Raw genomic sequence first — 123,567 nt, 5'->3', positions numbered from 1 at the left:
AGATGTCAGACTCACCTCTCTTGGGGAACGGCAAACCAGTACTCATGCTTCCGGTCACGCTGTGCATATTGCTGCATGGAGGCACTGGCATTGGACACAAACGTCTTCTCATGGCATTGCCAACCCGCAGACACAGAAACTTGTGAGACTTCTGCCTCTCCTTGGACACCATGATGCCTGAAACACAGAAATATAAGCTCATCCTAAAAGCCCACCAGAAGTGGAGCAAAGTTAAAACTTATACAAAAATGACTTTATTCTTTAAAGTGTGATATAATAATGCATCGATCATCTCACGGCCTGCATATGAAGGATATGAAGCACATCATCTAAAAAAAATAGACTGCTATAATCACTGGAACAAAAACACATTGCCTTTAATGAACTACACCCTGCCGGGAGCTCATATGCAAAGCTGAATCCAATGCATCTTTTGTTAATAACTGATTAAGTCAACCCAGTGGGAGATGTAGAAAAAAACACCTTACACCAGTGTTGTAGGAGCCAAGCCCTTTACAACAGCCATGCAACTATTATCTACGTACACTGCAGAACACATTGAGAGGGCATTCATTTTCAATGGGCTAATTAGCTGGTGTAATTCAGATGACTTTTGAAGTGGGTCCTGAGCTGTGGAAATAACCCCCTGTGATTTGTCAGAACAGTTCAAAGAATTGAACTTCATTCTCATGCCATGAGACTGATGAATATTACTGTGTTGAATAAGCAAAATAAATTTATACGGTTTAGAAAAGTAATATTTTGGCATTTGAGTTGTGGTCACTGGTTAAATATATATAATACACTGACCAGCCACTTTATTAGGTATACTTGTTCAATTGCTTGGTAACACAAATTGCTATTCAAGACATTATCGCATCTTTACTGAACAACAGCAAACAAACATTGTAGACTTGGGTGGTGACATGTTCATGTGATGTCAGCAAGCTGCAGACGTTTAGAAGCAAGCCTTATGTTTTAAACTCTTTTATCCAACCAGTTCCTCATGATATCACGTCTTGAACTCCTGGGCTCATTCTGAAAACTGGCTCATCCCTTAGTGTTGAATAACTATCAGCAGATGACTCACACGCTGGGATGGAAAGCAACTGGGGCACAGAGATCTCAGCACATCTAGCTGACAAGATGGAGGAATGGTGATAAAATATACAAGTGAGAGTTTAAAATGAATTGCATTATCTGCATTCCATTATAAGCATGGAGACTAGTGGACATACTGCTCATACAGCTCAGTAACACTCTCTTGCAATCATGGGAATATCAAAGCATTCTATTATTTGCACCTGTACCACTGTACATTCTAAATACCACTGATTATGAATATGATAATCATTCGATTCTTAAGTATTATAGCAAGTATGACACCATGATGAAATAAAATAACTTTATTCCTCAGTACTTTTTTTTCTTATTTATAAATAAATAAAACTCTAAGCATCATAAAAAAATTGTCATTTTGATTGCAATGCTATGTCTATCAACAGATTCAATTCAATGTCAACAACCTATGATTAATCACATTATTTCTAGTTAATATATTTTCAGCTATACTTTTAAGGAAAGAACTGCCTGTTGTTTCTGATGTTTGTTGTAATGTTTGTGTATGTGCAGATGTCATGTTTAATGGACTTTAGTTTATCTCTTGGTCAGAGAAAGGGCTGCTGGCACAGTCTGGCCTGGACAGATCAGAGCAGCGTGTAAAAGCCGCAGTAAAGTGTCTCTGCGCTCCCTCAGGTGAAAACAGGTGAGCCACTTTTCATTACGAAGCCACCTTTCAACTCACTTTTAACACAATATAAAAGCTCTCTCTCTCTCCCGCCTCTAGATTGTATAAAAGAAAATAATTTAAAATAAAATAAAACGATAAACAGTAAATATATAAACAGAATAAAAATAAAACTGTTTAAAAAAAAAGTTGGATTTTTTTTAATGCATTTTTATCATGCATTAAATAAAATGTTTAACTATTTGTAATTAAAAATTAGAAATTAAATATAAATACAAAATATTAAAATGTATTATATTTAAGGTCTATTACACATAAAATAGTTATATTAAATATTATACATCTATTAAAATTATTATATGTATTATAATTATATTATTAATTTACATCTAACAATATAAAATATATTTAATGTACACACAATAATCTATATCTATATATATATAATATATAAAAAAAAAAGTGTTTAGATGATAAATAAAATATGTACTTATACACACACACACACACATATATGACTGATACAAAACCATATGACCCTTTAAAAAAACAAAAAGGCCAGAAATATTGGAGAATATGTCGTACCCCTCAGGCAGAGCTCAGTCTCTGGCTGCTCTTAGACTGTTGTTCGTTCTCTCTTTGGGCCCTGCTGGACACTCTCTCGCTGTTCCTTTGCTTGTTGCATAGTGTGACTCTTCCACATCTTTCTTAGTTCCTCTATGTCCGTCTCTGAATCTCGAGTACCATCTCTGGTCATTTAGCCCCATCGGGGCTGCTTTCCCCTCCCGAGGTCTCCTTGCTCCAAGGGCCAAGCTTTGAGAAACCTGAGGACTCGAGAACTTCTTCGGTCTGGCAGTGGGGTGGTTGCTGGTTGTCCCTGCTGGTGGGTGTGCTTGGCTCTTCCTGGCTGGGTTGTTTGAGCTGGCAGTTTCGCTGGCTGGTTCTCCCTCCTCTGGCTTTTCCTCCTCCTCCTCTGTATGGCTGTCCTCAGCCAGTCTGAGGTTCCTGGAGGAGGGTCTGCATGGATTGGGACGAGGCTCCTGATGACTTGTCCTCCTGCTGTAGCTCCTCTGTGGACTGCCGCTCCTCCCGGATGGGTGAGAGCTCTGACTCTGTGAAGACGTCCTCAGAGATGGAGCCCTCGGTGCTGCGGGGGGCAGTGCTGGCGCTGTCATAACCCTCCCGCAGATGAGAGCTTCCAGAGAACACGGCTTCAAAGTCCCTGTGGCACCAAACAGAGAGAATGAGAGATGCATCTTCTAGAAAACTCAAAACTGCATTTCTAAAGGTGCCTTTACTGCTCTATGATGTGGCTTTAGTTCAACCTTACAGTATTCTTCAATGGTAATAGCATAAATAATCATTCACTGATACCAGTATATGCACCGCACTAAGATTAGTTATGTCTGAAATAACATGAAATAATAAACAAAACAATAAAAGGACTGTACCATATATATAAAGAAAACCTTGACCCTCTAACACCAGCATTCTCTAAAAGTGCATAAATGAAAAGTAGGCCCCTTTGTCTGTAAATCTGCACGATCAAAGATGCTTTGCTTCACATCCACAAGTGAGACCCTGCAGTGAACCCCGTCTGACTGATGAACCAACCAACACAGCTCTGAGCTGAATAAAACACATCATCATTCATAATCCAACAGGATATAAATATCTGGGGGTGCTAAAATCATTATCTTCTTATTACAAATAGAAATGGGTGAGTAATTCAGAGGTAGGCGTCTGAATTCATCCTTCATTAACCTTAGAGTAAAAATCCATTTCCTGTATAATAAAGCAGAACAGTAGATATCTGAAACAATCGTACATGCTCACCACAAACAAATTATCGATTTGTCACATGAGAGATCTTCAATCTAGATAAGACATCTGAAGATGAATCCAATTAATAGCATGTAACGCAGGTGCAATTTTCACTTTCCATAATCTTTCATAATCAAAACTATTAGTTGGTGGCTGAAGTCGATTTCATCATTTAGTTTTTTGGCCTTTGTGCCACTTATAGTAGAGCGAAGACAAGAACTTAATTAGGCATGTGAATCTTGTAAATCTTAATTAATAATATGTTTCTGATTTATTCAAGAACAATTTTTGCAAATTCAGAATGATTCATTTTGATTTGATTCATGATAATATTCAATTTCGATTATTTGATTCTCTAAGTTTTTGACTCTACTAAAGCATTAAAATATCATAATACATTTGCAGATATCTAAGAAAGATGCTAAGTTAACATACTTGTTTATCTAAAAAACAAAGCTACAGTCAGTTATTCTCCTTTCAAAATGCGCGTTCCGGGCCGGAATGTCTGTCTCTCTTTTGGTTTGTGAAACCCGTCCAATGTCAGTTTACCCGGAAAAAACTGCATATTTAATTTAATTCATCATCGAGTTTGTTAGTTCCTGTTGGTGTTGTCAATCTGGCAACCTACAAGTGCATCAAGTCTGAGGAGGAGGGGCCAAGTGAAGGAAACTCTCCAATATTTTAAATTTGGACTGCAGTACCTAGTTCAACCACTCGGTGTCAGTCCTACATACGGCACCTTTAAATGCATTTATAGGATTATTTAAATACTAATGTGTGTTAGCTAAGTTAAAGACAAACAACTATCCCTATGCTGCGTCAGTATGAAGTGAGAGGTCTTACGGTGGTATGGAGTCACGGATCTTGCTGTCAGTGATCTCTCTGTAAACGGCAGCAGACTGAACCTCATCCAGTGGACACATGATGCCGTACTCCTCACAGCCTCTCTCCAGAACCAGAGGGTCCGTCCGGTGAGGGTCAAACATGATGTTGTTGGGCGTCACCAGCAACACCCCGCTAACAACACCCTGTGACACATGACACAAGTACCCCACATGATCACACATCATAAATTATTTAGAAATATATAAATAACTGTATGCACAATAAAATAGACCTCATATTTTATCGAAAATGATGAAGTTTTTAAATCAACAATGTTGCCAGAGATTGTTCAAATTTTTATTCCTGATAAATTATATAATTATGACATCACCTTATTATAGTAAAACATCAATGCTTTTGCATTTAAATATTTAACAAAGCATGCAGACAAACGGCCGCTTTTATTGTGTTTGTTTTGTGATCATGCTAGTTCCAGTGACTTATTTCTCATTAGTTTCTGATAACTTCTCTTTGTTGGTGAAATGATGGGGTTGCATGACATTGTTCCTGAGAGGCGTGTAAAGGGCAGTATTTAGTGAAGTGCAGCAGAGCTTCTGGCCTGACGGTGGAAACGCAGCACTATTTTGGCCTCGGTGCTACAGGTTCAAGGCTCTTAGCCCCGCCTGGCCCGTTTAAAGCACTAGCTCGCACTGGCCCGACAGTGGACAAGCAGCTAATGTCAAAAAGGGTCAAAGCAGTATACTTAAAGTTTTGGAGGACATACTGAGTAATAGAATATTACATGTTTGCTGAATTTAATCAAGGGTATACTCATTTTTGCAACCCTACTTTTAAACAAAATTGGGTACTATATTTATTTTACTGATAATAATGACATATTGCCTGTTTTTATTAAGTATGTTTTAAAAAACTGAATTTCAATTTTGATCATTAGGAAAATGTATGCTGATTTATGCTGAGAACTTACTACACATACACATACTATTTAACACAATATTTCATAAATACATTCATCACTAAAAGTTGTTAGAGATTCAGTGAGCTCCATCAAGGATCCATCAAATTGATTAAAACAGCGCTGAATTGTTCTTTTTGAATGATTAATTACAAAACCAGGTTCATAAGAGTCACTGGTTCGTGAATCAGATGACACTGGTCATGAAGTAGAGTGAGTTCACACGAATGCTGGGGTGAAACGGAGGGCAGGCATGTTTTGACTGTGAGAGAAATCACTCTCGCACTAACTGCATAACTTATCAGGAATAGAGTAATCACTAAAGAGAACAGATCAGTGCTGGAGACAGCAGCTCAACTCCCACGCTTTAAGCAAAACTTGGAGCTCCTCGCTGTTTTGCAGTCTCCGGAGGATCGCGGAAAAGCAGGGTTCTTATTAATGACTAACCTGGGGACTCCTCCTTAAGTTAACTTTTGTGCAACTTTGAAGAGGTTGCCACTAGAAAAGTGGAATGCTGACTCACCTTGCCATCTGTGATGTACTTGCAATTGATTTTGAGGAACTTCTCTGTCAGTAACTCTTCTTCCTCCGAGGTGGAGGAAACCACACGGGAGGGCCGCAGGGCAGAGAAGACGGGAGGGACAGGAGCATCAGAGTGAGGTGGACCATTGGAGTCCTGAGAGACAGAGATGGGACAGATTACAGGGAGAAAAAAAGAAACACCAGCCACTCGCCCACCCATCACATTGTCTTCATTACATAAAAATGACTTTGGTTATTATATGACGTTTCTGACACAATGGCTGAGGAAGTGGCAGCAAATATTACATCTTTTTTTCTTCTGACCAACATAAACAATCTCACTCATCCAATGGTGTCATATCGATAAATTACTTTAAAGTGAAATGTCTTTTACACCGCAACTAAGCAAGCCAAAAGCTGACAGTGGCATGGAACCCAAACACATAAGGTGACAGAAATCGAGAAAAAAAAAAACCTTGGGAGAAACCAGGACCAGTTTCCATTCACCGCCACAGAATTTTTCCCAATTTATGAAGACTTCTTCTCATGAGAATGCTGGAAATGTGTAAACGTTTTTTGACAATAGTATTGGTTTATACCGCAGTTGTACCATGTAAAATATTTGCAGTATCTATGGAAATTTGGTTGAAAATACAACAGTAGTAAGAGAAAATCACACACACACACACACACAAAAAATTTGATTATATTGAGAGTAAACTGTGCTCAAAATTGCAGATGTGCCACCAAATGTCAGAAATATCAATTTGAAATTAAATATTTTTAAATAAAATCTTGGTCCCACTTTATATTAGGTGGCCTTAACTACTATGTACTTACATAAAAAAATAAGTAAAATGTACTTATTGTGTTCATATTGTATTGTAAAACACTTTTGCTGCTATTGGGGTAGGATAGGGGTAAGGTTAGGGAGAGGGTTGGAGGTGTGGGTAAGTTTAAGTGTGGGTTAAGGTGTAAAGTATGGGTCAACAGTGTAATTATAAATGTAATTACAGAAATTAAATACAGATGCAATTACATGTAGTTTTTAAAAATATAAGTACATTGTAAAAACATGTATGTACACAATAAGTACATTGTACTAAATTATTAATTAAAATGTAAGTACATAGTACTTAAGGCCACTTAATATAAAGTGGGTCCAAAATCTTTTATCTGACCAACTATTTATAGCTCTCTTCATGTCAGTATTCTTACTGCATGCCAACAATATAATTTGTCAATTTTGTTCCTCCTTAGAATGCAATGTTACTGTAATTTGATGTTTATCTATGATGTACTGTAGACTATATATAAAAAAGTTTGAACGGTACATATAATTTGTAACAATGTATATAATTCATTATAATATTATTTGATTTCTATTTCAAATAAATTTACTATTCATCAAAGAATCCTGGTAAAAATGATTTCCACAAAAATATTAAGCATCACAACTGTTTTAGAATATTAGAATGATTTCGGAAGAATCATGTGATGCATCATGCAATCATGTTTGCATCACAGGAATGACTAACATTTTAAAATAGAACACATTAATTTGAAATTGTAATAATAATTCACAATATCACTTTTTCTGATATATCAGGTATTTCTGATTAAATAAATGCAGCATTGGTGCATTGGCATAAGAAACTTTTTGACTAGTAGAGTACGTCAGTGAAAGGTTTAACTAGAAACTACATTAGGTCTGAAAAAAGAGAAACCTTTTAGACTCCTCCTGGACTTGTTCTGAAACAGGAAGCAGCACAGGACGCTGGGTAATGGTGTGTGTGTGTGTTGCAGGTGGCATGAATACTCACAGCCGACAGTGGGAGCACAGAGTGGGTGCTGGGTCTCAGGCAAACATGACCTCCTGCCCACAGCTGTCTGCTTCCCTCCGACACACACTTCCACTCTCACCTCCACACACACACACACACATCTCTCAGAGCCGAATGAAGCAAACTGACACTGATGCACCAATGCTGACATAGTGACTGCACAAGAGAGCCCCGATTCTTCATCTATCCTGCTCTTTCTTTCTCTCTATTTGGATCTGACAGTGGCAGTGTTTAAAACGGACACAACACATTATATGGCTTTTGTGTAAATCACACTAAGACACAATTAGACGCTCACCACTACTGTTTATCTCAATATTAGTGATTAAAGGCAGAGGTACATGATCAGGATACTTGAGTAAAATACCAATATTTTAACTGACACCAATTTTCACAGACATCCTTTATTCATGCTTTTAAAGGGATAGTTAAAAAAAAACAAAAATAATGTTTTTGGACCCCACTGAGTTTCACTGTATGGAAAAAACAGTTCAACACTTGTTAAAATATCTTAAAATATTTTTATTTCGTTTTCAGCAGCTGTTATAGATTTGGAATGACATAAAGGGAAAAAAATTATGAAATAATGTTCTTTTTTTTTGGGTGAACTCTCATAACTCTCTCTTAAAATGCACCACAATGCAGTATTAAAAAGATTTTAGATTAATTTTCTAATCTTTCTAATATGCTGATTTGCTGCTTAAGAAACATTCTTTATTATTATCAATGTTAAAAACAGTGCTGATTAATATTTTTGGGGAAACTGTGATAAATATGTGTATCCTTCTCTATTGACGGCCATTCAAAAGTTATCATGTATACTGATGAATTAACACTTTTTGCAAGCAATATAATACAAATATTTTTTTTTTTTTATTATATTTTACTAGAAATTTTAGAAAGTGCAGTGGCCAATCGCTTAGGAAGCCTCATAAATTGTACTTTGTCATGATCTGCCTTTCATGTAACAGCTCATAATCAAGCACAAAATAAGCGTTAGAATACTATAAATAAAGACAAAATTTTTACACATTTTCAACACATTTGCAATTACTATTTATAATACAAACTGCTCTCACAAAATCTTCTTTGACAAGCGCATATCCCGCCCTCTGGCCTCGTCATCACACATCTAGTGTGCCATGACAGACCGGCCCACCCTTCAGATCCCAGAATAAGATACCAGAGAGTCAAAACAAGCCTTCATGAAACCCCGTTCACAGTTAACACTCCCCGCCTCTTCCTCTTTCGTCTCGCACAGCGCCGGGAGGCAGGATGCCTGGGAACATGCATGGAAACGCAAATAGCTTTGTGTATTTCCAGAGCTCTGATGACGGCTTGATGTTTATAGCTCACTTCATTATCAAAGCTGTTATTAACCACCGGAATACAAAAGAACATCCAGTGTTTCTGGGAAGACATTGATTCGGAACTATATAGACCGAAACCACTTTTGTAACAGGCTGTAAACATAGTTGTGTTTTGCTGTAAAGTTTGGCATTTTATCATGGGGGGTCTATGGGACTGACTCCCCTTTGAAGACAGTCTCTAGCGGCCAGTCGATGAATTGCAGTTTAAGTCACTTCTGTGTTGGTTTCAATTGATCGACTGGAAGGCTGCAGCATGGTTTCTGCATTCATGCATTTTCAAAATGATATAATAAATTATCTGTGTGGTATTTCAAGCGGAGACTTCACAGACACATTCTGGGGACACCTGAGACTTACATTTCATTTTTGTTAAAAAAGGGCATAATAGGTTTCCTTTCAAATAAAAAAACTGGCAAATCAAAATCAAATGCCATCTTGAAATAAAAAAGTCAATTTACAAATGAAAATGTTATAGAAAAAAGACTTTTACAAACAAAAAAGATTATATAAATTAATCACAACAACAATATTATATATATATATCTTATTTTTTTTCTTTTTTTTTTTTTACACAAAATATAGATTTTTTTTTTTTTTGAAAGTCAGTTTTTTTAAATATTGCTGGGGACAATTCTGCAGTGTGACTTAAAATGTTTCATAATTTGTCTGTGATTAAAATAAAGGAGATTTACTACACTTATTTGTCCCAGTTAAAGCCAATAATGACATTCAGTCTAAACAGACTGACCCTTGCACAGATGGTCAATTCATAAACAACATTACTGCACCAGATCACAGCAATCAAAGCAACTTGATTACTGCGATGCGAGGACTGATGGAACTCAAGCACACAATGATAAAGACTGCTGCACAAGAACAACAGCTTCTGAAGTCTTTGGTTCAAGAAGAACATGCAGTCAGCACTTCTCCAAGAACATTTCATGATTTTTACCAAACCACATCAAAGACACTGTGGGAGAGACAGACCAACAGAAGGTGTCCTCTGGCTGGGTGACGTCTCTATCCGACATGGAAGAGGAGAAAAAGAGTAAAAGCTTATCTTAATGTCCTCTAGGCCATCTGGAGCTTACCTACACTGGGCTGGTTTTCCACAGCCTCAGTGAAATCCAGCCTGGAGGAGACCAATGTGTGGATTTAGAACCTAAGCCTGGAAAAAAGGCCACTAACCCTGACTGCAGGGCTGTGCATGTGGGTGGCTGACATCCATGTGATCATTAGATCTCCGCTGGACTGATCTAAACTCCACACACACCCTTACAGTACTGTTCAAACTCACACACATAATGACTCATGTGCCTGAAGCAGTAGATGGGCACTCAAAATCACAACGGCTATACTGTCGTTATAATAAGAATGAGTAACACAGCAGAAGGACACAGTCAGCTAACTCTAATATTAACCAAGATCAACAACAGCACTTTTATGCAGTTGTTTGCTGTGAAATATTATGACAACAACCTGCAGCTCCATCTGGTGACCAGAAACGGGTTCTGCAGGGGAAAGCCAAAAACTGCCTGACAGATGTCACTCAAATAGGTGTCTAGATTCTACATGGAGCCCTTGACATCCTTAGGTTCCAAAATTATTTGTTTCTATGGCAATGCTCAAGATTCCAGAATGCATCCATACTGTGTGTGGCTCTGCTGTTACTGAAAGCAAAATACTTGATGACTGCATTTATTTATCTCTGTGTCCTTGAAAAATCTTTAAAAGCAAAATAAATTGGAACTGCATATAGTGAAATGGCATACAGTAAAATGTAGAGATACATCACTGTTCAAAAATCTGAGGTCAGTGAGATTTTTTTCATATTTTTGAAAAATATGAAAAATGTTCACCAAGGCTGCATTTATTTGATCAACAAAGCAGTAATTCTGTGAAATATTCTTTTACAATTTAAAATATCTATTTTCTATTTGAATATATTTTTAAATATAAGGTTGAAAATATTTGTGCTGCTTAATGTTTTTTGTAGAAAGAGTGACATTTATTTACAAGATTTTTCTATCAATAACTCCATTTATTTGAAATAGAAACACTTTTTTTGACATTATAAATGCCTTTACTGTCCCTTTTAAATAATTTGATGCATCCTTGCTAAAAAAAAAAACAGACATTCTTGACCCAAAACTTTTGAATGGTACATGATGTCACTAAGATCAATTTTCAGAGTTTCTAATGAGTCTGAAACTCACCATGAAAACATTCACAGTGCTAACTTAACATCACCACATAACCTCTGCTGATCTGAAGAGTTTCATGCTGTCATCGACTAAAGCAAAGCACCCCAAGAGTTTCTGGGCATGAAATCAGACCAGTAACACAGGGACAAAGTCACCTTTCCTAGAGTCGGCCAAAACCAGCAGCCACTGGTAATTAACACTGGCCATCTCTCTAACACACTTCCTCCTCTACTTTTCTGTGCCAGTCTGGCACTACCTCTTGTCTTCTCGTGACACAGACTAAATTTAGCAAACAGCAGGAAGGAGGGGGAGATCAGGGTGATACGACCAGAGTCACCAGATTACATACACAGAGCTGCTTCTATAGTCAGACTTTTGATTATCATTACAAGGTTTGATCCACTTAGCAGCTTATTCTGACCAAGATCTGCCCACTTAGACAGGAAGACACCATATGACTGTCATGTAATACGACTGACTTTTTGATTAATTTATAATTTTTTAATGAATAACTGAATTAACAATTATCACCACATCAATACACAAATTGACATAAAGGAGAATAAAATATTTTGTTTACAAACCAAATGTTGGTAACCAAACAGTTAATAGTAGTCACTGACTTCTGTAGCATTTCTTTCCTTTTTATGGAAGTCAGTGGCTACCGTCAACTGTTTGGTTACCAACATTCTTTAAAATATCTTCTGTTGTGCAGCAGAAGAAAAAAAGCTCATAAAGAGGTGAAACAACTTGAGGGTAAGTAAATGATGACAGAATTTTAATATCTGGGTGAACTATCCCTTCAAATAGCAGGGGAAGAATAATACATGAATTTCCTGCAAAAATAAAAAATAATTAATAAATATAAACAAATTACAATTACATAATTAATTACTTTATAACCAGAAAAATATATTTACCACATTAAAATAGATAAAAGTGATATAATAAATAAATGATATATCAAGTGAAATAAGAAATAAGAAAACTAACCAAACACACAAATGTTTACTATAGTACTGTAGTATTTTATAGTACTTACATATTCCTCAACATATTCCTCTACCATGGTAGTACCTTCAACTTTCTGGTTTATTTAACTACTATAAAACATTACAAAGGCATCTACTTCTGAAAGCAAATACACTGCACCCTGTGGTCAGCGTTCACTATTGCTCTTCATTACACACAAACATACCAGGGCATTCGCTTTAATAATTAATACAAGCACAGTCTGTAGCACCACAATAACGGCTCTGTAATTAAACGATCGTTACAGCCTGGTATAAGAGCTGTTTGCTTTACTAAAGTGCATTCTTTACACTACTGAATCAAAGCGCTGGCTGAAGCTCACCCTGCCGTGTGTCTCTGGAGGACTCTGTAGTGTTCAGGGATAAGGCTCACTGGCTGAGGAGGTCAATGAACACATAGACGGCAGCCTTTTAAGGGTCAGCGCATACACTCAAGAAATAGATGAACACAACTGTTGCACGATATACCGGTACTAAAAAGGTATCGTGATACCCCTCATTTAAAGGGTTAGTTCACCCAAAAATGAAAATATCATTGCAATCAAGCGGGTGTTGCAGCTGAACAGTTCACAAGTTGTCAAAATAGCAAGTGCATTGATAATAATAAACATTCCTCACACATCTCCGGGGATAAATCAATGCGTTTTAGTAAGAAAAATATAAATGTTTACAAATGTAATAAACTATTTTGTCTCACTTCCGGTATCTGTCATACGCATAAGTCATTTCGGCATGACTATCATGACATAAAATGACTATAATGATATAAATTGTTATTGTGAAATAATGTTACTCCTAAAAATAGGAGTAAAAGACTAGTTGTTGCTCAACATAGGCCTGTGTGGTGCCACTGGCATTTGATTTATTAGATTTTTTTTTAAGGGGAAGGAAATGCTCAAAAAACAACACTGGTTTCTTTCTTTCTAAAATATTTTGTCATAGTATCAGTTCCGCAGTAGTATCGAGATATTTTAGTCAGGTATCATAAAGTCAAAATTTTGGTATCGTGACAATACTAACACAAAAACTTCTAGCTACATAAGCTCCATTTTGTCCTCAATGCGCTAGTCAGTAATTTAGAATACATGAAATTTGGTGTTGCATTCTTAGCATTGCCACAAGGAACGGTCCTCTAAAAAAGAAGTTGCCATCAACAGTTAGGTTTCTCTTTTAGGTCACCTACTGTTAGGGCTGAGCAACAGTTTGAAGACTATCTGTCAGGATCTCAAGCTGGAGTGCCCATGAGCTCCTCTAGAGGGCACTCAATCCCAGACCTCTGCCACTGTATCCTGGACTACATTTCCCATAACACCCTCTGCCCAGGAACTGATTGCATGCACACCTGTCAGTAGGACTATTTAAGCAGCATACAAACACACTCATATTTCAAAATCTTGATTAGCGGTTTTCGTTCATTACTTGGCGTTTTCCATGTTTACCTTACCGCTTGTTGTGCCTTGTTTATACCTTGTCTTCCCTGTGATTTAGACCTTGGACTGTTTCATTGTTTTTGTGATTGTTTGCTGCCTGCCCTTACCATTGCCTGTTTTTGAATTAGTCTTTGTCACGACTCGGATACTGTTGTTTGCTCATGTTTTTGACTACAACCTGTTTTATATAATATAATATGGTCTTTTTGAATAAAATCAGGTTCGAAACAGCTCACCAAAGTGATCTTTCTGGGGAGTTCGTTTTGGCTGCTAAACTCCTTTGAGCTTCCATTGGTCCGTGGCAATCTGTGGGTGTGTTCTGAAACTTCAGAATTTTTTTCCCCCCGGTTCGTTCCTCATTCTGCAGAGGTCCTACAGGAGGGCAACCTCTCCTGAATACACTGGAGTGTCGAATAGCTGAACTGCACAAATATATCTCCACTTGTACTATCACTCGTAGACTTTCAGAGAAAGTGATTAATTCCTAGAAATAAATTGCAATGAAACTTGGTGTCGATGACCCGGAGTTATGCAAAAAGTAATGCAGAGAAACATCAGAGACAAGTTTTCCAAAGCCATGAAAAGAATGAAAGGAAAGAGTAAAGAAATAAGGTAGCAATTACCAAATACATGTGTTTCTACCATTCTGCTGCTTCTATTCTTTCAATAAACAAATTTAAAGGGTATACAATAAATTAAATGCCAAACGAATATACAATAATAAACCTTTGTTTTTATCAAAAATAAATCATAACAATATAAAAAGGTGTAACAATTTATCCAGTTTAATAAAATAAATTAACACTAATAAAATAAAGTAACAAACTGACTCCAATGTTTTTTTTTTTTTCACATCATGCTAAAGTTTTCATTACATTCACACTTCCCATAAAGGACTGATTATGAAATGGTTCTTTTGTATTGCAAACATGATACTTGACTCTGAACTACTGCAAATCATTATACTTTTGTCTATAATATTCTGACACCTAGATTGCCTAAACTTCTTCGTTTCATATTTGTTTTGTTAAGGGGATAGGCGCGAGCATCGCGACACATGTTTACGTTAAACTTTAAGCATGGTGGGGGTGTTGGAAAGTTAATTAACAGTATAACATCACTCAGCCTTTTCAAACTTGTTTTTGCCCCGAAATGAAGATAGAAAACATACTTATTAGGGCCTTTAAGGTGGGGGGAACTCTATCTATCGCAATCTCAAGCTGGAGTGCCCAGGAGTTCCTCTAGAGGGCACTCCATCCCAGACCTTTGCCACTGTATCCTGGACTCCATTTCATGCACACCTGTTTCCCGTCAGTAGGATTATTTAGGCAGCATACAAACACACTCACAATTCAAAGTCTTGTTTAGCTGTTTGTAGACATAACTGGGTGTTTGCCTTGTCTTGTTCATACCTTGTCTTGCCTCCTCTCTGTTTATTTATCATGTGTTGGACCCAGCCTGTTTTTGACCACGATCTGTTTCAATAAAAGCTTGCACTTGAATCTCCATTGTCACCCACACCCAGTCCATTACACAATTGCTATGAGCAAGTTAACAGTAGGTTTACAGCTAGCAACCGGGTTAATAATTAATTATAAATTTAGTTTAATTGCACAGACATTTGAAAGTAATATATCACTTCACCACCTTGAGTACTGTTTAGTTTTGATATATATCTGTCATTTTTGGATATATAATTGTACAAAATGTATCTACTATTTATATGTTAAAATAGTTTTTGCCATCTTATGCTCACTTAAAGTTATTCTATTTTTAATATTTTAAAATATCAAAAGAATATATATATTTTTTGTATGGACTATTATATTTTCCATACTGTATTATAATGTTGTGATGCCTTTATTTTTATTTAATTTATTTAGACAAAAGGGTAAATAATCTTCATTTTAGCTATTATATTTTCCCCATTGTCAGAAATAAAAATAAAAGACAACAATTACTTTTAATAATTACTTCAGTGCATTCCTAACATTAAGTATTTTCAGTTACTAATAACATGTTGCAAAGCCTAAAATGGGATCCTCTAAAAAGCATAACAGCATTTTGCTTAGACTAAAGAAATTTTATCAGAACTTTTCAATACTGAGTAAATTGTAGGCTCCAAAATATAAAATATCTCTTGCCTTCTTGAATGAATTTTGTTACAGAGCTTCTTGAAATGCATTCTGGGATTACCCTCTCTTAAATTTTGGTTAGAACAAGATGGCAAAATGCCCGAATCACGCCTACAATGCTGTCTAGGTAGGCAGGAACAGGTCAGAAGTTCCTCATTTGATTCCCAGTACAGCACCTGTCTCAGACCGCTAGACAGATCACAGCTTCCTTTTCCCAGAGGAATGATCTAAATAGAAATGTGTGAAAGAAACCAAAGGGAAAGGAGCGTCTAAGGCTCAGTGCACAAGTGGGCAGGTTTGCAAACGGTACAGTCGCAGCAGTCACAATGAAGACCAAGAGGCACTGAGGTACAGCGGCCCCTTCTTTATAAGATGTTAAAGGTAAAGGCTTTTACTGCAAAACAGAAATTCAACAGCAAATCTACTGACAGCATGTTACATGAGCACAGTTACTCCACGGGAAAGAGAAGAGATGCTATACCACTAAGGCTGGGCAATAATAGAATATTAAATATTTAATATTCCAGGATCATAATTTTGCCATTGTTATAGCATAAACATCATCAAACCGATGAAATCTTCAGATCTTCCAATTTTTCTCTGTGGCGCTGAAACCTAAAGATGTCCAAATTCCGGTCTCCTTGCAACTGATACTCAACTGCTATTGGCTCATCTGTGTTCAATGGGAAGGGCTTACCGATAGGTCAAATGTAATGTTGCAGTTTGACTATTACGTTCTCTTATTGTCATTAGACATTAAACTAGTGACATAAGTAAGTCATTATACGGTTTTTATTTATATTTAAAAAATATATTTACAATTTTAAATGTATAATATAATGTTAATAGTGTTCATTGTCTGGTTGGTTGTGGTGACTTTTAGAGCAAATTCTTAAATACTGATTATACATATATATATATATATATATATATATATATATATTAGCGGTGTAACGATACACGTATTCGTATTGAACCGTTCGGTACGAGGCTTTCGGTTCGGTACGCGGTACGCATTATGTACCGAACGGTTCGTTGGACTAATTAATTATATTCGGAAAATAAATAAAAAATTGTGAAATATAATGATATGCATTCAACAAGGTAGCCAAATAACCCAAACGACATAACAGGTAACGCTATCTGAAGGGCAACGCTGAGCCCAGGGTCCAGCGCCGCGCATACCGCGTCCTGTGTGAAAGACCCTTTAGCCATTTTGCAAAGAGCCTTCAGCGCGTACTGAGTGAGCGAGCGCCTTAGTGAAAACCCAGGTTTTAAGAACATGCTTAATTGAGCCCCGTTACAATAGTCCTTCACGTGCCCATTTCAGCTGGACCGTAATTCCTGCTTTGTTCCAAAAAACATAAGCCAATTGAGTAAAAACACACTCAATAAAAAGAGTTATAGAGTTCCATATAAAAAGTTAAATCTTTGTATTTGTTCATAACTACTACAACAATATAACATTTTCATTTTTTTTGTTTTTGTTTTATACAGTATGCTGCTAAGAAAACACCATAGAAGATGGGTAAAGAATAGCTCCATCATTGTTCAATGATTGTTCAAAATTTATCTGCCAATTTTTTTTTTTTGCTGTTTCTAAAACGTACCGAACCGTACCGTACCGAACCGTGACACCAGTGAATCGTATCGAACCGAACCGTGAATTTTATGAACCGTTACACCCCTAATATATATATATATATATATATATATATTATTCTGAAATGGCTTGTTTCTTAGGGATTTAGATGAAGTGATTCTAAGAATGAGGGCAAGTACACAGCTCATGGCAGATGTTTGATTACAGAGGGTGTGTAAATATAATTTTTGACAGTGAAAAACCACAATCTTGAGCCAGGTGATCTCATGCTCAAAAGCAAATTTACAGAGGCATATCCATTTGTGCTGTATAAATATTTTATGTACCCATCTGTCCTTTTGTAACTATTAGATCAACAGTAATATATTTGCAGTATTTAAAGTGAATTGTGTAATTTTCCATGTATTTACCAAACTGAATTGCAAACAAATAGTTTTCCTAAACACTTACTTCTAGTTGTCTCTGCAGATTAAACTGGGATACTTCTGGGTATTTTAACAAAAAACGTACACACTTACACTTTAAAGATAAACCTGTTGACTTTAAGTAAATGTTTTATACTTCCTGAAAGACAAACACACATAAATAAATGAAGAGCTTTTCTCCAGACTGGCATTCTTCCTATCAGCTGATGGAAAACAAAGCACAATGTTTCCTGACTAACAATGAACAGCAGCATCTCAAGCTGTCGGTTCATGACTTCACTGTTCACCATTAAATCTCTTTCACATGATTCCTGTGTACCAGAAGCTTATGGAAAATACCCAGAGATCTTTCAGTGTGAACTCGTGGCATGCTGGGGCATGTATGATTGTGTGAGAGTCACTCCAGAGCACAAGTTAAATGATGAGGCTGTGCGGTGTGAAGAGGGAAATGTCACATACCCTGCTCACTTTCTCCAGGTCAGCTTCTGAGGAGGTGGGAGAGAGTGGGCTGCTGGGACTGAAGGAGGGAGAGCTCCCCGCACTAGACACGTACTCCGGATCAGGCACATACAGAACCTGCGAACACAACCGCAGCGTTATGCTTCACAAAAACCAGCCAGTAACTGCATGCACGGTTGCACAATCACTACTCACACACACTCACACTGATCAAGTTATGTAAATAAGGACAAACTGTACCTGTAGTGTTCAAAATATTTTATAAAATTATTACAACTAACCCTGACCTGCTCAATAAAACCGTTCATAATTTTATACATTATTTTAAAAATGTATTACTCCATAATATTTAACTTTAAGGACATCTTAAAAAAAGGTTTTGCTAGAATAATTTAAGTTTGTCCCCAAATGTAAAAGTAAAAAAAGTGCTAGGTCAAATACACACACAGAAAAAAGTTTATCACAGTTATGATCCATTGTACATGCCAAGACTATATATATATATATCAATTGATGATTGATAAATAAAAAATAAGGTCATAATGTCAATAAAAAACTATAAATAAATAAATAATCTGTAAAACAAATTCCATTCTAAAAATTTTATTTGAAGCTGAAAAATAACAAATCTGTTCTGAATCTGTCTTTAATATTAAATCAATCCATTTTTTATTATTGCATAATAAATAGCATATTGAAAAAAAAAATATAATAATAATATATATTGGGGTTTTGTCAGATTTAACTTACTTTCCCATTATATTTTTGTCACACTCTCCTGAACACAAATACTCAAATACACCCTTTTTTGAGAGTAAATGTTTTCAGTTCTTCCACCCCAAACTGTTAAATTACAGGGTAGAAATCAGTAATTAAACATCTCAAAGTTCACTGCATCAAACATGATCTCTCCTGGTGCTAATCAGATCTCTGAACACAGAACAGGCTCTACTCGTGTTAGTTTGCAGGGCAGTGCAGTCAGCATGAAGGGGCTGTTCAGCGCTAGGAGGATTACGCTAATGGAAGAAGCCGCAGAGTTTGGTCATGTGATCCACGCTGAGAGCCCTTTCCAGCTGTACTGTGACAGGGCGGTCGACCATCTCCAGAGCCTGACTCTATCTATTAGCCTCTCATTACTGTGCTGCCATGTGAATATCAACGATCCAGACTTCAGCTTTGCTTAACATGTATTTGTGAGGAGATGATGACGCAATACTGGAGCTGTTTAGCAAGAGTTCTTTCATAACTGCTCATGCATTGGCTGGAAAAGAGAAGTCATTAATCACTTCAGATACTACTGTATCTGAGAGATATTATCTGGTTAAATGTCATATTGGCCAATAATTGATATACTGTTGCACTATATTAAACAGAGAGATTGATTCTTTGTCTAAGACTTGGCAGAAATCTAATGGGTAAGGGAGTAGAGCATTGTAATGAAAGTTTGCAAAGTAAACCCAGCCAGGAGTTCAATAATGTGTGAGATTTTTGTAACATTATAACTAACATGAAATCGCATTCACAACCTTTTTACTTCTGTAATGTGATTTATTAAAAAATTACATTCAAGTAGTAAAAACTGAAAGGTTTTGTTTTAATTATTGGCAAAAACAACGGTAGTTTAAAGGTGCCATATGCAAAAATTGAGGTAAAAATATCCATAACATGACCTACACGCATCAAAAGAATGAGAAGAAATAAGGGCGATGATGTCATTAAAAAAATGTTATAGTGAAGTTATAGTGCTGCAGAGATATCAACCTTAATTAGCATTAGCATTACTAGCCCCAGCCCAACAGGTGTCGTAATACCAGTTTCGGCCATGGGAGGCGATATGCGGGACCTGTAAGAAATGAGGTTCGACTCCGAACTTGCAACATTTCTTTTGCATTGGTAAGTTAGATGCTGTTAGTATTTCGCTAGAAGTTTGTTTTATATGTTTGTGTATTTGTTTTCGGGAAGTTATAACATAGAAATGTATTGAAGGCTGTTCGATAAACGTGCTAATGTTAGCGATGGCTAACCGTAGCTGCGTTTGATAATTAGCTAGCTATAACTTAACATTACCCATTTTATTATATCATAACTAACCTGCTCTGTCTAGTCTGTTGGTCTCCGTGTCCTCTTTGCTTCGTGGTTTTTCTGTGCGTGAAAAAATTGATGTGTGGCGTGAAAGCGTGTGAAAAGAGTCAATTGCGTGTGTCTCACGCTGAATGCTTGAGAGTTGGCACATTATTTCCCAAGCAGAATAAAGGACAGATTGATTATTGCTGTTTAGCGTTTGTATTAATCTATGATGTGTCCCTGTTTGCGTACAGGGACATAAAATTAAATTAAAAGTGATACGTGGACCAAGGTGTCTGAGATTGTTCATTTTAAGTAAAGGATCCTAATATTTCGTCCACAACAATATTTAATGAGGTTAACTTATAACTCCTTGTGGTTAGTCTGCACGAGATGAACAAGCTTGTTTGCTTTGCGGCCGCTTTAAATACAAAATAAGCATTCAATCTACGATAGAGTGTATGAGCGCTCACAAATCTTTCTGCAGCGTCGTGAGCAGAGCGGCAAGAGCGATTTTTGACGCTCTAGACGCCGGCGGTGTGAACGCCAGTGTTGTTGTGAAAGTAGGGGCGGAGCATAGAGACTATGCCGTTTCTCGTTTGTTACTCTAGAGTAGACCAATTCACTTTATTGAGGCATACTGCCCCCATCTGGTATGGAATGTGGAGTATGACTTGATTTTTTTTGCCAAAAATTACAGATGGCACCTTTAAAAGGTTATCTAAAATTCCTAAAGAAGAAATAGGATATTCAGAGGAGAAATACACACCTGACCGGGGACCACGTTTCTGGAGAAGAGTTTGTTGAGCTGAACAAGTTCATTGGGAGTTGTGTCAAACTTCAGCGCAATACTGTTCAGAGTGTCCCGCAACTCCACCTGCACAACCAATGCACAAAAAAATGTATAAAATTATATAAAATAACTTTTTTGATCTCACTTTTGAACAATTTAATGTATCACTGCTGAATAAAAGTATTTTGTTTAAAAAGAAGTAACTTATGAACCAAACATTTTAAAAGATTTATATTCAGTTACCTTTTCAAATTATATATTTTTTTCTAATAAACCTTATTATAAACACCTTCTACCACTGTAAAAAGTTAGCCAGAAATAAAATAAAATAAAAAAAGTCACAGAAGGTGAAAAGCTGGCTTAAAAAAATAAATAAAAACGTTTCTGTTTGACACTTAAAGAAAGTGAGAGGGCAAAAACCTAAAAACAAGAGAAATGTTGCATGGTGTGAACATATTCTTCCCCTTTTGCACATCTTGTGTGGAACTTACCGCTGCATCATCAATTCTACAAAACACTGACATGCTAAATTCCTCCTGTACTCTTCATACCGCCACATTACAGTCCTCTAAACATAAACATCTGAGCTCAGGACAGTCTGACCATTATACTATAGATAATGACTTAATCTAAAGAATTCTACTTAGTTCATAGTATGTCTGTTTACTGTATCATGAGTGTCTCATGTGAGGAGGACAGTGAGATAGTCAGACCAAGCAGACACAAACAGAGAATGCAAGCTAAACATTTACATTTGTGTTCCACAAAAGAAAAATCTTACAGGTTTGGGGGGTGAGTAAATTACCTTAGCTCACCCTTTAACCACTTCCCACTAAACAAAGCCACAGCTCTTCTACATGAACACCATGTTGTGACCAATTTTTTTTCAGCATCCTGCAGCATGAGCTCTGTGTTTTTGAGAAACAACATCCAGTTAAAAGAAGTTTAACTTTGAAAAAGATGCCTCAAGATCCTTTTGTTTTGATTGCAAGAGCACCCCCCCCATCTGAATTTCAGCAGAAGTTTTCCGGTTGTATCCAGATTGGAACGTCTACAGTCGATATTCCCAATGCCCCCATGCAAGCAGCGTCCTTTCATCCAGTCTGTCTGGCACAGAACATTGATTCCCTGCGAGAGCCATTTGAAAACGGTTCTTCCGTGGGCTATTTATTTGTAGCTTCTGGACGCTTCATATCAGAGCAAACACAACCTGCCTTCGCTGGACACTAATTTGGACACGCTTGTAGTTGTTAGATGGTGAATATATTTGAGTCCGTTTTTTTCCCCTCCTAATTCAATCTCAGACTTTAGCAGGAAGTCTCGCTGAGGTCTGTCTTTCTTTTTCTAAAGGCAGCCGTGGATAAAAATATCCCCCAATATACAACACGAGCAGTGCCAATAGAGATGTCAGTTGATGCCAGTCGCTTCTGCTTGGAAAAAAGACACACGCAGCAGTAAGAGTCATCAGAACAGTCTAGACAAACTCCATATTTTCCAGACATGGGCGGCTCAAGGGTCCTTCTTTCAACAGCAGAATCAACAATAAAACTACAGATTAATGCAAATACATATTCCTAGTTAAGATACACCAGAGTATCACGGTCCTTACACTGGCTTCCTGACACATATGAGTATCAAGGTTAATAATCTACATAAACAATTCTTCCAGCAAGTAGTATACTTTGCTAATATAAATATACGCTGCTGTTCAGCTACTTGACACTAATAGAATCTGCAGGCAGAGGCACATTTTACGATGGGTTCAAACGTGGCTCACCCATTCTGAATTTAGACAGGTCAATCTCTTGAGTCATGAGAATCAAGACTAGTGATGTCTAGGGTTGGTTCCAGACCTAGGGATGAGCTCCATACTGCTTGGGACATCATGGCTGCCGTGGCATGAGAGTTGCCATAGTGACGCCATCATTACTACCATGGTACATGAATATGACAATCATTCAATACTATTGTAAATATCTGAAACCACTGTATCTCCAAAGTACTTTTGTACTTGCTCGAGGTGTCTTCGATGTCCCAATAGCCTGTTTTGGCAAATGTCAGCAGGAGGTCAAGGGTCAACTGGTGAGCCTGGTCACAAACATTCACTGCCTAAAGCTCTTCACATTGACCCTAAAAGTATTTAAAATAGCTCGGCCATGTGATGAAGTCTCATATAAGTGTCATGTTTAGTCAGAAATGTATTTTTAAGAGCTTAGAAGTGACTGTTGCATGATTTGCTGATGTTGAATACGAATCAATACCATTATAAATATGCACAGAAAGTCTATTTACTTTGTGCACAGAATGCATCATGCATAATGAGACCATAAGCTTTAATCACTAACTAGGTGACTTCATTGCTGTTACAATGACTTTAGCCGAGTCAGAGTACTGTAGGAATCAACAGACTCAGGAAGCATTAAAGCAGATGCTGAATCCTTATTGTTTCTCTCCAATGAGATCTCAATCTCTCTCAATCTTTCCTGGAGTCCAACCACACTTTTTTTTTTAACTGGCCACAGACCAGCCAATGGTGGGACTCCCGTTGACCCGCAGAGCGTTATTAGTGACTGACCAGTTTAGCTCTCCTTCAATGCCTCTTGAGGTCAAGACAGCTTCTTGAGAAAAAAAGCAGACAATTACCTGTGGCAGGAGGTGAGGCTTCCACAATAATGCAGGCAGTTTTTCAGAAAGTGTCTAAAAATGAAAATAATTTTTAAACTGCCATGCAATGAAAGTCAGTGGTGTCCAAAACAACACAAGACCCACTGAGTTTCATTGTATGGATGAAAACAATGAAGCCACAAAAAAAAAACAATGGCATTTTTGGAATGACAAGAGGATGAGTAAATGATGACAGAATATTCATAAATAGAATATTGGATAAGCTATCCATTTAAAGATGATTTGTGTGTTCAAGGTCATGCATCATGTCCAATAATTATCAAAACATCTTCTCAATATCACATCCATCACTCCATCTTTGCAGCGGTGTGATGTGCTTTGGAGTGGAAGACTGCAAGGCAAGCTGGAAGACTGAGATATGAGTGCCCTATCTGCCAATCTCTCTTATGTTAACCCCCACACCCCTCACCAACAACCGCCACAAACAGCCTCATGACACGCTGTTTATGCCCTGTGACAAATGCTCTGCTGTCATCTTGCACACTTTTCATGCTCTGCAGAGGAAAACAAAGGCCCTGTCAATCACTTCTGGCCGACAGAGACAGATCTTCAGCTTGTGTTGGGGGGAGACGGGTGTGAGACAACTGCTCAGATCCGAGGGGAGAGCAGAACCGTGTGGAAACAGAGCCGTGACAGTAACAGCAGCAGCAGCAGAACGTGAAGATGAACAGAGCACGTCAACTACACCAGCGTCCAACCCCACAGCTACCTGATGCCAGTTTTGAACCGGAACTGATGCCTCTTTTTTCAGCGTTAGTCTCAAACAAATGAATATAATTGAGAATTCATATATCTGTGTGAATCTGTTTTTTTTGCTGAATATGTAAACAATGATTAAGTCACAATGACACAATTATAATTGATCACAATGGTTGATTAGTCTATGGAAGTTAACAACTGAATAGTTCAGATTAATTATTAATAATTATTAAAGCTTTTTTTTTTTTTTGCAGAAATGCTTTCATTAGCATACTGACAGCATGCAGCGCTTTGGAATTATTTTTTTTAGAAAAGTGGTTAATTAATGTACTGTATATATTAATCAACGTTCAAATGTTTGGGGTCAGTACTTTTATTCAGCAAGGATGCATTAAACTTATCAAAACACATCAAAGACATTTAAAATTGCTTTTTAATTTAAATTAATGGTGTTATTTTGAACATTCTATTCAGCAAAGAATCCAAAAAAAATTATATTTCCACAAAAATATAAAACAGCACAAACTGTTTTCAACATTGATAATACAACAAAATGTTTCTTGAGCTGCAAATCAGCATACAGAAATAATTTCTGATGGATAATGTGAAACTAAATACTGGAGTAATGATGCTGAAAATTCAGCTTTGCCATCACAGGAATAAATAACATGTAAAATATAAGTAAGGTTATTTTAAATTGTAATAATATTAGACAACATTCATATTCTTACTGTATTTTTAATAAAATAAATGCAGCCTTGGTGAGCACTAGACTTTTCAAAAACATAAAAAAATCGTACCCAACCAAAAATAATACACATTTTAAACTATACAAACCTCTGATATCAAAAAGACGCTTAGTTAAAAGACTTTGGATTAGGGATGGGTCACAATTCTACTAATCAAAAATCAAAGTTGATTAACATAGTGTTATTCTTATACATATATTTAGTTTTAATTTTAATAGTCCCTTTCTAGTTGACTTTGCATGTCTCTACTTTGAATGTTAAAATATGTTTTCAAAACTCATGATCATACGATATGATGTAAACAAAGACTGGCTGTTTCTGAGAGATGTTATCAGATTCCCTGACTGAGCACCAGCTCCGGAATCAGCACCAGCACCATATCTTGGTGGAAAAGCAGTATGACTCCAATTTTCTTGCTAAATGACAGCTCTAGCTGCCAGCAGTTTCCTCTTTCCACTTCCAGGCAGAACTCCAGATCTCAGCTCAACCCACACGCTCCTCTGTTACCAGGGAGAGAGATGAGAAGTGTTCTGCTCGCAGCTGGAATTTGAGGGTCATTTCAAGAACACAACAAGCTGTTAAGACAGGCAACCGAAGCTCACGCGGTCTCTCTCTCTCTCGCTTGGCGCACACGCTTGCCAAATCAATAGAAATGCAAACGCAGAAAGGAAGGTCATTCAGCAACACTCTGCTGGAACGCATGCAGACCGGTGAAAATAAACAGGCTGATGTAAACATTCGCACGGATCCATGCAGCGTCTATCCATCCTAAACGGTGACGAAAACACACATGCTCTCAAATCATTCCTGTGGATACACACACACACACACAGAGTCCTCGTGCAAACTCTCAGAGAAATCTCGCAGGTACATGTGGAAAAATCCTTTGAGTAAACAGCGCCAGGAGTATACCTGCAAGACACAAGCCTATAACACACAGCACATGCAAAGAAATAACAAGGAAAGTGGTTGATGTTCCCACTTACGGAATACTGGATGGTGCCCTTCGGTCTCTGGAATGACATTCGCCTTCCATCCTTCTTCTCTGGCGTCTTCTTCTGACCGGTATCTGAAAGCAAGCGAGGGAAGGTTCTCATTATGTTCATGTTCTGCTCTCCCCTCAGCTTGACACAAGCTGCCGAGCTCTCAGCCTCGACCGATGGCTCATCCGTCAACAGCGAGTGTGAACGAGCGATTCTGGTGAGCCAGAGAATGCAGCTTCTCTCTCTCTCTCTCTCTCTCTCTGTCACCCTCCCTGTCTACCTCCCTCCTTTCCCCACTGTCTCCCTCTCTTTCTCTCTCCCTCAGCATAATGACAGCCAATGTGTCTTCACCTTGCAATGCCTTCTGCTGCTGAAAATGCTGTAAAAGATAGAGACCACCAGAGAGAGAGAGAGAAAGACAGGGAGAGACGTAGTGCTGCCACCTGACAGTATCACATTTGTGTTGGGTGTCTTTGAAGTCAGTTTCAACGCCTGCGTTATGTAAAGCTAATAGGGCTATGTTTACGTATTGGCACTGATTTTCTGATTCAGTTCTGACATCAGTGAATCTGAGTTTGCACACTCACACGAATATGGTATATATAATATAACTATTAGAGGAATAAAATTGTCTTGAGAACTATTAGATATGTTCTGGAAATTGCCTAACATACATTAATCTAGCATTAATTTTTTATTTTTTTTAATGTTTTTGGAATAAGTCTCTCTGTGCACTAAGATAGTATTTATCTGATCTGTAAAAATAGAAACATTGTGAAATATTATTGCAATTAAAAATAACTGTTTTCTATTTTAATATAAATAAATAAAATTACTTCAGTCTTCAATGTCACATTCATAATAACCCTTCATAATCATAAGAATAATCGTACTGCATTTACAAATAGCAGTTGATTGTATTCATCAAACTATTTAGTGCTGATATAAAAACTTACATAAAAAAGGACCGAACTGTCAAGGAACTTTGACATTAGCAACATCTACAAGTGGTGTGCTACAAATAATGTTTAGGCTAACAAAAAAAATTTGCTCCTCTATTGTAAAGTCATACATTAAAAAAAATCAATATCAGATTATTAAAATGAAGTCTGCGATCATGTAACCCAAATTTATATTCAGCACTGATGTGTATGCATATAGGCTCATGGGTGTTTGTGTGTATGTTCAGGGTAATGAGAACAATCTTAGTAGTTTCCCCACATGTTCACTTTGCTTCTGGCGCTCCGTCCGTCTTCACATTAAAATTAACTCCAGAATCCGTCAAACAGGTTCTGCACTTGTGACAGTGTGACAGAAAGATGTTCAGCTGTGTAGCCATGAGTCAAAGTCGTCCTGCTATTTCTGTGTTCACAGCAAAGGGATGGCAGCGAAAGAAACCAGGCCAGTTCAAGCACTAACACAATCATTGATGTTTTATCCAGCGCTTTGCTGCTTTCACACCTCTGTTTGAGAGAGTAACCTGACAAACAGCAACAGTGGCTGATCTCTCTGTGTTTACAGTTCATGTCACTGAATGAGACGTATCAAAGAGTTTCCCTAAAATAATGTCATAGTACCAGGTTTCTTTAAGTACCGGTGGTACCGAGTACCCGGTCAACCCGGTTCTTGACACATACAGGGCTATGATTTCCGCGAAGCAGAAAATCTCAAAATCCAGATATGAAAATTAAACCTAAATTTTAATATTGACAGTCATGGAATTTGTCAAAGTTAAATCAAATCAAATCTCCATATGGACCAGTATCTGTTAATGTTAAGCCGCAAAAGTTGATTTAAATACGAATCCTGCATGTTCTTCGCGTCTCTGTGTGAATGAATGAATGACAGAGACGTGCTGGTTTGTTTACTACATAGACTGAAGCGCGTGATGCTTGCAGTAATTTCGGCATCTGCTGTCTCAATGAGGACATAAATACATAAACAACATCACCAGAACTCACTTCTGCTGGTTTCGTCTGGTCAAAGGAGAACTAGCCCCCCAACTGAGCCTGGTTTCTCCCAAGGTTTTTTAAAGGAACTGCCTTTAACTATCATTTTGCATTATTGACACACTGTTTTCCTAATGAATGTTGTTCAGTTGCTTTGACGCAATGTATTTTGTTTAAAGCGCTATATAAATAAAGGTGACTTGACAAGCATTTTACCGTGTCAGTTTAAAGGTATTCACATCAAAACTTCTAAATAAAAGTTAATTTTTTACATAAAGGCATTGTGCTAGAAATATTACCTAGAAGTAAAAAGTTTATAAAACTATTTATGAAAGAAATAAATCACACAATTTTTCTTCCATGTTTTAATTTTAATAGCAAATCCCCTTTATTTACCAAAAAATAAAATGTGTTTAAATTTAATTAATTAAAAGACAAATTAAATTTGGGTCAAAGTTGTTTAATGTTTTTAATAATTATATTACTTGTAGAAAAACTTTAAACACAATTGTAAATAAGTATAAAGAATGGCATTGTTTTTTTATTTTTAGTGAAAAACTGTTTTTTTTTAATTAGCATATTTTTGTGTTTTGCTTTGGTACCGAAATTGGTTCACATAACCGTGGATTTTCACTGGTATCGGTACCGAATACTGAAATTTTGGTACCGTGACAATACTAAAACAAACATACCTATTTTGCTGTCAGGAGTGGGCGAGGCTTACGCGAGTGAACTAGGGGTGTCCCAGACTAAGGATTATCATAGTTGAATCGGAATTTTAGAATCTTGCCGATATTCGACTGACAAAATTTCCGGCGGGACAAAATACATTAACAAGAGTCAAGTCAGACATTCGACTAACATACAGGAAAAATGTGTAATGAACACCTTGCAGATATAAACGGGGTAAATAATGTTTTATGTTTTGATTAACATATAGTTAACACTTAACGTCGAGGAAACCATAACAAATATATATATTTTTTTTTTTTACAATAGTACTCTCATTATAACGTTAGCCTAAAATGTTAGCAGTTAATGTTATGCATTTCTGTTTTGAGCTCAACAAGCTAAAGATGACCATTAGATTGACGCATTTGATAGCAAGTTTTTAATCAGTGGGATTCAACTCATAATTTCATATAGAATACACTTTGTTATTTATGCAACATTACGTTAATATTAAGAATGATAGGATTTTGCAAAAAGGGCCCGAATGCACATGAACATATCATAATAAACATATTCTGCTGCCAAGATGCACCTCTATTGGTCACGGATTATGGAAAGTGAAACATAAATCTGTAGGGGTGGTTGGATTATTCACGCACTTTAAAATATTAATTTGAAGCTTCTTTCTTTCCAGATTCTTACAGCTTTATCATACTAGGTTGTATATTAACTTTGGGAGAAAACTGATAGTTCTATGTGAAATCAGACATTTGAGCTCCCCATATAGTCAAAATGGCATAATCAATAACACCCCGCGAATCTTCGACTGTTAGATTGGTAGTCAAATCAGGCACCTCTAATCAAAGCATCGATTCATCGATGATTCGCAGTGGTGGACAGTAACGGAGTAGCTTTACTTCGTTACTGTACTTAAGTACATTTTTCAAGTATCTGTACTTTACTGGAGTAGTTTTATTTTGAGCAACTTTTACTTTTACTTCACTACATTCCAAAGCATAAAATCGTACTTTTTACTTCACTACATTTCATAAAACGTATCGTTACTCCCTATAATATCACGTGCTCCGACACGCAGAAGCGGTGTCTGATTCATCATGAACGAACTGAATCTTTTCAAAATAAACTTTTAAATCGGATCGCGAATCACACCAAACGATTCGTTTACGAATTAGAATGATTCGATTGCAGCTGTTCTGGAGTCGATCACTCACTGATTCAAATGAACCGTTTAGTGCGAGTCACCAGAAGTAAGAACCGGGAGATCTTGTGAGCGTGCGTGCGTCTGACGTTGCTAAAAGTAAGTTATTAATGTCGAAATTTTGGATTAATTATTGTAACTGAAAATCATATTTAGGTCAAAACTGTCAGTTGTTTGGAAACTAAATCCGTTGTAAAGAGTGATCTATTTAAGCCCACTGAAATGCTCGAGTGCAGAAGATGCAGACACATCAATTCTAGGTAAAAAAACAACAACAACAACAAAAACCCATAAAATAACACAGATTAAATACAATAACTCGTGCACGTTCAAATTCACCGCTGCCGTAATGTTAACAGTTTTATTAAAATGTCCTTACGTCTGTTTTTATATTGTTTATCGACAGTAACGTTATACATATGTATATTGTTTGGATTAACTAGACGAGTAGACAGACATGAATGTTCATCGTACTGAAAATAAGTAAATATTGTTAGCTGATGCTAACTGTCTAGCTAACAAGCTTGTTGGTGCTAAGTTGATGTAATTTTTATAAATAATGTCCAAATATTTTTATTCAGCCACCTATATATATATATATATATATATATATATATATATATATATATATATATAGGTGTTTTTGGGTGTTTTTAAGCCACAGACAAGATTTGAGAAGGAAAAAATAATTATCTTTATTTACATTTTTTTTTTTTTTTTTTTTTTTTTTTTTTTCGTAAAATGTTCTTCCTAACTTCAGGCCTTATTATCATGTCATATATACAGTACAGACCAAAAGTTTGGACACACCTTCTCATTTAAAGAGTTTTCTTTATTTTCATGACTATGAAAATAGTAGATTCATGCTGAAGGCATCAAAACTATGAATTAACACATGTGGAATTATATATGGAATTATATACATTTCAAAAAAGTGTGAAACAACTGAAAATATGTCATATTGCAGGTTCTTCAAAGTAGCCACCTTTTGCTTTGATTACTGCTTTGCACACTCTTGGCCTTCTCTTGATTAGCTTCAAGAGGTGGTCACCTGAAATGGTCTTCCAACAGTCTTGAAGGAGTTCCCCGAGAGATGCTTAGCACTTGTTGGTTCTTTTGCCTTCAGTCTGCGGTCCAACTCACCCCTAAACCATCTCGATTGGGTTCAGGTCCGGTGACTGTGGAGGCCAGGTCATCACTCTCCTTCTTGGTCAAATAGCCCTTGATGCCTTGAGTGAGACTCTACAATTTTCATAGTCATGAAAATAAAGAAAACTCTTTGTATGAGAAGGTGTGTCCAAACTTTTGGTCTTTACTGTAATTTTGATATTCTGTAAAACAACAAACTTTAAAATACTTTGTTCTTACTGGTGAAAATCAGATGGTCATCTCTTTTCTCTCAGGTACATCACAGTGTAAGCTTCACAGTGAACATTACTCTCATCAGCGTAGTCCATATCAACAACAAAAATATATCTTGACTCCATATAGTGGTTATTTTGAAAAAATCCAAGGTATTTTGAGCAGTAGGATTATAAAAAGAATATGTGCTAATATAAAATTAAATTAAGTAGCCTATATAAAATTGCAAACATCTATCTTGCAGTACTTTTTTACTTAAGTACATAAAAACTCGAGTACTTTTGTACTTTCACTTGAGTAAAATTGAAAAAGGAGTACTTTTACTTTTACTGGAGTAATATTTTACCATATGTATCTGTACTTTTACTCAAGTACTTGATTTGTGTACTTCGTCCACCACTGATGATTCGGGGTCACCCCTAGAGTGAACAAATGTAGCTGCGCGAATGCACGTTACACAGAATGAGCGCAATAGTAGCACAATAATTATGGGTGAAATAAACATTTTGATAAAATATTTGTTGTTGGACATTAATTTTATCTTTTTTAGAATTTTAAACCTAAATATGTGTATTTTTATGATAGCTGTAACTGTAAAGGGACTATTGTAATTGACAAATCAAACGTAAGATAGCACAGTCCGAATTACTAAGATCAAATTAGTTAATGTGTGTTTCTTGTACCTGTAAAAATATAGTCATTTTCTTTATTATAGATTTTCATTTTTAATTAAATGATTTTAACTTTTAATTAAGTTATTTTAATGCTTTAAAGAGCAGTTTTAGATTGTAATGTTCTGCTCTCTGTTCTGCAAAACTATAAAAGGTACAGATGTCATGAAACCAGAGAGAAAGGCTGCATGGCTAGTAACTGTAAAAACAGTCAAATAATAGTATGTGAAAGATTCAGTGGTAATATCATTAAGTTCCTATTGGTCAGTGTTAGAGGAACTCAGCTTTAGCCTGACAATTAGCCTGCTTTACACCAGGTTATTTTCCCAGCAGAAGTTGCCACAGTGACTAAGCTTGATCTAGGCCTATATTAAATTTGATTTGTGGAACCAAATCATTTGACAATGAGTCAGACTAACTGAAATAAGCCTGGCTTATCTGGTAAACTTGTTTTATGAAACTTGTTTTATTAATTTTTTTTCAATGCATCATATTGCATCGAATCACATTGTGTTGAATCAAATCGAATCAAAGTCGAACCGCACTGCATCGCAATGGGGTGAATTGTATCGTATCGCATCAGTAGCTGCTTCATATGTATCTTTAATGTATTGTATCGTTGGATATGCATCAAGATGCATGACGTATCGGCCTCAGTCATGGAGATGCACATCCCTAATACACACACACACACACACACACACACACACACACACACACACATTAAATATCTCTATCTATCTATCTATCTATCTATCTATCTATCTATCTATCTATCTATCTATCTATCTATCTATCTATCTATCTATCTATCTATCTATCTATCTATCTATCTACATACACACAAACACACATATATAAGGTGATAGTATGTTATATGGTGATATATATGCTAATATGCTAATGTCTATGTATTCCAGTACAGCAGCATTGCCCGAGGAATGAGTCACAAAGAGAAACAGAGTGAGCAAACACACACACAGCAGAGATAAGTTCTATGAAAAATGGTGAAACTGTCTGGAACTGAACCCTCACATGTGTGTGTATCATCTGCTTTTCACACGCTGAGATAAGAGCTGCCACATTGAAACTAAACAAAGAGCCCAATGTGTGTCTGAGAGACACCGAATCCATCGTCGACGATGGATTTGGTGTCTCTCCATAAACAAAATAAGACAAATCTCTTGAATAAATATGCATTTGTTCTCAGTACCCACGACACACATTGGATCTGATCACAAATCCAGTGAGCTGCATTGCTGCCTACATAGGCAGCATTCTAGTTCAAGTGAAACCTCTTAAGTCAGTGATTTGGAACACTACACAGGCAGCTCACTGTGTTTTGGAACAGCCATTGTATTGTGGTTCACTGAATATCTAGCATTTTGTGTCCTAAATATAATGGCCACTACTAATATTCAGTGGTCACATAACATAGGTGGGAAATATGGGACAAGTCCACAAGCTGTTCCCTTTTTCCTTTCAGTTGCAAATGATATAATATTATTCATGAGCCAGATACATTTGTAACATTTTACCTATTTTGTAACAAAGTAACACTAATTGTACATGGCCTTTCATTAAATAAAAAACAAAAACAAAACAAACAAAAAAACTGTCCTAGTATGAACTATATAACACACTGTAAAGTATATGCATGTGATGAATTAGCATGATTTTAATGCTTTTGCTAATATGACTGCATGCCGTTATCAAGTTCGCATTCTTTCTTTACATATATTAGTGCATGTAAAAGCAACATGTAACTGATATCCGTAACCATGGCTGTGCATCATGTATTTACATTTAAACACACATTATTTAATATAACAATAGGATTAGTCTAATCTGATTTCTGACTAATGCTAATAAAAATATCTGTGTCAAAAAATAATCTTTTGTGCAAAAATGTTAGTAAAAAATTAGATTTTCATGACCATATTCCATCCCCTCTTTTTTTTTTAGGCTATACTGTACCTTTAAGACTTCTATAATAACCACTGACTATACGTTCACACCACCGGCTTCGAGAGCGTCAAAGTGACCGGAAGTCATTGATTTTCAATGTAAACCGGTGTCGAGCAGCGGCGAGGAGCAGCGGGGCACAGCAAGACTTGAACGTAGCAACCAATCAGAACGTAGAAGTCCATCGCTTGAGAGGAATACAGAGAACGCGACACAATGGAGGACAGGTTGATTTTTCCTGTTTCGCGTTTGCAATAATCGATGATGTGTCTGTCTGTTTGCGTACAGGGACATAAAAAAATTAATTAAAAGCGATACATAGACCAAGGTGTCTGAGATTGTTCATTTTCCTGGTGAGTTGCTGATGTGCAGTAACATAATAGGAATAATAATATAATGATATAATATAGTATATAGTACTGTAGTTCCAGTTTACTTTTAAACTAATTTCCCTGATTATACTTACATTAAGTAATGTTTATACTTGATTATATTTACTTAAGTAGCATTTTCAATGCAAGAATATTACTTGCATCATCAAATGCATTATTGCATTGTATTTTTACAGTGCTTTATACATTATTAGGTAAAGGATCTTAATACTTCGTCCACAACAATATTTAATGAGGTTAACTTATAACGTTACCCTCCTTGTGGTTAGTCTGCATGAGATCAACAAGCATGTTTGCTTTGCGGCCGCTTTAAATACAAAATAAGCATTCGGTCTACATCAGAGCGTCTGAACTCACAAATCTTTCTGCAGCGTCGTGAGCAGAGCGGCAAGAGCGATTTTTGACGCTCTCGACGCCGGCAGTGTGAACGCACTGTGAGACTATACAATTCAGACTGCGGGGAATTATTTTTAGACCAAATAAATTTTGAATCCATCTTAGAGCATTTTTAATTTCTAAATTTAGAATTAATTTATAAATAAAATATTTATTTAATAATAAAAATAAAAAAATATTATACAAATATCAAATTTAAACAGTAAAACTATGAAAAATATAATTATTTTATAGTTTTATATTTATTGATGGTGACAGAAATATTGTGGAAAGTTCTTTAAAAACTTTCAGATGCAATTTTACATAGTTTATTTAACAAAACACAGTATGTCTAGATTTACACAGTGTTTTTATTTTTTAGGTTGCAAAAGAAAAGCAAAACTCTCCCATTTTACACCAGTGTAAACCTAATGAATTGATGTGTCATGTCTTCTCACCTAACGAATATATCTGGAATGACTAAATGTGTTTCTGAACAAGCTGTTATCGGTCAGTTTTAATGTTAGAATAAGTTAAGAAGAGTACATGTTACATCAGACTTGTTACTACAAACATACAATGAAAATCCTGTTTCATTATGACCCCTTTAGCAAAGGGAGAAGTAACAGTCATGGGAAAAACATGGCAAAGTTGCTCACTGAACCGAACAGCTCAAAGTCCCCAGCAGTTGTCACGGCCCAGACTGTCACAGTAGCTGGTGTGTGTGTGTGTGTATGTTTGCTGGGACTGCAGTTTGGATGCCGGAATCCACACGGCCTGTTCCTTTCCCTCATTAACACCCACCCCAGGTCAATTAATCAAACCCCGATCCTGTCAGTGGCTCCGTGTGTGTCACCCGCACCAAAGCCTCTCATTAGCACTCACTCCAGGGTGACTAATCGCAGCAAGATCCCTCCATCCACTCGGTTATTGCTTTAGTGAGCACTTTATAGTTTGCAAATCAAATAAAGCAGTGGCCAAAGTCTGCCTCTATGCTGCTGTCATGAGTTAAAGTAATCGTGTGAGAACTGCTGAAGATATCAGAGTTTGGTAGGAAGGTTGAATATTGATTTGAACAAGGGGATACTTGTTGATTAAGCAAGAATCATTACTATTTAAAATATTCTATCAAGGAATACAACACTAAAACATAATAAGAAAAAGGCATGGTATTTAAAAAAATAGTACTTTAATGTTAAACACACTTTATTGCTCACTGCGTTATCATATCAGTTATTTTATTTTTTTATATTGTGTAACATGAATCGGATGATAAATTAAAAAAAAGCCAGTGCAAAAATGATTCAGAGATTCATTTCAAGTCTATATGCATGTCGACGTTTCATGTGGCGATATAAGAAAAAAACTATTACATTTATGTATTATTTATGAAAAAAAGACAATGAAAATGAATTAACATTTAAATAAATGTAAATGCACCCAAAACAGTCAAAAGGCAAATTTCCAGTCCCTCTGAAGTAAAAAGAACAAAGGAGAAAAAAATTAACGAAAATTAAGGAGAGAAAAAAAAAACAATATAAGTAAAGATTATCCAGCTTGGTATATTCTATAATATATTCTATATTATATTATAATGGGAGGTATGATGCATGATTTCTAAGACATGACCTATGATTTACATGGCATAAAGAACGAGACTTCTTCAAATTTATTGGCATGACTAAAGAGCACATTGGGATGAGACGTGACATCTAGCTCAACACTTCACTTCAGCAGAGACGCTTTACTATTCTTCATCTCACTGCTTGTGGCAGCTTTAATGCTAAATCCATATCCACCATCAGGAAAGCAGGACAAATAATAGAGGTCAGAGGGGAAAAAATAGGAGCTGAAAGATCAGCCGCTGTGCTGCAGGTAAACAGCTCCCTCGGCCTGAATGCTCGGTCAGAATTTAAAAGGTTATTGAGTAGAGGGCAAAGTTTGATTCACTGAGCGTCAACCCTTCCTGCTACTTTAGCATGTAGTCTAGACGAGCACAAGATAAACACCACTGGGGCAACAACACTTTTGAGCAATCAATGAAGTTCAGAGGTGATGTCCATGGAGTCAATGCTTGGTTTGCATCCAAGTTCCAAACAAAACAGAAAATAATCAAATTCGATGATGTACCTTTCATTTGTTAAATATTTAATAAGCAAAAAATGCACTTCAACATGATTATATATAATATAAACTATATATATTTTTTATTTTTAAGCTAATTTACATTTATTACAGATAATTATCCGGGTTATTTTATATATATTTTATTAGTAAAAAAAATTTTTTTATATATAAAACAATATATATATAATGTTACTTTAAATAAAACAAACTTCAACTGAAATAAAATAAAACATATTTTAAAAAGTAATTTTTATTTCAGTTAGTTACCAAAAGCAACATCTCCTTGTTTAAGTTTAACTAAAATAACTAATACTGAAATAAATATTAATAAAAATAACATAGACTTAAAAAAACTATAATAGTATATATAATTGTATTAGTACTATATATTTTTTTATTATATTACATTACAATTACAACTAAATGTTAATTAAAATATATGAATATTAAATTGATTTAATAAAAACTATAATAGAATCGGAACTGTACTAAATTAACACTGTTAGTACATCTATTTGATACATCATATATACACCCTGTACATTATTATGTAAATGTAATAAATAATAATAATAATAATAATAATAATAATAATACTAAAAAATATATTTTTTAAATTTACTACATGTAAAATATATGAATATTATAACATTTTATAAATATTATTAAAATATTTTTAGATATAAAATAGTCATTAGGATGCATTTCTAGTCATTGTTTAATGTGTTAACCTGTTAACTGTCACTCACGTTTTTGAAGATAGACATGAATGTGCATGATACAAACCTAAATTTTTTATAATTCATGACTGAAAACATTTTGTAACATGATTTTGATGTGCTATTTACATGGTAATGCGATGTCTGATTTTAAAATGGGTTTTGAAGGATGAATTTTGAGATTTTGTGTTTTCAAGTGATATATAACTTCTGATGATTTCTAAAATGTGATAGAGAAAAAGGCAACGAGGAAGTCCTTTTTTTAAACAAAGGTCAAAACTCTTTTTGTAATGTAGATTTCTGAGGGTGCACTCTTGTCATAAATTCATCTATTACTTTTCCTACATAATTTTTAACAAAAAATATTGGTAAAATATATATTTGGGAGTCTTAGACCTTTCCAACGATATATAGTTTGCCAAGATTAGATTAGATTTGATTGTAAAATAGTATAGTCAACGTAGGCTGACATTTAACAGGTTAAATTATATAATATATATTAATTTACATTTAATAGATTCAAATATATATAAGTAAGAACTAAATACCACACTATTATCATTATCACAGGGGAAGTTGTGGCTTAGTGGTTAGAGAGTCTGACTCTCCTGAGGTTGTGGGTTCGAGTCTCAGGCCAGCAATACGACGATGGAGGTCCCCTTGAGCAAGGCACCGAACCCCCAACTGCTTCCCGGGCGCCACAGCATAAATGGCTGTTCACAGTGTGTGTGTGTGTGTGTGTGTGTGTGTGTGTGTGCACTTTGGATGGCTTAAATGCAGAGCACAAATTCTGAGTACGGGTCACCGTACTTGGCTGTATATCACAAATAATAATACATGTGGCCTAGATAGACAGACAGTTTTGCAGATAAAAGATCATGCCATGCTAGCTTCAGTTCTAACTGTTTTGGCATCCACACGTGACCTCTTGGGTTGGCCCAGCACAGAACTGGCTAATGCACCAAGGAATTAGTCTTAACTCAGTAATGAAAACACACCCACTCCCCCCATTCATCTTTGGGGGTGATCTAGAGAAAAGCAGGACATGTCTTGTGCCTCCCACGTCCGTCTAAAGCCAGTCCAGATGTATGCTAATGGACTCCTTGTGCTTCCAGCACAGCATCAGTGCAGCCCACTCAATCTTTAGACTGGTCCATCTCCCGTAATGAGGGGCCAGAAGCGCTCCAGAAAACGTTGTGCCAATATTTCAATGTTCTGCATGCACATTTACAAATAGACAGACTTCTGAAATTCCAACACAGAGCATTTGGGGCTGATATCATATTATTAATGACTAATAAATGAAAATATCTGATAATGTTTAGGGGTGCTCCGATCACGATCGGCCGATCGTTATGCGTATCTCGTCAGTAAAGCCGGTTCTCTAATCAGCGGTTAATTCCATCAGGTGCTTGATTTCACATAGAGCAGCTGTTACTACACAGAGCCGTTGTTAATAGAGCTCGAATAGGCCGATCGTGATCGGAGCACCCCTAATAATGTTTATAATGATTATAATATTTATAATGATTATAAATAAATGAAATTTTTTGCATGAAAAAACTGTAACACTTATCAATCCTCACTGCATTTAAGGAATGCTTCATTTTGCAATGCAGAAATGTGATTTCCCACAGTCAGTTACGCTTTACACAAGGATGTGCTCCATTTGTTTTGAACTCTGTGTTTTTTAATCCATTTATGCAAATAGGCTTACATGGTGCCATCAGCATTGCACTGCTTTGATAAGTGTCACATGGAAAGGACAGCAATATTGTTTTCCGCAGTTATCCTTTTATGTGTCTAACTGAAGGTTGTGGTGAACCGGTGGTGCAATGTTATTCCCTGTACTTTGGCAATTTCACAGGAGTCAAATCCTTGCAATTTACTCTTCTCTGGCCTAGAATTCTATTGTATGACCAAAATCTTACAGTTGTTAAGGTAATGTAACAGTATACATCACACAAGACAGCTCTGGTAATGCAACAAAAATGTGTTGATTTTTTGTTTTGATGGTTTGATTACCCACATTTTTTTTTCACCATATGTCTGTTCTAGAGACATTTTGATTCACTTTTACTTAGCGATGATTTTGCCTTATGTCTGTTCTAGACACATGTTACAGCTTTTTGATAAAACTCTAACTGGTTTCCTTTGGAAATGTTTCAAATTCACAGTGAATGCATTTATGAGTGTAAAGCATGTCTCTGTGTGTCAAATCATGATTAAAATAGAAATTGCTAAATTGATCCAATAAATCCTGATAGATTTTTTTTTCTGCACAGCCCTAATATATGCATTATATATGCATCATTCAAATAATTTGGAATGTTCTATACATCAAACAATCTTGAAAAAAAATAAAAACAACAGTTTCCACAAAAATATGAAGCAGCGTAACTTTTGTCAACATTGATAATAATAAGAAATATTTCTGAAGCAGTAAATCAGTATATTAGAATGAATTATAAGGATCACTTAAGACTGCTGGAATAAATTACATTTATACTGCAGAATAAACAGCATTTCAAGCCTGCAACCAGATTAAACATGTCTATCATCATACAGCATATACCATCATGCCTCCCAGTCATCCTTTGGCCTAATTAGGGCTTGCAATTAACCTGACTCATGGCTCACTGTGACAAGAATACATAACACAGAGTCTGCTGTCGATGTAAGTGTTCACAGCACTTGGGCTTTCTTTACAAAACTGCAGTTCAGACATGTATCCATGGACTATTTTAAGCTCTATCAGTGCCAATACAACACGATAGGTTCCCACAGAGATTGGCCAATAGAATTACATTGCCTTATCAGTTGTTTAATGATTATTTTTTAAATCAATGACAATGAATTTAAACATTTTTACTCGCATTATTCCAAATCTGCATGATTTATTATTATTATTATTATTATATTATTATTATTTTGGTCACAAAATTCTCATTGTTAACTACACATTTTGCCTCAATAAATACCTGATTTGTTAATAGTTAAGGTAGATGTTTAGTTTAGGTATGTGGTAGGATTCTAGGATTTAACATATGGTAATGCATTGGAGAATAAGGCATTAATATCTGCTTTATAAGTAGCCAATATGCTAGTAATACACATTAGCAAGCAACTAATTAATAGTGAGAATTTGTCCCTAAACTAAAGTGTTACCAATTTTAAATCAAAGTCACTCTTTTCAATATAATACAAGTGAATGAATACTGTCAACACTGAATATCTGTAACATTTACAAATTTATGTCACACTGCACAACTACATAAGTGCACTACATGTAGAAACTGCGAGCAGCTGCAGTTGATTAAATATTATTAAATGTAAAGTTTATATACTGCATATTTAGGATCATAACCAAAATAGACAAATGTATATTCATTGGAGACCTTGACCATTATTGGATCATATCCAAAATAGACAAATGCATATTCATTAGAGACCATGATGAACCAGAGAAACCATGAATATGTCAGCAGAGTTGAGCAGCAAGCAAAACCAAAACAACAATGCAGCAATAAACTATAGAATATCAAATGCTTCTAACGTTACATGTATTGTAAAGCCAGGATGTGAACTCCTAACTCTTCCTCGCAAAAGTCCTAAAGTCAAATGCAATGCAAATGCACAGGAGGGGAGCTGACACGTAGAAACTCTCTTAGTAATAACTCACTGTAAGTACTGCAGCCATATGCTGCATTGTCAATACTTTTACTGTCGCGTTTCAATCCGTTGGTCAAACTTTTGAGAAAACACAAAGCTACTAAACTTACCTGCAATGTGTGTTCCATGTGCGTTCTCCAGAGGCGTTTCTGCATCAGAGTAGTCTTTAAAGTGAACTTCTCTCACGGTAACAGGCCAGATTTTACCAGCGATCGCGTCTCTGAACGACTGAATATAATCCATCTTCAGATCTTCTCCAAAGCATAAACATTAAAAAGCAATAAAACCAACGCAATAACGCCGAGTTATTTGACCAGGGGAGACCGTGAAATGCGAGTAGAAGCAGGAACTGAAACTGACAGCAGCTGCTGAACTTTTTTTGGCCGTTTGTCGCGCTGCATGATCTACGCAAGCAACGTGACGCGACGCGACGCGACCAAAACGGTCTCTTCTCTACCCTACAAGTGATGGAATGCTGACATAAACAAAGACTGTGATTGGTCGACTGGCTGCGACGTCAGGATTATCGCGTCGCGTCGGTAGCCGTGAAACACCTGAGGGGAAAAATTCTGAAATATTTGTATGAAAAAAAAAAAATATATATAATGTTAAATAGATTAATGTTTTGAAGTTTATGGCCAGTTACATTTACTGGCTAGTTTTGTGTTTGTAAAATTCTACCTCAGACACTTAAATTGTAGTTAAACAGAACACACCAGCAAACGCTGCTATCACATGATCGCCTAAATAACATTAAACTTTGAATTCAGAGGGGGTAAATTAAGCAAACATGCTGTAATTGTGCAGAGAGTCTCAATTATATTTTAACTTGATGAAAACAGCTTGCAGGGAAAGCGATCAGTAGATCTCCACCTCCCCAACGACATCTATACAGCTCATCTGACGATTTGAGAGCCACTGCTAATTGCAAAGATTGTTCAATGTCTTTTTAATTCGCCAAGTTAATTACATCCCAAGGGGTGACAAATGAAATGTGCCTCAAAGGCCAAATTTACACTGATCCCAAAATCCCCGAAAAAGTTCATGAGTGAAACTCCCTCTGCTGGCCAGCCATAATATTGTACACTCATAGATTTGTGCCATGTCAGCTGAGTTAGCAATAATATGACATGCATAAATTCAACTGCTGATAAGACTTTTCATTGTAGTGGAAATAGCTGAAAGTTATCATCTGAATAACACAGTAGCCTGAAAGTCCAGATGTTCACAGTTAAAACAATAAAGGTGCATCTGATGGATGAATTGCAGATTAAAGTCAGCATCTCCCTTCTTCATCCTCACCATAACCGGCTGGTAATTTAATTTATCACTTTTTTTATTGGTCATTTTAGTGCAGGAACTGTGGAGATATCCACCCTATTACTGTTTTCTTAGCAGTATTTATATTTTATTATAGTTTTCATTAATATTTTGAATTAGCTTTCATTTGTATATATTCAGTTTTTATTTTATTTAAATTTATTAGTAATGTGATTTTTTTTTAAATACATTCTATTTCTATACATTCTTAGCAGATTTTTTTTTCAGTTATAGTTACTTATATTTTACTGTGGACCTCAAAAATAACATTATTCCATAAATAAGAAGCTCACACAAAGCTATAGAATTGCTTCAGAATACTTGGAATATTGCTCAAATCGTATGGGCAAAATTTTTTGTTTTATTGTTTTTGATCATGGAAAATTTGTAGATGAACTTCACTATCCTACTTTACACAGTGGTACACAGACGCTAAAGGACAGAACTTGTAGTGCTGTAATTGCATGGATGTTCAAAAACCAAATTAGTTTTTTTAAATAATGAGATGTTCCAATCCTTCTTGTGCTGGGCTCATACTATCGATTCAAGGTTCTCCACTTATAATGGACTTATAATTAAAGAACAGTTTAGTTTGATCGGCCGCATGAAAGATCCATTATTCTCATTACATAAAAGAGAAAATAAAATAAGTCCTATTAGTTGAGTTAGATTAAAACAGGGCTTCCCTCCCAACCAATATTCCTCTCTCCTCTCATTGCACACAGTGATCATTGGACACCTTCTTCTATTTCAATTTTCAGAATGGAAGAGAGACTGGGAAATAATAAAAAGCACAAAGAATTAGTTCATTTGTTCTCCATTATATATTTATAAACGGTTTCATCGGGTGCACGCGCCTGGACCTAAGTTAACTTCCGGTCTGTTGGCTGCAGTGACTTGCCTTCTACAAACGCAGTTAAAGTTAAGGTGATGAGTAGACTGAAGTTGGGCTCAGGTGGTTGTACTGTGGGATGTGTTTCCCATACATTTATTTTATTTTTGGAGACTCGCCACAATTTTAAAACTGATCGATTTTCAAAAAGGCTTCTTTGAATAAACATGAGTAACGTTACGTACTGCACTTTTATTAATAATAATTCCTTACATTTATATGTTTAAATATCAAAGCGAGGCACAGGTGTTTTTATATCGCTGTATTTCTGGAGGAGGACTTGCATGTTATATGCCTGATAAAGCAGCGTGTGAGCGTAGCTCTGCTTTGTTTACAGCTGTTACTGGGGAAACCTCTATTTCTCGCGCTTTATGTCTATGCTTTAAAACATCTCCTGCTGGCAAATAATGAATTTGCATATTCATTAAGTCCGTCTGATCCACGCAGCAAACATATTTTGTTTGTTATCAAAAATATCTACTCTAGAGGGACTTGGCTGTTGTTATTTATTCTATTTGGAAGTCTACCGGAAGTTAAGTTAGGTCCACAATACGGGCACGCGCAGTAACGTTTGTTTATATTGTTGCCGTTGAAACCGTCTATAGTGATTCATCAACTGTTCCAAACCAGAACGAGGCAGGATTTTTCTAGATAGATGAACACACACATGCATCATCACTGCAACAAGGAACATTTTATACATCCCTAATTATTGATCATGATCAACCAGGGTCTAAAATGAACACTTATGCAGCACCAAATGCAAAAACAATTGCCTTTAATGAGAAAATTAAATGGAGTTCCTTTCCAATCTGCCTATAACTTCAATAGGAACCATAACATAAGGTTTAAATTGAATTGTAAGAACGTTCTGACCCTTGCTGATTTAAGAGACGTACAAACACATTCAAGACTCAAGCAGCAGCATCTTTTGCTCTTGGCAGGGGCCTTTTAGGACTGGCCTGATCACATGGGCCCATGGAAGCAGGAGACAATCGACAAAAATTTGTCCTGGGCCCTGTGAATTTAAACAGTTTTTACTGTCAGCTTTCCTTTCTTTTTCCTTATTTTTAAGAAATTAATAACTTTATTCAACAAGGATGTTACATTGAAAAAATAAAATAAAGACAAGATTAGAAAATATTTATATTTCAAATAAATGCTGTTATTTAAAATTTTCAGGAAAAAGGAAAAATATTAAGCAACTGTTTCCAATATCGATCCTAAATCAGCATATTAGAATGATTTAGGTTTTATTATGTTTTACTAGTGTTAAAGAAGAGACAATATAGATGAAAATTAACTCAGCAGCTGAAAAGTTTTTGCCTCTAGTATCTCAAGTAAAAGGCTGTGCGGAAACTTTGGTTCTGGACCAAATGAGAGGCATAATCCTTTTTCTTCAGTCAAGATGGATCTCATTACTAAACCACCACCAGAACTGCCATCTCCACATTGAATGTGTCCAGACACACACACACACACATCAACACAAGGACGAACATCTGCACATTACCCTGAGCTTCACAGTTTACAGGCCCAATTAGACAGACACAAATGGAGCAAAAACTCACTCCGGCTGGGCAGATCCAGTTAATAGAGAAGGCAGTGAAGCTCTGCTGCTGTAATGAACGAGCACTAAATACAATCAGATTACGCCAGACAGACCGTCTCCAATATGACAGCTGTATTTGTGATTAACGATAAAATGAAATGTTATTTATTATGGATGTGGAAATAAATGACCAGCCAATGGATATGTGACGTGGAATGCCTGAGACACTAATTTGCTTCCATTTTACTTGTGTGGGATTTTTCTGGATGGTAAATTGCTTTCTGCAATTCCAGTGCAGCTCCCTGCTGAGTATGAGAGCACTATGAAATGTAGGATAAAATTCAAAAATGGAGATCGATTCATTTTAAAGAATCACTTCAAATAAATGTTTCAATGCAAAAAAAAAAAAAAAAAAAAAAAAAAAAAAAAAAAAAATATATATATATATATATATATATATATATATATATATATATATATATAAAATAAATAATAGTAAATTATACAATTATATATTATCCAGCATGATTTGAGACCATTTCCTAAAGTAATATTGCGCACCAGTGGAAACATGAAAATCTGAATTTGTATAAAAAGTTTATATGGGTAATGTCATAAATTAACTTTATATTTAATAATAGAATATTTAAATAATTATTTATTATTATTTCATGTAATAATGCATATTGAGATACATATTGAATATCACTATATATATATATATATATATATAGCAATCTGGCCATGCTCTACACTTGTTGTTGTCAAACTCGCAGAAATCACACACACCCCGTAGCACAGCATAGAGGTGGAGCACTTGGCTTTCTTGCAGGTGGATAATGTGCTGCTGGTCAGGTGAACGACTGCCTCAAAGACAAAAGTACTGCTTGTGCTTTCCCTCTCTGAGATCACAGCACCATCTGACAGATGATTATGCTGTCCAAACTGCACAGAAACTTATGAATATTCACAAGAAAAATGCAAATGACTCAAATGTCTGGCCTTAGAAGTATCTCCGAGAATGAATCATTTCACCAAGGCATGAATGTATAACAGTCCCTCAACTGATGCAATAAACCTCAACCAAAAACCACCTCCCCACTGATTTAGTTTATGAGTTTGAAAATGAGAAGTCATGAGAGGCCCGAGTCAGTCCTTTCCATCAGTGTTTTAAATGCTGTGCTATTTTACCTTTTCTGCTCCGTTGAGCTCAGTTGTTCAGTCTTTGCTGTGAGAAGTTATACAGCATTCCTCAGAAACACGTTTGACTACATAGACACACACGCCAACCATCAGTTAGACTCTCACAACTGCTAGACTCTTGTCACAGATCATTTTCTAGACTGTCATCACAGAAACCAATAGCTGGATTCAGCCAATCAACTGCTAGACCACTTCTCAAACTTATGTTGACAAAAATATCATGCTAAAACCTATTTGCAAGCATAAACCATTCTTGCTCTTCTGTTTGGTAGTTCTAAATATTTACAATATATGTTTATATATGTATTTTATTGATGACATTCAAATAATTACATTTTTAATAATAAGTATTTTATTCACTTTATATTTGGTAAGTTTCACAATTTTATATTGAAAAGAAAATGATCCTGTTGAAAAGTTTGGGGTGAGAAATCAGTTTTTTCAAAGAAGAAAAACAATATTTCTAAAGGATCATATGACACTGAAGAGTGGAGTAATGGCTGCTGAAAATCAGCTTTGCAACACAAGAATAAATTACTATTACATTTAAATGTATTTTTGATCAAATACTTCGTTGTGTATATTATACATATTTTAAATACCACCATAGACTATCAAAAGAAGCAAAAATGCTGAGAGTCTGATTGTCTTGAATCAGTTCCTTCATCATTTTAATAAATCTGTTCACTTCACAGTGATAAGTTTGCATAATCACTCAAAAGTGTTCACTAAATCCATCTAAACTGGCTCACCAACTGTCCTGCAACACAATACATGATTTAAAATCAAACCGATAAGGTTGAGAACCTCATCATGACTGCAAACCATTCAATACTAGACTCACTGTCAGTCACACATATACTGTCTCGTACAGGAGGGGGTGGCAGGCATTTCCTAAAAAATCCCTGTACAAAGAAAGCAAATCACATCAGGAAGACAAAGCTATTTTTAGCGGATAAGCCTCTCATTAAACTGAATTGTGTTCATTTTGGCATCAGGATTTTTTCTATCCTGCTCATTTTTTTTTTTCTTTTTCCGTTGTTGAAATGGTTATGTCATATCTGTCCTGGTTAAGGATTTCGCTTCAGAATCCACAGGAGAGTTTAGAACTGCAGGACACCTGAACAAACAGCCAACCAGCTGGGAAAAGCAATGCAACTCTCAAAAGTTGGGTTCTTGGCTCATCAACCTGAAACCAGAATACACAGTTGGCCTGGAAATATGCATGAAATCTCGATTTGAAAATGGTCTCTTGAAATGGTTTCTTACTTGCTCTTTCTGTAGATATACAGCAGCTCTGAGTCCTTTACTACTGTAATAACACACGACTGCACTGATCTGATCCACATCACAGCCCAACTGCCCACTGCATGGGGTCTGATTTAGTGTTCAGCTGCTAGAGGACTGCACCCCCACAGACAGAAGGTTTGAAGATCAGGAAGCCCTGCAAATTCTCAATTAATGTGGTGTCCCACTAGCTAGCTTTAAACAAATTGGCTGAAAATTTGGCTGTGTCAAAGGAGGTATATAATACCTGGTGAAAGCTAACCATTAGCATTCCAATTCATGTCAATGGCAGTACACATACAACAAAAATAGGTTATTTCTGTCCAAAATATATTTCAAAGTAAGCTTAATGTTTGTTTCTTCTTCAAACTAAAAATCCATTTAATTTAAACCTTATCTTAAATGTCATGATATGATATATGATACGATATTATATTAAGGAAGTAAAAGCTTACTGAAAGTAAAAAATATTTGCAATAGATGTATATATATCTGAAATCATCATCTTTGAAATAGTTGAAACAGCTGAGCAGAAAAGAAGAGAAAAAACCATCAGAAATGCACTTACCTGACAATCAGACCATCAGCAATTTTTTTTTATAATTTATAAAAGCAATAAAGCCTGAGCTTCACTCTGTCGGATGGTCAAGTAATAACCCAGCATGCCCTGAGAGAGCAACACAGAGATCAGGCTGATGTAAACAAAACATCTTCAATCTTAAACTAACCGCTTTGTCAATATCTTCTCCTGAACTCTGCAGGGGAATTTAGTGCTTTCTCTTTCAGAAGGACATGCTCACATTTTTCATTATTATGTTAAATGCTGACGCATGAATTATAATGGCCTAACGCCTGTCCCCTTTCATTCCTGTGCTGACGAAGAGAAAAGAAATGGACCAGTGCCTGTGATAGAGAGGATGGAGGTGGATGCTGGCGGTGGCAGAGGGTAATCAAGACAATGAGGTCACAATCACAAAGTAAGATGTGCCAGTGTGATTGGTGCGAGACGAGAAACATCTGAAGATGATGAGGAGATCTCAGATTTCACTGGCAAAGCAGGAGAGGAAACACACCATATGACTGACTCTTCAGCTGATTTGGTCTAAAAGTTCATCCACTGCATTAAATGGCTCATATTACGGAAAATGTATTATTGTTATTATTATTTTTCAATTTAGCTGTTTGATTTAGAATTTACTGCTACATTTGAACATGTTTAGAGATTCATATTCTACATACATCAAATATATTATTATATCTAATTTAGTTCTTATAATAAATTGAAAATCATGAAAAGGGGGCATTTTCTATTTTCACTTATACCAGGTAAGATGATGAAAACCTATCTCTGATGTAATTTTGATAATAAAACAAAAGTCAAATATTCTATTTAAATTATTGTATTTTTGAAAAGAATTATACTTTGGCATATATACAAATATTGTGAGAAAATAATAAACATCTAATGAATTAACAAATAATGAAAATAGCAAGTATACAAATAAATAATGTTAAACAAATCAATTAACAACCTCAGTCAAGGAAACGCATCTGAATTAAAATAATAATTAAATTAATTAAACATTATGTTTATATATCATAAATTATTTTGTGCATAATTGGGTCTAAATTGGGTCTAAATTAAGTTTCCCTTATTATAGCAAAAAAAAAACAACAACAAAAAAACAAAACAAAACAAACAAAAGCATAATAAAAACAACAGTAACAAAAGGGCTTCTGCCCCAATTCAAACAGCATCCTAATCCAAGGGTCTAACTTTATATTTTTTACCTCAAAATAAAAAAAATCTTTTCTACCACACAAATTTAAAATAACCTTTACATACATAAATACATTCACAGATCACTATTATCCAATGGCAAAATAAGTTTACATAAATAAACTGAGCTGTTCAGAAGGAATAAAACTCTACAAATATTGACCTTCACATTAAAAGTCTAGACTTGCCAAGAGCAAAATAATGTATTTTATCATTTTCTTCAAATCAAATGTACTCAACCCTGAAACAAACAAACATCATTTAGAATTTGAGTAAAGCTGCAGGGTCTGGTTAAGCTTGCTAAAGTTGAGTTAAAGTTTGATTTAAATTCCTTTGGGGGGTAAATGTAAAGTAAATACACAGGGAAACTAAAACAAATATCAGCCCTTATGAGGACTGTCAGATTTTATATTTAACAGCGAGAGGTTCGATTGATAGGATGGCAGAACAATGGGAGGGAGAACTGTTTAAACAATAATGATCGATAAAATCCATCCCTGGATTTCTTACTGCACATGAGCTGAGCTCAGAGGAGGGGCAGAGGCAGAACTCAGACCCTGATAAAAAAATTGTTCAAATCAAGAGGGGAAGGCCCTGCTGAGAGAGGTGGGGGGTGGGGGGGGGGAATTATACAGCATGATTTATAAATCCAGCGGCACCAATCCTTCCGAGGGGAATGCAGCAGTTAATTCAGCTCTGGATGCTGAACCACCTCCAGGAAAGCAAACTGTTTTCATTCTACCCCACGGCCTAATCCATGAATCTATGGGCCATCATCTGGAGAAGTACTGTGACTGCCAATCCAGTTACCAGTAGAGAGAAGAGAGCAGGGGAGGAACTAACCAAAAGTATCATGATGCGATCAACTTTACATTTGCCGCAGCATTATGATAAATCAAGCGTTTTCAAAACCTAGAAACTTTTCCAATAACAACCTACTTTTTGTCAGCATGTATCAAAATTATTAATTGGTATTTTGGTAACGCTGTGCTGCACATGAAGCTCTATAGTCAAACAGACTGAAGAAATGAAGATGGAAAGTGTTGGGAAAGTTTGAATCATTTTAGTGATTCATTTCATTAGGATGATTCATTTGAGTTCAATACAACTATTCACAGTCTTTAAATTAAATAAAAAAAATTTTTTTTACCTAACGTGTTCCGTGGGAATCAAACCCACAACCTTGCGCTCTTAATGCAATGCTCTACCACTTGAGCCACAGGAACAAAAATATTTTTATAGAATTTCACACACTTTTGTTTAGAGTTGGTAAGATTTTATTTTTTATGTTTCTGAAATAAGTCTCTTATGCTTACCAAGGCTGCATTTATTTGACCACAAATACAGTAAAAACAGTAATACTGTGAAATTGTATTACTCAACAGCATTCAACTGTATTATATTTAAATATATAATTTATTCCCAAGATGCTAAAGCTTAATTTTCATCAGCCATTACTCCAATCTTCAGTGTCACATGATCCTTCAGAAATCATTAAAATAACATGCATGGAAAAGTCAGAACCCTGACAAATGGGTGGTATTCTGTCTGAAATAACTGCCACTGCAAATCTGCTATAAAGGGAAGGTTAAAGCGAACAATTAACCTTTAACTGAGACACTGTTTCTTTCTCATGCTGTCTCTTAGAAGCAGTTAATGAATATTGACCACTAATAGACATATATTTCAATTTAATATGCATTACCAAAAAGGACGTTGTATTGTTTTTAATAGTGACAATTATTCAATTCAATTTTTAAAACCATTTTTGACCTATAATCACATGCACGGCTTATGGTTTTCTTTAAAAGTTTAGGTGTTTTTCACACTGCCTGTGCTGGTCCCATGTGACATATCTCTGTGACATTTCCTGTAATATATAACTTCATCCTTGATACTTAATAAAAAAGTTATGAGATATAACTCATAAAACAAAGCAGAATATACAAATTGCACATTAGCATGCAGTATTTAATGTAAAAAGTATTTTTCACAAACCACTCATAATCCATCTTATGCTGTTGCTAAATGCGCTGGAATAGTGAAAGTAGTGACATTTACCAAGTATGGTAACCAATACTTGGAATAGGTGCTCTGCATTTAACGCATCCAAGTGCACACACACACACAGCAGTGAGTAGTGATCACACTGTGAACACACACCCGGCCGGAGCAGTGGGCACTTAAGTCATGGGTATTGAGAGTGGAAGAGAGCGCTGTTCATTCAGTCATTCACCCCCACCTACAACTCCTGTCAGCACCAAGACTCGAACCTGCAACGCCATAGCTGTCCCGAAACTATATAACTGCTACATATAAGTGCTATTCTTTACAGTACAACATATCATTGTAATGTCCTGGACTGACAAACGTCAGCACTGTTTGTCTGGTAAATTAAAGCAGGTGGTAAATTAAAATGTATTTAAAAGGTAAGTTAAAAGCCCAGATTCTGTGAGCATTTTATGCCATTATCTGATTTGCATAAAAGTGAAAAGGGCACAAAACCAACACGATCAGGTTGTTTTTGTTTCACATTGGACTGATAAAAACCTCTGCACCCTGGATACTGACTACATTAAGTAGTAAATAACCCTTAATAGACCTATAAAATGTGACAAACTGCCTGACATTAAATGCAGGAGTCACCTCAGGTCATCCACCATCACACCTGACCTTTTCAGGAAGCGTTCCTGGATCCCACTTTCCATGTCTGATCTCTGCATGATGTTCAAATGACTGATGAATTCATGAATGAAGTAAATGGTTTTCTTTATTAATGGGCCTTTGAATCATTGGTTCACACGATTCGTTCAAAACGCAGATTCATTATATTCTTGTTTATAAATGTTTTGGCATTCATAATAATGAATAATGGCGTGGCTTAATAGGTAATTGGCTTTTGTTGGCAGAACTGAGCAAAAACAAACATTACTGTGTTTAAAATCTAACACAATATTAGCTTCTTATTTACTGAACTGCTGCATAAAATCACATTTGCACATTTGTGGCATTCGGACATAAACAGCACTTGTGTGATATTGCTATCGCTTCTTGTGTGATATTGGTTATCATGTGATATAAATATGAGACAGAAGTTCATACAGGAGCATCTTTGCCCCAATATTCTGAATTTATGGCAAAACTGTATTTATGGAGTTGTTGACCTGCATCATGGTTGTCAACAGTAAACTGTATGAAATAGCCTATAAGATGACATACAGGTGTTGGGGCGGCACGGTGCGTTAACAGCATTAAAATATTTTAATTGTGTTATTTTTCATAACTAATTAATTAACGCCTTAGACTGACAGACCTAGCTTAAACACAAAGGTCAAATTGAAGTGCGGAGTTAGTAATTACAGTGCCATTGCACCACAGCAAAAACTGACCTGAGTGGGACGTCATTGACCCAAATGTGACATAGCTCACATAATTCTGGCGTTTAACTGTCACAGGCTTGTCGATAATGTGTGTTACCCACACAGATGCCTCCAGGGGTGTCTGTCAATCCTGTCTGCTACAGATGTAGGGTTATTTTTCTGCTTGGAAGTAGTGTATTCATTTGCAGTGGCTCTATAGACAGAAGGATGCACAGGCACTGCTGGAGATCAGGTACATGCTTGACAGCATCAATCTGAGCAAATAAACATTACCACTATACAAAACAGAGTGCTAGAAACTGTCAAGTTATTCTCTAGGCCCAACAGACCAGTCATAAACTCTAAATAGGCCTGACATAGTGGCCTTCTGCATTTTGTGGCACAGGGGAATAAATGTAACAGACGTTTTCTCCTGGATAATATATGTGGCTCCTTTTGCAGCCTGAGAGAAGCTAGCAGTAGCGATGCTTGAGCTTGACACTTGCTCAATCTATTGAACTGCTGCTAATTGAATTGGAGTCAGCAGGTCGTGCACTGATGGAGCGTGCAGGTGGAGGCCGCAGGCTGGTTACAGTATCTGTGTCTGCACTGCCATCATTCTGTCTAACTCCCACACCAATCTAATTCACTGCGTAAATAACATGGGCAATAGCTGGACACCACTGTTTGCAAACAAATATGATATATGGATTTTTTTTCATGCTATAATACAACTAGTATAAGATGCCAGAAAGACAAATATATTAAAATAAATAAATATATGAATACTTATATAAAATATATAAATATATTCATATAAAATATATTGAATATATAAAAACAATTATTTATATACATCAGTACAATATAATAAAAAAATATTAATAAATCATTATTAAAACAATATTTGTATTTCTATTTATTTATATAATAAATATTTATATATTAGATCTGAGGAAGATAGTCTGAATGAAATTTTGCGAATATATATATATTTTTTGCTATGATCCAAGTAGTGTGTGGTATTTATTTTTTTATTTTCTAGTTTATATTGTACTTTCATCTATGAATGATTAAACATTAAATATAAAAAAGAAAATACATTTATTTATTTGAAATAAAATAGTTTTGCATAAAATTAATAATTATAATGTTTGACATTAAAATGACATTTTATGTATATTTTTAATATTAAAAAAAGTTTTAATATATCTACAATAATACTTTGCTCTTACATTTTTCAATATATAACAAATTAATTATTACATTTTTTATTATTAATAAATTAAATGTATTTATTCATTTAATTAATAAATAGTGTTCAAAATGTATGTTCCTGTATTTATATTTTTTCTTTATATATTTCTGTAAATGTAAATATATAACAATAATCATAATAACAGAATAATAATAAAAAAAAATTAGGTGTTTAGGTTTAAAACAAGTAAAAAATAAAGAGTACACTTTTCAGGTCTTAATATCGGCTAGTATTATCTTTTAAGAAGTTCAGTTATATTCATAAAAACATTAAATACGCTTGCAGTGTTGCTGCTATTTTCAATTTTTGGAATATGTGAATACATATATACCTAGCAGACGACTGTAAGAGGTCTGTAAGGACAGCAGACCCTTGTAATAAGAAGTGAGACACAGACTGTGGTAATAAGAAGCCCAGCTCAGAGTTCCCACCAGCCTGACTGTTCTTCATCAGGATGACATTTGTTTGTAAGCATGCTGCACCCTCGTCTGTACAACAGATCTTCATCCTGCACAGCATCTCTCCAGACCCCACAGCTCAGCACCTTCAGAATTCATTTCAGAATAACGAGACACTGTGTCCGAGAAGAGAGGAGACAGAGGAACAGGACAAACATTCTACCTTTCCACAACCATTAACGGTGTGATCATTCTTGTGCAGTCTGACAGTTCACCGTAACATCAAACTCAGCCACCTAATGAGAACGGAAACACAGAGGTATTAAGTGTGACAGTTTGTTAGCTCACATGTGGAGGAAGATGTGAACACTTAACAGCCGAAGGCTAAAACATTGACTGAAGGGAAGGGAATTTAGAGAAGCTCAAACGAAAGGTTTATAAAATCCATGTGTCTAAAATCAAACATTTGAGGTTTAACAGCAAAAGGGACAACTCTGTAAACCCCTCGGATGGCATATGAAATAGTTTTTAAAATATTTAATTTGATGCTCAGTGAGGTCAGGCTTTTATTTTTTGTTTTTGCAGTTCTTACTTAAAAACTTGTAATTTTTTTTTGTTGCAGTTAGTTTCTGGATATTAGCAAGTATTACCGTATTTTATTAGTTTTTTACCTTTTAATTAATATTTATTTAGCACAAACTTTGAATCGTATTAAGTGTGGGGTCAAATGGGTTAAAATTTTTTAAACGTTGTTGAAATCTCTTATGATCACAAATCTGCATTTATTTGATTAAAGATCCATTTTAAAAATTTATACCGGGAAATATTACAATTTAAAAAACTGTTTTCTAATTCAATATATTATTAAATGTAATTTATTCCTGTGATGTAAAGCATCATTACTCCAGCCTTCAGTGTCACATGATCCTTCAGAGATCATTATAATATGCTGATCTGCTCAAGAAACATTTCTTTTTATTATCAATGTTCAAAATAGTTGTGCTACTTCACATTTTCGCGGAAACGATAATACATTTTTTCAGGATTCTCTGAGGAAGAGAAAATTCAAACAGGATTTATTTGAAATAGAAAGATGTTGTAACACTATAGATGTCTTTGCAGTCACTTTTAATCAATTGAATGCATCCTTGATGAATAAAAGTATTAACTTCTTTCAAAAAAGAATGCAAAACAATCTTACAGACCACAAATTTTGAATAGTAATGTATGTGACAACTTTGCAAGTGACTTCTGATGGATAACAGTGTTTTATGCACATCTTGTTTTTGATAATCACTTGCCATATACAAATATGCAATGCTGTATATTATTCCTCCCTGATCTCCATTTAACCTTTCACATGGCCAGCACCAGAGGCTAAGGGTCAGATAGTGTCATTCTGAGGAACTACAGGATAAATATATAGGCTTACATAACAGACTATCCAGTGTATTGTTAAAATATTAGGTGAGTTTGCTATTAAGGCTACATAGGACCCTATGGGACCTTTGTGGACCTGACTCCTCTCCACTGATAACCTGAAGCACATTTCCCACATCACCCCGAGATCTGCACTTATTTCATTATTGCAGGCTTATGTCCACATGGACGAATTTATACCACACTCTCCCCGACCCATTTGCAGCCAGCCAAAAGCACTTACTGCGGCATGTACGCTAGCCTGCTATAAAACCACTCTCATTTAAGGAGACCGAATGGCCTGTCAGGGTCATTTTCATTTAAAACCATTAAAACACTCTAACCATCGCTCACATCGAGCTGGAAATGACAGTATAATTTGCTGGTATACATGAGGGCAGGTTATTAAAATGTAGCTGGATATGTGGTACGCTTTTAATGGCGGTTCTAACACAGGACCAAAAGACGCTCAGCATGCGGCCATCGATAACACTTCTCTCTCCCGCCGTCCTCTCCACCAGTTAGAGACACTATGAGAAGGCAAACTGTGCTGTGATTTGCAGTGATTGCTTGAGGGCACGGCCTCTAAAAGACAGGAGAAAGTCAAACAAGGAATAAAGCTAAATCGCCAATAATATTAAAGAGCAAACAGTGGGAAATGCTAATAAAATAAATATTTCATGTTCATTTATTTAAGCAGCAGGGCATAATGTACAGTCAACAGATCATTGTAGCAAAATAAACCTCTCTAGGTTGATACAAGACCCATTTGTTTCCTTTCTTCAATGTAGTTCAGCGGGATTTGTCCTGTTTTATCAGCCGCTAGGATAAAATTAGCATTTAAAAAGTCTAAATGCTAAAAAAAGAAAAAGCAATCTGCTTGAATTAAATCTGTATTAACAATTGTTTTGGGGAATTGAAATAAAGTTTAAATAAAATGAATATATATATAAACATAAAATAAGTTCACAATTTATTTTAAACTCCAATTCTCACTATTGACACACCATTAACTTGCCTCAATAAACTCCTAATTTTCTGCTTATTAATAGTATGTAGTTGATAAGTGTAAGTATTGGATTTGGATAGGATTGAAGACTTTATTCTACATTATACATCATTAAATACCTGGAGCTGTGTGGAGTACTTTTTATGACGGATGGATGCACTTTTTATAGGCTTCAAAATCTCAACCACCATTCACTGCCATTATGAATTTTGGAAGAGCCAGGACATTTTTCAAACTCTGATTGCATTCATCTGAAAGGAGAAACTCACGTACACCTAGAATGGCTTGAGGGTGAGCAAATCATGCGGGAATTCTCATTTCTGGGTGAACTATCCCATTTAATACCACAAAGATTTATTAAAATGCCTACCTTTCAATATAGAAATACGAATAAAGATACAAGCACAACTAATACTTCTGTAGGTTTCATGTGTTGTACAGATCAGAAAACCATGTCATCCGTTTTATATACTAACATTTGACAAAGCAGCTACCCAAGAGTAAGTAAATGAAACGAACACAAAGCAGGTCTATTTGCTAACCCGTGTTTTGTGAGTGCCACCGAAAGACCCTTTTGATTTAGGGGAACATCTCTTTTTGTGTGTCAGAACTTTTTAAGCACACATACAAAGTAAAGCTCAGCTGGAACTCATGAGATAGAGAAACACACACACAGAATCTGCCATACTGAAGACAGCTGGAAGCTCATTTACCTATTGTGTATCCTCGTTTCAGATCGCTGCACCGAGGACCACGGCGCTGGGAATTGGTGGTGTTGTTTTCTTGCACCTCAGATGTGGTTGTCTTGGCAACAGGTGGTGAAGATCTGTTTAAGGACAGACTCGGGATGAGTCGCGCCGGAAAACTTTGAGAGCCGATATCCACCGACTGGGACTTCTTCTTGAGTCTGAGAGGAAACGGCACATGAGACATGCAGAACTGAGCCTTCAAACCACACAGAACAGTGTTTGTAAACTTGTAAGCTTTTTGTGCTGCTAAAGGCCTGTCTTCACTGATTCCATCTAAAAGTGTTGTGTATGACTAGATCCTCATAAGAAGCAATTTTCTTTGCCAGTTTATGGCATCATGCATCGATAAAAGCCAACAGATAGTGGAAACTGGTGACAATTTGACCCAGATTCTTGACGAGGGCAATATGTAACTGAGCTTGTGACGCATAACTCTTATAATTAAAAATAAAAAAACTATTTCTGTCTTATAAATGTCTTTTTGTTTTGTTTTTTAAGAAAAACTTCTGGCTTCTGTTTTGTGGCTAAAACTATGCTCACAGCTTCTATTATTTTATAAGATATTTGCCATTTGGGACCCTTAAAATCACACTTCGGGGCGTTTATGGTATTGTGATTGTATAAGATGGTAAAAATATACTATTACACTAAATTATTACATATATTTAAATGGTACTCTAAAGTTCTTCAAAAAACCATGAATAAAAGAACATGATGTAGGTAATTCAGACAAAAATGGCATATATTTCATGAATGAAGTTTCATTGTGCAGCTTAAGCAGAAAAATGCAGTAAATTCGGCTTCAGGTCACTCTGAACATACCCAAATTTATCTGCAATTGTAAAAATGCTGCATTATTCAAGAGAGTCATTTTGGATTAAAACCACTGAACAAGTTGAATTCCTTCTCTCAAGGCAAATGTTTAATCTTTAAAGTGATTTGCTTCAAAACATTTAGTGAACCTAAAGAAAGAAAGGCATTCATTCCTTGTTTGATCTAACAGTCAGTCATCTTCACTTTCCATCTCGACTCATAATTGAGACCAAAATCCTAAAAAAGCAAAACAACATTCCCAGGAATCATCTTGGGGTCAATCCTGAAATGCTGCCAGCATGAGAAATCAGATAAACAGCATGTGCTGTTATGTGTAAAAGAAACCGGTAATGAAGAGTCGTATTGAATCTGGCTAGATATTTACTGGTAACAGTTACAAAACTTGTTGAAAAGAAAAAAAGGAAAGAAATAAACAGTAAAAATGCAGGGGTGCTGAAAGTTTGGATGGCCATTCAAATTCTAATTTGGCAGGTGACCTAAGGCCCGTACAAACAGGGACCCTATGAAGCTTCAACTGCGCCACCTATTGGACATAAATAAAAAATTAAATAATGACAAAAATATTCATAAAACTCTCTCTCTCTCTCTAGAATATTTTAAATAAATTATTATTAATAAATCTGAAAAATCTTACTGCAATTTAATTGTAGATTTAAATCTATGTTTCCTGCATAAGCACAGACGCTCAATGATAATTTCATAAACATATATAAAACATTATTGAAGAGATGTTGATCCCACATGTCAAAAATGATTATGTATTATAAACTGCTTTATAATCAGATGATAAAAAAAAAACTTGTCTACAGACAATCATGACATTATTCTATCTCCCTGCAGAGGTGTGTGTGTGTGTGTGTGTGTGTGTGGGCATGTCATTTAAACACCTGTCTAAATAAAGAGCTCACACAGCAGCCTCCAGCAGCACTCTGACTGCATGCGGATGGCAGACCCCAGGTGTGGTTCCCTCTCTCTCTCTGTCTCTCTCTCTCAAACCAGCTTACCATTACATAATACGTGCAATCAGCCAGAAGACAAACACAGACCGGCAAGATTACACGGTTAAGGAAGCCCAACAAAAACAAGAACTAGTTAGTCAGACAACACACAACAGTAAGTCAATCAAAAAACTAAAGCAGGCATCCAGACTTTACACAAGAGTCCTACTCAACCAGCTCAAAAACACAGAATACCTCAAACAGTCACCTCAAACAGTAGGCAATCCCTGAATGTACAGCGATGAACTTTACAAGTAAAAAGTAAGATGGATGATGGATGGATGTATTGAAAAAAATTCTTAAATCCAACTAAAAGTACTATTTTTAAACAATACAACTTAAGCAAAAAATTGGGTATTTATGCTTTATTTTTATTGTATTATTAGCTTTGCATCCAAAATATAGAAACACAAACAAACACACACACACACAACCGGTCAAAAGTTTGGAATAATTAAGTTTCCTTTTTAATGTTTTTGAAAGAAGTCTCTCATGCTGACTAAGGCCGAATTTATGAAATGAAATAAAATAAAATTAAATCCTAATATGCTGTGGTTTGCTCTTAGAAACTTCTCAAAATCAATGTATATATATATATATATATATATATATATATATATATATATATATATATATATATATATATATATATATATATATCTTTTTTTTTTTTTTGGTGGAGGGGGGGGGCAAATTAGGCTCACTGAAAATTATTCATTTTGTCAAATAATAACCATTTGTGTGGGATGATGTAGATTTATGAATCAAATATTCAATATTCAATAGATCAGTGAAAGATCAATGACACTACAAGAGAAAATCCTGCAGTTACTTATGATTTCTTCAGTTAGACAGGCTGTTTAGGCACCTGTAGTCAAACACACGTTTCATTTCTCCATTTAGATGCTCCTGTTGTTATTGTGAATGCAAAATGGCTGCTTTTGAATTGAAAATGTGGGCCGAATGGTGACTCGTCGCTGAGGTTTCGCTCTCTCTGTGATGTGAGGTGAGTATTAACTAGCTGGTGCGGCACTCTTTCATTCCTTCATGCAGACGAGATGTGGTGCCAATCATCGCCGTAGCTTTATCTATTATTCACAGCTCAGAAAGACAGTGAGGAGAAGAGGAGCATCTGGTCAGCTTCCAGTCTGTGTAACACCTGATGTAAACAAAGCACCAGCCTTCTTTCAAACAATAATAACCATAACCGCCTCACCGCGTGACGTCTGCTCTGATTAGAAGAACATATTCATGCCGAAGCTGTATTTTAACCATCGCTGCTCGAGTGTTTATGTAAACAACATTCTCCTTCAGTTAAAGGGTAGATAATGTGATTCGCAGATGCAGAGGCTTTATTGAATCGATACAGAACATCTGCCATGAAAATACTGCTTACTGCTCAAGCTATAATTAAAAAATCAGTTTTCAAAGTCAGAATAATCACAACCTGGAAACCCTCCTGAGCTGCTAAGCAGAAGATAGTAGAGGTCACACAAGGACACAGGAAGTCAGATGCCGTGGTATAAGGATGAATATCTTTAAAACATGTCGGGATCATGGAAGCCCATTTTCTATATATATAAAAATGTATATAAACACACAAATATACATGTTTGACAGTCTATTCAAAATCCCTAATGCAAGCTTGAAAAACAACAAAAAATTTTACACTACATTACTGAGAACTGTCCTGAACACAATGTCACAAACCACACAATCTTAATGGTTTGAAAAATGTTTTTTTATTTTATTTAAACTATAAACAATGCCCCCCGCCCCCTCTTTTTCTTTTTCTTTTTTTGATTTGGGGTGAAATATATCTGATCATGTTCTGGACAGGCTTCATGAGATTCACCCACACCTATTTCTCTCCGGCCATTTTTTTAACCCCTAAAGTGTCCCAGAATCCCCTACTCACAGCATGCAGGATGAATCAGCGGGAAAACAGGGTGGTGGGGAAATGCAGAGAGATTAAACACTTTGGCTGGCAGCTGATGGCGGCTCTGAGTGTGGCTGCTCTTTATCGCGGCCAACAGAGTACGACGAGGACATGGTGAGTGGGGAGCAGAAGGAGGATCTGTGTTTGTGTGTGTGTGTTACAGTACGTCCAATACATATCTTACAACTAATGTGTAAAGGAGAGAGACGTAGAGCTGGCATTTTGGCATTTTCTTCTTCCTCTTGCTCCATGCAGAGAGAGTTGCGTTGCCAGACATTTAAAGATTAAGCGTAGTAGTCACATGCTTTGGCAAAAGTTGCATAAACAACAGGGAATTCAGGCAAAGCCAAAGCATGCTTATCTCGCTCGAAAAGATGGATTTGAGCCCGGGTGAAACTCAGATCTGGCGTGCACAGGGAACTGAACATTTCAGCGTGAAGGATTGACGTCAGCGCTGCGGCCCGCTTGTTGACCGATCTTTGAAGGCATATATGACAGATACTCTCGGGCACCATTACCATGAGCAGACTTCATGCAATGAAACTAAATGAGGACATGAGAAAGATATGTCATTTAGAGATGACAAGCCGCCCCTGTGGTCCCTTGTGGCCATTTATAAGAGAGCTATGGGACACTGGCCTTGACAGGCCTCGGCTTTTCAAAAGCCTGATGGCTTAATCAAGTCAGCCAAGGAGAGGGATATAATATAGCCTGACACGGTCTCACTGTGCAAACATGACACAGTACTTCATCTCAAGAGGATCTGATTTAGTCAATATGTAACATAGTAACAAAGAGCTATGTAAATTGTTAAAGGAATGGCTCATCAAAAAATGAATACTGACTCAGGCCATCCAAGATGTAAAGGAGTTTGTTTCTTCATCAGAAATGTTCGGGGAAATGTAGCATTACATCACTTGCTCACCAATGGATCTTCTGGTAACTGGTGGACTGGAGTGGTGTGGATTACTTGGATTCTTGTGATATTTTTATCAGCAGTTTGGACTCTCATTTTGACGGCACCCATTCATTGCAGGGGATGTAATGCAAAATTTCTCCAAATCTGTTCCAATGAAGAAACATATCTTGTCTATATCTGGATGACCTGAGTTGTAAATTTTCAGAAAATGTTCATTTCAGCATATTAGATCATAGAATTTAACATGTTAACTTGAAAGAATCCAGACAGCATTAAAACTGAACTGATAATTTTACACTACATAAAACTAGATTCCATTGCTTCTTATAAGAGAGGGGACTGCACTTCTATATAAATAATATTATACATGACCCAATTATTTTACATATCTACTTCAGTGTGTGCAATACTAATACTATAATGCCTTTTAACATGGTATATAAAAAAGTTGGCAGCCTATAGTGTACTGTAGAAGTTTGCTATTATTCGGTTTGTCACGCTCCACTGCTACTCCTGGGAAAGTTCCATAAAACTATTAATACACAACTAAAAATAACTTAGTAGCCTTCTTACCTGATTACTCTCCATTACTGATAGCTACTTAAGAACTGCATGAAACTGTCTGAACTAGTTTATGAATCGTGCAGGAACTTCTGACTAACATTCTAAACCACACTTTGTTAAATGGAATCGCATTGCATAAAGCAGGTAAAGTGATAAAGCAGCTTCCCAGCAGTGCTGTGAAATAAACTGCGTCTGCACTGGAGTAAACAGCTGTAGGCTTGAACAAACGTTTGGTCAGAGTTACATTAAAATTCAAGGTGCTGAAGTTCAATACCACAGGCTACAGACTGCTTTTTTTTTTTTTTTTTGCTTTTATTTGATTTACTTGGTTTATAACAACCTCAAGAAAATACAACATCATGAAACAGGAAGTGTTCATACTTTCTGGTAAAGCATGACATTCACATACAGTACAGTGCATGTGATCTCGTTCATTTAAACAAACAAGAGAAACATCATATTCATCTGTTTGATCACCTACAGTGCAATATAAGAACTGGAGTTCATATGAGAGCAGATTAAATTAGGTTACTTTGCCTGACATTCTCTCTGTTACATAACACACTGATGCACAAATGTCTTCTTTCTATATAAACTGACTGCACAGCACTTTGCTGCCCAAAGTTTCTGATGAGACATCATTTTTTATCCTCATCTTCTTTTCTCTCTCTGATTTCTCAGCATCAGCTCTTGAAGGTGGTTTTTGTATAAGAGAGAGAGAATTCTGTTTGTTGGTAGAGAATGTTGACATCTTTGCGACATAGAGTCTCACAAACTTTTTTTTTTAATTGCATAATGCATTCAAACATACTATTTCTGGAATAAAAATAAAAATAAAAAATAGTAGCCAGTACTAAAGGGCTAAACCCAAAAATTAGTTAGCATTTTAGTAGTTCTGGTTCCAAAATACATCGGAAATATCCCACTTGGTATTTTTTAAGCTTTAATGTTCAAAGCCTATGATTCAAAATATTTTAAAGGGGTCATATGACATTGCTAAAAAGAACATTATTTTGTGTATTTGGTGTAATGCAATTTATGCGGTTTAAAAAAAAAACTATTATTTTCCACATGGTCCAGGAACATCTGGGCTGCGTTATGCAAATCTTCCCACATCATGACGTAGAGATATGTGGGCATATTAGAACGAGCCATTTTAGGCAGGTGTGGTTGACTCTTAACTTTCATAAAGAATATCTCTTTGGATTTGAGACTGTAGTCTTTGCAACTTTGCAGATCTTCTTTATGCATCAACAGATTGAAAAAATAGAAATCGCATCAAATGACCCTTTTAATTGCATTTTAACCGCAATGTAAAGCACAAGTGTTCAATGACTGAGCAGCAAACATTACTTTGCAGGTACATTTCTCTTGACTCTGCCTTTGTGTTTCTAACTGAATCATCTATAAAACATAAAATAAATGCACACAGCAAACACAAAAAACATTATAATTCTCACTGGTATTTAACGATTTGTATGGCGTTTACCAGCTTGTGCAGCCGGAGCGGGACAGTAGAGCTGTTATCAGAGCACCTTGGTAAGACAACATCTAGCAGAGGAACTGCTATTCATTTCACAACATACATCAATATTACTGAAACGCAGCCAGCAGACAAGAGCTGATAACCTGGAGGAGTAATGAAGAACCCAGAGGAATACGTCTGTTTCATTACTGTGCTAAATGTGACTCTTAGGCAGATTTCTCCCTCGCTGAATCAGCGTGCATCTCTTAGTCTCTCACACACACATACACACACACACACACACACAGTGTTCCTGAGGCCTTGAGTTAACCGCATTCTCTCAATAACTCTCCAGTTGCTAGCCACATTCCTGCTGTCCTGCTCTGTCATTGGTGGAGATGGACAGCCGAGGGCAAATGATTGGAGGAGAACATTGATGATTTCAGCAGGAAACTGAACTGAATTATAACACAGAGGAGAGAGAATGAGAGGAAAGGATAGGATAGGTTCACTTGTGTGAGCTGTTGTGATGAAGTGTGAGCACTGAGATGCTGTAAGGGGTCGAGCCACAGCAGATTAAGATCAGACTCATTTGTTTTAATGGAGGTCAGCAGAACAACTCTCACCTCAGAACTGATGTGCCACTCAATTAGTTGAGATTTCATTTTTAACTTAAAATTTGTAACATTTTTTTTACAAAAATCGAACAAAAAATAGCTATCAAGATGTGGATAAACATTTTCGAATTTGTGCACTTTTGGTAAAAAACTGAAAAGCAAAAATGTTATGTTAATATGTGACTAAAAATATTTGATCATGTATTTCAAATTTAAATGATCTTTTGCTCTAAAATTATTTTCCCACTGAAATGTATAATGTTAAAAAAGATTTCTGTTTCAAATAAATGGTGTTCCTTTGAACTTTCTAATCTAAAATTTTCTTTCTATTACTATTCCAGGAAGAAAACAAATGCAGCAGTTTTCACAAAAATATTAAGCAGCATGACTGTTTTCAACACTGATCATAATAATAATAATGCTAAATGTTTCTTGAGAAGCAAATCAACATATTTGAATGATTTCTGAAGTATTATGTAACACTGAAAACTGAAGTAATGATGCTGATAAATGCAGGTATAAATGACAAAATATATTCATTTAGAAATCAGCTATTTTAAATTGTAATAATATTTCACAATATCACTGTTTTAACTGCATTTTGGTCAAATAAATGCATCCTTGGTGAGAATAAGAGACTTTTTAATTTTTCACTGACCCCAAACTTTTTGAATGGGAGTATATATAGAAAAAATTCTAAATGCCAAAATTATGCCAGTAAAGAAAAACAACTACTTTCATCTCAGTCAATTAATATGAATAAAAAGTAATTGAGCAAAAATGTGAATGTCATATTTCTGCTTTTTAAAGCTACAGAACTACATTAAAGATGCATTACTGTAAATGCGTATGTAATGCTCATCACATGTTATTATGATTTGTTTTTTGGATTTGATTAAAAAGCTTTTCATTTGTGGTCTTCAAAAGCAAACTTTGTGCTGTATGTGCTGTAGGGGTCATCTCACTGCGCAGAGGCCAGTTCTACACAAGACATCTGCTGCTGCTGGCAGGGACCAATGGACAGAAACAGGGCACATCTGCAGACTCAGATCATTGGCACTGCGGGACGGGGTCACAGGAGTGGACGTGTTTATGAAAAAAAGCTATGAGCTATGTATGAGAGACAGGCAACATGAGTTTAATGTCTCATATGGGCGACTCTTGGTTCAGATGGTGGCCTGGGCTCCTGGTGCTTTTTTCTAGGTCGACCCGTGGATTTTCACACGTTCCACTCCAACACCTCCCATCCACCAGTCAGTTTGCGCTGGCACAGGGCAGCTGGCGTGAAAACCTCACCCCTATATCCCATCAGCAGTCAGCGGGTATCATGCTGGCATGACTGTGCACAATCTGGGCTTTGAGCGATCGCGATGAGAGATGGAAAGGGGAAACTGTACTAGTTGGTACTTGAATAAAAGAGAAATACCAAAAACAGAGTTAAAACCTAAATAATCATATTTATCATGGATTTATCTCAGTCACGATGGCACAGCTAAGCAGAAGCAGCATTAAAATTCAGTTCAATAGTTCATTCCTTCAAAAGTGCACAAAAGACCGACGTCTGAGTCGTAATCCACAAGTTCATCTGAAATTCACCTCATGGTTGGGCTCAGGTGGGACATCTGTTTGCTTCCTGAAAGTAAGCCCGGATAAAACTATCCAAGCACACAGTACCACAGAGGAAAGTGCTGTAGATGACTGCCTCATATGAATTAGTTTCAGAACAGGAGCCACAATCAGTTTACAATTGTTTATATTATAGGCCTTAAAAAATAAGAATATGCGTTTTAAGAATTATGTCTTAAAGCATTTTGTCTGTGATTATTTTAAAAACTCTGCAATTAATATATTATAGGGGTGGTGTTAGCGAAGTGGATAAGACACATGCCTTTGGTGTGAGAGACCCGGTTTCGAATCCACTGTGAGCGACCTCTGACATATATATAGCAATTGTAAGTCGCTTTGGATAAAAGCGTCAGCTAAATGGATAAATGTAAATTAATTGACTTCACCTTTAAAGTCATTGTGAATCTAAAATTGATCCAATACATTTTTAAGTCTATATATATATATTTTTTTTAAATATGTCCAATTTTGGAAGAAAAAGTTTAGGCTGGCAAGAACAATTCCTCTAATTGTAATTTATTTATTTATTTATTTTATTTTTTTAAGGAAAATCTATCAAATGACTCGGGAAGGTCATATCCAAGCCAATAAATCTTTCTGTTCATTCATCATACTGGAAATGTCACAGTGCAAAAATGATTACCCTCAATTATTATTTTTGTCCAGTAAAATGCTGTCCAGTAAAATAGTGCGAGACAATAAAGAATGTTTTGAGAAAATATAACTTAAATTATCTTTAAGGGTACTTTTCGATTAATATTCAATGTTTAAAACAATAATAATAAAAAAAGATTTAGATAGATTGATACAGACAGACAAATAGATGTTTGACTGACTAGCACTGCACCTATAACACATTAATGTAGTAGATTATCTGGATATTATGTATATAGAATAATTTATTCAATATAAGATACAACATGATTTCTTCAATAATGGAAATTATGTAAAAATGGCAAAAATAGTACTATAGGAATATTGTGGTTGAATTATGTACTGTACATAGCCACAGTGAGTTTGAGGATCACAACTAAATTGACACAATGATTTGCTGTTTGTCCGCTCATTCTAAGGATGCACATCTCCATTCCAGTCCTAAAGAGAATAGTCTTCATCAACCTGAGCATAATAGTGCTGATCTCTACAACACTGTCCAAGAACAGCTGTCAGTCCTAAGAAAAAGCCTGAGTTTTTATTTCGATGAGGAGACAAATGAACTGTGGGAGCTTCATTTGATCATTTGATGGTTCTGGACTTTCAGTGGTAGTGCGGCCCATTGTATAATTTTTTTTTAAAATGCTCCAATTTGAACGCGTCATGTTTTATGACAATTGCAATCGTGTTTTGTTGTTGTGGAGAGAAGGAATGATGAACATTGTTCTGCTTTGAAAGCTTATGATTATCAGAAATAACAGGCCAGTGAATGAGAGGGAGTGAGCAGCGCTCAGGTAGAATAAATGACTTTCTGAATCAGTCTTTTATTTCCAGCTCCTGTCTGCAGTCTGACCAACTCGACCAGAGGAGTCACAGACCAAACTCCTGACAGCAAGTTCACGATCCTTAACTCTTCTTTAGGTTTTCAACTCTTCTGTTCCTATATTGTGTGTAATTCAATCCTTTACTGTATGTAAGTGTAATACTGTCCATGCAATAACTTGTGTGCAATACATTTGTTCGCTCAGTGTTATGAATTTGTCTATCCATCCATCCATCCATCCATCCATCTATCCATCTATCCATCCATCCATCCATCCATCTAGCCAACCATCCATGTATCCATCTACAATATCATCCATTGATCAACAAAATCTATCCATCCCTACACCCACCCATCTAAAATATTTATTCATCCACCCACTCATCCATCTACAATGATAGATCATCATTCATCCATCGATTATATCTATCTATCCGTCCATTCATCTATGCATCCACCTAAAACATTGATCAATCATTCATCCATCTACAATATTTATCCAACATCCATCCATCCATCCATCCATCTACAATATCTATCCGTGATTAATTAATCTATTCACAATATCTATCCATCCACCCATCCTTTTACAATATCTATCCCTCATTCATCCATCTACAATATCTATCCATCATTTATCCTTCTACAATCTACCATCTACCACCCATAATATCTATCCATCCATCCATCCATCAACAACATCCATCCAACCACAATATCATCCATCCATGATATCCTTCCACCAATCCATCCATCCATCCACAATATCCATCCATTCATTCTCAGAGAATGACTGAGTCATTCACCATAACTGTCTTCACGTTCTCCCTCCATCTGGACACAGCAGATGGTGGAGGAATTCAAGATGGGGTCATTATCAAGAGGTAGTCTTCTAGATTTCACTGTGTACAGTGATGCTCAAAACACTGCCTTTATACATTATTCAAAGTCCATTTCACTTTTTTAAGCCAACCAAAAACACCTACTTCAACAAGAATTCTGAAACTAACAGCTGAAACACAATAATGCAGTTTTGTTAAATAATGCCAGAAGAAATGCACCATGTTTTGGTTTGTGTCCCATAGAACAATCAAGACAGCAGCTCAAAGGGGCTTTGCCAGTAATGTAACAGCCTAGTCCTTACTGTTTTAAGCCACTTGTAAACACACGACCACATGGCTGACCGGTCAAAGCAGTAAGAGGTTTATATATTATGAGTCAATGTGCAAGATCAATCTAGAAGAAACTACTGTGTGGCTGGGAGAGCAGCACAGAGCGAGGATTACATAGCCAAGAATAGTTCTGCTTTACAAACGAATACAACATCTCTGGCTTTATATCTGATTTAATGCGGGTGTCTATCCAGGCTTGCACGGGTCAGAGATTATGGCAGTAAATACAGTAGCAGTATGAACCACAACACTTGGGCTTTCTGTCAAGGTTATGATCCTGTACATACAGGAACATACAAGGTTACTGGACTAATAATAAAATGCTGTACAAAGTCAAGCTACAATCATCTATATGTCTGTTAGTCCAACTTTGCACTGGTGCAATTTCAGATTAATTTAAAACTTTTAAATGACATTTTAAAAAGATGAATTATTGGTTTTGTCCAACTGAAATCAAACTAAAGTGCACTTTTTGTCTTGCTTTGTGTTGTCTTTTGTCATTGCATGTCTTGCATGTTGTGCTGTTGGTCTGACAGAGATGCCACCAAACATTTGCACTTTCAATTACAAATTCCTTAAATAAAAAGATACAATGAGCCTTGAATCTATACACACACAAAAAAAACATCTGATCACAAAAAATGTAACTCTTATATATATATATATATATATATATATATATATATATATATATATATATATATATATATATATATATATATATACCAAGAGGCTGACAAGACATATAAAAGAGCAACTTCCTTGGTTTTGTTTCACACTAATAATCAGATCCCATCCCATTACATAAACACATATGCAAGCATGTGAAAATTACAATGGCAGCTGAGTTTTGAGAGGTTCTCTCCAGAGAGAAAGCAATCCTTAAGTGAACTGCAAACCGAATGCTAAAGATGTTAGATTTGACCAACACTGAGCCTAATCACACTGCACACACATTTTTTAAGTAACCATGAAATCTATTTTTTTTTTACATTTATTTTATGGAAAACTTTGTTTATTATAAATTCTTTATCTGTGCACTTCAGTTTTATTTTCATTTCAATTAATGTGTCATTGTAATCTTTAATCAAAAACGTTAACCTCCCCTTCGCCTCAAAATGACTCATCTTCTCTTCCAGTCATAAGCTATGGCGCTAGTGACGTGAGGGGTAAACTTTGGGATAAACAACAGGGGGAAAAACTGAAGCTGATGCTCCACTTTATAGAAATCAATGCATTGAAAAGTGCCCATAAAATTGAAAGGAAATCACCACAACAGTACTCTTAGGACATTGCAAACTGTTTTTTTGGACCTGGTGGAGGACGCACTCAGTCATTCAGGCACTCTTTCTCTCTCTCTCTCGAGCACTTTTATGTATGTTTTGTGCCGTTGATCGTCCTCAACGTAAATAAAACATTTCTTCATGGGTGTCGCTGCTGAACCAGGGGAGAGAAATCCCCCCACAAATAAATGCAAACTGGAATTCAGATCTGCTTCCATTTTGTTAGCAACGGCCCAACTTCCAACGATCCAATAAATTCCTAAAGGACGAAATAATTTTGAAATCAAGGCCCTCTCATTTCAAATGCTGTTTCACTCGGATAGACGTTACAGTAGAGAAAAAAAAGACAATTGTTACTTTTTTTTCATGCCGACTTAAAGGAAACAATTTCTCGCTGTTTATGCATGCTGTAATGCAGTACTCTGGCACAGTGGCGCTGCACCTTTATGAAACATGCTGCTTCCTGTGCAGTAGACTGGGTGGCAGCAGCTGTTACACTCTTGACCTTGTCTTCAGAACTCATGCACACACACATAAACAACCAGGCATATAAATACACAATAACATGCACTCAGATTATTGGAGTTAAAGGAGACATATTATGTCCCTTTTTACAATATGTATTATAAGTATCTGGTGTCCCCGGAATATGTGAAGTGAAAAATGTGTGTATAATAACATGCTTATTTGATCGCTACATGGTATGTGTGTTGAAGCAGGATTGGAACAAAACTCTGCAGGGCACCAGCCCTCCAGGAATTGAGTTTGACACCCCTGCTCTAAATAGTGTTCTGTGCAGCCAAAGACAGAACAGTTAGTATATATATTAGTATATATATATATATATATATATATATATATATATATATATATATATATATATATATATAAAACAAGTGCAATAATGTCTTTGAATTAGCTAAAAATGACAGCAGAATGAATCATATGAATCTGTTTGATCCCTGCAGTTCTCCTACAAATGCTTCCATTATAATCAGCAAACCCATCTACACTGCACAATAAATCTCTTATTAACACCATGTCTACGCCTTGTTGATTATAATGGGAGTGTTCTAGTTTTGTCACGTCGCTCACTTGCAGTATGCATTGGGTGTTACTCAGAGAGCCATTTCATCTAGCGATATATTTCCAAATTACCACTTTAGCATTTTGTTTTGATCCTAACGCTTATTATGGATGTTTCTGCACCATTTTCATATGCTCATATTAACGCAAGTGAAATGTAAAACATGCATTCATGGATCAGACAACTTAAACCACTAAGTATGTCACTTATCAGGACCGGTTTGTATTACAGGTAAGTCTATAGATTACTTCAAACATATCTTATTTGCCATTGTCACTATATATGCCAATTGTTAACAGTGGTGCATGCTATGAACTACATGATGTAACAGGGTGTGTTTGAAACCAAATATATCATGGAAAATTTAGCCTAGGCCAGAGGCTAAATAGTTCTGATGAGCTTTAGATGCACTGAAAGGGAAAGATGCAGGGATAAACGGATGGATGGATGAATGAATTGAAAGATAAAAGCTGGGGTTGGCTTTCATCTGCAGGGCTAACGGGGACACTGCAGTTTAAACTCTGTAAATCCACTTTTTCTGATCAAGTAGGATTATCGTGGCCACCGCTCGGCTTAGAGTGTGTCCTGGAGTGCTCACTTCACTTCAAACAAACCCAGAGCCTGGAAACACAACCTAATAACTGTCAGCTTGCAAACATATCATATAAATGCCATGCTTCACTTTAACCTATCCTCAGAGCATCTTCCAGGATGTCAACATACATTTTTACATAAACCAGCAAATTGAACACTGCACATTGCACCTAAATCTGCCACATGATGAATAAAAGTTCATCAAGTAGCTATTCCCAAAGCAGATATATATATATATATATATATATATATATATACTAATATACAGATGTTATACAGTGTCATTCACGCAAACACAAAACACAATCATGGTAACACCCATGACACTAAAATAATGCAAATAAACATTTATTAAACAACAGAACATGTAACATAAAACCCAAATGTACAAGGTTGCTTTAAATTGATTTTTAGAATATTACAATTTATATTTATTTTAAATAAATACTGTTCTGTTGAACTTGTATCACAGTTTCCACAAAAACAATGTGGACCACTAAAACATTGATAATTAAAACATCATGTGACACTGAAGACTGGAGCATTAATGCTGATAATTCAGCGTTGCCATGTCAGGAATAAATTACATTGAAAAAATATATAAAAATGGAAAAGATGTATTTTAAATTGAAATCATACTTCACAATATTGCTGTTTTTACTGTATTTTCATCAAATAAATTAAGACTTGGTGAGCATGAGAGATTAATGAGAAATCTTACCAACCCCAAACTTTTGAATGGTATCGTGAAACTTTAACCTTTACTCTTGCCAAGTAAAGCATGCTGGGAACTACACTGCCCAGTTTCAGTTAGCAACAAAAATTCTTCATGTAGTCCCAAAATAAATGGTTTAAGCCAACTTCCATTTTCCAAATTTTAATAAGATTAAACCCAATTGAATTGAGATTGAATTAATCAAGCAACTAAATAATTTTTTTTGTGATTTCACTTCAGAAGAAAGAACTATTAATATATTAAGATGCATTTAAAAAAATAGTCTAAAAACCTAATAAATTCTATCTGACTGAATAAGGAGATTTGAGTATGAAAGATTAAACAAAAACTATTCTTGGCACATGGATGTTCAGTAAGGTCTGTATTTTGAAGAACAAGCAGGTACATCCCGGACAGACATGATTGATTTCTTGATATTTCTCCAAAGAGAGAATTCTTTCAAATCTCTTCACTCCGTCTGCATGTCACGGACATCTTTCTAACTATCAGCAAATCTGCCTTTTAGTCTAAGAGCTGTTATATTCCTGCTATTGATTGAACGCATCTCAAGGCAAATTCCCAATTTAAGGATGATTTCCAGAGAAAGAGAAAGAGAGCTAATTCACGATGACTTAAACACTCAGGAAAAACACTGTTCTTAACCTATTTTGATAATCAAAGTTCCTCATGAATGAAACTCATTTGCCTCCGGAAACAGCTTTTCCAATATTAGTTGTTTGTAGAATCTGATACAAATTTGGCTGTTGTTGTGCAGCTTTCACTGTGTCTCACTCTCCAGCAAGGCCAAGAAAACTTGAGCATGAGAAGCTGAGTTTTTGTACGTACCGTGGTGTGTGCAGTATGGGCTCCATTGATGGTGCACTTCCAGAGCTGATCAGCAGACTGACACGCTGCTGAAGTTAAGCTAAGGCAGAACCAAGATCATGTGACCAGCCTTAAAAAAGAGTGGGACACCGGGGTAATGTATTTAACGAATATACCCAAACGACTGATGATGCAGGAAGAGCAAGTACCAGAGTAAAGCTTGAGCCATGCAAGAGGATTTGAAACTGCTTGTCTGGCACTGTGAAGCCAGGCTAAACAAACAGGAGTAAGAGGCTACCGAGAATAAACAAGTGAAAAATTACCAAGCCAAAGAGGACCAACAATAACAATAACATGCTCTTCTTCAGTAAGGTCAAGTTTTTAATTTACAGCATATAACTGTTGCATGTTCCTGTCACTGTTTGATCTCTGAAACTGCTTTGTTCCAAAATCTAGTGAGCTGCCAACACTGGCAAAAATGTACATTCAAGAATGTAGAGCAAGTTTACTGCAACAATGGTGTAGAGTCTATGCTGTTAAGTTCACATACTTTTGGAGGTCCAGCGTTTAGTTGATCCTGATATGCTATGATATGATATAAACACAATATAAACACAATGACAAACCCCCTTTTCCATGAGTGCGCTTGGCATCAGGACAACTTTGTTTCCAGGCATACGATAAAAAAATGCAACATACTCTCAACATGATCTACTGAAATTATTTTTGAATTCAATACATTTTCAATCAAACTTTTCACATTTTGTGTGTCTTATGATATCAGAAATACAGTCGAGGGTCTGTGGGTGTGATATCTGAGGCTGAGACTAAGGCAATTGACCACATCCTAAATGAGAAGTGATCTTTTCTGTGCACTGTTTATCCAGTTACTAATACAAGCCATACTGTACATTCAGTTTACAACCGTGTAGGTGTATAAGAGGCCCAACTCCTGCTGCAGAAAATGTCTCCCAAACACTTCTTCATTCACCAATGTTTCCCATCAGACTCAATAAAATTAAACTTGCTAAAGTGAACTTTGGACCAGTTCTCCTCTCTCCACAGACAACATGCTCCTCAGCAAAGGTTAGTCTAACCTTCTGATTCTCTCTGCTGGTGTCTTGATCACTGCAGAGTGCGCCTTCAGTCAGAGTTCTCTGAAACATGCCGAGACAGATCCATACCCTGCTCAGCACTGAACTGTTACGCAATTCCAGCTGCAGTGTTGAACCGATTCCCCATTGAGAGTCTTCGCATTATCTATTGTGCATTTGTCTTATGTGGATTACCAACCTTTTGGGGGGACTTAAATTATTGCAATTGTAAAGCTGCAATATTTTAGAAATCACAGATTTAGAATGATCAACTTCTCTTGCAATGGCTGAAAGGGTCATCTCTCTAGCTTTCATCTGGACAACCTCCTGTTAAAGGGATTCAGTCACCTTAGAGTAGCCCACCATCTCTCAATCTCAGTGAAAATTGGAGGAATGCTGCCAGTTAAATTAGGTTTGTCATATAATTAAGGAAATTAGAACCAGGTGCTAATCTCTTTTTCAAAGATCTCATTTAAGTTTTTAATAATATGCTTCAGAATACGGTCAATGTATGAAATATGCTTAAAAAACTGCCCCTCTACTCTTGTTAGATTCAAATATGACTAAGCAGTGACCTTGAAATTTAGGAAATTGAAGGTTGTTCTCTAATTTTGATTTCCACTGTACATGTGGGTTGTGAAAGAGAAAAGCACATGTACACACATAAATGGCACAGCTAAATACACACATTGTTGATGTTGATGGTGAAATCCCTGGGGCTAATGATGACCCAGATCCCAAAAACACACAAAACAAATCATTTCAGGTGCTCACAAATACCCCTGACAGCATAAAACCACCAACAATTTAGAGTTAGAGCTTTTTAAAACATACACTAGCGCTAAAAACCTATCAGAATGAAAAACGAGACTGTGTAATTATTACAGTCTATTTGATCAGACTTGAGTGGTACATGAGTGGAATATCTATAGTCTTTGGGAATACTGAGCGGAACAGCTGGGCCATCTTTCGCTTTCGGCCAAAAATCATAAATGCCATTTTTGGCCAATTATTTTCAGCGACCAAAATTTCAATGCATACCTAAAAGTAAGTAATGGGGCATGAAAGTGTGCCATTTTCATGGAAAGTGGCCTACATGTATATAAAGGTCTTCAGATAGATCTGAATAATAAATGGGCCATTCGGGCACATCTTTATTCTTTCCTGTTTGCAGCGGGTGGCACAGGATGATATTTCTAGGCTGGGTTTGAAAAATAGACCTGCTCTGAGATGGCTTACCAACTGTGGTGCAGAATACAAATAATGCCGGCTTATATTTATGGCAGGATGCTGTCAGTGGTCTGGAGCCAAAAATAAACCCCACCAGAGTGAAGCAAAAAAAAAAAAAAAAAACATCAACAATTCACAGGGGACTAATGTCAAGATCATGACATTGATGAAATCAACACAGGAGCAGGACATAACTACTCTCCCGTGGCGTTAATCATGCAATGGTGGAACTCCTGATTATTCTGATACTGAAGCCTGGTTTGATCAATGTGGACAGAGAGCTGATCCGCGTTCTAACCAAGGCTGTAGAAGATCTCAGCCTGGCTTGGTCGGCTCTGGAAGGGCGCCGTCAACAATCCTCCCATCCATCTATGCCCTGCAAGAGCACTAGTGAACTGGACTTATTCAGCAGCTGGCCAAGCTTCTCCGCACCATGGACCTGTCTGATAACAACTGTTTCTTTCACAGTTCCACTTGACACACTACAACGTGAAAAATCTCTAAACAGACTGCACACAGCAGTTTGCTTGGCCTTATAGACTAAAAATGTATGCCGCAGCTGGAGAGGAAGTCTCATCGAGGCTCTGTAATGAGCTCTGTCACATCGGCATGGCCCAGCAGTGCCTGTGGTTGTCTCATGTCACTTCTCATTCGCCACAGCAGCCACTGAGAGCTCCAGTGAACCACCAGGAAGCCAGGACAGCTCCGCCATCTCCCACCTATTCTGGGTTCACTGCTTCCTCGGGCCGCCTCGAGGCCTGCACGCCTTACTGAGCTGAAGGTGAAACAGAACAGCATTTATCAAGCTTCACGGGATTCACAGCCATCTACCTTGAGTGGCAAAGACTGTGGAATAATCGATGTAATTATATCAGTCAGTGTGAATCATTCTTCTTATCATCTCTAATGGTTTTCTGCATCAGTCTTTACTTATATAACGCTTATGCAAGCAGTGCTCACAGTTTTTGTGTTTGGATGCTGATGTCTCCTTTTTTGTTCTCTTATGGACTTAACCTTTAAATGGATAGTCCAGTCAAAAACGAAAATTGTGTCATCATTTGCTCACTCCCATTTTGTTCCAAACCTGTATGACTTTCTTTCTTCTGTGGAACACACAATTAGATATTTTGAAGAACACTGAGAACCAAACAACACTGTGTGTGTGTGTGTGTGTGTATGTATAATATATATATATATATATATATATATATATATATATATATATATATATATATATATATATATATATATATATATATATATATATATAATCCTTTTATATATATATGTTTAACATTTCTCAAAATATCTTCTTTTATGTTTCACAGAAGAAAGAAATACAAGTTTTAAAATGACATGGAGAGAAAATGGGTCCATACAATAATACGGTCATGTGCTCATTCAGCTGCGTAAATAGCTATTTTTTCTTAATTTCATAGGACTTCAAGGTCTTTTTTTTATTAAAATAATAATATGATCCACTTATGTCAAATCTATAGCATGCATTGAACATTCACCTTGTATTCACACATCTAAATGCCATCGAACACGTGATCTCGAGTATTACATAAGAGACAATTAACTACCAGCCGTGTCCCTGAAGAAGTGCTGCTGAGTTTAGAGATGAAGCAGTTCGATTTTCAGCTCATCTCCTGGCATTTCATTCTCCCCTAATCTAGGAGTCATTAGAGTCAAACATAAATGTAAAAGCAGCGGACTGTTTGTGGACCATTATTAAACCACCACTGTTTCTGATCAATATTATCAGTGACTTTGAAGGATGAGTAAAACTCATTATAGTGCATTTAGAGTGCAGTGGGAGCATTCAGTGCAGGTGATAAGTTCTATCTATAATTGAGACTTTCTGATGACAGAAAACACAAATCTCCGACAAACGCAGATGCAAAAGGTTTCAATTTCAGTTCAATTTAAGTAAGCTTACAGGGTTTATATTTTCTATGTTTATATTTGATGTTTTGTGAAATGAGACTAAATACATTTATTTGCTTGAACGATCAATGGGAGAATTCTAATTTAAATTGGATTTAAATAAATGTTAAAGTTAATGGTAACGTGAAATGTATTTACAAATAAAAAAATTCTGGTTCATTACGATTTGTAATTAGTAAACAGCATTTGATGCATGAAGTAAAAAAAAATATATTGGTAATAAATAAATAACCAAATAAATAAATCAAGTTAATGGATCTTTTTTTTTATTTTTATTTTTTATTTTTTTATTTTTTTTACCAATTATCATCCTTTTATTGCTTTTATTCAGTCATTGCCTTCTTCAAACAATTAGTCTGATGGATCATCACTGAGGTTGCATTAAGCTGTGTAGAACCAGCGGCGAGAGTGTCTAAAGAAAACAACAAATATAAATGATTTATTGTCACAGGAGTTGGCTCTGTCAGGAATCATTAAGAGTTGCTTCAGTGCAGCTGGAGGACGTTGTGGGGTTCATAAGGACGGTTTGTTCATGATGTGACACTGATGTGCTATGGATACGTGAAGCTTCTCAGTCTGATGCCAGAAAATAATGCATGAAAAAGACATGACAATCTGAGTTACTAAAGAAGCCATATCATGATGATTACACCTTTCTTGAGTAGTTTAAATAATAATAAAAAAAGTTAACTATATTAAAAATGTACTTAAACTTTTAAAACTGAAAACTTTCACTGCAGTCCAAAAAGCACACATTGAAACTGAACTGCAAAACAGACTCATATTTCTGTCAGAATGAAATCCAATTTGCAAAGATGCTGTTCCTAATTGAGGGGGCAATTAAAAACTATGTTGAATTTCACATTAAATCTGCAGCCTATGTGTTAGCGCAGCAAAGCACCATTCCTCAATTCATACATGAAAAGGGTATTCATAATTAAGTGCAAATGGCTCAACTGCTAACAACAACAACAACAACAACAACAAAAACCATCCAGTTTAATTCTACGAGTAAAAAAGATTGTAGAAAATAAATGGACTGTATTTGTCTATTTTCAGCTTGTAACTGTATGCTTCCTAAATCTAGTCTTTATGCATTTGAAAGGCCTTGAATTTACCTAGACTAGGTTGGAAGAAGCACTGACATTAAGGAATATATATATATATATATATATATATATATATGTGTGTGTGTGTTGCCAAGCATCAAAGGTGTGCTCACGATGTGAAGTTCGTTTAAAGATTACCTTCTAAGGTACTTATGGCAAAATTTAAATTTTTTGTACTCGTTTTTACTCATAGGCTTTAATCTCATTTTATTATTATTATTTTATTTGTATGTCTGTTCTTCAGACAAACATCTGCATCTTAGAGCCACAAAACACAAAGCATGTCACTTATTCAAATGAATGTGCAGTGGAGGATCTGTGGTTCGCTCAGATGTGAGGCAACATTCCATCAGTGCATTTATTCCTCGTCAGCAAATGTTTGTGTGGCAGTGAAATGCAGAGGGAGTTCAGGCCTGTGGCTGGGTTAGGTCATTTAAAGACTTAGAATCAAGCATCTAGTGTAAAATCTGACATGATTTGATACTGTATGTATAAGAGGAAAAAAGAAAACTGCTGACACAAGCTCTGAAGAGACATTTTAAAATGGCCTTCTATGTCTGCTGAAAAAATACTCATAAGATTGATGTATTCAAGCAACCATGATTCTATTTCTACATCTCTTTCTGATTATCTGAAGGAAAAGTCCACTCAAAAAGAAATGTTTTGTCATTATTTACTCACCCTTGGAAGAAGGTGCTTCCACAGAATGAAATGAAACAGCAAAGGAACAACATGATGGTGAGTAAATAAAAACACAACAAACAACCTTTAAAGCAAGTAAGAAATACTATGGCATTGAATCGTCTCATATAAAGTGTTAATGTGAGGATGCAGGCCTTCCTGCCACTTTATTTCAACACAACCAAATACAGAAACGTGCTGCAAATACTCACAACACAACCAAATACATAAACGCTCTGCAAATACTCACAACACAACCAAATACAGAAACGCTCTGCAAATACTCACAACACAACCAAATACAGAAACCTGCTGCAAATACTCACAACACAACCAAATACAGAAACGTGCTGCAAATACTCACAACACAACCAAATACAGAAATGTGTTGCAAATACAGACATATGCAATCTAAAAACCAGCTAGAAAATCTAGAAAACACAGATAGATGACTCCGGTGCATCAACAAGGACCTTAAAATGACGAGAAGACACACTGAACAGACAGGACAGAAGTAAACCCATCATAAACAAAAAACAGATCAGACAAGCACATTCAGCTGCCAGTGGTGTCGTCAATCACACATATCAGCATCTGAAGGGTGTACGTTCATGTTAGGCTGCAAAGATTAACAAGACAAAAGCTCACAAAAACATCCATCGTTGGCCATCATGTCTTTCTTAGGAGCTCTCTGATTCAGTGCATATTATTCATCATCAGGAAAGTGAACGTAAAGTTGCTGCTGTCAGTCAAATCAAATAAATACAGAATGTGCCTGCTTCTCTCTTTTTTTTTCTTCATTTTGTAGGCTAAGGAATAATCCACATTATGTGTCACCTCAGGAAGTTCTGGATGAAAAAGACTGAATCACACACATCTCTTATACAGTACGTCTCTAGGTTCTTACAATTCAACTTCAATCCAACCACCTAATTCCTAATAAAGTTACAGGCCTTTATTTCACTTACTTGTCAAATTCAATTTTTACATGCATTTGTCACTTGCCCAGTGTTAATTCTGTGCACACAACCACAATCAGCTTCCAATGATTACACGCACCTCCTGTAATCTGACAAACACACTCAGAATTACTCACAAACACCTCCCCTTTATGCCAATAAACCTTACAGAACACCAATCAAAATCCACCTCAGGAAAGGAAACAGCAGTGGACATTAATCTCCACCATTTCTTCTCAGAATTCCAAATCATTACCCATGTCAATCAGGGAATCTGTGCAGCATTGTAGGTCATTCTGCACTTGTATGCCTTTGAAGAAGACTGAATATCCCTTTGTGACTTATACTCTACAAAGGGAAGAACGTCTTCTGCATTTGTAAGTAGCAACTCATCAAGTGCGAGTCAGTGATGTCAATGTTCTCTTTGACAAAAGTTAGGGAGTTTGATTTGTGCCCACATTACATGGGAACAGCGTGGTGTTGATTGCTCCTGTCAGCGTCACATCTGTGATCTGTCTTACATCAATTTTGTTTCTGTCAACAGTGGCAGGTCTAGAAGGGGCATCAGCAACAAGCATGTAATCAAAGAAGATGGTAAACTTTAGGGATGCACTGAAATTAAAATTCTGGCTGACACCAGTAAACTGATAATTAATTTTATGTCAAGGCTGATAAATAAATACAAAGTGAAAAATAAAACACAAAAAATAAACAAAAATTGTTTAAACTCTTCATAATAACAATATAAATTATGTGTGTATATATATGAATTTTAAAAATAATTATATTTATTATATTATTATACTTGATATTCAAGATTACATTTTTGGGAATTTAGATTTGTTTTAGATGGTGGCAAAAGCAATGTAAACACAAATAGGAAAAATGTGCATGCACAATGTAAATATTAACAAGAAAAAAGAAAAGAAAAAAAATGTCCCAGTAATTTTCTGCCAGCCAGGATACTACTGAGTAATTTTTTTTTTTTTACAGCCATTACATTTCTGTTAACTTCAAATTCAAAATGTAAATAAATACATATGCAAAACACCTGAAAAAATGCAACATGCAAAATCCCTTCAAATTAATACAGTAAGTTGTTCCCTATTACTACTGATATTTTTACAGTCTATAATATCATACATTTTTGTTTTATACAATGTAAATATTTTGAATACCAGTCAATTTGCATGCGCCTCTGTTATTCCCACACATGCAAAGTAAATGATGGAGCAAGTCACCTGCTGACATCTTTGTGTCAAATTAGCAATCATCTTCAAAGTGATTTTAAAAAAAATTCTCAATTTCTCAATGAAATGCAAGCTCTCTGTGATACTATAATGCCATTCTTATAATGCCATTAAGCCTGACAATAAGACATCCACAGCATCACTACCTCCTACTCACTGTGGCTCAAGAGTCTAACGCAATACTGCTTTATTATTGTGACAGAACTCACCGACAGCAATTAAAACCTTGTACGTGACAGACTGCATCCTTAAAAAGGCTGCTTCCTGCTTAAGGTGTCTACTTCAGTCAGTGCAAAGGAATCAGACAAGGATGCACAACTAAATTAAACTATAATGGGATGTGCTTCAAAACAAACCTGGAGGGTGAACCTTCTTACTATTACACGAGGTCAACTGAATATTTGCTGGATTTTAAGTTACACTTTTTCCTACAGGAGGTCAAGATGATTCCGTTGACCGCAATGTGACGACTGCGTAATGAGTCCTGTGCCCGGGGCATCAGCGGACGGGTTTAGCTCTTACTGTCTGAGCTTGTTTCGGAACGTAAACATTGGTAAGTCTAATTAGAGGAAGCCTTATCTGTCTCCCAGAGCGCACACGCATTACTGCGACCGCAAAGAGAACTACGGCTCATTTTTCATCAGAAGACTGATGGCAGGGCAACATTTTTAATGAGCTGCTCCGACTGTAATGCATTTAATAAACAATCCCAGTGATGAAGGATTCAATTTTAATTTCCTGTTACAGTTTAACAAGTGCATGTAAACATGAGCTACTAAACTGCTGAACCCAAACTATAAAAGGCTCTATAGTGTATGCAGCTTGGTTCAAAACCATGTGTTCATGTGTGTTACCCTTAATAGTGTTGGAAAGTGTTGTCATTTCAGTATTAGGGTCATTAGTTGGATTTCCATCCACATATTGTTCATGCAAATTTTGGGATATTGCATAAAAACACTGAATGGAAATAACAAGATAACAAGAAATACAATGGAAATGCATTTACCAAATAAATTCCTGTGAACAGTCATGTGACTTGTACAATATATTTACAAGGTAAAACTTAGGAGCTGCTAAAGTGGAAATGTTTTCTCATTTAAAGCTGTCATGAAATGAAAATTCAACTTATATTATTTTCTAAATGCATATCCTGCACAAAATGACAACAGTCTTATTCTGTAAAATAAAATATTTTTTTGACACTCTGAAAACATTTTTGTTAATGAGCTTCAATGAAGGATATCTTCAGACTGATGAAGAAATGAAACCTACAGTATGTTTTAGTACAAAAAACTGACTTCATTTCTCATAATACGTCTTTAAAGGACAACATGTTTTGAAAAAAACAAACAAACAAACAAACATTGTGACAAAAATGTATAGGCCTACATTCAGAAAAAAATGCAAATTATAAAACAAACTCAAGTAAATGTATTTCCATTAATGTGCAAGTGATTTATCAAGCCCTTAAAAGCCTAAAAGTTGCTGTACTTTTTCATAAAGGATCACAAAAACAGACAAGAAACCAGGGTGGCTCTGACCTTTTGGTGCTGAACATGTTGGCAGGACACTCGTCTCTGACTCAAAGGTTTCCTTCTGGGACAAACCTGAGAAAGTAACCAGACACAGAAAGGATATTAAGAGCAGATATGTGAAGGTGACCTGAGCCCAAAACATTCCAAAACCACACTGAGTTTATCCCAAAAAACAAAACCACATTCAACAACAGATTCAAACACAGTTACAAGCTTGAGAGCTGCTAAACTAGAAAAACTCAGAGCATAGGGTAATCTTTTATCACATATAAAGAAAAATACCACATATGAAGAAATAAAGACCACAGAATTATTATTTTGGACACATTCACAAATATGAAAAGTGACCAGTGGATAAAGAACAAACTGGCTGATTAATGTCTGACTGAAGTACATTGAGCTTAATGATCTCAAACGCTCTCATTAAAGGCTTAGTCTAATAGTTTCTGTGAGCTGATGAATAATTCATTTACACACTGGTTGAATGTTGCGAGATGTTTGCAGAGTCAATCAACTGACAGAAGGAAGAGTTTGCAGTCCTCTACATCTGTTAATTGGGTGAAATTGAAAAAGTGTTGTCAACGCTGCATGGCCATTCAAGACAGATTACCTGTTGAACTCTTTGCAGTTTAAAGTGTATACTGCCTATTTTAAGTGATGTAGCCTGCAGGCTATGGGTACTCTTTAATGCAAAGGATACGGCAGTGGTGGTAAAGGTCATCATTAATGTGCAGGACTATGTGTCATAACCAGTGTTGGGAAGGTTACTTTGGAAATGTAATAGGTTACAGATTACAAGTTACCCTGTTTAAAATGTAATAGTAGTGTAACTTTTTCAATCACTTTATTAAAGTAATGTAACTAATTACTTTTGAGTACTTTTTGATTACTTTTCTAAATTTGTGAACATTATAATAAATAAAAGCATATATATCAACTCAAATACAGTTATCTAATAAGCATGTGTCATATGCTGTTTAATAAACACCTGAAACATTGGTGTTTTTTTAATTTTTTAAACTGCTGTCTCTTTATATATGATATGATGATAGTTTTATCAAAATAAGTAAAATGCATGAAGTCACAGAGCAGTTATTATATATTATATATATTGAGACGGCAGAGGTTGAAAACACTGCGAGCTTCAGTAGGCCTATGTGTAGTAAATGAAACTGCATGTCTTTGCCATTAATTTACAGGAGGGGCAGACTGGGAAAAAAAAAATCAGAATGGAAAATTCAAACTCATACAAACAAATTCATGGACAATACTATTTTTTGTATGGACCTGATATAAAAAAGGTTTAAATCTTTAATATGGGGACATGTCAAATAATTAAAAGTTCTCTCCTGAATGGCACCTTCACTTCCATTTTTCTCTTCAGTCTCATTATTTTGCCCCGTTATCCATCTTAATACTCAAGATTGAACAAAACTGTACTTTACTTACTACAATATATTTATAGAAAAATCCTAATACTGTACACGAGTTATGTTTTTCCCTTAAAAAAATTTACCATGCTTTTATTAGCCTATATAAAAGTACAATAACCTTGTATGGTTTTTTGTTTTGCAAATGGATTCGTATTTATTTTTAAATAAATAAATTTGTAAAATAATTTTAAATTTTTGGTTACCACAGTTAAACAATAGTAACCATTTTCACTGGATTTATAGTAAAATAATAAAATGTTAATTTTCGCAAGGGTTGTGTCAAAAAAGCATCTTTACAGATGAAACTGACCTGAAACCCTGAACAGTAGTTCTGCTTCTCTGTTCCAGCTGTGCGCTTCCACAGTCCACTCTTTTACCTCTCTTTCGCATTGATTACTTGGAGTCTTGAACCGTTTGGCGGAGGCGCGGAGAGCGCGCGAGTCACGACTAACAGATTTATTAGAGATTTAATTATCAAATGGCGGATTCGCAAATGATCGCTTTAGTACATTCGGCAGACAATTATACAATAATGATATTAAAATATTGGGACAAGTTGAGGAAGACTGAGGAAGCTGGCAGGTCACGGGGAATTGTCCCGGTTCTCCCTGTGTCCAGTCCGCGCGTGATTTCAACTGACACGCAGAACGTGCAGGAGTCATATATTGCATTTTGGGGGCTTGATATTCACAGACACCAGTCCATGTCATGTTTTGATTCAAGTGTACTGACCTACTTTTGATTTAGTCATCCAAAATGTGGCATATTCCGTCCGCGTTAGGCATTCCGTTTTTCTGACTGGATTCTACGAACCAGACTGTGTTTCCGCATCCCGGAAATTATTAGGGCGTATGTCTTAGAATAGTCAGTGCAATTTGGGAAATAAATCAGTTAAATCTGTATGTGGATTTGTGTAAATATTCAAATGTAATCCCCTTTGTAATCGTTAAAAAATTCATAAGTAACTGTAATTTAATTACTCATTTTTTCTTAGTAACTGTAACTAATTACAGTTACATTAATTTTGTAATTAAATTACGTAACGCCGTTACATGTAACTAGTTACTCCCCAACACTGGTCATAACCAGAAGGGGTGACCGCTCCGCTCCAACATGACAAATATCACATCTTTGGTTGTAATCGACAGGGAACAACTGAGAAATTTGAGAACAAATAGTCATTGAAAAGTGTAATATATATTTGTGTATGGTTGGGTCAGTGCTTTGTTGTTTTATTCCTTTTAAAGTCACAGGCACACAAAACATTGGTCTATTTTGAGAGCTGTGTGTTGTGGAGTTCTGGGATTCCACAGAGAGATGGCATTGATGAACAGGACTGAATCATGGGACTTTCTCCTGCTCGGTATTCCACTTTCACACTCTGATCTTCCCTTGCTGGTTTAATCTAGTCTATTTTTAACTTAACACATCTGAGACACGTGTGGGAGGAGATGTGAAAAAAAAAAAAACAGACAGAGCATGCTGAAGAAAGAGAAGAGTTGTAATCATAAAAGCTGTGGTTTCTGCAGCAGGTAGAAAAAAATCAGTTATTTTTGTCATAAACCCACAGCCCACAACAGTAACGGAAGCAGAGGTCCCTGCTGAGGGAAAGGTGGCATGTTCAGAAGGTCATTTCATTTTATTGTATTTCCTCTTCTCCGCAGTGAGTCATCCCTCTGGTCTAAGCGTTCAACAGATTTAGAGTGATTTCATCAAAAGCCTTTCATTGCTCCAAAATAAAGTGGCAAGGACTGTGTGTGTGGTTTCAGAGGACAGTGGCAAGCTTGTAGAGGAAAGTATTGCAATTGACATTGAAATGTAAGGCCCAGTAAACACTACAGGACAGAAGGACGGCGCCTTGAGTCAATTTAAAGAATCAGTTTATACAACTAACTACAGAGTGGGTTGACTTTAAACAACCATCCCAAAAGTACCATTGTTCTTCTACATACTCACACACAAAGCAACATTGCAAGAGTTCTTGACAACATCAACAAGAACAGAGAGGAGGGTTTGCGGTCATTTTCTTAAACAGAACAAGAAGATAAACAATATAGATGGGACAGCGACTGGGGAGATGTGGGCAGTAGCTTGATGGCACTTTGAAAGCTTGTCTTTTTTTTTTAAGTTAGTGTCATTGTAAAGATGTAATATTCTAGAAATCACAGATTTTTAATGACCAGCTGAAAGGGTCGTCCCTCTAGACTTCATCTGGACAACCTACTGTTGAAGGGTTTCAGTCACCTTAGAGCGGCCTGCCATCTCGCAATCTCAGTGAAGATGACAGGAATGCTGCCAGTTAAATGTCTGTCATATAATTAAAGAGTGGTGCCAGATTAACACCAATAAATTGGAGGTATCTGTAAGTGATCTCTTATTTTCTCTAATAAGTTATTTTTCAAATGTATCGTTTAAGTTTTTTATACTGTGCTTCAGAATACAATTAATTTATGAAATTTGCTTTAAAGACTTCCCCCTCTACTCCTGTTAGGATAACTTAAAATAGGACTAAGCAGTGACCTTGAAATTTAGGAAATATACACACACACACACACACACACACAAAGAATGGGGGGGGGCATCCCATAGGTGTAATGGTTTTTATACTGTACAAATGATATATTCTATGGCCCTACACCAACCCTACACCTAACCCCCACAGAATACTTGCATTTTTACTTTCTCCAAATTTTTTTTTTAAATATTCTGTATGGTTTATAAGCGTTTTGAAAAATGGGGACATGGGTTATGTCCTCATAAGTCACCCTCTCCTTGTAATACCTGTGTCATACCTATGTCATTATACAAAGTTGTGTCCTGATATGTCAGAAAAACACACCGACACACACACACACACACACACACACACACACATACATATCTACTCAAAACTTATGAATGGTAGTGTATTCAAAAACATTAGCCATTGTGTAAAATTACTGTATCTAAAATTATTACAATTCAAGATTTTGATCATCCAACTTCACCATGGTCTGTACATGTCAAGGTACTTTTCCGTGGCTGTTTAAAACATGTGCTTAAATGGAACAAAGATGTACGATATTACAAAACAAATTCTGATTAATCCTCATTCTTCTCCAAAAATCACATTATGCGTGTCGTGTGATGGCGTCACTGTGCGTCTGCAGTGAGGTGACTCATCCTCCACTGCGCTCTCATCATCCTTTACCTGATTCTTACAGAAACTCTTTAAACCTGACAACATCTCCAGGGACTAATCGGGGTCAAATGAAGCCTACAGAAACACGACGTGAATAAAGGAAATTCTCCTCGCAGTTTGCAGCAGATGTGTAAACAGCCCTGCTGTTGATTCTGAACGCTCTGTTTACACTCATTCCAGAGGTTCAAATCTCATCACAGGCTGCTGCTGTCCTCTGTTCATTGCCTGCCATATAATCGAGAAATCAAAGCACAGGGATGATTTGCTCATGCATATTAACAAATAAAGACCTTGACAAACACTGCTGATTCTACAAACATGATAGATGGAGTGAGTTCATCTAGACCTGTATAAATCGCTATCTAAAGACAACATACAAGACTGATATCCTAGTAGTTTTGCCAGATAAACAGGGGGTATAGATTTAGGAAAATATATTTATCTCAATTCCTCTATACACTGTTTCGTGTTACCTGGTCTCTAAATTTGTTCTCATACACGTCCATAAGAACAGATAAAACACATAAACAAACGACTTGAAAGAAAAGCTCGGCTGTTTTTCGTTTACACAGAACATGATAAAAACCTGAAAATAATGGTTGAGACAGTGGTTGGGGAGAAGTGGGCAGGAGTTTGATTTTTCAGGCAAACATATTTAAACATGAACGAATGACTAGCTTCAGTCTTGTAGTTTGTGCATGGCTTGAGGAATCCAACAAATACAAGGTAAACTCCATCACAGTAAACAAGACATTATGAAATTACAATTCTTACAATTTCCCAAGGCAGAATGCAAATAATATTTTCTTTCAAATCAATTGCGTGTTCACATGGTTATGGAGTAAGTGAAAAACTGAAGGGAAAGTTCTGTGTTGTGATATCTGAGACACACTGGGATTGTCTGAGACCTGCTCGGGATATTCATTTCAAGACCTTGCCACCCTTGAGTAGACGAATGTATTTTAATTCATTATTAAACTGTCTTCACACCTTTGATTTCCCATGATGCAATTCCTTCACATGTGTTAGAGTTTTTGTGCTGTTTTTCTGGAATATTCTCTGTGCAGTTGATTATTCATAAAAATCAATAACAATAACTTTAATTTCGAGATTTCCAGAAATATTATATATTCAAATAAAAAAAATAAAATAGTAAAAAAACAATCTTTTGAAATGAAACTACTTTTAGATTTTAGATAATTTAAAGAATTTTTAGATTTAGATTTAAATAAAATAATTTTAAGAAGCAAAATAGCCGGGTAAGTTTTGAAAGATGTAAATTCAAAATTCAGATTTTAGAATTCAGAATTAAAGAAAATAGTAAATCAATAAGTTCGAAATGTACTGCAACTCCTTGTAATATTAGCTCCAGTAAATACATTATTAAATCTATAGAACATAAACAGTGCTTTAACCTTGTAGAAATGGGAGCGTGTGCTTGAGTTCCGTTCCCGTTTCTGAACACAGATGTGATTGTTTGAGCTCTTGGCAAGGTGGGACTCTGTCAGTCCAGCTCTGGATTTATTCTGCTGAGTCATAACACAAAATGATATTATGTTGACAGAGACAAATGCCTCAGGAGGCAGAGCTCTAAAATGACTTTGTTCCAAGGTAAATTTAATCTTGAGTGCTAGATGCATTTCGATACAACAGAGCACAGATGCAGTCCTATAAAAGCATTTCATTCCCGCTTTGGTGTTGGTCATGTGCATGTGGATTTTGCCAGTTGTTTGTCAGGTTTATCAACATTGACTATTAAGAGCTGGACGTAATGCACATTTAAGAGGGAAGTGTTTCATTTGTGCACCACAGTACATCGTTTTTTTTGGATATTTTGTCATCTGCACGGCAAAAATAAATTAAATAATTTGCCATTGCTCAAACAATGGTTAGTCATATTTCAAATTAAATTTGCTGAATCAGAAAATGCACATGTCGGGAGAGAGTAATAGCTGCTGTTACTAATTCAATGAATGCTTAATTTCTCAAATCTGTTCCCATGAAGAATCTAACACACCTACATAATGGAAGAGTAACTTTTCAGCAAATGTTCACATTTGGCTGTACTATTCCTTTAATGCATGAAACACGAGAATAACATGTGACAGACCGGGCTGCAAGGGTCAGTCGCTGCATTACTAGGGTTTAAAAGAGCAAATCCCATCCCTAATCTACAGATCACACTACTCTTCTGTTTACACTGTGAATTTAAATCTTTCACTGGTCCTTCAGCGCCATAAACCGCTGGTCATAACTATTAAATATTATGCAATTGGTAACACTTTAGTTTAAGGACATATTCTTAGACTAGTTGCTTGCTATCACAGATATTACTAGCATATTGTCTTAAAAAGCACATATTAATGCTTTAACAATTAAATTTATTAATGCTATATAAACTTAACGACCCCCTTAGGTGAGCGTGATTTCACCAAGTACAACATGTTCCTGGATCAACATCATTGTTGACCCTGGAACAATATTCCAATCAACCAATCAGAATAGAGATATAACTTTTCAGGAAATATCTGTTTTTGGCTTACAGTCAGGGCTAGGTGCTTCTACACTCTTATTAATCAGCTATCATTTCCCGCTGATTTTAGGAATAAATTATGTGTAAGTTTAGGTTTCGTGGTAGGGATTGGGTCTATAATATTTTTTATCAAAAATGATAATGGGAGGACCATGTACGCTGGTTTTCCTTCTTCTCTCGGGGTGTCCCAGTCAATGTGCTTCTAAGAATTCCTCATCAATGATTTGTCTAATAGACATATGTATCGATTGCTGGTGGAATCAGTTGCAAAATAGCACAAATGCTAACAGGATTACTGTAGCATTGTCATCACTAACAGATACTGATATTAAAGCTTAGACATCTTCTCCTCATGAAACAGAAACATTTCTAATAAATTTTAATGTAGTCCAACACAACAACCCTTTTTAAAGTCTTGATATTTCAGCTTTTTCCATCTGTCACATAAATCATTGACTAGTTTGTGTCAGCCAACTATTAATTCATAAATGAAATGTAGCTGCATGATATATCACTGTAGTCTTAACCTGTAAAGATCCCATCACCTGGAGGACTCCAACAGCCTTCTTTGGATTTAGGATTAACACTGTTATGCAATACCATGAGCTGACAACAGTGCTGTAGAAAGAGAAAGAAACCTAGTGAGCTGACTACATAGGCAGCATTTAAAGTATGGTCCAAAAGGTAGACAGCATGATTACGTTAATTAATATTATTCAAAAGGAAGCACTGTATGCATCTGTTTTAATGTGCTGTAAAGTAAGCGATCCTTCATTTTGAAAGAATCTGAGAGAGACAAGCTGTCATGATGCTCAGTCTTTCATCTGACTGTGTCTTTCAGTGAGAATGGAGCTGAATTTTAATTTCACTAAGAGATGAGAAAAGGATCCCTGTGCAATTAGAGAAATAGAAAATAAATGGTGTGTAAGGACATGACATGATCATGACATTTGAAGCTTTTAAAATCTGAATCCAGAACAAAATAAGAACGAATAAGTTTGGGGTCGGTAATATACACAGCCGTTTTCAATATAGATAATAATAAGACATTTTTCTTTGGCACCAAATCAGCAAATTATTTCATATGAATGATTTCTGAAGGATCATCTTACTGTTTTACTGTATTTTAATCACATAAATGCAGCTTTGGTGAGAACAAGAGCTTTCCAAACCAAAAATTTGAACCGCAGTGGAAACAGACACACACACACACACACACACACACACACACACCATGATTAAGTCACAGAAGGAAACAGTGAAGATCATAACTGATCTTCCAGTGGAACAAATGACTGTAGGCTCGATCAGTCGATAAAGCGTCTGTCATTTTAGTGTCGTGAGAAAAGGAAATGGCTGTCAGGATTTCTAGCTTTACATTTTATCATAAAATGAGCACCTATATTGGCTGTCCTACTCCAAGGCTCTTATTAAGAGTGAGATTTATTATCTAAAACATTACTGTCTGTCAGAGTGTCTATGTTCAGTATGAACTGAGAGGAAGAATATGTTCATTATAGATGAATCAAATCCTCTGGTGGGTCTGCGCTTCTCTGAATATTTAATGTGAACTCATATGTCAAAGAATACTAAACTGCACTGATTAATATTCACAGGTTACACATAACATTGATTTTACCACAGGTAAAGAGTGTTCTTAAGAACTACATAAAGCAGACTTAGTTCAGGCTTAATTTCACAATGCACTGCTCTGACATTATCAGCATAAAACTGGTGTACTGTGAAGATTTATCCCAAATTTTACAAATATTGTTCTTCCACGGGTTTCAGAGCCATTTTCTATCACCTAGTTTCCTCTGCAATCCACATTTTATACATTACAGACACATTTAAACTCCCCACTCAGAACAGCTTCTTCAATATTTAGTCTATGATGACACACAAAAAACAGATTCAAGGTCTCAAGCTGGATTTGATTCTCACTGAAAGCTGGAAAGTTTGTTTTCTATGATGAAGAGCTCCCCCTAGAGTATGAGATCGACTGCACACATGCCCTTCTTTAACATTGAAGGAAAATCTGCTTTTCAATACAATGACATGTTGAAATTATCTCTGTCTGAACTCAAGCAGGCAGAACATTTAGCAATGACATCTGCATCATGATGATATTTTAGAAACATTTTCTATTTGTACTATTACATTTTTGAAGAGTCCATAAGAAATAAGTGCTATTCAATTTTAAAGACACAGCTGGGGTTAAACAAGGCTAGTTATTAGCAATGCTCATCTCTGATTTCAGTCACAGAGTCGCTCTCAGGGAACATCTTTCTGACAATGAACACAATTCAAGGAATCGATATTTGAAGTAAATTACTCTTAAATGAGTGTGAGTCTTGTTTAAAGTGGATAAGACTGCTCAAGTTTAAGAGGCTGTGTTTCTGTGAGAAAATTTTAATGCAGTGACTCAAACAGGAATCCTCACATGAGAGGACGGGATCTTTTTCAAAGGCATCACTGTTTAGCTTTTGAGTTTCTTAGTATAAATCGAACGTAGGATCATTCAAAGCAGCAAGCAAAAGGAAAAGAAAAAGAAAAGGAAAACATCTGGAAAATTATTGTGGATAACAATCTAAAAACATTTTATTATTATTATTATTATTATTATAGTTTTATTTATTTATTTACTTTAATTTGTACTTTTACTAAATCTAAGCATCTAGGTAAAGTTACATTATGTTTCACAACACCAGTAAAACTGGGAAGAAATGTCTATGATACATCTGCAAACCACAGACAGTGATTCCAGTGTGTGCAGTTTCTGAACATGCAAACCCGTCTCAACAACCAACAGACTCTATAAATACACTGGTATTACCACTTCATACATCAATATCATCATGTGTGAAGTGAACTCTTGTATCATCCAGGTGTTAAAGGCTCTCCATGCCACAGGATGCAGGGGCTAAACAAGCATGAGACAGAGAAGAGAGAAAAGATGGGACTCACTCTTAGAATGAAGCTCTTTCCATGTTGGTCTCTTGTACACAGATGGTTGTGATGAGTTTATGCAGCCGGTCACAGTACTGCGCATCTGTGTGCAGGATGAGAGACACACAGAGTAATCTGACCTTCTGAATACAGACCAAACCACTGACAGGGGGAGGAATGGATCATACTATATGTCAAATACACAGGGAATGATTTATTCAGAAGGTCAGTTTTTTTTCTATATAAGAATAAAGGTTAACATAATATGAACAACATACCAAAATATAAATTTTATATAAATATGTAAAATTAAATAAAATCATATATATATACAGTATTGTTCAAAATAATAGCAGTACAATGTGACTAACCAGAATAATCAAGGTTTTTAGTATATTTTTTATTGCTACGTGGCAAACAAGTTACCAGTAGGTTCAGTAGATTGTCAGAAAACAAACAAGACCCAGCATTCATGATATGCACGCTCTTAAGTTTGTGCAATTGGGCAATTAGTTGAAAGGGGTGTGTTAAAAAAAAATAGCAGTGTCTACCTTTGACTGTACAAACTCAAAACTATTTTGTACAAACATTTTTTTTTTCTGGGATTTAGCAATCCTGTGAATCACTAAACTAATATTTAGTTGTATGACCACAGTTTTTTAAAACTGCTTGACATCTGTGCGGCATGGAGTCAACCAACTTGTGGCACCTCTCAGCTGTTATTCCACTCCATGATTCTTTAACAACATTCCACAATTCATTCACATTTCTTGGTTTTGCTTCAGAAACAGCATTTTTGATATCACCCCACAAGTTCTCAATTGGATTAAGGTCTGGAGATTGGGCTGGCCACTCCATAACATTAATTTTGTTGGTTTGGAACCAAGACTTTGCCCGTTTACTAGTGTGTTTTGGGTCATTGTCTTGTTGAAACAACCATTTCAAGGGCATGTCCTCTTCAGCATAGGGCAACATGACCTCTTCAAGTATTTTAACATATGCAAACTGATCCATGATCCCTGGTATGCGATAAATAGGCCCAACACCATAGTAGGAGAAACATGCCCATATCATGATGCTTGCACCTCCATGCTTCACTGTCTTCACTGTGTACTGTGGCTTGAATTCAGAGTTTGGGGGTCGTCTCACAAACTGCCTGTGGCCCTTGGACCCAAAAAAAACAATTTTACTCTCATCAGTCCACAAAATGTTCCTCCATTTCTCTTTAGGCCAGTTGATGTGTTCTTTGGGAAATTGTAACCTCTTCTGCACATGCCTTTTTTTTTAACAGAGGGACTTTGCGGGGGATTCTTGAAAATAGATTAGCTTCACACAGACGTCTTCTAACTGTCACAGTACTTACAGGTAACTCCAGACTGTCTTTGATCATCCTGGAGGTGATACAGCCTTAAGAGCGTGCATATCATGAATGCTGGGTCTCATTTGTTTTCTGAGAATCTACTGAACCTACTGGTAACTTGTTTATATATATATATATATATAATATATATAAATTATATTTATAACATTTGTTTTTATATATAGAAATAAGTATGAATTCAGTAATTAAATTTCTTTGTTACATGAGTTCCAGCTGTCATCCAATCACTGGCACTATATTATCTAATCTGCAGCTTTCATGTAGATGAATGAAGCTACTAATCAACAGGAATGCTTTGAAGGTTTTTTTTTTTTTTTTTATCTTAATGCTTTCCCTGACAGGAATATTTCTGTGTTAAAGTGTTAAAATATTACTGTTTTAATGCAGTAATATTATCAGTTCAGTGCTGGGATCGAAGAAGAAAATGAAACCAACCACATTAAACTGATATGGTCTAAAACTGAATATCAAATCTTAAGATTGACTATGACTGTTTTTTCAAGGTCAAAATTATTTGCATTCTTATGTCATTTCTGAGAGATGTATCATAAATGATTTATTGCGTTTTGCACAATCGTTTTCTACCTGCAGTTCGAGATTGATTAAATTCTAGTTTGCTGCTCTCATTTCAAAAATTTCATTCTCTGTTGTCACCAGCTGTTGAAGTCAAAGACAGGGTCTTTCCCAGCAGAAATGAAGACTTGTTACCATATTGACTGATGGTGAGTGTTCTGCCCAAGAGGTGGAAATCGATGGGCGCTGTGTGGATACCAAGAGATCTGTGATGGATGACTCTGATGCCTTCCCATGAACACCCTGGTGGACTCTCATAAATAAGTCAAAGAGTCAGTGGGTAGACAGAGAGATTTGAACCAGTGATAAACTGTGTTAGCATCCTCACACAGACACAGCATCTGTACATGGGTGTATTTTTGAACATACAGCTGCCTGTACCAATGCAGTACAATTCAGTTTCCACAAAAATGTTAAGCGGCAAAAACTCTTGTCAACTTCAGTGAGAATAATAACTGTTTCTTGAGCAGCAAATCAGCATATTAGAATGATTCCTGAAGGATCATGTGACACTGAAGACTGGAGTAATGATTTTTTAAAGTTCTTTTAAATTGTAAAAATGTTTTTACTGTATTTTTGTTCAAATAAATGCAGCTATGGTGAACATAAGAGACTTCATTAAAAAAAAAAGTACAAACTTTTGGCCGCCAGTATATGCAATGCTGCCTTAGAACTGGGAGGATGTTTTAAGGAGCATATTTTGCCAAAACATTTTTAACAGTCATAAGTGTGCCTGTAGTGCTTTAACATACCATCTCAAGGTTTTATAACAAAGCTGTAGGGTTTGTATCCCCTTTTATCTACATGCACTGATGCCTGAGAGGTCATCATTATCTATACGAAGGACTGAATGTGGAACAGCAGGGTTGAGATAGCAGCTGCAGGAGAAGATGACCTTCAGCAGAAACTTACATCTTAGATGCCAGTGCACCTCTTTCAAATACTGAGGCAGTTGCATGACCCTTATTTCCACATATTAGTGAAGAAAGCAAGAAAAGCCACTATTTGCATGAGAAAGGGCAACATATTTACAAATGTCAGGATTCTCATGAATGTAATAATGGCTCGCTAAGAGCAAATGTACATTTCCAGTGCTTGCTAACAGTCATGAAGCACACGTGAGATTTTTCTCCATTTTTCACATTGTTTACTTTGTATTCTGAAGCAGATGCAACACATTAGTCCCCGTGAGGTGACATTTGATGAGCTTTTCGCACCTATAGAGACTGGTTACATCTATTATCAAAATGTATAGGAAACTGATGGTTTATTTACAGGTGAATTTTGAAGCAATTTATTGCATTTATGTCAATAGGGTACAAAATATGTGATTTTAATAATCTTTCAGAAAGGGTCCAAATGATAATCACTTCCTGGGAATCATACATTTTAGGTCATGTTGCATGTGGGAAAATCATGTGTTAAGAGGGCTGCATTCTAAATGTTTTTGGCAATTAAAATGAATGAATAATAATAATAATAATAAAAAGTTTTTACTACAATGTAATTAAAATGTTTATATTATTGTATGATTTAAAAATAAATACAAATTATACATGAAAATAACTTTTTGGCAAATAAAATGAACGAATAATGAATTTTTCCTTCAATAAATCAAATATAAATTTTGACATTATTTTATAATTGTAAAATTTAAAAAATCATACATTTAAAATGAAAATAAATCAAAATTTATGTTTTTGGCAATTAAAACAAATGTGTTTTATGTTGATATATATATATAAATATATATATATGGAGAGAGAGAGAGATATCGATATTTTTCTAGCTAAAAATATTTGTATACATATTATAATTAATTATAATACTGAACAGTGCATTACACTGTATTCTTTAAAAAAAAAAAATCACAATTTGATAGGTATTTTGTTATCGACTTTAATTTCTTTGGTGGACAGATTAAGATGGTAAACATCACTTTAAGCAGAAATAACTTTAAAAAAAACTTTTGATCTTGCATGGATTAATTCTGCACCTTTTGAATCTTATGCAGCATTTGTGAAGTTTAAGCGGTGAAAGATTTAAATCACATCAGATAAATGATTTAAAAGCAAAATGATGGAGAGCTTTGAAGTTTTTCATTACATTCGAGCAGAATATTTGTGACGGCAGAGTCCATATTGAGCAGAAAAGCCCCCGAGCCGTTGGATGGACATGTTGAAGGTAGAATTCATATTAGCAGGAAATCAGGTGGGGAGATATGAGCGCCTGCCGTTTGCTTTGAGCGGCCAGCAGAGGCCAACAATCAGTGATAAGACTCCCATACCCCGATACGTTTTCCTGTGAACCCAAGATATATCTGATAAACAGATACCACAAACGAGAAATGGGTTTTCACGAGCGCTTATGTTATCTCAATTACAGCTACATCTCACATGACTGCTGGAAAATGTGTGCTGAAATTCACAGAGCTCTGGCTTCAGAATGTGCTGTTACTGAGAATAAATCTTTCTCTTCTGCATGTCTTTCTTCATGCCTAGAAATTAATTAAGGGATGTTTGTGCTAGATATATGAACTGTGCAAAGTTTAAGAATAAGAACATTTTTGGGAAAAGTGGAGTCAAGGCATAATAAGGGATAAGGTCATGCTTGCCTGAATAATAAGTTATTATTCATTTCTGTACTTTTGCATGCGTTTGTTGGGAGATGTATACCTTCGTTCAAACTCTGTTCCTGCTTTCCCCCCCGCTTTTCTTCCCAGAAAAGTGGCTAATGGCTGAAAACAGTGGAAATTACAAGAAAGATGTCAAGAAAGATGCTGCACTGCTGAAGTTTTACAGAGAATCTGCTCTGTACTGTCAGATGTCAAAGGTCACTGACTGCATGAATGAATCAAGCATCTTCAAAGAAAATGATAACTAATAATAACATACAATACCGGTAATGTTTTTGAAATAAGTCTTTTTATTCTCACCAAGACTGCATTTTTTTTTCAATAAAAAGTACAATAAAAATTACTGAAATATCTTTACAATTTTAAATAACTGATTTAAATGTGAATATATATTGAAATAATGTATTGTGGTGCAAAACTACATTTTCAGCCGCAGAGTTGCTGTTGAAAAACATTTCTTGTTGTAATCAACACTGAAAACAGTTGTTCTGCTTAATATTTATTAATATGATTTAAAATTAAGCATCAGTTCTGTATTTTAAAATGATTTATGAAGGATTGTGAAACTGAGTAATGATGCTCAAAATTCTAAAAATTCTAATTCCAGTAATTTTTCACAATATTATTGTTTTTACCAAATATTTTACCAAAAATTCAGCACAGGTTAACACAGGAGACTTCTTTCAAAAATATTACAAAAATATTTCAATTATTCCAAACTTTTGGCATAATTTACAGCGATATCGTTGACTTGATTGCAAATGATTGCGCAGACACTATTTAAACTGAACTGAGATGATGACATCACTGAATTCAATGATGAACTGTCTTTAACTGTCATTTTGCATTATTGACACACTCTTTTCCTAATTAATGTTGTTCAGTTGCTTTGACGCAATCCTTTTTGTTTAAAGCGCTATATAAATAAAGGTGACTTGACTTGACTTCTGACCATTTCCACAGATGTATAAATATGTTTTAACAAACTCCACTATTCCCTAAAAGAAATCTGAATGAGGATGATAATATAAATGCAAAACTGCATGGTAAATTGAACAAACACATTTTCTCTCTAGCAGTATCTCAACACATGGCTGCTCAGCTTCAGCAACACATAACCAAACATTGAGGTCAAAAAGGTTATGTATTATTACACAATATCTCTATTTAATCAGTAGGGAAAAGCAATCACATTCATTGAATGCTGTATCTGAAGCCGGGGATCAGTGGGATTTGGCGCTCCGACCTGTTTCTATTTCAGAGTCTATCTATGGTGTGCCGATTTTTTATCCCCACTCAGGAAACCCAACAACAAATGACAAACACACGAACAACAGAAGTAACGGACATCCAAGAGCCCAGTGTGTAATTTGGCATGTATGTTATTTTCCCATCTTTAACAAGACTATCACTTCAGAACAAGATACACAAATCTGATGTTATGTCAGATATGTAGTAACTATCAAATTATTTATTTTCTCAGTCACTGCAATATTTGAATCACTTTTTAAACCAGTGCAAACGAACCGATTCACTAAAATAAATCACACTTCCCACAGGTGAATCTGTCTTTGGACCACATAAAGGAACTGATTCAGTAAAATAAGTCACACTTCCCACAGCAGAAAGTTTCTGAACTAACTCAAGCCTCTGGATATTAATGGTCCGATTCTGTTCTGTCTTCTGTATGGTTTGAATTTAATGAGATCGGTCGTCCCAGAGTTTAATTAGACCAGACAGAAACAGCTGCAGGAGGCTGAGCTCACGGCTGCCTCGGGAAACAGGCCTCAACGCCGCTGTTTAAAAATATATGACATCGATGCCATACCTGACAGTCCCGTCAATAACTCCCATTTATCATCCATATCTGCCTGCTTTCATTTAATTACTGTAATGAATCTAATGCAGGGCTGCAGTCTCGGACCTCCCTTATCCATTTACTGTGAGTGTCTCCTGCTTCGGTTGGTTCTGAGAGCATCCTGCAGATAAAAGAATAATGTGTCTTTTGGTAGAGCAGAGGTCTACAATGTCAAGGTCATGGGTTTCTTTCCCAAGTAACACAAACTTTTTAACATGATTGACAAATATTTGTCTGCCAATGCATAAATGTTAATATAAATCTGAATAAATTTACTTAGTATGTGTGTATCATGTGAACCATTATTAAGTAGACACATATTTCATAAAAATCTGCCATAAACATCACTTCTGCATTGTTATTAAATTAAATCAACCCCCCCATTGTTGAACATAGACAAGAAAGTGAACTATCCAAACTTAAAAGTTATAAAGTTATAAACCCTTTGGAACACAGACCTATAGGTTGGTCTTTTTTTTTTATAATTTTTTTAAAGATGAACTAATTGCAGAAGTAGAATCATTTCTAAAAACGAAAGCATGCAAAAGTTAAAAATGTTTAATTTTACTGTAAAGAAAATGAACAGTACTACATTTTTTAAATTTCATATAAAAAAATATTTTACAGAATGTTTTAATCAAAAATTGCTAAATATATAGATATGTTATGTTCCAAATTTGAAGTTGATACAAAAAATAAAAAGATAAAAAAACTTTATGAAATTTCTTTAGGCATTATACCAAAAATAGCCACCGTGTGATACCCAAACTCCATTGAATTTTTTATTATTATTATTTTTTTTTTTTGTCTGTATGTAAATTGAGATATTGCACTCTAAAAACGTAAATAATGATTTTTTTTTAATCAAAAAGCAAAACAAAAACATTTTCTTGACTTAAGATGACAAATATTGATATGAAAAAAGTAATAATTGTAGTTCTTGAAACTGTTCAGTATATTTTCTCCATTCTGAAATGTTTTGAATGTAATGTAACAAAAATATTGTATGTTTTACTATAAATTAATTTATTTTCAAACAAACAAACAAAACCTGAAATAATAGATGTACATTTTAGACAAAACTAACTGCTAGATTTCAGGCATTTATTTAGGTATTTTCAACTTAAACAATCACTCAAGTGATATTCATAAATTATATTAAGGTAGTAGTGTTATTTATTTAATTATCATGCATTTTAGTTGCATTTAAAGGAATAGTTTTTATAAATTAATATAAAATTTATGTTCTAATAAATGTACTCACCATCAGGCCATCCAAGATGTAGATAAGTTCATCTCTTTATCAGAAAAGATTTGGAGAAATGTAGCATTACATCACTTGCTCACCAGTGGATCCTCTGCAGTGAATGGGTGCCGTCACAATGAAAGTCCAAACAGCTGATAAAAACATCACAATAATCCACAAGTAATCTACATCACTCAAGTCCATTAATGAACAAGATGTCATTCTGACGGCACCCATTCACTGTATAGGATCCATTGGTGAGCAAGTGAAGTAACGCTAAATTGTAACGCCAAATCTGTTATGACAAACTCATCCTAATCTCAGATGGCCTCAGGATGAATACATTTGGATGGCCTGAGGGTGAGTACATTTTCAGCAAATTTTCATTTTGGGCAAACTGGTCCTTTAAAATGCAGTGATCACATGTGCTCTCTCAGTTTGAACAGACATGCCTCTTCTGGCATCACTGTAGGTTTGGCTGCGCCGGAGACATGTTTGAACAGATCGTGATGACTGACACACTGAGAAATTGTCCTTCTGTAGTATTTGCCAGTGGTATCGTACAGTGATAGCTGCGAATGACAGCCAGAGAGCCGCGCTTGGGATCACATGACAGTACACCAGCTGTCTGAGTAACAGCGTGAAGCCATACATTTCCTGTCTCTCTATGTCGTCATTGTTTTATTTTCCTCAGGGTTCCTGCAGAGAAGAGTCTTGAACATGTACAATATTTTTTTTCAGTTTAGCATGGCCTACCTCATCTAAAAAGCATACAAACTGAGGTTGCTCACAGGCTGAAGTTTAAAATCTGTTCAATATGGATGCTGGACTCTGATGGTAACCTGTGGTGAAAGCAAGGATGCATAAAATAATAATTTACATACATCTGCAACAGAAGGATTGCCCTTAGAATGACTACCAGCGCTGTATATATAATTAAACTCTGAACTGGATGTATATACAGGACATAGAATGGGGTCAGTATCCTGTGGCGTGAATGCGTTGAATTCACTAACACTCATGCATGTACCCTCGCAGTGTTGGAACTGACCTTTATAATGACCTTTATTTCAGCTGTCACACCAAATATTCTCTTATAGTGCCTCAACTGCTTCAACATCTCCACTGGTCCTGAATGCCCTTCTGTAATATAACGTGAATTTATATGGTTAGATGTACAAGCGATCAGATGTCACACAGCGCCTCCTGCAGGACAGATGTTTCGTTGCAAGACTTTTAGTATTGAAGTGGTGGATCCGTTTAGATTCAGCCCAAAAACCTACAGGAAAAAAAACACTGCACTTCCTATAAACTATTCTAACAGACATCTATTTGTAAAGAAGGTCACGTTAGTTGTAAACCGCTAACCTTATATATTTGCTACTTTCTATGTGTAGACCTTATTCATTTATAGTTTTTTTTAAAAGTGTCATTTGCAGTCAAGTGTGTGAGATATTGTGAAAATATTTCGTAATTTTGTATTGTTTTCCAATCTAGGCTAAAAACTCACGTACTATAAATATTGTTATTGTATAAATAAACTTTAATCTATGAAACTTTGTTGTTTGTGTATAATAATACCATACAAACATATGGTATTATAGTAATTTAGCATAGGGGTAGCATACCTAGCATATTTAAATCGTTCACATCATGTAGTAATAATAATAATAATTAATTAAAATTCTTAATAAACAAACAAACACTTTGGGAATAAATTAAAAATAAATAGTTTGAAACTGAACTATATTGTGGGACTTGCACAGAAAAAATTATGAAATAGATTTTTGTTTGAATTGTTCTTGATTCTCCAGCAGGGATGTGTTCAGATGTTTGGTATTATGTGCAGAAGAGTCTCTCATTATCAACAAGTTCAAACAAACTGCCACCATGAGTACTTGATGTTTGGAAAATGGGCATTTAAAAAAATATATATACACATGCCTATCATTTTTGTTTTCTTTTTCATAAAGTATACCATTATTATTTCAGAAACCATTGCAAATGATTCAGGGTTGTAAGTGAATTGTCCAAATAAATAAAACTGAATTGCAAACAAATGCAGACCTTCTAGCAATCCTGTTCGATCAATCAGATAAAAAGAGTGATACATTTATGAATCTTGCATTGCTAGATCTGTTTCTAAACAGGTGATAAGAAACATATGACATAATTACTGAAATACTGACAAGGAAAATGATTCTCAGGTCGGTATACGTTAATCTCCATCATCAGATAAGGATTTATCAGTAATAATTGTCTGGAGGTATATCAAAAAAGCATCTAGTGACAACGTAGTCGTTTTTCACTGTATATAATGAAATATATCTAAGATGAATATCTGTGTATACATTTAATCTTAACGTCATTATAAGGCCACCTAAAGTAATGTGTGGTTTCTGTTGTTTCCAAAATGTTTCGTAAAGTTAAAATACATTTTAGTAAGTAACTCTTCTGCATGATTTGCCAGTCAGTTTGACTGATTCAGTGTTTTATTCTATGAATTGAATGGCTTGTTGTACTGTACTGTACTGTACTGTATATTTGCATAATTCACAAGCTCACAACCCTGTGGCATGTCAGCAAACTTTCATTTGCAAAATGACTCCTATTTCTGGGATGTCTATCAGGTAGTAGGGTTGTTTTATCGTGTTATTCCAAAACAAAAACCACTTACTGAATGTGATTAAATGAGCTTTTTGCTGTTTAGAATGAGCTAATGAAAACTCCTCCATTAAGGAGATGATAAGAGAAAGCCTTCCACTAGTGCCGTGTTAAATTCAGTAAGCAAAGCAGCACAGCAGTTTTCATTGATTTGAGTCATTACTTTAGGGACATAAGGGCATTATTGAGTTTTCTTCAGCTTTCAGAGCATGTGCTTTTGTGTTACTCTAATAAATCAAGTGAGGCGGTGAAGCATTTCTGTGACATGCTGTCAGAGCTGGAGATTCCTGCTCTTGGCCTGCATTGCAGCAACTGTACAGTAGAGTACTGTACAGTACATGTGCGATAATTGATGATTAAGATGAGTTGATGATAGCAAAATTGTGAATGTTAAAATATGTGTAAATCACACTTTATTTGCGGATGATGTTTCCTAAATGATTTATCAATGAGTTATTGAAAAGTTTTTTTTTTAAGTGTCAGTTGAAATTCCTCCCGGTGTCATTTCCATGACATTTGATCTGTCATCTGTTACTCAGATGTGCACCTATGACAGAAGATCCCAACAGAATAAAACTACAGGCACAGAGAATGTCTGGGGAATATCAACCACAGGAAGGTATGAAAGTGTCTTAGTCTGAAAGTAAACTTTCAAGTTTTCCTACACTTTACTGTAGGTGTGACAGCAGCAAAACATGTCCAAATAACACTGTCATCAATAGAGCATTTTGGGAAATTATGTGCTCTTCCAACTTGGTCAATAGAATGAAAGTTGACCGAGTCCTGACACAGTTTTTAAAATAGATATTTCTATTCTGTAACAGTGGGCAAATATTGATACTTGAGTCTTTAACCTTTCTAGTTATATATACACTAGCTTTCAAAAGTTTGTATTTTTATTTTTTTAAAGGAGTCAGGAGTCATATTATTACAATTTAAAAAGTATTTTCTATTTCTATATATTTTAAATATAATTTCTGTTAACAATTTTAATCCACACGCAGGTGTCTGTGCGTCTGGTATCTCTGGCATTGACCTGCTCTACTATTCAATCAGTGCTGTAGGACAGAGATGTCTTTGTCCTTGTCCTCTGGCAACAAGACGTCCCACCTTCAGATTTATTCATCCTAAATGTGGAGTCACACTTATCTTGTTGCTGTTGACATGGTAACATTTCTTCATGCATTAAAGTGATATGTAGTGAGTGGACTGGGGAGTTGGTTATCTGTGTTCTGTTTTCTCCTCTGTCTGGAACGTTTAGAAGGCGGACAGTAAAATATTAATTCTCCTTTTTAATCTTTACTGAAACCTTTTCATTTGGTAACTGATGTGATTTGATGTTGAAGGTAACTGATTTGCTGCTCAATAAATATTTGTTATTATTATAAATGCTGAAATCACTTGTGATACTTAATTTCTTTGAAACCTTGACACATTTAGAGGTTTGGGTTAAGTAAGATTAAAAAAAAAAAAAAAATTATTTGAGTAAGGATGCATTCAATTGATCAAAGTGACAGTAAAAAAACACTTCTTTTTGAACTTTCTATTCATCAACGAGTCAAGAAAATTGTATCAGGGTTTCCATTAAAAGTATTCAGGTACAAAAAGATAGGTAAAAACACATTTTCAACACTGATAATAATAAGAACCATTATTAATAATTGCACACCAATAGTAATTGATAATAACCGAGCACCAAATCACCACAATAGAATGATTTCTAAAGAATCATGTGACACTAATATAGAACTTTGCCATCACAGAAATAAATTACGTAAAAAAATATATATTTATATATATATATATATTTACAGCTAGTCGCAGTTTATGTCCATAGTTCAGCATGCTGAAGTTATTCAATTTCAGTGGAAGTAAGAACTCATTTGAACTCATTTGAACATGACTGGACGTGAAGCAGCACCATTTATCTGGGAAATGTGCGCAATTAAGCTTTGATTAATAGATGCTCGTTCCGTTAAGTGCAAGATGGTGTACATGCAATCCAATTACTTAGGACACACTGAAATAAATGTTGTAGATATTAACTCAGGGCTTAAGTTAATATCCGTAGCACAATAATTTTATTACTGATCTTACTTGAATCGTAAGAGCTGCTGGTTTAAATTGAGGATGTACTATTAAACAGTTCTGCTTGCGATAATGTGAAAGCCATGCAATATAAAATAAAGTCTTTGGGGAAATATTGTATTAGATTTTTCAACCTTCACAGGCCGGAATAATCGTTGGAATGTTCTTTTATCTGTTTATTATCTGCAGTTACCGGTATAAATGTTTGGTGTATAAAATAAATATGTAATATTGATCCTAAACAGTTTTTTTAACACCATTTACATATTATTTTGTATTATAGTTTTTATTAAACTTTTTTTTTTGAGGTTTTTTTTATTTCAGTAATTTTTGTTATTGCTTTCGTCAGTTTTATTAGTTTTTTTAATATCTATATAGATTTTAGTTTTTTAATTTCAGTTTTGCAAATCTTAGTACTTTAGTCTAGTTCCTTGGGGCGGATCTACCAGGGTGGCATAGGCAAATGCCACCCTAAAAGAAAGCCTTGCCACCCCTACTGCCACCCCAGTTGGCAGCAACGACTTAAAGGTTATGGCCAATTTGAAAATTTACAAGCGCGAATCTTTCATGATTCGTGATCCCGCTCCGAACTCCCGAACTGATTCAAATGATTTGTGATCCCCAAACTGACTCAAATGATTCGCGAACCCGCTTTGAACTCCCAAACTGACTCAAATGATTCGCGAACCTGCTAGGGACTCCCGAACTGATTCAAATGATTCGTGATCCCACTCCGAACTCCCGAACTGATTCAAATGATTCGCGATCCCGCTTCGGACTCCCGAACTGACTCAAATGATTCGCGATCCCCATAACTGACTCAAATGATTCGCGATCCCGCTACGAACTCCCGAACTGATTCAAATGATTCGCGATCCCCAAACTGACTCAAATGATTCGCGAATCCGCTACGAACTCCCGAACTGATTCAAATGATTTGCGATCCCCAAACTAATAACGTGCATATCACAACCCTTACAAAAAAACCCCCATGGATTTATCATATCAAAACTGCTTAATTTCCTTTTGCATGATTTCTGAATGCTTGAGACTATAAAATAAATTAGTCATAATAAAGTTATAGCCACAGGTAAATGTCGAGAGCTACAATTGTGATTTGTAAATAATACAATTTATTCATTTCGTTTTTTATTTGATTAAAGTCATTTTTTCTCCCCTATAGGCTAGTAGTTTTTTTTCCATCATCATATTTGAGGAAGGGGGGCACAACAATAAATCCTGCTTATGGGAATCCTTAAAGTGTTGTTATACACGTCTCTGAGAATTTGTGCTCTACTACACACACACACACACACACACACACACTGAAGCACGCGTGGGGTTTTCAACTCTTCATTATATTGATGCATGATGTATGCTACACATGTGCACTATGAAAGGATTTCAACATTTCATTTGATAAAACTATCGTCATTCATTCGTATCGTATACACAGACTGACAGAAAGGGCAATGTCTTGATGACAACCTGTCAAAATAAAATTTCGGTATAACTTGAAGAAATTCAAACAGAAATATAATACTATTGCACAGTAGAGTATGCTATACTTCAAGTATTACCATACTTGATATGCTATACTTCCTATTAGCTAATAATAACAGTTAATCAAAAAACACAGAAACTCTGGTTACAACCCACCAAAATAAAAGTTTGGTCTAACTCAAAGAAATTATGTAAGAAATTGCTTAGTAAAATATACTTAAAAAAAAAAAAAACATTATTTTAAAGGAATATCAAACAAATTTTAATAGAAGTTTTAATTTAAGCTTGCCAAAACAATAACACCATATTTCTCAAAAACAATTTCTAAAAGTACATTTGTATGTGTGCCTATAATGTTTATTTATTTATTATGATTGTCAGCTAATAAAACCTATGCTTCAGGGACCATATTCATATAACATCTAAGGCTAAATGTAGTCTTGACTGGTTGAGTTAGATGATGACTAACACTAAACAGTAGAAAATCAGTCTCCCCAGCTGGAAATGTCATTGGCTGTTAAAATCTTGGGTTTCTTATAATAAATTGACATATTGATAACACTGAACCTTTTATAATGCTCTTAATTACATGTTGATGCATACTGTATGCATTAGTCAGTGTGGTGGTGCTTATGGGGTATGGTCACTTATTCCTTATATGTTTGTGATGTTTGTTATAACTGTTTCAAATGCAAGACATTGATTGCATGAGATTAAGTTTGTAAATTATAGCCTGTGTCCTTTTGTAGTGTGCACATATATTTATCATCAAACTGTGATAACTGTGAGTAAATTCAATACATATACGTCTGCCATATGTTGCCACCCCTCAAAAATTCCTGCCCCCTTCTCGCCACCCCATCAATATTTTTCTAGATCCGCCCCTGTTGGTAAGGCAACATTGCTAATTTATGCATACATTAAGTAAAAAAAAAAAAAAATCTAGTATTTTTATTTTAGTTTATTTCCTTTAACTCTCCTAAAGCAAAAGAAGTCGATTAAATATATTATACAGTATTAGATATACTTTATAGACATTAGATATGTATTTTATTTTCATTATTATTTTATTAAATTCCTATTATTTATTTCCATTATATTTTTTTAGGATTGGTAACACATTAGGATTCTAATTACAGTAGCAAACCTGCACATATTGCTTCAGGATTTTATTAACACAACTTTCTAGCTCCATTTCCTTTATACCGATTATACCGATGTTACAAAGCATCTCCAAGGTGTGTCAGAAGCAGATGTTAATTCTTTGAGCGATGACAGGCTATCACATGAGGCATAAACTCAAACCAAAAACACTTTGTTTTGCTGACTGGAGTTTTGAATGGATTTAATCGGGTCACAAGTCTGCGTAATTGCCGTCTCCTTCCTTTTTAAGAAGGCTCGTGTGGCGACTAAGAGATAAATTGCCGGTGTCCAATAAGGAGAGCCGCCGCATCTGAGGATGACAGCGGAGACTGTATCAGTGTCTTCACCTTGCCAGCAGGATTTCCACATCAGAATAGCGCCTCATTAACGCTGCCTCAGTCTGAAATGAGCTCCGTTATATCTGACAAAATGAGTCACTCCCAATCCCTAGAGAACAAACTGGAGCAGCAGAGTGTCCCGGCTCTCATCCGGTCTGAACCCTGATGTGCGGTCAGGGACTCAGAAGTTGTCAATTCATGAAAATCATCTGGAACTTCGGAGCCAACTGGTCAAGTTGAATCTACTCATCCTGGAAAATCCAACTTAAATTAGAAAATTGGGTTAAAATGGTTTTTGCAACGGTTTAAGTGATCAGCTATCTGGGCTGCTAGCTAGAAGACTGCTAGAAGGTTGCCTGCAAACAGCTGGTCTTTTGGCCTTTTGCTGTGGTGACAAAAACCAGCCGAAAGCAGTCCATGTGAGGTTTGCACAGTACAGACTTTGTTTTTGCTTTTAAAGGAACAGAAGCAGCTGTCAGAAAATCCCATCCTGGCATTTACTCTACATGTAAACATGTCAGAATTGTCAGATTTCAAAGTCTCTCTTAAATGGGTCCCATTATGCCAAAAGTCTTGATTTTGTGGGGGCGTACTAGAACAGGGTCTCATACTAGGTTCAAAAACACATTCTTTTTCACATATTTTCCATTATTACAACACCTCTCTCCCCAGTGTGGCATGTACTGGTCGAATAGTTCCTGCATCAAATGTAGGCCTGCCTTTTGAAATACAAAGTGTGGTGTGACTGGCAGCACTCAGGACCTGGTCGGGAAATGTCATGCCTCTTACCAAAGCCACCTGCTCCAAGCTTCAGTGTAAATACTGTGTCAAAATCAATTTAAACACAATTTAAACCCGGATGATTGTAACCATGTAACCCCTACCCCGTTAACTTTCTTAGTGCTACATAAAATAAGGGACCAACCAGACCGATCTCACTCATGGGTCAAATGTATTAAACATAGTCACACAAAACTTCATTATTCAACCGGATAGAAATCAACATAAAACAGAACCGAGGATAGGATAAGAAATACAGTCCATCACATAAAGCACAGTCCTTGGTTTCTCATCAATTAGGACCATAAGCTTTTTTTAGTCTTTGTTGAATATGAATAGAGAAAAAAGTACTTTAAGTGGCAAGATGATCCACAGCAGAGTTCAATCGTCAGAGAGCTTTGTCCATGCTTGAAGTAAAACATTGACTTGCAAAAGGCAACAGTCAAGTAATAAATGGAAATCAACTCTTAGTTCCAATCTTCTCAGTTGTTTTTGCCCCCAAGTACTCCATATACATTTAGAACACAAACCCTCTGTAAACAAATTTCAAAACAAACAAATACCATAACCATGTGCTATGAACATAAATTGTTCAACCAAAATAAAAACAATGACAACTACTTACAGCTGAACTTAGAACTCTAAAGTTCCTCGACCAGGGTAAAAAGGCCACGACCACCATGAGGCAAGCCTCCCCTTGCAGGTAGAGAGAAGAACTAACTTCCTGCCATTTCTCCTTCTTTGTTTCCTTAAATAGGCCAACTCATTCACCTCAAATAGAGTGCCCCCTAATGCTCAGGCGAGTAATAACAGTAAATACACTGGAGAAAATTACTGGTATATACAGGCCCTATCCCAAATGGCACACTCCGAACTTGTGGACTTCCTCAGAGTCCACACTTTGGTGACGTCATGTAGTGCAGACCTATAGGGCCCTGGGCGCGAGTCCACGAGGGTGCATTGAGAGGTCACGCCGAAAATAACGGTCTGGTTGTTTTTTGACAGGACCTGCAGGTTTCGGGGAATATGCTGCTTATTGTTGTTGTTGTTTTTACCATTGTGTTTGTGAGATGGCTTGCCATGCAGGGAAATCATTTTGCGTATTATTCAATGTGCTATTATTATGTTTGAGATATCAACCACTGGTCGATGACCATAATGTTTGTATAAACTGTAGGTAACAACTGGTAAAATGTACACCTAGGTCATAAAAAGCGTAATGATAACTACACTTAAATATTTTCTTCTCAGCCATGTCCTCAATTGCTCTTGATCGAAATCTCCTCCCATCCGTTGTCTGATTGGCATTTCGCAAGGATTCCTGGGTAGTTAAAGTGTGCGGAGTATGTATCTTCGAGGAAGACCGCTTCAAGGGTACAAAGGGGGCGCTGCTGAGCACACTTCAGAGAGTTAAAATGCTGAATGGGATGGCCAACGGACTTGTAGACTCGGCGGGCACGCACAATTTAAATCCACGAGACCGGGCCATATTAGTAACAGGAGAACTGTTACAACCCCTCTCTCTATATATATACACACACACACACACAGACACACACAAACACATTTTCAGTGGGTATAGAAAAGAATGTCACCCCTTTTGTTGCTTTCAGCCTGAAATGAAGACACTGTTTTTGTTTTATCCAGCTGTATTTACTAAGTACAACTTATAACATCCAAGTGAAAGCTAGAACACAAACATATCAGAAAACAGAATCACTGACTTGGAAAAGGGATCACCTCCTTGTGTCAGTATTTTGCTGAACCACCTTTTGCTTTAATTTACAGCCTTTAGAATGCCTACTAGCAACTAACACAGCACGACAACTTGCTGACCTCCAGAGATTTAACTGCCTTTAGTGTGAACGCACCTTTAAAGGGACTAAAGCGGTCCGAGGCCCTGCAGGACTGAGCAGGGCTCAGCAGGTCTGAGGATGCCTTCATCATCACATGGTCTTCCTCTCACAGACACCTCTGAAATACAAGAATCACTGGGACGGTTCAATCAATCAGTCAGTTTCTCTGAAGTGTGACTTTATACATACTGTATATGCTTACTACTGTATGAAACTTATATAGTAAAAATTGCTTGCCTTGCCTGTAACATTTGTGTTGCTTTTTTTTTTTTTCAGTTAGTGAGAAATCCATCTGGAATTACATTGGTCTGGCCATACTAATGACAATTATCAATAATTAGAGCTTTTAGTGCATAAGCCACTTCTGTCATTCATCAGTAATGAAGAGAGGCCATGATAGCCTTGCTGTGTTGATAGCTGAGTGTTCACTCAGTGAGACATGACTGTCCTCTACTGACCACACTCAGAGTGAACTGAGTTTCTCTATGTACACTGCTGTTCAAAAGTTTGGGAATAGTAAAATTTGTAATGTTTTTTTTTTTTTTTTTTTTTTTTTTTTAAAGAAGTCATATCTGCTCATTATGGCTGTATTTATTTGATCAGAAATGCATAAAAAACGGAAATATTGTGAATTATTATTGCAATTTAAAATAACTGTTTTCTATTTTAATATACTTTAAAATATAATTTATTTCTGTGAGGCAAAGCTGAATTTCAGCATCATTACTCCAGTCTTCAGTGTCACATGATCCTTCAGAAATCATTTAAATATGCTGATTTATTATCAATATTGGAAACAGTTGTGCTACTTAATATTTGTTTTAACTTGTGATACTTTTCAGTATTCTTATGTGAATAAAAAGTTTAAAAGAACAGCATTTATTTAAAATCATTCAGACGTTTGGGGTTAGTATAATGAAGATAATAAAGACTTATGTTAATAGAAAAGATTTATATTTTAAATAAACATAATTTTTATAAACGTTATTTTTATTATTATTTTACTGTTATTTTATTTTTATTTTATTAATCAAATAATCCTGAAAAAAGTATCACAGGTTCCAAAAAAAAAAACTAAAAATAATAAAAACAGCACAACTGTTTCCAACACTGGTGATAAATCAGCATATTAGAATGATTTTTGAAGGATCATATGACACTAATACTGTAGTAATGAAGATGAAAAATCAGCTTTGCATCACAGAAATAAATTATATTTTAAAATATTTAAATAGAAAACCATTATTTTAAACGGCAATAATATTTTACAATACTGTTGTTGTTTTTTCTGTATTTTTGGTCAAATATATGCAGCCATGATGAGCAGAAGAGACTTCTATGAAACACATAAAAAATCTGACAGATCCCAAACTTTTGAACAGCAGTGTATATTTAGTGGCTTTATGCACAGTTGGCATTAAGTTTTAAATATAGCTGTTATCCAGTTCCTTTGTGCAATTTTTCTGAAATAGATTGACAAGGCTGGTTTAAAAAACTCCAGTACCTAGTTTATAACAAATATTGTCATTGCATTGGATAGTCCTTTAACCACCTAAACATTTAAGAATGGTGTGTTTTTAATATCTGTTTTGTTCAACCAATATCAGATGTTCAGGACTGGTTTTGCTAATTTATTTGGTAAATTATACATTTCATTATTCACTGTCTTTTGTTCAGTTCAGACACATCTAAATTTAACATATGAACAAGTTAATACAGCAATAAAAAGTTTGTATTAGGCCAGCGGTCATATCCATTTGAATCATGGTAAATAGTGAGCTGAATCATTTGTTTGTCATAACCTTGTCTAGCCTTTTTGTTGAGCAGTCTGTCTGGGCAGCTCTAGTGGTCATACAGGACATAATTTACCATGCAAATTCAGATGGACTCTTATCAAGCACAGAATGTATGTGTGTGTGTGTGTGTGTGTCAAAGAGAGAGAAACATTCAGACAGACTCATGTGTTAGTTCTTACAAAAGAAACAGACTCCATTCATCCTGCACTAATCCAGATGGGAAGTCAAAGAGCAGAAAGTCCATGGAACCTAAGTCATTTCATCACTTTTTTATTCATTTAGATAGTTTTCTGTAACGCTTAAGGAGTGGGGAAGGAGAGAGAGAGAGAGAGGGAGAGAGAACGGAAGGGAAAATGACCAACATTGGTGAGACTTCCTCTCTCCACCTGCCTGCTGTTATCTGTTTAATTCATCCTCCTATCTGGGCTGTCTTTACCCTCGCTAAATTCCCCTTTGACACGCATGCCTTCCTGCGCATAATCCAGACCTACCGGGCAGAATTAGCACCGGAGGAATTGATAGAATGACGAAACGGAGAGAATAAAATGTCAGAGCGAACGGACTGATTTGACTCCCAGTCAAATTGTCAGGCTCGATACGGGCCAGGTTTTGGGGGAAGTGCTGACAGATGAAAAGGTGTCAGACAAGAACGGTTTGAAGAGAAAGGGGTAAAATGACATGGTAAAGAATATTTAAAAAGATGAGCTCAAACTCTCAGTCTTAAACTTTCAATGCTAAACTTTTGATGGAAGGTCGAACATTTGGATGTGTATTTTTTCTGGAGTATTTCAGAACAATCAGTGGTTTTGGACAATTTTTCATAGTTATTGGTCATTAGTGGTGCATCACTATTACTAATCACTAATACCAACAATTTGAACAAACCTCTTATGTAAGTATTGAAAGCACACAACTTATAAATGCAGTGTCCTAACGAAACATTTAGGAATCAAATTAATTTTAGTTGTAATTTAATATGACCAAACAGTAAGAAAACAGAGTGATACAAGTAAATGACTCGTGGCAGGGGCGTAGCCACCTTTTAGAAGTGAGGGGGACAAAAATTATATATATATATATATATATATATATATATATATATATATATATATATATATAAAACATTTCTGTAATCTATATAGCCTACCAATCAACAGTGTAAGATATTTTGTTTTTAAACAAGTCTCTTCTGCTCACCAAGCTTGCATTTATTTGATCCAGAGTACAGCAAGAACAGAAATATTGTGAAATATTTTTATATTTAAAATAACTTTTTTCCCTATTTGAATATATTTTAAAATGTAATTTATTCGTGTGTTCAAAGTTGTATTTTCAGCCTTTTTACTCCAGTCTTCAGTGTCACATCCTTCAGAAATCATAATATGCTGATTTGCTGATTATCAATATTTAAAACATAATTTTTTTTTTTACTTTTTTTTTTTGTATTCTTTGATAAATATAAGGATCCAAAGTTCAGCATTTCTGTGAAATAAAAAGCTTTTGCAACATAATACCCTATATCATTCAAAAGCTTAGAGTCAATATATAATTTTTGTTTTTTGGAAAAAAATAAATAAATGAACACATATTTAGCAAGGACTCTTTTGTGGGTTCGAGTCTCAGGCCAGCAGCACCACTGCTCCCTGGGCACTGCAGCATAAAAGATGACCACTGCTCCGGGTGTGTGTTCACTGTGTGTGCACTTTGGATGGGTTAAATGCAGAGCACGAATTCTGGGTATGGGTCACAATACTTGGCTGTATGTCACATCACTTCACTTTGAATTGATCAAAAGTGATGATAAAGTAATAATTTTTCAAAAGACTTCTATTTCAAATTAAATGCTGTTCTTCTGAACTTTCTGTTGATCAAAGAAACCTGAAAAAAAATCTACTCTGCTGGTTTCAACATTATCATAATGTGTTTTTTTTTTCTTTTTCTTTTTTTTTGAGAAGCAAATCAGAATATCAGAATTATTTCTGAAGGATCGTGTGACTGGAGTAATGATGCTTAAAATTCAGCTTTGAAATCTCAATAAATTACATTTTGAAATATATCCAAATAGAAAACAGTTAATTTAAATAGTTTAGTAAAAATATTTCACAATTTTTCTGTTTTGCTTTACTTTGGATCAAATAAATGCAGGCTTGGTGAACAGAAGAGACTTATTTAAAAAATATTAACAAGCTTACTGGTCAAAAACTTTTGACTGGTAGTGGATAGTATAGGCAACTTTAATTTTTCTCAAATTTCTAGCTTTTAAATGGCTTAGAAATATATAACTGCTGGACAATAACAAATAATAATGATTTGTTTATATGCTACAAACATTTTTTTTTATCACATAATAAGGCAGAATAGTTTCTATTCTGTAATAAATGCTATATCAATTGGTACTGCATTGTTCATCCTTTATTTATCACCTGCAGGAGATTACTTGAAAAACCATATATTGTTGCAATCGTATGTTTAATGTCTTCGTGTTTGCAAAAGTTTCTCATACAGCGATAGCTGGACGCTTTTGCCCATATTAGGATCTCCCTGAAATGAATTTCTGCGCGAGAGCGCCCTCTGGCTTCGAGTATGAATGAAACACACACTACAGGAGTGTTTTCGCTCTGTGATGTCTATCTCGCTGTATTCTGGGTCATATGCAGACTATCCCGTCTCTTTGAGTTTAAATCTATGTTTATTCACACCAGCTCTTGAAAACCTCTTTGAGAAAAACTTGACCGAAAAAGTGCGGGGGACGAATTTCCATGATATTAAAAAAATTAAAAGTGTGGGGGGGGGGGGGGCACGTCCCCCGCATAATCTACGCCCCTGACTCGTGGTTTAGTCTGGAATTCAATAATGTGAACTCAGTAATGGTTCTGAATGATTCACTGAGTGAGTCTGATTCAAACTGCTAACTCGAGAGCAAGTAGCCTACTAGGTTGAATTTTTGTGTAATACTGATTTGAATACAGGCAAGTTAAATGACTTTTGAAAATGGTGTTCAAAATTAAAATGTTATTTTCATTATTAAAGCAGCTGAAAAACCAACACTATGTAAATTTTGGCGCTGTAAGCGGTTAATAAACAGAGCTGCACGCATCCCGCGGAAGAACATTCTAACCGGAGCTACTTCTCCAAGTTTATGTCTATGGCGAATTACTCCGCAACGACCAGAACAGGCTAGAATAATCGCAAAATAATCACTTATTATAAAATGTACCGAAGTGATTTGGAATAAGACAAAAAGGCGGTTTGGTAGATGACTTTATGAAGTACTCGATCATTATATACATTTAGCAATTATTTGCAATATATACTTATTAAACCACAAGTTTAATGTAGGCTATGTATAATTTGACTTTATATATGATATGTATTATTTGTGTTTTTTAAATTTATTTATGAAAACCTTCCCATAACTTGCATTTTTAAAATCACACTTTATTTATTTTTATTTTTATTATTATTATTTTTTTAAGTTTTATGGTAGGCCTATTTTGTAGTTTTAGTTGTAGTCTGTAAAAACTGTGTAGTCCGTGTAGTTTTTTTTTGTTTGTTTTTTTTTTGTTTTTTTTTTTGAGCAGAGTCATTCTATTATTTTTCTAAGCAATTAGACTAACTAGATTTATGGCTGCTGGATGATAAAATACATTTAAAAAAAAAAAAACATCATTTAGACAGAAACACAGATTTTGACTTGGAGCGGACAACAAGCCCAATAATACCTTAGCAACTCCCTAGCAGCCTTCCAGCAAGCTCCAACAGAAGTGTTTTATCATGTGTGTGTTGGTGTGAAAGAAGTGTTCTAAACGTGTCTAAATATTCTTCACTGTGTTTCTGTGTCACTGATTCATTCTTCATAAATGAGCTGTCACTGTGAAGCATTAGACAGAGCAGTCAGGAGTCGTCTAGTCCTTCATGCATAGGTAATGATCGCTCAATTAATGCACTTCATCACAGCAGACACCTGTCACTAATTCTGCTGCGCCTCTGGCTCCAGTGCTCTGGCCTTCAACATCTCCTCATTGTGACCCTTCGAATTAGTTTGAATAAATGGTCTTTTTGGAATGGGATATATGAACTGCAATTCTCAGGAAAATCAAGATTTTCCATGATATGAGCCCTTTGAAATCTTATGTTTGTATATTTTTACAGGTACTCTCACCTTGTCCCGTCCTGTCACTGCAGATGATGCAGTTCTCTGCAGCTGCAGGTTTCAGTCATCTGCTCATTATTCTGGGTGTGTTGAAGCCAGTCTTTCAGGGAAGTGACATCTTGGAGGAACTCCTGCAGTGACAGGTCAGCCCACAAACTCCATCTGAGCATGCTCATAGTTCATCCGCTGGTTCAGCAGATTTTATTTGTTTCATAATCGTGTCTTGTAAGCAGATCAGTCTTGTAAGTTTAAATATCCTATTCAGAGTTATGGTGTCACTGCTGCTAGTTTTTTAAAAACTAATTTCCAACAGGGACTGTACATACTAAAAATGGATTGAACAAGTTTCAAGTTTGTTTGTTAAACCTATAAAACGCGATTAATTAAAACTTGGTTAAATGGTAAGTCTTAAAAAAAGAAGAAAAAAAAAGAAAAAACTATCTGTCCATAGATTAATTATGTTGCTAAGTAAATGGACCAAGTCTCACTAGTAACAAGTTGCTTATATGCATGCATATTACTAGCATATTGGCTGTTTTTTTTAGTACTTATAAAGCACATATTCTGCTTGACCATATACTACATCCCTACTCAATATCAAAACTTAACAGCAGTAATTAGGAGTTTTTTGAGGCAAAAGTCATAGTAAATAGCTAGTTAATAGTGATAGCTAGACTTTAAAATAAAGTGAGACCATTATGGTTTATTTCATGATAATCTCATTTGAAACTCTGAAATAACTACATTTAAGTTTAATAATTTAACATAAAACAACTTCAAATAATAATAAAAAAAAATAATAAAAGCATTTACCTGTTTAAAGATTAAGATAATTAATTGTAATTAATTTAATGATCTTTGAAGTTCTAAAATAATTTAACTTACATAGGCCTAGGTGTCAATAAAATAAAACAAGTATTTGAGATTAATTTAATTATTCACCCCCCTCAAAGTTCTAAAATAAGTTTTTTTAACCTGTTAAATCTTTTTTTTTTTTTTTGGATTTACTTATAAAGAGATATTACAATAAAAAAATAAAAATAAAAATAGCTGTCAAAATATTAAAATAATTTCTGGAATAACTACATTTGGGTTTACTTGTTATAAATATAAAAATAAATGTTAACTTAAAATAAAAAAATGTATGTTAGCTATCATATAATTTAAATAATTAAAAACATTTAAGTGCACTTTCCGTCTTCACCATTGTATTCCAAATCTTTTTTAAACAAAACAAAGAAAGTTGTCAGTTTGTGTGAATGACACATCCAGACACTTGGACTGTACAAAGACATCTCATTAATATCAGTAAAAATTACATTGTCTTTCACCTTCACACCACCATCTTACTATTTATTTATTTATTCATTTATTTATGTATTATGTTAGGAAATGCTGGTCTCACATCATGGCCACTTGGTGGTGCTGTGGCATAAATTGAAAATAAATAGTTACAGTTGTCTCAACCTGCAGGCCAGGGTTTCTGGTGAACAAGAGAAGCAGTTTAATGATCAGTTGTCTAAAAAGAACAACTTTCCCAGATTGTGTGAATGTGAGAGGCTGCAGACAGACTGACGTGGAGGCTTTTTGAAACACCTTCAGACAGGGTTTCTCAGGTCACGATGCAAAACAGCCGCGTGCAGTCAAGGTACAAGGCTGCTCTCTTCGCTCCAGTTCCACCCAATTTCATGCACGTTAACATGCGGCCACGAATATGCAAAACATGTATTAGAATTTTGAATGGCCCCTCTTCCCCTCAAAAAGCTACAGATTCCCATTTACGACATGAATCGAAGGTTGACCCGAGGAACGGAAGAGGTGATTTAGAGGAATGTTTCGCCTTTATAAGGAGGTTGAAATAATTAATGCACAACAGGAAAGTGCTGATGACTAGGTGTAATTTATTTATTTTTTATTTCATACATGCCCATCCGTCCTCTTTATCTGCATGAAAACAGACACAGTGTTTCAAGACCTCTGTCTCATTTGTCTGAGAAAGATTAGAAGCATAAAACGAAAGCAATATGTTTCTTTCTAACGGTAGATTTCAACAAAACAAAATAAAATAAAAGAGCTTAAAATACTTGGGTGTTTGCTAGAGTCAAAAACAACTTTGCGTGTGTTATTGGTGTAAATGCAGTAGGCTGCTTGAAGCAAAACGCATCCATGGCATGCATCTGTTTTAGTCTACAGTTATTAGAAATGTATCAATGGACTTCAGGTTATGGCTGCAATCATACACACATGTTAACTATATATGTGCTGCATTTGGAAACTGCAATGCAAAGAGCATTGGTGTATTGGAGAGCTGTTTGCATGCAAGTCAGTCCTCAGTCCACTGATAAACTGCTTTTTATAAAAACAAACAAACAAATAAATAAATGTTGTTTAATAAGAGAGGTCACTATGCATTAGTATCTGCCAACAGTTTCTGACTTGAAATTTCTGAGAGTCTTTAATCTCAGTAATTGAACTCATCAAACTGCACTTTAATTTAATACATGCACACTTATTGTTTATACCTACTAAAAGAAAAGCATACATGAATGATTAAAGCACAACAAGACTACATTTATTTGATCAAAAATACAGTAACAACAGTATAAACGCTTTTTTGTATGTGATGCAAAGCTCTTGAATGGTAATGTATAACCTACTGACTTTTTTATTCTTTTTTTTTTACTTTTGTCTTATTTATAATATACTGTACAGAATGGTCTTTAAAATTACACCTATTTGCTTTGACTAAACTAAATTAAATGAAGCTGTGAAGTGAAACATTTTTAAAAGCACTAATATTCTATCTCTTAAAGGAACACTCCACCGTTTTTTGAAATAGGGCTTATTCACATTATTTCCTACATTTAGATAGGTGGGCAAATGCATTTTTGTGTCAGTGCATGCATTGTTTTAGTTTGACTGGGTCGGCGTTAGCTTAGCTTAGCACAATGAATGGAATCCTTTGTTGCCAGCTAGCATGGCCTGAGTAAAAGTGATCAAAAAAATAAAAAACCCCCCACCTAATTACTTCTTGTGGCCTGCGTATTCACAACGAGTACAAATAGCGATCCAGATTAACACTAGGCGATTTCCTAGGAAGATATTGACTTGGGACTATATTATGGGGAAGCACAGGCGAAGCACTGCTGCTTAGGCGAAGCACTGCTACTTCGGCGCAGAGATATCACGCAACACATGAAATCCCACGACTTCCGTCAACATACCGGCGTGAATAGTAGCTGTCTGGCTATTTTCCTTACAGTACACGAATGGCGATGAACATGGCTGATTTTGAGAGAGACGAAGAGGGTGACTTCTCAGACAGTCAAGAACCAGAACCATACCTATTTGAACCAGAGTTTACAGAAAGCGAGCTGCGTGCTTTGGAAATAGAACGACAGTAGGAGACTGCGGTCAGGCCAGCCGCACTTCAGAAAAACACCGTCAAGCCAGCCGCGAGTGAAATTTATATGCGCGTGTATTAGTTGCGATCGCTCAACAGCCTGAGGACGTGAGGATGAGAGCCAACATGAACTGGTGGTGTGAATGTGGGGGAATATGCCAATCTATGCCGATGGAAATAGTGTCTGTGCTGTAGAGAGTGGGACATGTTTTTGCCATTGATGACCAGGCTCAACACGTCAGATCAAGATGAGCGTGCCCGAAGTTGTGTCACATCTACAGAGGATTTCACGGCGCTGATCCATTCTGCAGTAACGTTACTCGATTTTTTTTTCCTGTGTGACAAAGTGAACTGGAAAAAATGCCCCACGCCGAATGGACCAAATGGACAGCTGTCCACAGAGTAAGTGATTATTTTAATCATGACGCATGTATAGATCGACCCATATTATACCTGTATTCACATAGAGTTGATGTTTTCATGTGTTGCGTGATATCTCTGCGCCGAAGTAGCAGTGCTTTCTTCTGTGCTTCCCCATAATATAGTCCCAAGTCAGTATCTGCCTAGGAAATCGCCTAGTGTTAATCTGGATCGCTATTTGTACTCGTTGTGAATACGCAGGCCACAAGAAGTAATTAGGTGGGTTTTTTTTTTTTTTTTTTGATCACTTTTACTCAGGCCATGCTAGCTGGCAACAAAGGATTCCATTCATTGTGCTAAGCTAAGCTAACGCCGACCCAGTCAAACTAAAACAATGCATGCACTGACACAAAAATGCATTTGCCCACCTATCTAAATGTAGGAAATAATGTGAATAAGCCCTATTTCAAAAAAACGGTGGAGTGTTCCTTTAACTAATTTGGTTGCATGCATAATTGAAAAAAATGCAAAATGCAGAATAGTATATCATGCTGCAGACCATGTCAACATCACGTCATTTATTTCAAGTATTTCAGGCCTGATATTGGTATCGCTCATATTGATTGGCCAATGCATGTTCAAACTACAAATCACATGATTTAAAGAAATAAAGGAAAAGGTGCTGGCATTGGATTCACTTAGGACTTCTTTACACAAGAACACAGACAATCAAGTAGCAATTAGCGGCTACATAGTGCTTTCATGTTTAACTTAGAGGAATCGCAGCTCTTGAAATTCCTGTCGACATTTAATTTGACCGCTCTGTCTCTCAGAATGATGGATTGTTCTTTAAGAGAGTATCTGCTCCCCTTAATGCTGTTGACTCAAGTGTGGACTTGACACTTTCAAGTGTGTCTGTCTGAGGTCACTGAGTGTTTTACATCTGCGTGTATATTACAATGACCAAAGAGTGAAAATTAAACACTGGAACAACTAACGTCTTTTGAGCCATCTTGACTGTTGTCGTGGCTCTATATATGTCCATGTAAATACATTTGTCTCAGCTATTAAGTGAAGAAGAAATCAATATAGAAATAAATGCTTATTTAGATTTCCCCCCCTTGTGATTCTCCTGTCAGAAATATCTGCTGTGAAACCCTGCCCATTCTTTCTCAACGAGAGCGCATCTCTAGTGAGGTAAGACTTTACTATAGGACACCTGTGTGAATAAATATTTACTGCAGTAATTTTTTAGTTTGTAATATAATGCCATAAAAACTGAATATGTGTGTGATTTAAGTGTTCCAATACTTCTTAATACCACTCCATATAATATGCATTGCAAAGGCATTGCACAGGGTTATTATAGTTATTTAAATCTATTACTATTAATTACATTTGTTACTGTACTTGAAATAAGCTTTCGATAACATTTTATTATGCTTTAATTAATATTAATGTACTAAAATAACTAAAACTGAAAGAAAAAAGAAAAACTATATAGACAAAAAAGACAAAAACTAATAAATATGTTAATTTTATTTAAAAATAAAATGTTAATTAAATATACAAGAAAAAATAAAAATAAATAAAAAAAAATAAAAATGACAAAAACTGAGATGTAAAACTAATGAAAATTAGTTAAAACAGGAAATATAAAAATAAAAATTGCACTGCAACAATAACGTACACATGGTGCACTAACAATGAAACACGCATATTATGACTTAAGGAAATGTATAGGAATTAAGTAGAGATGACGAGAGCACAAGTGCGGACAGAGAGAAACCGAGTACACTTGGATGCTTTCACTTTCGATTTCACGATTTTTGGTGTCATGTTTTACAAGAAAATATTTTATCTGTTGCTCTTACATCTATACACCTTTCACTTTTTAAGACTAAAACAAATGCTTGAAAGACGGATTCATTATTATCTTAATGAAAAGCACAACATCAGTAAAACAATACAATGATAAACTAGCATAAGTAACGTTTATTGACATAAACCTACTTGTTCACCTTCTCTGGTCTATCAAGTGGCCTTTTAATTTA

General features: G+C 35.7%; 1 long non-coding RNA gene and 1 pseudogene across 1 annotated transcript; both read right to left on the bottom strand.

Moving 5' to 3' along the window:
- Positions 1 to 2,500: 2,500 nt before the first annotated feature.
- On the bottom strand, positions 2,501 to 73,889 carry LOC113072686 (oxidation resistance protein 1-like; annotated as a pseudogene).
- A 36,211-nt stretch (positions 73,890 to 110,100) lies between these two features.
- LOC113072685 (uncharacterized) lies at positions 110,101 to 110,662 on the bottom strand. The gene is made up of 2 exons (XR_003280332.1): positions 110,571 to 110,662; positions 110,101 to 110,478 (listed from the first exon to the last, which is right to left on the bottom strand). It is a non-coding gene; the product is annotated as an uncharacterized LOC113072685 (long non-coding RNA).
- Between the last annotated feature and the right edge of the window lie 12,905 nt (positions 110,663 to 123,567).

This window comes from Carassius auratus, unplaced genomic scaffold (genome assembly GCF_003368295.1).
Source record: "Carassius auratus strain Wakin unplaced genomic scaffold, ASM336829v1 scaf_tig00009882, whole genome shotgun sequence".
Classification (NCBI taxonomy): domain Eukaryota; kingdom Metazoa; phylum Chordata; class Actinopteri; order Cypriniformes; family Cyprinidae; genus Carassius; species Carassius auratus.
This window is presented reverse-complemented; position numbering and strand designations above follow the sequence as displayed.